Raw genomic sequence first — 142,113 nt, 5'->3', positions numbered from 1 at the left:
GAGTTCTGAGCAATTAATCTTTACAAATTGGTTCATTTACATGTTTTGAAGCCTAAGAAAGTAAATGTAAAAGCTTATAGAAAAGTCCTAAAAAGAAACTTTTGTGCAGTTTTTTACTTGGAAATTGAATCCATTGAGGTACAAAAGTCTTCATTAACTCCTTGTGTTTAGTAATAGAGAGAAAACAGAACAGTAGTTCCGTAGCTGTTTCGCTCTTCATCTTTTGACAATGACAGAGGTGAGTGGTGTGAGACGAATCTGTGCTGCAGTGACAGGACAGCTCAGCAGAAGACCTTGTGGAACCAAATTATCCTTCGTGGCCTGGAGGGATTCTGCTTTAGTAGACGTGTGATTTCCCATGTGGGGTACCCAGATCTGAATCGGGCCTGTCACGTTCTGCTCCCTCTTGCTCATTTCACCTTGACTTTGTATTCTTTGAAAAAAAAAAAGAAAGTCTATGTGAAGATTCTGTCCTACCTGTTGTTCCGTTTTATGGTCCTCCAGCTCCTCTGGACTTTCTAGGACAAAGGCTCCAGCTGCTTCCTGGGCCTTGTGGGCCATGAAACTCCACTCCAGACACCTTAGTTCTTTCTCTTTTAGGCGGGTTAGAGCTCGGAGATCTGACATCTCCTCCTAAATAATAATTGAAACATTATCTCCTGGGGGACACGTGTTAAAGGTTTAAACAATTTACACTAGGAAGTGTATGTTTTACCTGTCCTTTAATCCTTAGGAGTCTTAAGCTGTTTTTGAAAACTTTGGATTTTACCTTAGTGGACCACATTAAAAGATGTTTACCATTGAACAAGTGATGTGATTTGACTGGGGAATATTAAAAACATCTCACACAATTCATTGAGTTCAGTATCTTGTACACATACACACTGTGATTTATGTAGACCCAAATCAGTGTCTACAATGTAGGAATTGTGAGCTAAGTGTAGTTTTATGTAAAACAAAAAAATAGGAACAATTTCCCTTTTCTCTAAGGTTTCCACTGTTTTGTTTTTGTTTGTTTTTTTGTTTTCTGTACACGACAGGATTTATCACACAAATATAGACGCAGTCCACAAAGCCACAGCTCGTACCCTGACAGAGATGAGTTCATAGAACATGGATGCCTTGTCTTTCTTGGCGTCAGGGGGTTTAGTGTTATCTTTGGTCACATGTCCCCCTCTTGATCCAGCCAACTGATCAGTTTCCGTGCTCACTTTGCCCTCAACTCCTGGTTGCGGCTTAGGTGGACAAATGGCTGCCCGCTCCTTTTTCAGGCACTCAATTCTCTGACGGAGAATAGTCTCTCGATCCAGCAGTTCAGGGGTCCTGTGGGCTTACAGATAGTGAGTGAGACACAACTGTAATATATTTGAATTAAAAACATGTTTTCATACACTTTTGAAATCATTAATATATTTTATAGATCTTCATATGCTTCCAGTCTGACCTTTAGTCACTGACACCTAACTACCTTAAGAACCATTGCTCTTGCTGTGCTTGAATCTACAAAGAGTACTTTCAAATGTCACCTCTGCCCTGCGTGGCTCTGTGTTTCTGTCTCTTCTGTGACCCCTGCTGCTGAGAAGGAGGTGGACAATTCTTCAGTTCCCATTTTCCTGAGCTGAGCTGATGGACCACTGGGCTGCTGTCTGTCACCAAGTGCCTCTGATGACAGGAATAACATGTAAGGCCAAATGTGTGTTTGCGTGTGTGCCAGTGACCAGCATATCTACTGTATATATATACTAGTATGTGTACTCTTAAAAGTTGATTCAAACACCTGCTGAGTCGGTCTGCAGAGGAATGCTTTGCTGCCTCTTGCCTTCGTAAAGTGACAGTAGCTCGCTGTAGGCCTCTTCACATTCCTCACTGTCAATCACAGCAACAGAAACAATTTACAACCACACAGGATGAGAAGAAACTAAAAACATCTGATAGATTGTCTGTAAGAATGCTGACCTCTGCACATTCAGTATTTAGACACACATCAAAGAGCATCATAACAAAGAATATATATGTGTGCAGACAAGCCTTTTTTACTGGTGTGTCAGGTGGGTTTTACATGTGTACCAGTAGCTGAGGGCCATCTGCAGGGCAGAGCAGTCAGACTCTAGTCTGCTCAGTGTAACACTGATCTGCTCTGACTCTCCCTTCCTTCGCTCCAGAGCTGCAGTCAGGCGTTCATTTCTGGATTTCAGCCTCTCAATGTACCTGAGACAACGGCAGAAGGATGAAAGGGTCATTGGAAAGACCAGGAATGAACATAGTTGTTATACAAAATATTCATTATTCAAAATATCTACTTAGGGGGAAGCCATCTTCAAAGGTCAGACTAGCCATAATTATAGGTGAACAAATAATTGACAAATGCAAATGGATAACCTATTCCTACTGCACATGAAACTCATCAATAACAATTTAAAAGACGTTTACGATTCGCCTTTTCTTTGACCTATTCAATCTTTAGAAGTAAAAGTCAGATTTGTGTCGTTTCTAACTTGTTTATATCTCTCAAAACATGTGCATCACATGCTTGGAAATAAATAGTCTGACATTTTTGGAAATAATGTGTCACAACCAGGAAGAAACAGCAAGCCTGATTCTGTTCAAGGGTAACAAAATCCACTTGAACACAAAAATATTTTTATGCAAGAAATTAAATATTTTATAAAATGTAAAAAAAAAGTGTGAATTAAGTCATTATGTGATACTCATTAAAAATCCAGAGCTGCCCCTAACACTCACCTGTTCAGTCGTTCGGTTTCGGGGTCCAGGCTGATGGGGCTGGGACAAGGACTGCCTGAGTTAACAGAGCCCACAGAAGAGCTGTCTCCACCAGCGGATGTTACAGTTCTGGCTCTTCTTCTGTGGAGTAAAGGAGAGCCAGGGTAGGGAGGAGAAGCCCAGTCTGGACTGAGACTCCCAGCAGTGGACCGGTACGAAGGAGATCGATTGCCGGACCTCCAGGCCTTATGGAGCCCTACCAGCTGAAAGGCAAGACAAGGATGAACTCTTTTTTCTTTTTAACTCTTTTATTAAATGGCCAATATCATAAGTATTCCCACTAACAATCATCTTCATGTTCTGATGACAGACTAAGTCATTACATTGGTATGTATTTTTTAATATCACATCTAGCCACCAATAATAATTTTTTCTAAGCTGAAATCCAGCCTTTTTTTGCATTGCTCTCACTCAAAAAGCATCTCTAACCTTATTTTTCTCTTCTTCCATCTGACTCATGTTGCTTTGTGCTCTCTCCTCTTGGTGATTCTGGAGAGTGCTTTTGAGAGATGAGTCTCGCTTATCCACATCTAGCATCTCCTCCTGGTACTGGTTGTTCAGCAGGCTTGATGGGCACGAAATCCCAAACTCTCTTTCCATTTCATCCAATATCTGCAATGATACACGTTTCTCATAAACATGTCAACATGTCAAAAACTCTGACAGATACAAAACTCCTCCATCTTTTTGGCAAGAGGAACATATATTTTTATTTTTATTGATGGTATTCTATCAGAGGTTTTGCCAGTGTCATTACAGAAATTCAAAATGAATAATGTAATATGATGATTTTACACTTGTGGATACCTGAGCGGCCTTGACCGAGCTCTCCTGAGCTGCTCTCAGATGCTCTCTGTGCTTGCCCTGGTCAGTGGCTCTGATTGGAGCAGCCCAGGTCCTTCTACAGCTGATGGAGTCCTCCACTGATGATAAAACCTCCTGCAGTTTTGACCAGACAATGCCACTGCCCCCTAGAGGATGAGAATTATGTTGGCTGTTGGATGGTCACATTGGATGAATTGAGCGTTGGTTTTATATTCTAATAGACAATAGCCCCTACGTACTGTAAGAATGAAGGACAGAACATATAAAAAGGTTCCTTACAGAGTTTTTTCAACGTGCTTTCCATCAAGACAAAGAGTTCTACAGACCTGTGTTATGATAATGCATGAATCGACGAAAAAAACAATTTTCCTTCTCTAGTGGAGAAAACATCACTGACATACACCACATGTGCACAGATGAGATTTGCTGGACAAAGACAAAGATGCACAGTAATGACACCAACCTTGGTCATTTAGTGGAGGTTTAGCAGCAGAGAAAATGTGTCTCTCCGGACTGCCTCTGACCAACCTGTGGGACAGAAGATCTGGGACCAGAGGCCTGGATGGCACCTGTGGTCTCAGATCATCACATTCACTGGAGAAAAAGAGTTTCAAACTGTTAGTATGTACAGTACTGCTAAGTTTATATGGGGACACGCTACAATCTGACTAAACTATTTATGGAAAATGTTTAAAAACTAATTCTAACACAGTCTGAAATCAGATCAGTTTCAGTTTGCGGTTGTTATTAGTATCAAAATTAAGCACATTACTCTTGTAATTGTACACATCTCATCAATCGTCACTGTTGTTACCTTGGTGCTTTTAGTGACCCCATCTTCTTGTTCAGTTCAGCAATGATGCTAAGCAGCATTCCCACTTCAGCCTCACACTGAGCCAGTTCTGCTGGGGAAGGCTTAAGGTTTTCCGTAGGGTCAGAGCCCTCAGGGTCAAAAGCCATGGACTCGATCACCTCCTTGTCACACCTTGACCCAGTATCCAGGCTGTTGCATCTGACCCGACAGGAATCCTGTGGCAATATGAGGATATGTTTGAATAATTTGTATTATCTGGTGATACCACTTATCTTTGAGTGATTTCTGTGCAATTGAAGCAAATATCCTATTTTCTCCATTTAGTTCTGCTCATATATGTGAACTATAAAGTGCATTAAGTGTTGTCTTGCTCCAGTCAGAGGGAACGTTAATTTGAAACTTGGTAAAGTATCAGTATCTACCCAAATCAAATTTCTGTTGTAATATTGAAGCAGACATTGTTGTTGCATTGTTTAGCAGCTATTGTTTTAAGCAGCGGAAAAGGAGGAAACTAAAACATCCTGAGATCCTACTTCCTGCCTAGGAAATATTTGGGGCTAAAGCTTTTTTTTTTTTTTTACTTTGCACAGCTAATTACATGAAACATTAAATCTTGACAAAATGTCCCACTTTTATTCTGTTATAAAGTGAACATTATGCCTTTTGATGTGACACAATGATACAGTTTCTAAAGTCTATATCAATCATCCAAAGTGAAACATACTGTATGCCATAGATGGTAATATACTTCAGAATACACACCGCTATCATTATGCTTTTAATAGTAAAAAGGTACAGAGAGTCTATCCAAGCCTACACCGGGCAAAAAGCAAACACTAACATTTGCAGTTTCTGGCCTTTTGGCATCTCAAATTCATTTGAGTGTACTGTCATATAACAAGCAGAATGTGTGTATGAGACATGCACCAAAATGACAGTTTTACATTTCATTACAATCTCATAGATATTGTTGCAGTACTTCAATACCCTTTATGTTTAGCGACATATTGTACAGATTAACACTCAAATACTTTATCAGAACTTACCTCCATTTTTTCGTTCTTTGTGACTGAAGTAGTGATTCAATTTCTCTTGTGTCTATACATTTAATAATATGAAGAGATGTTTACTTCACTGTCACTGTTTAGTTTGTGTTGTTATATTTTCCAATCGTAAGTCGATGCGTCAGTTTTCTCCCTGTATGCCTGCCTGCAGTGTTTAGGGGGATGAGTGAAGTAAGTGGAAAACACTCAGAAAGTCCTCCCCACCCATTGCCCGTCACTTTGTGTTCTTTCCTGTTTTGTCCACAGTTTGATTTCATGCCTCTAAGGGAAGTTGAGTGAATATGCAGAGCTGCTCTGCACTCAACAATTACACACATAAAGAAAAATGCATGTGTGTGGCAATCAATTTGGACCAGCATAACTGAAAGACCACAGTAACACTAAAGGTTAAAGAGGATTTTTACCATCTGTCTCTGTACAGTTAAGAATAGGGCTAAACCAGTTTTATTTACTTTACCCAAGCTGGAAAAATGAAGCCAGTCTAGCGGTGGCTGCTCTACAGTTTGCAGAACTTTGCTCACAAGTGGTCAACTATGATCACACATGAGCTATACAAGCTTCTTTTTCATGTTGGACTGCATTTCTTTATTTTCTGTGCATCAGTGATGGTAAAATCATAGTAAAAGATGAAGTGGGAGGCTGGGAATTAATCTATCAATCAATTAGCATAACTTATTGGTCTTTATTTTCCACACATCCTGCAGCTTCAAAAGCAGCTTTTACTTTTAAAATAACTGCCGTAGTGGTAGACGTAACATTCAAGTAGTGGTAGATGGAGTAAATCATAAAGCAGAAATGGAGGCGGAATATTTACTAACCAGATAAACTCTATTACCCACAATGCAACATCACTGAACAGTTCTTGATTTGATCATTTCCGGTGAGGAAGTTGTCTGTTCAAAACAAATATTAGCTCCTTGTCTAAATGTTCTGTAACTTTCAATGAGTTTGTGCTTAATTTCATCGTAGACGTGTCGCAGATATTATTCCGGTAGGTCTGCTTCTTGCTTAACACGTAATACACTTCACATCTCATCTGCTTTGACCTAATGGGGTTTTTTTGAGGTACGTAAAGCAAAGACTGCTAACATTACTGCGCTGTCACCAGACCTCACTTTGCTTCGCCAGCCTGTTGTCACAAACAACACTGTAACTCACCGGCAGACTTTTTCTGCCTATTTCTAAACAAATAATCAAATCTGTAAGTGTTGAATTATTTTGTCATACAGCTGTCCCAGTGTCCCACACATTGCACTCGATGTCCATAGAATCGAACCTTGGTTATAACGTTATGTGGACAAGTGGTGTGCTGTAATCTAAACTTAGGTTTAGTTTAGGATATTTAGAGTTAATAAACAGTTCTTGCTTGAATGCAATTGTTGGTATCTTTAGGGAGATAGACAGAACGACCCATTCCAATATGTGTGGGTCACAGCCACAGTTTGATGTTAAGGGAATTCTGGTCGAAATTTTAGTTTTTCTACGTATATTTCAAGGTTAAATTTTAAGTGGTGTAAGTCTATTTTCATGTTGCTGTGTTTTCCTCTTGCTTTAACATGAACTTAACCTTCTCCCCAAGCTCAACCACTTGTCTCTGCCTATTCTTTCTCCTCTTAAAATTTATAATCAATCTTTAAAATATAAATATAAAAAAAATAAAGTATCTTGCACTTGTTTAAACTCATTACATCTTCCTCCTTAGTCGCCTCTGTATCCATGGAGACACCTGAGCCTGGCCCAGCTGATGGAGAGGAGCGTTTGGTGGAGCTGCGTCCGCGTACACGCTCCAACCCTGAAGGCGCTGAGGATCGCCGCAGTAGCACAGGTAGCCTGGGAGGCAACAGTAACATATCTCAGCCCGCTGTGGGCAGTCGTGTTGAAGGGGAGGGGGAGGCCTCGACAAGCGACAGTCCGGCGAGTTCCACCACTACGACTGTTTCAACAGCTGCAGCTCAGACTGTGGTTCCTGCTGCAGCTCCAGCCACGGTTGCAGCCAGTGCCACAGTGCCTCTCTCCAATGCAGCTGTCGCTGCCAAGGAGAGGCCGAAATCCACACAGCAGCAGCCAACTTTGATACACTCGGTCCCCCCACCGCCAGAGTACCAGCTCCGTGTCCCCCGTGTCAACTGCCCAGAGAAAGTGGTAGGCCTACATGATAGTTCTGAAAAAAAATTAACATTACATTGCTTTCAGCATAAGGGTTATCATATCTGATGTTGTCTCTCTTATAACAGATTATCTGCTTAGATCTCGCTGAAGAGATGTCTTTGCCAAAGTTAGAATCTTTTAATGGGTGAGCTACTGCAAAACACTTGTTACATTTCAGCAGCGACGTTTCATATTTCATCACGGTCTGATGGGACTCTCTTTCCCCTTAGGTCCAAAACAAATGCTCTGAACATATCCCAGAAGATGATTGAGATGTTTGTCAGAACTAAACACAAGATTGACAAACGTCATGAGTTTGCTCTGGTTGTAGTCAATGATGACGCCCTGTGGGTAAGTGCAGAAACATTTTAATATCCAAATGTTGCCTACTGTACATGATGGACCCATGCCATATGTCATATATATGCCATGCCATATGTCTCATGTTTTGTAAGACTATTATGTAAATCTCTCAGCTCTCAGGCTTCACATCTGACCCCAGGGAGCTGTGCAGCTGTCTGTATGATTTGGAGACCAATGTGTGCGAGACATTCAGTATCCTTTAATTCAAATCTTGTTCTTCAACAGTTAAATTAGATTGCATACCAAGCAATAGTACGAGGTAAATTTCAGCCTTAACTGTCCTCTGTAGACCTTGAAGATCTTCTTAATGTAATGTGAGTAGAGTACTGTCATACTACAAACCCTTTTGGTCACATAAAACAAATGAAAAGTGTTCCACTGAGGGTCATTACTTTACTTCTTCTGCCGTCTTTCTAGTCACCAGAAGATCGAGCTACCATTGATGGAGAACGTTCAGACCGTCCCACCGCCGTTTGTGGTGCGGACGGTGCTCATCTACAGTCGTCATGCAGGACAGCTACAGTTCAACCCTTCTGAGGCTGTTAGTGTGAGTACAGTGCTGCTGAGATATCCCCTGTACTTCATACCCAGCATCAGTATTTTATACAGCGCTTTTTTAAAACATTTGTTTTCCCTCCTGCTGTGACCGGCACACTTCAAGTGAAAGTCGTATTTATTCTTGTGGCCTTTTACAGAAAATGCTTCAGTCTCCATATTTTTTCTTTGATGTGGTCTACCTGCACAATGGGGTGGAGGAACAGGGAGATGAGACGAGCTGGAGAGTGAGTGAATCAGTGGATAATAGTCTTGAACATGTGTATATTGTATTTAATTGGAAACTTCAGTAGGTAATGTGTGGCATGTTTTATGTTTCCAGGACAACTATACGTCTTTCTGCAACCTGGACTCAAAGGGCATGTGCTATCACTTTGAGGTGTCCCTGAGCGGACCTGCCATCGAGCTGCACAACTGCATGGCCAAACTTCTAGCTCACCCTTTACAGAGACCTTTCCAGAGTCATGCTTCTTATAGCCTGCTAGAGGGGGAAGACCCTCAGGACATTGAGGCGACAGTCTAAAATGTGATTAGCTCCTAAATCTCTGCTTCTCTGTGAAATCCACACGCTATAGGTTATTAGAAAAGACACAAGACGGATTTAGCAGGGTACAGTAAACTCAACCCCCGCATTTAGGTTGAATCCACACTTACCTACCATTTGGTTTTTCTTTTAAATCAAGAAGTAAAGCGTGAAATTAGTACGAGCCTGTGACAGTTTTCCATGGGTGCCCTTTTGAGACTTTGAGTAAATGAACTGTAATCTAACATACTGTTTCGTAGACATAACAACTTCTCCAACATTGCCTTGTAATTTAGTTGTGGATTTCCATTCTTTTAGTTAGTTTTTTTTATTTTATTATAGGGATTGTTTTGAATCATTTGTTCAATGATGTACAGTAATCTAGATGTGGCCTCACTTTCATTTCTTCATGATGATCTCTGTGGCGTCTATAGGTTGATGGTGAAAAGCCTACTCATACTGCTGGTCTAGCTGCACTAGAAGCACATTGGACATCATGCAAGAACAAGTCATATGACCTTCATTGTACTGAAGTGTTTCAAGGGAAGAGTCAAGTGTTTGAGAGATTTAGTGGTTCAGACCCATCTTACGTGTCATTAACAAGCTACTTTTTTCTTATTACAAATTATAGCGGGTTCATCTCTATGAATTTGGGGTCTGTATATGATGTAGTAATGGATTTGATAAATATATAAAGTGTATATAAAATCCTAATCCTGAATTATTACAGTGTGTTTAATTTTCGATTTTAGGGTTTAATATTTTTATGGACTAACTTCATAACAGCTTCCTCTCACTCCTCTTGCTCATGGTTTTTATTCTGATCTCTGTCCAGGATTGTCCTCTGTTGTATGTCTGCTGTATGTTTCAGTTTGTGATTTGACAACAGCAGCTGAGAATTTCTGTCACATTGCTTTGTTTGTCCTTGTATTACATTTTTGTAAATGATAAAATTGAAACAAAGCAGAACAAGAGCCTTCTTTGGAAATCTTAGTGTTGCTGAACATATTAATGGTTAAATCTGACCTCAGTTTGAAATGAGTGATTTAAAACAAAGTTGTAGAGTCGAGATTTAGGATTGACTTTTAGCATTTGTAGAAAATAAAAGCACAAAGAGTGTGTATGAATGTATGAAGAGAGGTTTCTTAATATGTTTCTGGTCAATTAAAAAACGCAGTTTAGTCATACTTTAAAGATCATATATGGATGTGTTCAGTTGTGCTTTTTACTTTTGTGTCAGGAGATGGCAGCAAATTACGTGTTTTGATAAAGCCAGTCTCTGAGCTCCTCTAGCCAAGGACTCATTTATTATGTGTATACAGAAGGTACCGTACTTGTTCCAAACAGCTAATTTCAACCAAATTATTCTACTAGTATTATAAATAATTTGCTTCCAAACCCTTTCTGCAAAAATCTCCACTGTCACCAAGTTTCTCAATCTGCAGAACCTATGTGACTTCATGTTTAGCAATTACATTGCATCTATTGTCTAGACCTTATCTCTTATCCACCTATGGCCTGAATATTACTCCAGTGTTAGATATATATATTTTCCTGTCACTCTAAAGGTGTGTTGTGTTAAGTGGGGTTTTTATCACAGTTTTCACCCTTAGGCTTCCTGTTTTTGTTCAGAAGTTGAGCCAACATCTATCCTGACTCCTAATAGTCAATCAATTATTGTCACTCTAATATTCCACCGTAAATTAGCTTCTTTTCCGGTGAGGACAGGTTGTCAAGCAGACAAAGAGGAGCAGGAAAACCCTGTGCTTAGAGGACCATTCCCCTTTTGCTCCCCTTCCCCTGAAAAGCTGACTACTCCTCACATCATTACCACAGATAACCCTGCAGGGGAATTCACTGTTATTCTCCCATCCCTGAAGAATGACAGGTCCCTATTGTTTTCATTCTTTCGCTCCTCCACTGCCATGACCCCTTTCCGTGCTTGCTTGGAAGAGGAAATGGTGGAATATTTTTGTTGTTTATTTAGAATTTCATGCTTTAACTTGTTTACATTTTTTTTACATTGTTCATTCACAGTGGAATTAGCATTCAAAGTTCAACTCTATTGTTGTTTTCTGATGTCTCACTGTGTTTCACATGCAAACATTAGTCAAGCACTGTACTTACAGTAATTACAGTTCTAAGATACTTGTACTTGAGTATTAACATTTGATGCTACAGTATATACTCTACTAGTACATACTAGTGCATTTCAACCAGACTCCAGAGTGTCAGAGTGAACTTTCAACAGTGCAAACAAACTTTAAGAATATTCTCCTGATAACCGATCAGACTTTTCCTTATAAAAACAATATTAAATGCAGGACTTTTACTTCTGGAGTACTTTAACACTGTGTTATTACTATTTTAACTTAGTTGGTTTGAGTTTTTTCACCACATTTGTCTACAGATGATGCAGTAACATATTTTAAGCCTGTATACAATTTGAACATGCAGTTTCCATTGTTACAGATCCGTTGCAGTTTTCCCCAGAGTGGGAAAAATGTTATCCAAAGAACAAAGTCCAGCTCCAGTACTTTTGGTTTCTTTACCTCTTTACATTTAGTGCTCACAATGATGCATGTGCTGAATTTGACAGTAAAAGGCTTTTTTTTAATTCACCTGATGTTTTTAGAGAACCATTAAATTTAAAATGTGTCTCTGAGGGGTTTTAAAATGGTTTAGTCTTCTTGTCACAGCAATCTCATCTTGTTTCGAACAGTAGGAACATTGTGTGTAGATTTGGGCAGTGGTGCAGCTGGGGGCTGTGACTGTGGCAGGGTAGATGAGGGAGGGGAGATGAGGGCTGAGCAGAATTTATAAATATGGCCCCTTTACACACCTAAGGGTTGTGGTTTATGTCCTTTTTTCAGACTTCTGTTATATAACTGCACACTGACAGTGTGGCAGTCCCATAGAAACAGAAAAACTTACTTTTTCATTTCTGCTTGTCAGCGCTCGCCTTGAAGCCTCAGCACCTGTTCTACAGAGAAGGCAGGAAACCTTGTGGATCATCTGCAAACAATTCCTTTTCAGATCTTCCAAATCCAGCTGTCACCATTTCGCCTCCAACAGCCATGTACAGCTCCACCTATTCCCAGGCCAAGTACGGCCGGGAGGCAAGGGAGCACACATACAAGACAAAAGGAAAGAGCTGCGGCTACTATGTGAAGATAGTCTTCTTCTTTTCCTCCTTGATCCAGTCTCTGATTATTGTCAGCCTGGTGCTCTTCCTCATCTATGGACAACCAGCGAAGTCTGCAGAGCAGAAGAGGATTGAGGTGAGTCACAAAAGTCTTTAAAGCTATGAATAGATTTTGAAATGACTTAAGTTGGGTTTGGTAGATATTACAGAAGCTCTTCATATATCTCTTTATTTTTGTGTCTGGTTGAGGTTCTCCCACAAATGTTGTATTTCCAGGTTTTTGTAATTATATATATTTCCAAGTGCGAAAAAAGCTTAGTAGAAGCGATCAAATTCTTGGACTTAGTGCAGTTAGTGCCAATCACCAATGATCTGTTATGTTTCCAAATGTTGTGAAGGAGCTGGAGCAGAGCTTCAACCGACTGAGTGATATCAACATCCAGCTGAGGAAAGAGAAAGCCGAGCTGGGAACTCAACTGAGAGCTCGCACAGCTGAGAAAACTGCTCTGGAGAAAGAGATGGAGAAACACAAGGCTCTTGCCAACAAAACAGAACAGGAGATGAAAATGAAATTAGTAAGAAGATGTTTAATATGGCATATACGGTATATTTAACAAAAGTGCAAACCAGGTTTTTGGAAAATGTTCTGAGAAAATAAGTTGTGTAGTATTTTTTATGCTGCTTGATTATCGTTATAAAATTCCCCAATGAAAGGTACAAATCAAGATTAAAAGTAAGATGATAACCAGGTGCAAATTGTATCGTAGGCCGAGTATTTCCTTAGATATTGTTGCAGTTTTCCTGTGAGTTGGTGTGTTCAAAAGCTGTGACCTACAAATCACTAATCATCCTATATTTCTTTCTTCTTTTACAGTCTGCCTGTGAGGCTATGAAAATGAGTTTGATGACACGGCGTGTTCCTCTTCCAGTCCCAGTCTCTAATGGCAGTATGTACTATTATACCAGAATTATTGCCACGGCGCTAATACTTTTCAAACTGTGTGAAACAGTTTGCTTTTAATCAACCTTCACTGCACTACAAAACCTTTTTTCCTCGCAATAGTTAATAAAGGTGTCTTAAAGTAATATGTATTGGAAAAGACATAATGATTCTAAGAAAAACTGATTTTCTTACTTGTAAACCCTTTTAAAAATGTTGACGTAAAAACTGGTGACTATAAAGAGGCAGTATTTTCCGTTTTCGCAAGATAAAAAATGTGTTCCTAAACTCTCCAGATGAACTGAAGACGTGTCAGAGCCTCACCGCTCAGCTAAGAGCTATGGTAGATCTCATCCAAGCAAACTTAACCCGGACAGTTCAAACTCTGAGCCAGGAGAAAGACATGGCCGTCAAAGACAGAGACATGCAGCACCAGGATGCCATCCACCTGCGCAGGGAGAACAGCATGGTGAAGGAGCAGCTCAACAGCTACACCAGGTAAAGTGTCTGTACGCTCATTTAGTGCAGCTGGAAATAATAAAATGAAACACTGACATTTTTGTTTTGTTTTTCTTTTGTTTTTTTTGGGCAGAAAATGCAAAGAGGAATTTACTAATTCTTTGGCCGGAATCCAAACGGTTACTAGGGATTTCCTGAACCGGATCAACAATATGTTTCCTCACCAGTTGACATTTCACCTCTCCTGTGACAAGCAGAAGGAGGAAATTGAAAAGATAAAAAGCAGCTGCACCAACTTGTCCAGAGACATTGAGAATAAGTTCCAGGCGTATTTGGATAAAGTGGGCGACAAGGTGCGTGCATGGAGCGTGTATTGTGTTTTTGTTAACTGGGTGTGATTCGTTGACTCAATGTAATTATTTCAAGTGATGGGTAGAAGGACTGGGGACCTGCCCAGGGCTGTTTCTTACTCATGTATGTATGTTGGAGGACTCGACTATTAACAGTGAAACAATTCTAAATATGAACTAGAATACAGTATTTCTATGCACTGGCAGAAGAAATACTACTAGTCATACATTCAAAATCCTACTTAAATCAAAAGTGTTATAGTATAAATAGTATTTTAGTTCCAGTACTAATTAAGGTGGAGCTACTTTACAGTCCAGTGGTCTCAATCTGAGGGGTCATTGGTTGAACAGTGGGGTACAAAAGCAGACAAAAAAACACAATTGCACACACATATTTAATTAGATTTTCAGACTTTTCCCTAATCTTTGTTTTTTGATAAGAATCACTTTATCATTGGGTTAAAAAAAAAAAACTGCGCTTCAGTGCATGAACTTGATTAGCTTCCTACACTGCCTAGGTTTTAAGCATGCAGTGTTAATACGTTCTCTGAATTCTCATTAATGCTGATGAAATATTTTGAAAAGAAGCTGAATGGGAAACCAGATTCTCAAGAGAGGAAGTCTATCCGCTGCATCATTCGTGATAAATCTAACTAAAGAGACAGGCGTCCTCTGAGGCGAACTCAGGGTCAAAACAGAGGTGAAGCATGTGGGGTGATACAGCACCACTGTGCAGGACAACAAAAACACATCCTCAGCAAGTGTTTTCTTACTGAGAGCAATATTTCATTTTGATAAGGCTCAATAACAAGTGAAGAGTCATCATTTACTTTGCTGTTAGAATTATTGTCTTTTTTCCCCCATTGGGTCGCAGCTCCAACTCACCCAACAATTCTATAATAGTGATTAATAATAAGTGGAAGAACTTCATCCTGCAATATATATTTTTATGCTTTTCTTCTATAAATATTATACAACATGGAGAAATGTAACATACCAACATATTTTATAGCAAACATATTCCAAACGACCTTTGTACAAATACAAAAAACTTAAGAAAACACAGATAAAACAGCCCAGAACTAATCAGAAAATACATTTATAAAAATATCACAAGACATAATTGTAAACTAGTAAAATAACAACATAAAACAGTAAGGATTCTTTTATTTTTCCAATTTCAGTTGTTCAGCATACAGAGAGGTGTTTAGAAAAAATGAACAAATATATAAAAATTTAGAAAGAAACACATACAGTCAACACAAATATTGCATCACATGTGAAGTGTATTACATTTGTTCAACCAAAAAATGTTTGCTTCTTCCAGGTAGCCAATATTCAAGGCCTGTCCAGTCACCTGGAGGTACAAAACAAATACTTAACTTCTGAATTTCAGCAGTGTGAACGCAACCGCAATGAGACGATCGTTGCAACTAACAGACAGATACAGCTCTACCAAAAAGTTCAAGATGAGCGGGTAAGATTACATTTGTGTGCATACAGTATGTGTGGGTGGGAAATGGGAACAGCTGGAGACACCAAGAAGAAACCCAGTGTCTCGTTGTAAAACTTTGTTTTCCATTTAAAATAAGCATGCATATTTGTTTAGATGGAGACGTTACTGAAGGAGCAGGACCGTCTGAGAAAAGACAAAGCGCTGCAGGACCAAACTTTGGCCCTTAAGGAGACAGAACTTCAGAATCTTCGGTCAATGCTGTCTGTTCAGTCCAGCTTTAAGGTAATTTAAAACAAACAGCCGTTTACTCTGTGTACACATGGGAAAGGGAAGGAAGGAATGGAAGTGCACACAAACAGTTTCAAACCCTGCTTCACTTTAGACAGATACCTATATGTAAAAAAGCAGCATGGTCAGTGCGGCTGCCTTACATTCAGAAGGTTCCCAGTTTGAGTCCATCTGCTGGCTGCAGCCTTTCTGTGTGGATTTTGCGTGTTATTGTGGGTTTTCTCCAGGTACTCTGGATTCATCCCAGAGTCCAAAGTTGCCAATAGGTGTCAGCTATTGAGCCCTCCTCTAGCCCTAATCACAGCTCAGACAGGTTCCAGGCCCCCGTCACCCTGAACAGGAAAAAGCGGTCAAGTTGACTAATGGATGGATGTAAATCTGTATTGTAGGCTCATTGTCCGAGTCAGTTAGGATTCATACTGGCAGTTTAATGGTTAAAACTACTTCTTGTTTAACACTCAAGTGTTTTCTGTCCTCAGAAGACAATCTGGGTAAATATCTATGTACTTAAATTAGAAGTAACTACACTGATTTTCTGCACATCGGTGCAGAGATAAGGTTTGTAAGTAGTGTCATCTCAGCAGAAAAAAGGGCAGCAACCACAGAAGGGATCGACTGCCCAGATAACAACGGAAAACATTTTTGAGGCGTCAATAGTTCACCAAACAATTTAAGCTCCTTCCTTATTTTTGAACAGTACAGGTGTGAAATCACAGTTAGAAAAAGCTTGATTACCTGGGAGTAACATTAAATAATACTGAAATAATCTTATTTGTTTTGCAGTCTGGGTTTCCTAAACCTTCTGGCTTCCAAGGTGCTCCACAGCACACTGTGGAAACGGACATGACCAAATTTTTAATGGTAATTTTTATATATTACTATGGGTACACATATTCATAATAAGTACACATATTCGTATCGGACTGTTTCGGTCCAGGACATGGACTTAATGCGACCAGCACCAGCCAAGCGACCAGCTCACTTTAACTTATCGTACAATGAAACACACTAATGTTTCCTGATTATACAAAGTGTATAATACTTTGTTTAGCGTTTTACTTTTAGTATACGTAAAGCACACAATAAAGTACGGCTAAAGCTAATACTGCCATCTAGTAATAAGCCAAACATTTTGGACAACCTAAAAATATGACCTGATGAGAGCACTGGATGAAAAACCAGGAGATGAGTGGTCCCTCCTGAGGGGAACATTGAGGTGTGTACTAAATTCCACGGTAGTCTAAAGCGCTGAAGTCACCGACAAACCAACATTTTCATGTCAATAGCATAGCTAAATATAACACTAAGCAGACAAACCTCCACCTCACTTCCTCAATTTTGTTATGGTTTTATAGTTTCCTCCTCCGAACTGTCGTCTGTGTGTCCTCCTCAAACCTCTTACTTTGTGAACGGCGTCACCTTAGTTTCATTCGCTACACCGTATCATTGCTGTCACAAAAGAAAACCTCACATTCCTTCTATGTGTAAACACACTTGGTCAAAGAAAATAATTCTCTTATTCAATTATAACTGTTAATGTTGTGTCTTTCAGGGGAGATGAAATGAAGCAGATGAATAACTGAAGGCACCAGTGGTCTGTCACAGTTTTCAGACATGTATATATTCCTGATACAGTGCACTTCATAAAGCACAACCTGTAAATACTCTATGTTAATGACATACACAGTTTGGTTTGCTGTGAAAAGCTTAAGAATCTTTATACTCAGGTAAATGTAAAAATTTCCATGACACTGGTGTAAATATTTTCTCTTGTGTCACACTTTTTATTACAATGGAATTAAAAGAGATGAACCCTTTGTCTTCAATCTATTTTGTCTTGTTGGCATCAAAACTGACTCAGCGAGGATTTAGCGCAGCAATACTCTTAAAATAGCTGCATTTATGTTTCCTAGTGATTCACACATTTAAGTTTCAGTCACAGTCCAGATGACAATACACCAAGTCATAAACACAGTCCCAGAGTAATCTGCAGTCCTAAACAATGTACGGTTTATCAGAAATCAACACCTGAAAGTTTTATTTAGGAAGGTGTTATGGCTAATAAAATAAAAACACAAGGCTGTAAGCCTATTGCCATTTTATGGTGCATTTAACAAGTACAGCAGCCATTATGTGAATTCTTCTCAAGCTTTACTACTTCCTTTTCCTGTCCTAAGAACATAGCAATGAACAGCTATGCAGGGAGCTGCTGTGTCCTTGGAATTGCAGTTTATAAGGTTTACTTCACAAAAGACGCCTCTTTTATGATAATTGCATATATAATAATAAACAACAAGATAGGAATAAAAATGTGAACCAAAATTAGATTTTTTACACTAAACATCATCATTTTATCAAGTTAAAATATCAAGCCAATTTTTTTTTAATTCCTACACAGACATGGGGGAAACAGTTTCACAAATAAAACCTATACTTTTCTCTGAAATAAGTTATAAAAATTATAAAAATAAGGCAAAATTCAGAAAAAAAATTCTGTCTTTGTTTTAAGTCTTTGATGCATGCTACTTTTCTTCAATCAAAAAATGAATGATTACGAGACATAATGCTAATTCTAGGAAAGAGTCAAGGTTGAAATATAAATATTCATATTTTAATATGCATCAATATTTTAGATCACATGAAATACTGTATAATGTAATTGTTCGTGTTCATTATATATTTGCAGTTTCTAAAGTTTTTAGGAAGTTTGCATCGATTCATTTGTGCAAATGTGATATGTGAACTCATCTTTATTGGACCATAATAGTGCTTACAATGTTTGAGAAATCTAAACTTTGGTCTCTACTTGAATACAACAATGATGATAAGCATTAAGAGGATGCAGAAAAATGACTCCTAACCGTGGGAAGCTGTGTAAGAAGACCCATTTGGATAAACTCTGAGTAAGCGAGTAAGTCAGAGTGAGTAAGTCCCTCTCCTGTCCTCAGGAAATCCTTTGTTAACATAAAGTGTTTTCGATCTCATGTATAGACGTGGACACTTGCACACACACACCCTGGCTTTAAGTCACGTGAGCACAGGGTGGAGGTCGCTACGTCAACGGACCGTCTTGGGACAACTATTAATCAAAACTGCAGGAAACAGACAGAACCCTGAAATTCCTCATCTTTTACACAAATTCTAACACGCTTAGATAAAAGTGGAGTCACCTTCCAAAGAAGAGAATGACAGAAGAAGAAATGAGCATTTATCACTGAGAATATTATTAATTTACTTCATTTACTGTAAATGTACAAACTTTATCGTTTTAAATATGCTATTATTTTATTCGTCGTATTTTAGTTCCTTGAGCTGCATGGCACTGTGGGTGGAATTGTTGGTTGGTTAATTACATCTGTCTAGTCTCAACTAGTAAATGCGCTGCCAAGTCTTATACTTGAATTCTATATATTGCTCGCTTTTCCTTTACACGGCAAAAGGTTGATATTTGTGAATTTAATGAAATGATTCATCATCTATGGTATGCATTTCCATCACATTTTTTTCAGATGCACGTGGTGCACGACATGTTCAAATGAACAATGGATGGATGAAGCAAAAGTTACTTACGATAACATTTTATTTCATGCTGAAAAACCATTTCGGTCATGTTTTTGAAAAATTAATAGACAACCCCGTGCTGGAGAAAGAAGACTGAAGAAGAGCACATTGTAAATATGGTCAAAGCAGAAAACAGCATAACGTAGCAATCAGCAACATCCATTCAGTAAACTTATCCACACTGGGCTTTCTCCTGAAATGTGAAGCAGCTGTATTCAGTCCTGTTTGAATGCAGATCTTCTCTCATCGGTACTGCATAACACTGTGCAACACAATATTAACTAGGTTATGCCATTCAATACGGAAATTTTTTGGATTGCCTATTTCAGAGATCGATGGATTTAAATGCTGCAGTGCACAGTTCCTATACTTTACACTGATGAAGCTGTTGAAGCCAAAACAAAGCCAAGCGAAGTAAACATAGGACACCATGGCATAATCATCTCCCTGGAGAGCACGATGGCAAAAACTGTGCAGATTTGTGCAGCCATAGGCCAGAATGATCTCATTCATCATGATGCCACTCAAACACTGCCCACATCATCACCTTCCTCGACGTCCCACACAACATGGACCAGAGCGGTCCAGGTTTGCCATCAGCAGGGAAAACGTAAGTTTCTATTGGGAATCTGTAAATTGACCATCCTGCCAGCGTACTCGCCATTCTTCAATGTCAGTGAAACATGATTTTACGCATGGCAGGAGGGTATGATCGACAACTTTACCACGCCCTTCCTCCAGGTGATGGAGGGGGCCTTTTGGTGATGTTGATGTGGGAGCATGGGGTGGAAATGTCATTCCAGATGGTACTTTCCTTGCTTTGTGGCCAGAGAAAATAGCTTGTGATGTCAATGCAGTGCTGTGGCCAGACCCACACAGAGACAGGATGCAGCTTAATTTTTTTCCTTCAGCTCACAGTAACAAGCGTTTGTTTTTCTAAAATCTGGTACGTGTGTTGTTGGTGTACAGAAAAAGATACTCATTTCATATGTATGTAGAGCTGTGATGCAAAGATGATATTTTGACAAGTGTTGATGCTGAGGAAGACGTCAGCTTTTTCAAGAGGTGTGTGTTTTTCTAGTGTTTGTAAGGTTTTGTGGTTAGTGTGTAGAGTTTTTGCAAAAAATAGCCTTGTAGTGACAAAGATACTGCCGAAGCAATCAGAAAACATTTTGAAGTTTTTGCTTCTCTCATTGAATTAACAGTTTATCAGCTTTGTGAGTAAAATTATCATTTCAAAATGAGCCAATATTTTCCATGAAATGTTACAATTTCTCAGTTTCAACATCTGATATGTTGTTTATGTTCTACTGTGAATAAAACATGGTTTGATGTGATTTGCAAATCATTGCTTTCTGATTTTATTTATGTTTTCCACATCCTCCAAACTTTTTTTGGAATTGGTGTAGTATTCAACAATGCAGTCTACAACAGGCACTACTTCAAAGGTAAACCAGGCTCCACAATTTATCGCTTCAAATTTGTACGACAGCAAATACCACTTTTAGCTTGGACCCCCCCCCCCGCTGTAATTAATCAGCGTGGACATGAATGATGACAAAAAGGCTGACAGAGCAGTGTGGAAAGAAGGTCAACTAGCCTAGATGGCGCAGAGAGAGACAAAAAGGCAGGGAAATGGGCAGTTACACTGGTATACAGAAGGGCAAATGTCGTCAGAGACTGAGGGACAAGAAACCAACTGGGGAAGAAGGGTGAGGAGTTCAACAAGGAAACATAAATATTTGATCAAGGCCAGATTGACAGGGGAACAAAGGGTACAGAGAGCATTGCCTCCAAAGCCTTTCCCACAGAGCAGAGATGGATCACTTTCTCTACATAAGGTATGTCTAGTATGTTACGCTTTTCTCTTTATGCAAAACTCTAGTTTAGAGTGGAATAAATCCGACCATGCAACTTTGTACTGCGTAGGAAAAAACTGGATTAGAAATTAAACCGCATATTAGACATTTGATTTTTTGATTTGTTACAACACACTCATCTCATTTATTGCACATCTAAATTCTCAATCGACATGTTTTAAGTCAAATTTTTTGTACATTAAAACATAAAATATGATACAAGACATTTTCAGTAATATAGTGTCTCTTCAAGGTTGTACAAGGATCTTGAGTTATCTCAAAATGTTCCTGATGTCACAGTCTTAAAAAACCCGCGCCCTCGTTAGAAAAAAAAGCTTCTTCATTGTTCTCATGTACTTGTAAACATTCACATTTCGAGCCTATGGCCTTGCAGAGGTCTGTAGCTGCTTTATTTTTAATGATCTTGGCTGTTATGTTGCTACCCAAGAGTACAATAATCGTCCATTAAAGGCTTTTAAAATCTATTTTTAAATTATGATTTAAACTTGGCTAGTACTTGTCCAATATATGAGGCCTTCGAGGCACCTGTTATCATGATGTATCATGTTCCAATTACTTCAGTCTATAGAAAACAAACATGTCTGTGTCTCGGGAGCAGAATGATTCTGCAGCCAAGAACTTGAATTTTATTCTCCTTACAGAGGCAGTGCTTCGAAGCCTGGCACAATGTAGAGGCTTTGCCCTTTTGTCCATTTTCTTAATTGATTTTCTGGGACCAAACAAAAACATAGCTTTCCTCTCTCAGCAGGCTATTAACACATGTTCTCTCACCTACTCATGTGACTATTTTCCAATGCAGAAGTCTTTGAAGATGATATCCAGGATCTCTTCTGCCCCAATGCGGCCAGTGATCCGGCCTAGACTGGTGAGAGCCAACCGGACACCCTCAGCTGCCAGAGCGAGGTCTGTGTCGCGGTAACGATGGTACTGAGCCAGTGCTGCCACACACTGCTGCAGGTGGGCCCTGTGGCGGGCCTGGGTCAGGGTGGGGGCACCAGACAGAGGGTTCCCACATCTAGAGAGGAAGTTAAAGAACAAAATGAATCAAAGCAATAAAATCCTCTTCATGTTTTGTTTTCAGTTCATAAAGATTTTTTTGTATTGAAAACTCGCTATAGTAGGACTTGGAAATTTTTGACTGTGGTGACTCTTAGTGCTAGTCTCTAACCTGTTCAGACAACACTGCACACTGCCAGTTTAAAACCCTATACTCCAAAGGATGTGCTACTCTTTGGTATAAATCAGAACAAAAAACAACAAGCGATACAAACATCTAAACTGTGCATGAACAGAGCAGTGTACAGTGTGGCAAATAAATGAAAAAGTATGCAATGATCCCAACTGAGTTTCCAAGAATTAACCAAACCCAAAACCATGATATGAACTAAAATGTGAATTTAGTAAACTTGAATTAACAAACTTCATTATAGGAATTCGTGCAAGCTTATTAAAAATAAGACAAAGGCAATTTTAGATTGCATAGAATTTTAAAAAAAAGTCTGTCACAATAATGGCAAGTTGATATTATTTCATACTGATATGTATTTTTATTTTACAATGTTATCACGTATCCTAGAGAAGAAATCAATCTTTCTGACATACAGTAACCCTTAAATGATACAGGTAGCTTACATCCTGGTGCAACAGAAAGTAATTACTGCAACTCACAGTGTCTTGATAGCATTTTGAAGCAACGTGAGGAAGCCCTGTAGTCCTTCATTGGTGTGACAGGACATCAGACAGATGGCAGGAAGTCTGCACACCCGTTTTAGCTCCCTGTCCAACTTCTCACTCTCACCTTCAGGTAGGAGGTCACACTTATTCAGCACCAAGAGACATCGCTCTGCAGGAAATGTTATTTTAATGTGTTTAAATGTGTTAGTGTTCCACAGTTTTTCTTCCTACCACATTATCTTCTGCAGGGGTTTAATGACAATGACTCTTCAACTATTATTCTCTCAGGCACTGACAGGCTTAAGATCCACATCGAGTCTCTAAACTCTCTGACCTAGACTATCAGCACAAATTGAATCAATTGGGTTATTACAACTGAACACTTTAACTGCTCTTTAAAGTGACTTTTGGCACTTACAGAAAATGACATTTCGTCAGGTTTGAAAGTTTAGGAGTTTAGACATAGGTTAATTCTAACCGAGTGACTTTACTGTGTCTGAGTTGGGGTTAGAAGTCTCACTGGAGAAAGTCTCTAATTGCCATACGTGGTACTGGCTGCTCCTGGGAAGGGAGAACACTCCTCAGCTGTCCTTGAAGGAAGGCTGCAGCTTGCTGTGCATCAGAGGGCACATGAGCACAGTCCACGACCACTAGCGTCAGATCTGCCTGCTCAACCCTGAAACCAGAGAGCAGAAACATTTACATTTTGACAGATTTTTGTATTTTTTTAAATATTATTCACACTCTGGAGACCAAAGGGTTCCAAATTCATGCATGGAAATTGGATATGATACATACATTACATTTATTTAGGCCACAGAAAATATATCACTGTTTGTCAAACTTCCATTAAATATAAGGCTTCCAGCTGACTTGGGTTAATGTTCTGCTTTAGAATTTTTTTTTGATGTATCCTGAAAATGACTGTAACTGTAAAATAAAATGCATGCTGCTCCAGGTTGTGCAAAGCTAGAGATCTATTTAAAAAGGACTGCAGGGTATGTCCCACAAACACTGCAAATTATCGGTTAAATATTTAATTTTAATAATTTGCCTGAATGGTACTGAATTTACTTGATATTCTCTTTGTATTCCTGCACCTCCGTCCTACTGTGAGGTAGCAGCAGCAGGATGCATAACCTTACTACGTCCTTCCTGTATTGACCCAGGTCACGAGCTCCTGACCTGTTCCTGCCCAGAGAGTTCCCCACAGAGTGCAAACAGTTCACCCTTCCTATAGAACCACTACCTCGCCCCCACATAACTTAAATAAACAGTAAATCAGTTACAGAATGCTTTCAATCTGATTCACCTACTGTATGTGTCAGTAAACTATCATGACATTTATATGCAAATAAAAGTTTTTTAAATGAATTGTAGTAAGCCCAACAATATAATTCCCATTACATCTCTCTCTTTTCTACCACTTCACAAATTCCACTGGTAATAGTTTCCATGTACTTACTCAACACTTATTTGTTTTCTAAGATTCTTTCTACCTGCCAAGAACACAAGTACTTTGGCAGACATTTGCCATGACATTTGGCCTGTAGTAGAATGAAAATGGTCATAGTCAAGACAAAGATTCTCATCCTCTTTTCCTGCTCCTAATATCAAACCACATGATGAAAATGTTACTGTATATGTGTATATAAATTGATTTAATAGTATGTGTATATAAGTCAGCTTGGCCATTCTTTGGCCTGTCTCCTTGTGTACAATAAAGGAGTGATGATAAGTGCTATAGAGTATTGTTATTCTTCCCTGGTATAAACAGTGGAAGTAGCTGTCAGTGAATGGACATACAGTATACGTATGTTCTCTACATCATACATGAATGAGTTCCACAAAGTGAGTAGTCTGCAACAAGGAGAGGAGACACTTCATTACGCAACCTCCTCAGAGTGTTTGTCCAATGTATTTATAACAGTGGCTCCACAATAATATAAACTCTGGTGGTCACATAGACATCACAAAAACTTCTGCATAGTGTACACGGGGAAAGGAATGACTCACTTCTTTTCCATGTTTGCATGGCCACAATCTATTAGTCTTTTGTCTCAATAAGAGAAGCTAGAAGAACAACCTTTATGTATATGTCATTGAGCACATATACATATTGCACATTAATGTTTCAGTGAAATTCTTTTTTGGCATTTAACCCATCACCCTGGAGGGAACAGTGGGCAGTCACGGAGAAAGTGTCTAAACACCTGGAAACTGAACACCAAAAGATGCAGTAATTACCTAAAAATACTCATAGTTATGTTGGTGTTATAAGCATGAAAGAGGCCTGTAAAATGTGTAATTCTACGTGGCACAATCTGTAGTAGTTAAGATGAATGACAGGACAGCACCCTGGAAGTGAAGCCTACTTGAGCCAAGGTTGCTGTATAGGTCACAAATGCTAACCCCTTATTATCAGTACCTGAATTGTTTGCTTGTTATTTTAAAATAATTTGATATACAAAAAATATGTATGTGGGTAGAAGTATTATGCGACGAGTCGCAGGAGCAGAGGCAGCAAAGTCAAACACAAAAGAAAAGCCAATTTATTTAGCCAGTTTCTTTGTTGCAAACACTGTTAAGTGACTCGATGCTCCATTGAGCTGTTCCTACATGAAAAAATGTTATGTGAATTATTGCAGCTCTTGGTGTTTAGTTTCTAAATCATTACACATTTAGGGCTCCTATCCATTTCTTTTAGCAAACTGTTTTCTGGTTATTTCTTTACTAATTACCAAGTTTTACTTTAGTATTTTTTATTAGCAACTTAATAATCCTGTTATCATTACTACAGTAATATTACCTTCTGTTACTTTGCTGTAAAGAAAATATTAAACCATTCTTCCTTATTTTTATTAGAGGTATTACCTATACTATTACATGCAACTACATGTACTAGGCATTATTCTATAGTGGCTTGTTATTTCTAAAGTATTACCCCATCATTAGTGAGCTGTAAAGTGCTACCAGTTTTATACATTTTTACCATTTACTCTCTCTCTCTACCTTTCCCGAGCCCGGCGAACCCCCTCTTTCTCCACCAGGTCCAAGCTGTCTCTGAGGCCAGCTGTGTCACTTAAGAGGACAGGGAAGCCACCAATGTCCAGTGCCATCTCCACTATATCCCTGGTAGTCCCAGCAATAGGAGATACAATGGCAGCAGGTCTCTGGCCTTGACATAAAAAGGTTCAAGAATAAGAGTTATTGTCAGCTAATCTCATGAACACAGCAAATTGTCTCTCAAAATGTTGCCTTCTCAGCCCCAAAGCCGTGTGTTCATAAATTGCAAATGATCAAACAAACTATAATAAATATTTAAACACATAAAAACTTGATAAAGTGTACTGACAGTCAATCAATGTCTGCAAAAGGGCGATGCATCACGCTTAGCGGCAAGTCACACAACTGGTTGTCAACAACGCATAGAGGGCTATGTAACAATGACTTCATTTGTAAATTGCTTCCAATTCTAATTTTTCCACAATATGCTGTAGCCTTCATGCACAACAATATAACATACCATAAGACCTCTAACACTTGCACTCTAGCTATCTACTTCAGATGTCACTACTTAAAGCTCGGCACAGTGTGAATTTTTTTTTTCAGCCATAGAGTCTTTATTCTTTAATCAGGAACTTCATAAGCTGACCATCCTCATGGATTGTATAATGCTGCTACCTCAGTATTGGTTTCTGTGCTGTCTGGATCTGAGCCCAGTCCACATGGAAGACCAATCAGACCAGGAAAGGATACGCAACAGGATTTAATGTTAAGTTTTATAAATATACCTATTATTCTTATAGGAAGAGACCCCTGCCAAATCTGTAGTCTGCACAGTTTGTATAAAGGGATATTAAATGATTTCAGGATATAACAGAGTAAACAAACATAGCCTGAAAACATAAACAATAATGTTAATTCGATTGACACTGAACACTGGAAATGTTTGTAATGAGTGAGAATAAGAAAATAAATCCTGCAACATTACATGTGGAAATAATGACCTTTGCTTCTGCAGACTGTGACACCAACATTGACTGGGGCAAAGACAAAATAAAATTTGTATGCAATCACATAAGTCTAAAATTGGTTCATGTGTGCCAATATCAAGTTCTACTGTTGCAGATGATGTTTAGCATTGATTATTACATTACACTACTGCAACTACTATAAATTTCTATGAATAGATGGATCATTAAACAGCGGCCTTGTGGCTCATTGGGTAGAACATCAGGATGGGATGCAGAAGTCTCTCGGATCAAATCCCTGCCCACACACCTGGTGTTTTCTTCTTGAGTGAGAGAATCAGTGCTAGTACCGGACGGCAACCCGGAGCGTCCGGCGTCCGATTTACAGTTTCGTTCTAACATGTATATGTATTCAGAGACAACAAAAGAGCTGTAAATGTTTTACAGTTTTTACTGTAACATTTAACATAGGAACATCTACAATTCCGAGACAAATGGGCAAACTGCAGAAGAAGACGGATGATGGTGGTCACTTTTTGAAACCACAAGGTTTACTTTCACTGTCTTGTTTCCAAACCACAGGAAATGCTTAATTCATTTTAATGAATTAAGCATGTTTAATGAAATGTTTAGTGCTTAGAAGTCTCCTCAAGGTGTAACAAATGTTGTGTTTCTTCCATTCCAAACCATAAATGACAGCAGTATGATCCAACAGTACAGTCTGTATTTAGAAGATAAGTAAGTTAGTCATGTTTTAATCTTAATCCCTTCATGGTGTGCGTGTGTGTGTGTGTGTGTGTTGGTTTTGTTGATCTCTTACAGAGTGTGTTAAGGAGGCTGCTTTTCCCTGCATTGGTAGCTCCAGCAATGACCACCTGAACTCCGCTGCGAAGTCGCTCGCCTCTCCTATTATCCCTTAGGTGCTGCTCTATCTCTGCTTGTAAATCCAACACTGATCTGTCAACTGTGGGGCAAAGTAAGAGGGAGAAAAATCATAGGTGGGGGCAGGACAAAGGTTTCACATTCAACTTAATTTGTACAGAATTTATTCCTTTGGAGAAAAAAAGGCCATTTCTCCTAGTGTCTGACACCCTTGGATGAAAGATTTTTCATGAATGTTTGTCTTTCCTCAAATGATTAAAGAAGAAAAAAAAACTTTTGATAAAACCATGCGTCAACAATATGTAATTTTTCTGAATAAATCAAACTTTATAAACATTCCAACTGTATTAAACACATTAAACATCTTAAATATAAAATGATGAATTTCAGATTGCTTGTAATTTGCCTTATGTCTGCGGGTAGAACTGTAAAGTATTTCTACAAATCTTTCCATTCCTGGACCTCAATTATTACATGCAGCTCTGAGACGTGATCCTACATTTTGTGCCACCAAAACAAATAACAGCTCCCAGGTTTTATTGTACTGAAACTTCATAACATCTAAGGCTTTTTGAAGAGCACTGCCCATGCCAGACAGCAGGTGACTGACTCAGGGGGGACATCCCTTATGCACGCACACACAAACATCACAATCAACCTCACATACACTGCAAGCATGAGAAAAGGTTGTAATCACTGCTACTGACAGCACCGACACAGAGTGACACTGCCTTTGAAGACAATACTAATGCCTCCACTGTCCCTCCTGGCCTTCTTGCCTCACTTCCTGAAGGAAACTGTCTCTTAAGATGTTTGATGGATCTGGCTTCTCCCCACACTGTGGCTAACTAACACGATGGCCATCTGAAGTTTCAGGAAAAACAGGAAAGCCAATTAGACTCCTTTTTCTTCAGAAAGAACCTGAGATCTCAGAGGCCCGGCACCTCACTCTAAAGACTGCGAGATGAATATCTTGTTTATTTGTCTCGAGCTGAAAGGACAAAGTGCACACATACCTTGTGTTAAGACACAATCTTCTATGAGCTCATCCTCACTGAAGTCAATGTAGGCCTCAACATGAGCCAGACACTGTGACACATGCAGAGGAAGGAGAAAAGGCAAAAATCAATTTACAGCACTTAATTAATAGAGACGTCCTCCTGAAAACGTAAAAAAACAAATGTTTGGACTGTGGCCGAGTGGCGGAAAGATTAAGCTAATTATTTGCTATTTATATTGTAAAGTTTCTGTGTTATAATGTTGACATTCAAGCTGCACAGGAAATGTGACTGTGAACAGGAAAATAATAAACTCAATCAATTATGCTGTTGACTGTTCATTTAGGCATAATTTACTTGTTTGCTGAACAGCCGTTTTGGGGTATTTTATTTTTTGCAATGCTCTTCTCCCCAGACATGGCTGTTCACTTACATTTGAGACTTTGTTCTTTGATTTTAACAGCATTCACGAATACATTCTTACTGTGTATGCGTGTGTATCTATACATTTTATAGTTTTATGTAATAATGTAAATGGCTTCCTCTTGCATTTGTACAGCACCACAGCACTGATTAGTATTTTTCAAAAAACAGGAAGCATCAAATTCACATACTTCACAAAAGTGGGAAACCAAGAGTTAAAAAGCGGCATTGTTTAAATGTCAGCGAGGGTTTGACCCCTAGACTCACACATATGGTATAGTTATGGTATGGTGATTAACTAGATTCCCAGGAATGTGAACGCAGAATAAAGTCGCGTTAAAATTGCTTCCAGGAAATGCCCTAACAAAGCTGCTGACAAGCAAGTTTCTCAAGGGAGAACACCTGGACCAGTTGGACAGATCTGGTGCCAAAGTATATATTCTCCAAAACAGTTCACAATAAATGTTTGGCTCATATCCACTGAAGCAAAGTGCTCATAGTGGTCAGGGATCTACTGTCCCGAACTGCCTCAACAAGGTGTAAAAGAAACATCAGCCTATGTCAGGATTACTTAACACTTTAGTTTTAAAGACAGGCATAATATCACACCTGCTCCCATATCAGAGGAATACGCACCCCAAAGCCCATCTGTTTGTGAATGTAAAACTACAAAAGCGTACTGCAAGTCAACATCCCTAATATCTTCTCCCTAAGGAAAGTTCAAATTTGAATTTGACAGTTGCACTGATTCTTACTTCTTCTAATTGACTGAAATTTAGGACTGACCCAACGCTTTACAGAACACAGGTTACTGAACAGATGCATCAGCGTTGTGACTGTGAGCATATCTTAACTGACAGATATATAGCAGCTAAGCTTGGTATAATTCATCTTTAATCTATCTAAAACAATAAAAAGCCAGTTATCCAGGGATGTTTTGACTGCTTACTAACAGTTTTCCTCAGGAAAGTCCAAATTAACAGCTCAACCAGGTCTCTCGGCAGCAGTGACTCAGTTCTGGAGCCAAGACAGTAAAGAATTACACAGAGCACGTGTTTTCCTTCAGAAAACAGTTACTGTGTTGATCATGTACAAACATATGACTTTATTAATCATTGCTTATGATAAATAATATTACACTACTAATATATAAACCCTGTGCTCTCATAACCTGTAAACAACTTTCAAGTGTGAAATTACTTGTGATTTATTCATTTTTTCCCCTGCTTTCTCCTGACCCGAATGCATTTACATGATCTTTTTTATTTATGGTAAGGACTGCGTGCTATACTGACTGCAATGCAGCTTTAGTATTAAACCAAAACACACGCACTACACGTCTACAGCAACATGGAAACAGGAAGTCTCTGATTCGCATTAGCTATTCCATCGACAATGCAGTGCAAAAACAGCTGTAGAGATACATCAGGAAAAAAAACAAATGAAAAAAAGCATTGTTTGGGTGTGAAACTGCTGAGGCCTGACCTACAGCCCAGAAAAGACAGGTTCTTTCCAAAACACTGTTTTGCATGAACATGGACAAAGTCTCTCTGGGGAAAGTTTCAGGATTTGGCTTGTTTCTGCTGTCAAGCAAATGCGGAAATGAAGAGAACATTGTTTTTCATTATGAATGTGTAAAGGCCCTTGTTCGTCATTAGCCATGGTCCAAAGGTTATCGACATCAATTTTGAATGAGCACAGCAAGTGTGATTTCAAGCCAACAAGTAAAAACGAGCTAAGACAACGTTCGATCTTCTTACATCTGACTGACTTTCTTCCACTTTCCAAAGTGAAGACAATTATGCATGAAAACATCTGTCTGCACCGCCAGTCTCCTTATTATTGATCAACCTACATGTTTTAGTTTGCAGCTCCAGTCCTGATAAAGGCGCCCCAGTTCTCCTGACATCTGCCTGAGAGCTTGTCTTCGCTGAGCCTCCGTCTCAGCGTGGATTAGGTCCCCGAGCCCTTCCACCTTCAAAAGCAATTATAATGGTATTGACAATCCAAATGAAGTACTTACCATACATTTTTATACTGCACTACTTAAAATCATTGTTTATTTTTGGAATACATTTTTCATTATGGCTAAGCTTATGAGTGTGCATTTGCTGGGATGTCTTCAACATCAACAGAAGTGAATCATTGGTTTAGTATTTATTTTTATCTTCTCTTTTTACTTATTTCTTTAATTAGATTTTCTCATTTTTTTTCCATAATTGTACTTATTCGCAAAACCACTTTTTCCTATTTAAAAAAATAAATTTAAAACTGTTTATTTAATATTTGTTTTGCAAAATTACTCTGAAAACCGCTCAGTACACAAATCCGGTTCACTGTGTTCTTACATGTTCTTCTTGACATACCTCTGTTAAATCCAGCTTCCCTGCTTGAAAGGCCCTCCGTGTGAACTCGCCAGCATCAGCAGGCCTCATGCCAGGCACACGTCCTGCGAAATACACACATAGCATTCAAACTCATACAAAGAACAAGGGGGGCATACATAATGCACACAAGGTACACACATGCAAATAGATAAGGATCAAAGACAGGGTCAATGTGACTCAGAAATAAAAACCAGAACAATTGCGGTGGTTTAAAAAAGGAATGTTTCTATTGTTTACTTGACTATTTTTCTGATCTCATCAGGTGGAGACGGAAACCATTAGCAAAAAGGGGGTCACAATCTGTTAAAATATTTTAATGTCACCGCAGTCTTCTGTTTTATATTTTATTGGCTGTTTATTATATAACCAGCATAGACAAAACCTTTCGGTTGAAAGAAATATTGGCAAAAAGGATTTAATCAGTATTTTTGATTACTGAAAACCACCCATTAACTGGTTACAAGCTTCATTAACATTTCTGAATTATACAATACTGCCCTCCGTCAGGCCAATGTGAGAACTGCAGTAGAAATACTCCTGCCAGTCACAGTAGGATTGCCACACTTGTCATGGCACATTTTATAAGTATCTTGGAAATAGGAATGCATGTGTCACATTTCTCTTTTAAGTTACAGTGATGGACAGTCACATGATGGGACCAGGCACTAAATTTAGAATTTAATGCAGACTTAGCGCTTAGGAGGACAAACATTCAAGAAACACTCTGCAACCTGATGGTGCATCACTTAACACAGATGGTGTTTTATCCTGCATTATATTAACTTTTAATTTTGCACCTACAATGACTTTTGTGTATTTCTGAACAGATTTGACTTATGAAATAATCAGATTTTGACACTAGTCCAAAAACTATACAAAGAAAACCCTATTGAAATAATATATTCACACTTTTAAATTTACTCGTGCAACATTATCTGATCTTTGTGTTTATTTGTGCCTATGTATTTTAACTTGTAGAATCAGCTTATTTAAAGGGAAAAATACAATCAGGTGTTTTAATCAGTTGGATGACAATCAGGAGACCCTTCTTTATTTTGAATAGGAAAGGAATCAGGGTCTTCACTATCATCCAGTTTGATTGTGAAAACACAGAGGTGTGGAAGTGTGTCATGGCTCCAACTAAGCAGATTTCTGAAGAACTAATGAAGAAGAGTTGTTATCCTCTTATCGACAGGCTGTACAGAATTACAAATTATTTTTTAAGAGATTTAGACTTACCTTGTATTATAATAGGTAAGGAGGTCACAAAGAACCCTAGAGTAATGGAGGAAACAAGGAAACTAAAGGCTTCTCTTGCAGTGGATTGAACATTGACATTAAAAAGCAATGGTGTGCAGGGCAGAGCTGCAAGAAGCAAGCCACTAATCTGTAAAAAGAACATTACTGCCTGTCCACAGTTTTTCAAGGCCATGTGGATAAGCCAGAAGACTACTGGAAGAATGTTCTTTAGACAGATGGCACCAAAATAGACTTTTTTGGCTGGAATGAGAAATGTGGGTGGGTGGGTGAGTGTGTGTGTGCTGATGATAAAACACTAGATTCCAGCTTAAGAAACTTAACCTATCTGTAAAACACGGCGGTAGCAGCATCTTGACTTGGGGCTTCTTTGCTGCCTCAAGGTACCCATCGGAACTGAAGCTCAACAGAAAGTGGATCACACAGCAAAGCAACAAAGCTTAACACACAGGTTCACCTTATCTAGTAGTAGAATTTGCACAAAAATCTGATCAAGCATTAGGTCATATGCATGTAGAACTAGATTTTCTAAAAGAAAAAAAAAATAATTTAAGCACCAAAGTATACATTACCTAGAGCCTGTAAGACAGCAGTGATGACAGCAGGACCACCATGGATGTGAAACTCCACACTGTCCTCTCCAGTAAAACTGTGAGGACCTGATGATATAAACAAATGTAAATCAACAACAGTCGGAGTTTAGTAATAAAATGCACCTTGTTTGAAATTAATTAATTTACCCTGGTCTACCCAGTGCATCTCACAGATACTGTAGAATACATTTCATAATAATTATTACTAAGATGAGAGAAAACCCATCAGCTCTATCTTGTAGATTAGTAATTCCAAACAGCAGTAAAAAAGAGAGAACAGAAAGTTTTACAACTAATAAAACAGGCTTCACATTTCCTGTAATACATTTTAGCTTCTATAAATATCTACTTGCAGATACCTGAAACTTTCTTGACACAGATCATTCTCTTCATGAGAGTGGTCTTTCATTGTATTGTACCACACACCAGTAATTTATCAATAAAAATGTGGTCATGAGAAGAAAATCTCTAAATGAGTTAGCAGTTATAACGTGTATTGTATCTTAATCAGCCAATGTTGTATAAGCAATATATCTATGAAACACAGAACACTAAAACACAAGTAAGCAAACAAAAACAAAAGTATATGTCCGTGGTCCAGAGGAATGTACCTGGGAACCAGAGTACAAGTCCACGGTCCAGCACTTCTTTTGACTCTGGGTCCGTGATGCTGCGCAACAGGGCTGTGCGTGGAGGAGGTAAGCTGTGTGCGAGCCCGGTCATACAGCTAAGTGCTGTAGCTGATGCTGGACCACTGACTCGTACCACAGCCACCCCACACCTGCCATGACCTGATGACAATGCGAAAATGGTCTCAGCATCAACCAGTCCCACATGGACTCCATCGTTCGTAGACAGGAGTCTGCTAAAGGCAGTTCCTCTGCTAGGAATAAGAAAATTATTAGACAGGGGCAAGAAATATAATGAACTTAAATGTGTACCAGCACTAAAACAATAAACTTGTAAAAGTTTTAATTGTAAAAACCTTTTTTTAGTGACTGATAATTGGTTAAAGAACAACCACTTAGGAAACTAATGATAGTAGGATTTTTTTAAGTTAATCAATTCAAATAACACTACTGTATAGGGATCATTTAGTTTCTTTCTGCTGTCAAAACACTTGAGGTCAAAACATCGGTACTGTAGTCCGCAATAAAGTAAATAGAAAAACTGTTCTAAATTTAAAAAATATATATATATATACAATGAGAGCACAAACAAACCTTATTCTAAGTGTGTGGACAGCAGTTTTCAATATCCCACGATGGACAGACAGGAGCATGATTATAAGACACAAGCTGTTAATGCTAAATGTTTCATGTACTTGCTGTTTCTAAAGCTTGTTTAACTCAAACGATATGCTTTCCTTGACAAAATACTTCTTTACCTAAAGTTTACCTATATGTTAAGGGTATAGCAACAGATGTACGTAGTACTGGTAAAGAATAAAAACTAACCATCCCTGACTATTTAATTCCCTGTGAATGTTTCAACATCCAACTCATGCGGCTTTTCAAGACTCCACCTTTTACATTTACGACAACCAGGATGTTTCTCCCTTTGTCGACTCTGATTGGTTAACGTTTTCCATAACGGCGGCAGCTTCCGGAGTTCTATTTGTTCAGAAACTGTCACTCTGGAGTAAGACCCGCCTTCTGTGCGCCGTTTATTTGGGTTCGTGTGGCAACCGTGTGCGTGCTCCAAACATACCGTACCTAATTGTCCCACAGTATCCTTGAGATAAGTCGAAAAAAAACAGAGTCTCCAAAATTACCATTGAGACAAATCAAAATCACTTATAGACAGGTTTTATAAACCCTCATGAAGATACAGCTTTCCTTTAATAGCATGTATCTAAATGCAACTCAATGTGCTCTATATGTTAACTTGTCTTTTTTTTTTTTACAATTTTAATTTTCATAAGCACAGTTCTCACTAATTAATTTGTTGTACCTTGCTTAGCTTTCTTAGCTTTCTGTTGTAGATTTTACTAAAACATTTGGTTCTGTAGTCTATCATTGCCCACATACATACTGCACTTTACATCCAGCATAAAAATATTAACACACTGCATGTGCACTTGTATGTGTGTCCCACTGCAGCCCCTTGTAGCTGTCAGCCCAAGAGGGTGGTGAGTAAGCAGAATTTCTTCTTGCAGATGAGGGACTTCTGAGATCTGAGCCATATGAAAGGGGAGGGCTGACTTCTTGTCTGCCTGTCTGTGTGGTTGAAAGTGAAACACAACATCCAGATCCTGTCAAATTGATAGAATGTGTACAGTACATGGAGAAGAAGCTTGGCCTGAGGCCAGGGAGCACTCCTTATGCTGGGAACTTAATAATTCATAGACTGCTCTGTTTGGGCACAAAGCATGGCACCTGCCACTTCACAGCTGCTGAGCACCATTAATACACAAATGTCTTTGTCTCTTCTGACCAAATCGTCTTTAAGATGAAGAAATCATCTAGAACAAGAACAAATTACATCTAACCTTCTTACACATTAGCATGTACGCTTCACACAGTTTACTGTAAAAACTGCACTAGCCATTCATAACAGAACACACGTTCTATTTGATCAGGAGTGGATTATCTAAGTAGCATCAATGTTTGTTTCGAATGGTGTTTGCATTGGGTGTAGACTCACTTTGGTCAACTATTATTTGCCCACTTTAAAAAATGCTGAGACAACTGAGCAGACATTACACACTGTATCCTTCAATGTAGTCCAAAGCACATCTTAATGTGTATACTCTGTTAAGCTATGTGATGGGATCACTGCAGTTTATGCAATAGCAATAGATATACAGTGTGTTATACTGTGTGTATTGCACAGTGACCAGTTGGCTGAGAAGAGACATGAGACATTTGTCCCTAGAGCTGAGTGTCAGTAAAAAATTAATCTGTGAAGGTATTTTTGAAATTATAAATAAATCATAGTCTGTTTAATCATTAAAGGTAGGATATACTGTAATCACACTCACAGAGTCACCTGCTGGACTGCAGAATGCTGCCTGACACACCTGCTGATGAAAAGGCGCATAGGCAACTGCGTTTGTTGATAACACGGGCAAATTACCGATTAGTTCTGCATTTCTGCCTTATGCCACAAAGATTAAACACCTGGTCGTTTTAGTGTTGTGGGGGACAGGGGTCAGCATGTAAGGCGTCAGAACACACAGTGCTTGCTGCATAGCTGCAGACCAGTCAGAATGTTGACCCGTGTCCACTACAACAATAAAAGCACCAGGTGATGTTAATGATGAGGCTGATCAGTGTAGTTCTGGCATTATATTGGAACCTAGTTTCTCGCAGAGAAATTAATAATCTGAAATTGACTTTTTATCTTGATGAAATGATGAGAGTGTCAGGGGATTGTTGGAAGGTGAGGGTACGTGCATCGCCCCGCCCCCCTCTCTTTGTCCCTCCTCCAGTTGTCGGAGGAGCGCTCTCCATCTGGCCGCGCACCCTGCTCCGGAGTACCACAGGATGATCCGCCGCTGCACCGAGACCGACAACCTTCACTTCACTTTCACACTCACTTAACCCTTCACTCGGACCACCGCGCTACCCTAATGCTTTGCCCTCATCCTGAGATGCGAAACAAGTGCACGATTTCCCGGAGAATATCTTCCGTCGCTCCTCGCTGATAGAGAGCATGCCCGACACGGGGACAGCAGCCGCGGCGGCAGCCGGGGGTGCGACCACCGCCGGCGACGGCCTCGAGAGCTCCCGGCACCGACACCGAACGCAGCAGGGGGACGCGGAGAGGCCGGAGCCGGGCGCTGCCCCGCCACAATCCTCCGGTGTACTGGGTGAGTCGACAGTGCCTCTTTGCCTTTGGACGATGCGGTTTAGGAAGGGAGCAGGTGAATGTGATGCTGGGAAACGGCGCGTCACTGTTCTTTTGTCTCCACGAGGACGTCCCAGAATTACCGATTGATTAGACGACTGGCCTGTAAATAACGGAATCGACTTTTAGGCTGCTGCATGTTCCTGTAACACCGTCGTTTTTTTTAAAATAATTGCATCTCTCCTTTTAAAAATGACCTGGTTCTGACCTTATTGTATTGTGTCCAGCCACTTGTCTTCATAAGCCACAGTCTTCCTATAGGCAGTTGTGGACATAGCTGCTTTGCAGGCTGTTACTAGGCTTATTATTGGCAGTTAGTTTTTATTAAAGGGGCTTCCAGTTCTGTGTTATGTGTGAGATCTACCAGCCTTTCCTCTTGCTTACCCGCTGTTTATTAACTTCATGATGTCATCCAGGGATTTCTTAGCCAGACTAGACCACTAGACTGTTTCCTAGTTCCATGTGATTTGATAATATTAATAACAATAATAATACTATGCTCATTGTTTATTCCAGTGGCTTATGGGGTTTATTAAATACATCATTACATGCGCTCCCTGTATTACTCCTAAAATCATAGTTTTACACATCTTTTAGGAAGGGCTATCAGAACAAACATGCTTTCTATTTACACTCCACGACAGAGTGTGTATGTGAATAGGCCATGTTATAGTTGTTGGAAGAATTGCATTTGAGGCTATTTTTGGAACAGAACACAATATTAGCCTGGGTAGAGAGCCTCAGCTGCCGAGCCAGGATTGTTTTCCTGTCTACGGGGTGCTGAGACAGTCTCTATGCTCCCTACGAGTACTGCTGCAGAGTGATGCAGTCGAGCAGTGGGCTGTCAGCGAACGAGCACCACTTTCCACACTTGGTTGAGGTAACCTGAGCTGCTTGCTGCTGACTGGAAAAGCAGCCCGATGTCATTCAGGGAGCCATCCCAAGTCCTTGAATCGGTTACAAGTTCAGGGGGTCAGCAATTACAGTTACCATCAACAAGCAGTATTGGTGAGGGACCGGGAATGTAAGCCTGCCAGCCAGGCAAAGTTAACCATGTGAATGGGCCATATATACGCTATACACCATACTCTTATTAAACAGGGGTTGCTGGTCTAAAATATATTGAATCTCATTACTTTTTGTTGCTTTCGAAACAGATTTGTATCATCAAGTATCCTGTAAAATACTACTCAGTAGGTTAAATGTACTAGCAAAGAAAAGTCATTGTTATTTTTGTTTTTTGGTGTATTACCATGGGGAGACATGTACTGTAGCAGATGTAGCAAACAGTGAATAACACAGTCAACTATTATTTAGTCGCAGAAATGTTTGTAGGAAGGAGGCGGAAGTGGATTGATGGGTCAACAAAGCAGTGGACTTTCCCACAGGAGACCAGAGTTTGAGTCCAGTGGGAAACAACTTTCCATTGCTTTTTGTAAGCATTAATGTGACGCATGTTAAGTGATGAAACCGTGATTTTAAGCCAAAACCACAGCATTTGATCCAGACCAAACCATGTTTACGTAGTGCCTGAACCAAACCCCAATTTCTTTGTGCGTAAAGCTCACAAGACTGCAGTGGTAATCCAGCATTTTTACTGCTTAGGATGAAAAATAGTGTTTCACCTGCTGCCGTTTTAGTGCCATTGTAAAAGATGACAAAAGGGTTGCAGTTACAACGCCTGTCTTCCTCTCAACATGGAGGCACTATTTCACCAAATGCTTCTGTGGGTCACATGATAGAGTAGGGACTGACAACCTATATGGCTGTTATGGTTGGTGGGTTTGTTAATCATAACATCTCAAGTACTGAAAGTTTGCATTGAAGGTTTGGGAATTTCTTTGTTCACTTACTTATAGATCTGAATTTTTTTCATTTAATTTAATTTATGCAATGGTTTCGTACATCCGCTAGATATTTAACTGAGATTTTTTGTTAAAGAGATTTTTTTTTGTTTTTTTTTTACAAAAAACATGTTTATATTACAGTATGGCTTAAAAATATTGTGTATCTGTACTGAGTTCAGGTCATGTATTAACTGTAGCTTTGTAGAATAATAATTTATACCCAGTCTCGCACAATATTTCTTGGCCTTCTGTGACATGAATATGTTTGAGTGTGTTTTATATGTTAAGGAAATCCAGGCTCACTTCTTTGTTAAAGTAAAGAAGTACATTTTTTTTTAATATGGTATGTAAATGTAGCTGCTTGAAGACAAACATGCATAAATTAAACAACTATCACACAAACAAGTGGATATGTTAAGTCCAAGCTTCGGACTTTCACAGCCATATGCGCCTCCCTCTAATCATCCTGGTACATGTGTCTAGTTTTTCTTAAAATAGTAACTTATTTGTACATGTGATCAAAAAGCATAACCAATAAAGGTGGAATCCAATATTTCTTTTGTATACATAGACATCTATGAATGCAGGAACTACAGTTTAGGGGATGATAACTGAACTAAGTTAATACTGAACCCTTTCAGACAATCTAAATCTATATGGCTGTTGCACAATTGGCTGTTGGGAGTATCAGAGGTGTGTATCAGATATGCCCAGAGCAGTGGCTGTCTTTCCTACTTTAAACCTCTTGCTCCCACTTGTGTTTATATTTCCTTGCATTGGTCATGAGAGAGAAGGGTACTTTATGTGATATCGTGTTAATCCCACTAAACAGTCTCACATGTGCTCGTGTCAGTCCGTTAGCAGAGCAGCTAGTCAGGGTAATTTCTCCATGCAGCTTGAGATTTTTGGTTGAAGCCTGGAAGGATTTTGCTCGCTAGAGGCTTCGATGCTCAATTGTCGCCATGCCTCCACCATATTTTGCTAATCCCTCCAAAGTAGACTGGAATGACTTTGATCCTCTCAACCGTCTTCCTTTGTAGCTCCAGCACTCGCAAGCCAGCGTTTCAAAGATTAATTAAGCACCCATCATTAGAAAAAGCAATGCAAAGGTCTCACCAATTAGTTTGTGTTCCCTCTGAGGCCAGTTTTGATAAGATCCTGTGTTATGGAAATCAGGTCATGTAATTTGTGGTTGCCCAATGCGCCTGCACAGAGGTTCAAAATTTAGGACGTTTGTTAGCATGTACTCAGATATTGATTCTTTTATTCTAATTTATTTTAGGGAGGATAATGATAGCCTGAAATGTTGTGTCTCTGTATAAGTTCCTCTAAATGTGGCCTCATTTGAATTGTCATTGCAGCTTGGTGCTTAATGAGATGTAGAGATGACAACTAAATAGTTTCTCGCATCGGGACATTCTCCAAAATACTTCAGTAATTAATCTGCTGTAGCCTTATGGGTAATATTCATAATGATTATGACAGTAGCGCTTAATTGCTGTATTGCAAAACATTTTAAATTTGTGTCACACTGTGATTCCAGGACAGTTTGTGTCAGGGGCACATTGTAGTTATCTGCTTTATTTGCTCTGGAACAAAAATAAAGTTTGGCCGTTTGCAATATAAAAGTAAGGGGAGTTTCACGTTAATATAGTTTGAAAGCATTTTCACTCAAGTTCTCATCTGAAAGTGGAAATTTTGAGGCAGCGGTGAGATCTGAAGGCTCTGTTTTTAACTAGATAAACTCATTGCACTCCATCTTTGACACTGGGCATTCATAAATGCTCTTCACAGTCTGCAAAATATATTAAGCAGGGATCTGCACTCATCCGTAGACTCTTGACCAGGGCTCTGCTCTGCAGCTCTCACTGCCACAGAAGTAGTAAGTGGAATACCTCAGCTTTGCATCAGACAGATTTAGTCAGGTTCAGTGTCACACAGGTTGCTTTAAATGCAGCAGTGAAAGGCAGGGAAGCAAGGAGAGGGAAAAACATCATACCGAACTTCTTAAAAGAAGAGCTGTTTTTCAGAGCAGCAGCAGACAGACTGAGCCATTGGTTTCGTGCACTCCCACAGCTTCATAAATGAAAGGGTAGATGAATGCAATGCAGTATGATATAATGACAGCAGTGTGTTGTGCCTAATGACTCCGAACTTAATGCGTCTCTCTCTGGATCTCTTTGCCAATCTCACTCTGATTCATTGCATGTTCTGTAATGATATATTTCCTGCTCTCCCCATTGAAATGCTGAACTGCACATTAGCTGCATTAGTGACCGAGGAAAGTCACCGCTTTCGGGGTGACCTTGCTGTTGGTAACGTTGGAGCTTTATTAGCTGTACCTGATAGGTCAGACACACAACAGACAGATTGCTTTGGTGAACCAGCTTTTGATTTATTTTGTAGAATTAGGCAGATCATCAGGCTAACTATGAAATGAAGTATCCAGCTCTTTACTGTGATAATACTTGATGTTTATTAAGAGCAGCTTGCTTTAAAATGAGATCATTACAGTGACGTAGGTGCTGATTAGGTGATTGTAAACACTTCAGTTAACACTGCAATTCGTTTTCATGGATTTTAGTTACTGGTGCTGGTTTAGCTTGTTTCGTAGTCACTTTAGATGTGTGGTGGCTGTATGTGCTCATCATCACCTTACATTCTTGAAAGATATGCACCATCTGATACACCAGACTGGTATCAACACTAATCTGACCTCTTCAAGTTCATTGTGTATCAGCCATAAAATGTCTGATCCATATTAAATGAAGGTGCTTCATCAATGTCAAAAGTCTGTGTTTCCCCAGTAACAGTAACGTTGGTGTGACACCAGTCCCTGACCTTATGCTGTCTTACATAAAAATGATCCAAATGAGTTCCACGCAGTGAGGCTTGCAGATTTTAAAGCTGGGAAATGGACAGGACTGCTATCAGATTGGTTAAAACCTTAAACCCATGTGACCGTTGCTGACAGAGAGGGTGCAGCCATGCTGATTTGTTTTGGCTGTTAGTTTGATTGTTTTGTTGTCACTGAGTAGAATCTGTTTGTACAGTACGTGGCTTGTAATACATCCCTGAAGATTTCTGCTCATTCTCATGATCTCAGGAGTTCTCATCATGTGTTCAGTCAGTGTATTCAAGGAAGTGGTTCTTGTATCCGGCAAAGCCTAAACAAACTGAGAGCTGCACGGTGTATTGAATTTGTATCCGTTTGGGGAAGGATCTGTGAGGCCTCACCCTGTGGACAACAGTTCTGTGTGGCAGGGGTGTTTTTCCAAATGTGAGATTATTCTGTATATTATAGGTGTCTACTGTTTTAGCCCAGCAAGAAAAACCAAATAACACATTTAGTAGTTTACACTACAACAACAACAATGACTTAGGGACCTAATTACACATACTATAGGTTTTCAGGGCAGCTGTGGCTCAGAAAGGAGAGAGATTTTAAAAAAATATATTTTTTAATGGATTTATTTTTCATTCATGGACTTCCATGGCAGCTCCGCTGTCGTTGTGTAAGCACGTGTGAAGCAGTGTAACGCACTTGGTTACTGATAAGGTAGAACATCACTATATAAGTATAGACCACATTCACAGGACATGTGCCAGGCTTCGTTTTCCACAATCCTTTGCAGCAGGGTTTTCCCTATCAAGGGTTTAGGTGCTCTGCCAAGTGTTTTTGCAGAACATGTTAAGTTGACTTCATGTAAAAAGGCATTCACGAAGCATATAAGAATGAATATATAAATGCACACAGAATTTTATACGCTGACAAACAAAAACAAAACCAAAAACTGATAGAAAGAACAGCTCTGAGCTACAGAGGAGTAAGCAGAGACCCGCAAGCAGATCTTGAGCCACAGGTTGTACATGCACCACTTTATTATCACAAACTCTCAGGATGTCAGTAACCTGTAACCAAGTAGCTATGGAGATACCTATGTCTACATTCATTGGATGTGGGATGTTTTGTGAAGTTTCATAAACTCCCAGAGTTGTGATAAACCATCTGTCTTGCCAGTGGTAATTCACTTGCCCTAGTTTCTCAAGTTTTTAATGGCTTAATCATATCACCAATAATGCCTCTTCACTTCTAGCCAACCAGCTCCTAAATCTGCATTCATGCCCTCTGGTAGTTTACAGTTTTTCATTTATATCCATGAAGATTATCGAACAGTAAGCGGAAAATGATAATGCGCACTCCAGAGCTTAATGCATTCCAAGCACAGAGAGCGAGTGCCGCTGGTGTTGCTCGTCTCCCGCCTTGTGTGGAAGCAGTGACATGTCGCAGAGACCTTATCAGTGACTTTAGGCTCCATTCGCTCCCATCAAAGCAGAGTCAATAACCAGCCACCTCCTGCGTGCAACTGAAATTGCATTACTGAAGGAAAAGTAGGATTGAAGTGCATTCGGTCACTCTGTCCTTTATCCTCGTTAAATGTACTGAATAGGCCTGGATTTGATTTTTTTTTTAGGGGGGTAGTTGCTAAGCAAAGCCAGGACAAATACAATGACCATGGTGAAGAATGCTGTTTTTAGCCTCAGTCATGGGGAATTGCTCCACATTAGCCACTCTGCAGCCTCCAGAGAAAAGCTAAAGGGCTACGAAAGTGTAATGTACAACACATGGGGGACTTAAGCTCTTTCTCCTGCAGCTAATAACTGGACATATTGTCCATGTCAGTGTTAGCACAGAGCCAGACAATGAGAAACAAGGGAGTTTTAAACCATCATTTGTCTACAACGTAGGTCCTAATCCTCTATTTCATTCCTGTTTTGTTAACATTCTCCTGTGACTTGTTTGTTGAGCCTATATAGTTTTAGATGCATTTGATAGATTGAGAGACCTGATCAGTCCACATTATCTTCTCCTTATTAACCTCAGTAGCAGGCTGAATGATAAACCTTAGTGGAAAGCAGTATAATCTGTTTGTTTGAAGTAACACAGACGCACAAATGCTGCTTCATACTCTGGCTAATATACGGTACTTCAGGAGTCGCTCTTTTATTGCTTTTGTCTTTTACCCAATTCTTGCTGTATTTATCCTGCTTGGCCCTTAGTTGTTTTTTTTTTTGTTTTGTTTTTTTTGTAAATGTAGGGCACAAACAGCTTGTTTAGTGCATATGAAGAACAGGATCATCAGCCTCTACCTTTTATCGCCAACTGAAGTGGTCCGGGAGATTACCTTATTTGTAGCTTTGTCAATTTCAGAAGCAAGACTTCCTGTGTGTAGCTTAGCATGGAGCCCACAGCAGATGGCAGATAAGAGCCTGGCTGTGATTCTCCCCTGAGATATTCCCTTTTTAAAACCTCTTATTTAAATTTGTTTGTCCTATCAATAAAGATGAGGAAAAAAACACTTCTAAGACAATGTCAGAAGCACAATAGGCATAAGTAACATCAGTCACTGCATATTTATAGGTCCTTGTTGAAATTCGTGCAGTGCCAGTACCATTACCCTAAAAAACAGCTACTATGTGACTGACAAAGGACCACCCTGCAGTGTATTATTATGTCGAGTATCAATAACGTGAGAAATATTGATATGTTGCTGAAAGTTCAAGGAGTCCATTACACCCGATGTTTCCACTTAAATAGCTTTTATAGCAATAGCAAACAGTAAATCAGTCAATCCAGCAAATCAGCAATGTTGTGATTGCAACAATTTATTCAGCAAACCCGCTGTGATTTCTGTGTGACCTTGCAATTCAAAAACTCGTAAAAACATAAATCGCAAATAAAAGAAAACCCAAAAATCTGTCATTTTAGGCTATGACAATATGGAGAGACTGGTATATTCCAGTTCATATACAAACAATGTTGACTTACAGCTGGGGCAGCACAGTGGTGGAGTGCTTAGCACTGCAACCCCACAGCTAGAAGGTCCCTGGTTGAAAGCCACAAGTTGGCTGCAGCCTTTCTGCGTGGAGTTTGGATGTTGTCCCTGTGCTTGCGTAGGTTTTAATTGGGTACTATGGTTTGCTGTCAGTTTGAGTGTGAATGGTTGTCTGTCTATGTATGTCTCTCTGTGATGGCCCTGAGATAGACTGGAGACCCGTCTGGGGTGTTTCCCACCTCTCACCCAATGACAGCTGGGATAGGCTCTAGCCTCTCACGACCCTGAACAGAAAAAGTGGTTAAGAAAATGGATGGATGGACTTCCAGCTGTAAAGCAAAGGCTTTTAGTTTGGTTCAGCTCAGATATTTGCCCTCCTTCTATTTGTATTTCTCTGTCTTTTCTCGTTGCCTCTTTGTTTGCTGTTGAGTCCACACCATCGTATACACTGAATCATCTGCACCATGTCTGTTTTTGTTCAGATAATTGCCAATATTCTACTTGCTGTATTCTTAGTGCAGCTTTTACTTGCTCATTTTTCTTGCCAAAGTGCTATGAGACAACTCATTTCTGTATTTTTGATGGTGCCCAAAGAAATTGGCTGTCAAGGAGAGTAAACTGCATTGCCACAGCTGTTACACCTATATTTGCATTTAAGAGGGGAGAAAATCTTCAGATTTTTTGCTTTCCTCCTGATCAGTGTTTATTGGCGCTTGAGTCAACAGCCTGTTGTTTGTGTAAAGGTCTTGGAGTACAGCTGCCTCCACTCGCATAGAAAAGAGTAATTAATTTGTCTTTTCCAGCTTAAAGATATCACAATTTTAAAAATCTATAAAAGTTGTTCCCCTTGGAATTACTGCTTTTTCCAAAAAGTAGTGGACTTCCTATTTTGTTTCCACCTTGTAGAAAATAATAGTTTTCAGTCAGATTATTATATATATAATAGTATCACTGACCTCTCTAGCACTTCTGTAGAAACTCCACAGCTAAATAAACCAGGATCAAATTCTGCATAGAGCTTCCTGGAGCTCATTTTTGAAAGGCTAGAGAAATCAAAGCCAACTAAGTCATTAATGACGTCTTCCTCTGCCGCTTGTCATTGAGCAGGAAGGGAAGAGTTTAGTAGTGTACAAGAGTCACTGGTTCCTCTGGGTATTGATCTGACTTGGAGCCTCCCTCCCATCTTTCCTGTCCAGGAATAGAATATCATACCATCATACAGATCAGTCAGTCCACAGCCATTGGACTGACTGACTCACTGCTACTGTGTCTTTTCTCCAAATGTATTCTTCTGCAGTCCTTTCATCCTCCGTTGCCACAGTGCCTAGCATAATTGAAAAAATGATAACCATTATGAATGGCCTTCTGCTACAACCTGAATCCTTTTCAGTTTTAATGACCTCATTCCTACAGTGCATTTATTCCCATAATTCATTTAACCTCCACTAAATAGTTGTGAGCACCACTTTCCTAGACAAAGGACTGATTGCCACTGAAATGATTTCTAGGTTTGAACGTACAGTCAGTCATATGCACAGTAGCAGGCCTAAGTTAAGCACTAATGCACTCTGTTAAAGCTGCTTAAAAATGTATGAGGCTGTTTTCTCTGGATGCCTGAGTGTGGAGTTCCTCCAAATGACTCTCTTTATGGAGTTTGGGTGCTCTGAATAAAAAAAAAATTTAAAAAAAAGTTCTAGACCAGCAGGTCCCCATTGTGTCCTCAAAATAGTAACAATGTTTAGGAAATACGTTGTTTGCTTGCCTTCATGCTTATAATTGTTTTTATGTTATAAAACTTTAACTGATGTAGTGGCTGAATTATTACAGCACCTGCCACATTACTGCACACAGTCTGGGTTCATGTACTGCATGTCCTACCTCTCTCCCAGGGTTTTCTGTCTATATCTTCACCATTACTTATAGGAAGTCAAAGTCATCACATCATGTCAAGACTACCTGCATTCCATTAGCTTCAGCAGCTCAATGCAGTCCCCATTGAAGTTTTATTTTCATCATTCTATGTGAAAAAACAAAGTGCACTCCGCAAAATGTCTTTCCATAATTGCCAGTGCCAAGTGTCAGTGGGCTTTTGAGAAACCTGTACCTTCCGGTTTGAATCTGACAAGAGCTCAACGAGATCAGGATGTTTATTCATGTAAAGCTGAGCAGATTAGGCACAACCTGAACTGAAAAGATCAAAATGCCAGCAACAATTGCACATTGTAATGTAGCCTTTATCAGGGTTGTTCTGCTACAACGTTTGGACCCAATGGCATAATGATATGTCATTTAAAAGACTAGTTTAAATTTTTTATGACCACAAATAAAGATTGTATTTCTCCAAATATCAATGTATTTCTATCATTTAAATATATCTATATCTTATTTTTAATTCTTTTTTGGGTTTTTGTTTTTTCATCAAGTTAAATATGTTCCCTTTTAATAGCACCATGGTCCTTATTCTGCTCCATGCAAACCAGAAATGACCCCTCACTTGAGTTTATGTTGTTGCAGTGTGCTATGTACGTTTTCATCTATGTGTTCATCACAAAACCCATCCTCCACTTTGGCAGATTCCCACTACTCAACAAGGAGGTCTGTGTGCTCCACAAAGGCTGCTATTCATTCCACTATATTCATCATCACCACTCGCTTATTTCATAACTTGTAAGCCTCCTCATGACAATGCCCAATTCAGCCAGTTAACCGGTGTGTGGTTGTCTGCATCAAAATGATATAACACTGGCTTCTGTTCATGATTGCTACCTGCTACTATTTTCAACTGCAGCTTGCCAACAGATACAACTGCTCATCCTGCCTCTTTGCTTTTTTACTAGTGTAGCTCACTCAAATTAACCAGATAACCTAGAGATTTTTTAGAGAGTGGGGAATGGAAGATTTAGTGAGGACAGGTGTGTAGTGCAGGCAGAAAGTGATATAATGGAGCAAAAAATATGGGATGGGGAAAAGTGGTACAACAATGCTGCCATGTGAGCTCTGTGGCTTTTTCTTTTTTTTTTATTGGTCTTGCCTTGTCCTTCTCCTGGCGCACAGCCACGTGCAGCTCCAATGTCATATGTAATCATTGTTATCTTGGAGCCAAGGACGAGTTCCTTTTATCCTCCCTGTGTGTGTTAATGAGGAAACCAGATTTCTGACATCCACCAGCATTGACATCTTCATCCCATTTTTCACAAAGGTGGAACAGATACTCCTACCTCCCTCCCATGGAAAGACAGTCTAAATCAATTGAACTGAATGATTTTAGCTGAACCATTCAAACTCACCTCCAGCTTCTAACCCCAAATCAGCGCAAAAAGCGATTTCTGACAGCAGTACACCACTCGTCAAGCCTTTGTCAAGTAGCTGGAAAACCACTATTGCTGGAAGTGACTTGTAATTAAAATTAAAAACAGTCATTCAGCTAGTTTAAACCGAGCGAAAGGCTAGAAAGTGAGGTGCTGGCCTGTAGAAGTAGGATTGAAGGGGTTTTGCAGGCTAACCACTTTTGGCATCACAGGGGGCAGAAAAGCAATTAGGGACAGCACAGTGGCTTCTGAACTGTGGATCAAGACTCGAGGTCCGTTGGCAACAGCTGAGGCCTGATCAAGGAACGCTTAGCTTTGTTTCATTTCATTTTGTTTCATAAGGGTTTATTTCGAGTCTTGACAATTAAATGAACATTCCTCATCCATATCATTGCATCTTTGTACAATTTAAAGTTCTACTATATGATACTTAAAGTCCTCTCAAATAAGAATGAAAGGGATTAGGCTGAAGCCAAAGCTTATTTATAACTTACCCCTTTGTTATCACCTACACATTTGTCATTTTAAGCCTCTCAAAGTACCCATTAAAAAATATAAAAATATAAATAAAATATCTGGTCATCTTGTCTTGCCCTAGATACAGAGTCATATTAATGTACACTTTCTTGTACTTGTTCAACACATCTTTAAAAATCTTAAAACTCATCAGAGTTTTGCATGTTTTTAATTTATCGTCACGTTTGTTTCATAAATTCACCCCTCTGACTGAAACACATCTACTTTTAAAATAGGCTTTGGTTCTAATTTTCTTGAACATAAAGTTTTCTTTGGGATTATTGTTATTTGTTAACATTTAGTTTAAAGCGCTCCTGTCCTAAAGTGGAACCTCACAGAGCTACTAATGTGGCTGTTGAATTTTTGCTTTGTTTATCTTTCTTTTACTAAGCTTGGAGTTTTCGTTGGAGTACTTCGCTGAACCTGACCCGTGTATGTTATAATTGGGATAAATGTCATGCAAAAACAAATTCTGCAACGTTTATTAATGGCTGGAGAAAAAATGTTAATTAGCAGCAGGTCTGATTGCGGGGTAATTGCAGTAGAGCTTTAAAACCTACTGGAAACCAGCTTAGATTAAATGCGTTTTGCAAGTGCACAACAAACGTCAGCTGATATTGAGTCTTTGTATTGTACAATCTTCTTTATTAACCTTAAGTTCTTTCATCAAAAACACAGCATTTAATTAGTGATTAGAGATACTGTTACTGCCAAATGCAGAAATGAAGTGTTGTAGGAGACGTTGTTAGTGGTCACACACTGAAGCATCAGCACTTTGTTAACTCGGGTATAATTGTACCGCTCTTTCCCTCTTCGATTTTAGTTTAGAATCATTATCCATTCACAAGGAGCTCCATGTACTCAGTGATGACAAATAACTCTCGAGACAGCTTGAGTGAAAGGAAAAGAGGTGAGAGCTGAGAGAGAGGGGGAGATAAATAAAAAGAAAGCTCTGTGAGAAGGAACGATTCTACCCTGGGGGAGCCAAGACAGAGGATTCTGATGAGAGAAAGGTGCAAAGATGGTAATGCCAAAAAGATATAAAAGAGGAAGACTGAGAGGTGTGGAAGAAATGAAGGGGGTGAGGTAAAAGAAAGTGAAAAGAGACGGGAGTGGTCTGCTACAGTGGGAAGAGAGTCTTTCATATAAAGTAAAATACGTCTGCCAGTGGTGAACAAAGATGGAATTGGAAGTGTTTGTGTTTGTCAGCTTGGTGCCTGAATGTATGCAGACTGTGTACAGAGCCTCGCACTGGGAGGGTGCAGCAGGGGGGCCTCTGCCACAACCAATAAAGTGAGTCAGTGTTGGGAAGTTGGAAAAAGCAGGAGGAAGCGGAAAATGGGAGAAAAAGACGGATAAGAGGAGAAGGTGGGCTGTGGTTGTGTGGTACATTTTTGTCTGATTCACAATCCACAGCTTGATTCACACAGTCTTCACAGGTGCAACAGTCTGATTTGGTATTTATTTCAGCTACGTGATTAGATGACTCGGTTTGGTTGTGTGGTTGTTGGACCTCTGTACACTGTACATATGGAGAGAAATGCTGCAGCACAGTTTGCCTGTATCTGTGGTGTATGTTTGTGTAGACAGGTGTGGATTTGGAGACCGGTTTGAGAAGGAAACTGTCTGTGGTTACATTTCTAGAAATTCTTCAAATTAAGAGCATTGATTGGTGTTTAAACCCGATTAGGTAGTCTGTCCAATGTACTGATGTAGTTGTTCGGTCTGGGTTTAGTATTTATGTCAATGGAAATGTCTTCATGTTAGGTGTTTTATGAGGGATTGAGATTCCAAACTTATTCCCCGCTGAGAAGATTTACATCCTGGTCTAGTTCTCTATCCTTGTAGAAAATGCAGTCTTGCCCTGTGTTTTTCCTATTGGCACCTTTTTCTAAAGTGTGTTGTTTGCAAAATAATGCCAACAGTGTGCAGACATTAAGATGCCAATGTACTTTAGACAAAATTCTCGGTTCTACAGTAAGTAATATCACAAAACCACAAGACCACAAAAACAACTGCTTGTTTGAGATGAGGCAGCAGACAAGTATAGTATGAAGTGCAGTGGGTGTCACTCCTACAAAGCACTAAAGCAATTACCGCTAATTACTGCTAATCACCAACGTGGTTGCCAGAGACAACAAGAATTTTGCAAGTTATCACTTTAACTGACACATTTTGCTTCCGTTGAGCACCATATGCACAGAGTACTTATGTTATCTCAACTGTCTCCTTACGGTATCTGCAGAAATGTGATAAAAGCTTAATGAATATCCAGGCGTTAATGAATAGAAAAATATTTGATTTAAGTTAACTCCGATGAATTCATAAATGTCTTTGTCACTCTATCACCTATAAAATAACCTTTTATTAAAATGTATACTTTAAAACCCCAATTCAAAGGATGAAGTGTGAAACTAAAAGAAAAACAGAATGCAAAATTATAAAATCAACCGATATTTTATTCACAACAGAACATCAGGTGTTGAAACTGAGCCATTTTACCAGTGCATGAAAAATATCAGCTCATTTTGAATTTGTAAATAATTGCATTCTGGTTTCATTTCCGTTTTACACTTCATCCAACCTTTTTTTGCACTGGGGTTTGTACATAGTCAACAATATCGCTGACCTGATTGACATCCTGCAAGTACTTTTCCTTCCAGACACTTAAAAAGTCAACAGAAAACTTTTAAAACTTTAAATGAGTGAAATCTTCAGTGTTGATCCAAAGCTGCTCTAGGTGAGTGTAAAGAGCAGCCAATTATCAAACACACTTACACAGCCAGTGAAAACAGTGAATGCATCATGAAGTCTTTCCTTACACCATGTCTGTGACTTTCATTTTAGTGCTTCACGCTAGTTTTCTAACTGACTTAGACCCTATTAATCTGGTACTTTATATATCAGGCTCACACACATGCACATAGACAATTACCTGCATGGACACACACACACAGATGCCTTACAAAAATGCCTCAGAGAGCAACTCGGATCACAAAAAGACGCCCTGCTTGTTACGCCTGCCTGGCTGCTGTCTGATAAGCATTAGCCCTGGAACAGTCATTCTACTGTGAAGGCCGTGAGTAATACAGGCATTATGTGTATCAGAGCAAGTCCTGGGCCAACATGCTCTGCATTGCCCTGGTTCTCCTACAGGGCCAAAGGCGGCATTTTAAACTCAGAAATTTTTTGTCGCCATAAACCAAATTTGGGATCATTTTTATGTAGTTGTTATTGTAGTACAGAATAGTCAGATAAGTAATTGACTGGCCTTGTGAAATCAATCACAGAGGGTTGGATGGAGAAAATGAGAGCTGTAACTTTGAAATATACTGGCTCCCTCATTTCTTACAGTGTAGTTACGTTCTGGGTAAAATGCTTTATGGACACTGGGAAGCAGAAACTGTAATGTACAGCATATACAAGCACCTCAATTTTGAAATTAAAACAAAATCAACACATTTAATCTTAAATTAAAAAAGTTTAAAGCAGCTGTAATGAATATCTTTAAAACCCAGCTACATTATTTTTTAATAATTCACATGTAGAATCACCTTTCAGAAGGTTCTTTTAGCTTCTTGGATCAGTCCTGTGGACTGCTCATTGTCAGTGCTCCTGCCAGTAGACCTGTTACATATCATACCATTTCTGTCTAGCCTGGTTTCCTGTGTCTTCCTTTGTCAAATGAGGGCATAAAAGAAAGCTTTGACGGCAGAAGAAAGCAGAAGACGGCCAGTTCGTTAGTGAACAAAATAGAGCATTTGCCAACTAAGGAGACAGAGACATCAGAAATCGAGTAGAGCACATTAACTGTACTCAGGTGGACGGAGTCATGTCAAGTAGTCTGGTGGGTCAATGTGTTGAGCTTCAGGTTGGGATAAAGGAGTCTCCTGGTTCAAACCCCAGTCCACAAACCTTGAGTGAGACACCCAGTACTAGGTCCTCAGGTGCTGCTGGACGCTTCCCACTGCTCCCTCCAGGGGAATAGGTAAATGGCTAGCACAAATTTTATTGTAAGACGTATGTATAAGTGTATATATTTTCAGTGATGAAAGTAAAGCTTCTATTCTATGTTATTGTTGCTCCGTATCTGTTAAGTGTGCAATCAGGGACCTATTCTATTGGCCATCAAAGTCACCAAATCCAGTGAAAACATACTAATGTCAGACATGTGTTAATGTACATTTTGCAGAAACAACTTGAACATGATAATCCTTGTTTAGAGCAAAACCACACTCACACACACAGACTCATGTCAGTCTGGACTGGGCAGTGCATTGACACCTTGTTAGTTGGTACATAAATCACTTTTCATGTCCTGCCAAAGTAATAAAAGCACGAACACATGCAAAACATCTGAAAAAACGCACAGTATTGGGGCATACACATAAATTGAAGCATTGTGATAGTGTTGGAAACCTATCTGCTTGTTTCCAGGAGTGTGTGTGTGTGTGTGTGTGTGTGTGTGTGTGTGTGTGTGTGTGTGTGTGTGTGTGTGTGTGTGTGTGTGTGTGTGTGTGTGTGTGTGTGTGTGTGTTTCCCTCAGCGATGAATACAAATCTCATTAGAATTGCTGTCACGTCCCAGCATTGCCTGCAGCATTTCTTCCTAAACACAGTGGAGCAGCCAGTCAGATTTCAGTACCTAGGAGTACCACTCGAGATTAAAAAGTCTAAGATACCTTGCTCAGTTTCCTATTTGGCCTGTTGTAATGTTAGAAAATGTTCTACAGAAGGGGAGAGAAGCATGGAACCAAATAAAGTTGTTTCAACCTCTTTGTAAGTACTGAAGAGAGATTCTTTAAATAGTGACGTTACTTCAAAGTCAAGTTCTGTTTGCAGCACAAGTTTGTGCATTTTTGACAGAAATTATTAGCTTTGGCAAAACAGACAAGAATTCTGATTTATTTTGTCTATTTATTTTGTTTATTATTGTCTCTGTGTCTCTTATTTGTTTACCTATTTATTTTTGAGAGCTGTGGTGCAGACATGAGCAGTAAAAAGAGCAACTGCAGAAATCTCTTCTCTCCACTTGGAAGAACACATCATAAAGTGCATCCTGCAGTTCCTCCAGGATTTTGCAGTCACAACAATTATTTCAACCAATCCTCCGTTAATTCTGTGCAAGCTTGCAATTTAAAAAAAAAAAAGAAAATCATAAAAATAGTGCAACATGTGTCAACCTTTTTTAGAAAAGGTAAAATAGGCCACAAAACTGCATAAAAGGTGTTATAATACTGCCGGTAGGTTTGGAATGTTTAGTTTGGGTTTTACCAGTAAAACTATAAAATTGGTTTTGAGGTAAATTAGGGACTGAGCCAACAGACCTACTTTTATAAAAAATATACCATTGTGGTGTTTGTGCTACGTCTTGTTGCATGTTGATGCTTCCTGTGCTGTATAAGCACATGTAATATACTGTAAACAAAGACAACAAATATGCTCTTTCACCATCAGACTTGTTTCTGGAAGTATCCCCTTTGTGGTTTTCTGTCACCGCTGAAAGTTCCACCACGAGCTGCAGCACACTGTTGCTTTTTTAATGTGACAGGTGCTTATCGGATTCAAAGAACACGCAGTTCCAGTGTGATTTACAGCATTGTGATTATGGTGGTGATACCATGGTTAAATTTGCAACCTGGCATGACATTGACCTTCACAAGTGTGCACATACAGTATGTGAACTGGAAATAGGATATTCTATGGTAATACAATAAGGATTTGTACAATCATACATAGCCTTCATGTATTGATTTTGTCTATTTTCTTTTACTCAGAGGGAACATGCAGCATGTCATACTGCTTTAAGCACAAAAAAGTGTAATCCCTTGATGAATTGCTGTACAAAATTTGCCTGTGTGTGATCTTGGAAAGTGCCCCAATTTCCAGCTTCCCTGACAACCTCATGGGGTGGGACTGATGTGGGACGGGCATTATCTTCAGGCTGCTGTCATTATTATTCAGGTTTCCGGGAACCAGTTCTCACACACTATCATCTGACAGCTGAACAGGGTCTCAGGTTAAATGGGTTACTGAAATGCTTAATGTGTGTGTCTGTGAGTGTGTGAGTGTAAACTGTTGGCACTGCTGCCTTTCTGAAGCAGAATATGAGACTGTAGAGCGACAGTGACAGATGAATGAGGTGTGAAAGTAAAGATGAAGTGCATTTGAGCCCGGAGAAAGAAATTGCTGCTTACTTTGTTACACTTTTTTTGTTCTGCCAAGCCAAGTTGACCACATTGCTCACAAGGCATAAAAGGACAGAGCATGATTTACGTCTTTGTTTGTGACCTTGACATGTTTCAGAGGACGTGTTTCACAGATGGGGCAGTTTGTAGCTTGGGTAGGGAAAAACTTGTTTTGTGTTTAATCTTGAAGTGAGTGGGTGGTAGACGTGTTTTAATGAAGGTGTTAACAGAAGATTTTGAGTACATTTTTTATGATGTACCCAGCACAGAGGAAATATACACTGTACATTATATTCTTTTTGTTGCATGGGCCTGTAATATAATTTCTCATGACTCTGTATGAGCTATTTTTGGTTTGCTGTTGTTTTAAATAGAGATCAGGTAATTAAACACATACTTAGCGAAGTTGCAGTTTTTTTTTTGCAGCCTTAAAGATCCAAGGACTAACACTGGGGGAAATTGCTGCAGTAACGTGTTGATTTTATAGAGCTGAGTGCATCTGTGCGAATGTGATCATTTCAAGGGCGTGACCTCTGGCCTCTGCAGCACATGATTTTTTTGTGTCAGTCTCATGCTGTGAGGGGAAAGGGCATGGCATTTAAATCTGTCCCATCAAGAAAAAAGATTTTGTTCCTGTGTTGGGGCAGCAGGGTAAGATTTTTAGAGGGGGGCTTTCTAAAAATGTTACGAATGTCATTGCTGCTTAAACAGTTTCACTTTGAAAAGGTGACTCTCTCTCTCTCTCTGTCGCTCTCTGTCTCTGTCTCTCAGATAAGTTGTTCGGAAAGAGGCTGCTGCAGGCTGGGAGACACATCATGTCTCATAAGTCTTGGATGAAAACGGTGCCCACAGAGAACTGTGATGTCCTCATGACATTTGCAGGTCAAGTATTCAAACACACACGTTTGCATTTCTATGCTTGTGAAGATGTCGCTGACATAATGCACCTCCAGCACCTACATGTTTTAGATTGTTTACCCTAACTTCATTAAGATTACTGCAAATAATAACTGCAACCATTTAAAAATTAAAATTTTATTACAGTGCAATATTATCTTAATAATATTCTTTATTTGAACTTTTAGAAATCTAAGAAACTGTAATTACTTACAAATAATAACTCATCCTTTTTGCCTTAACTAAGAGTCTTAACAGTTCCTATCTAAATCTATAGATTATGATACAAGACAAGAAAAGTAGTAAATCTTCAGACTGGAGGAGCTGGAACCAGCAGATGTTTGACTTTTTTGCTCAGAAGTTGATTAAACTGTTACTGACTCATTTGGGTTGATTGAAGTTGATTTCCACGTCCAGTAAACCCTTCTGTTAAAGTGAAGAACAGCCATAATGTCCTACTTCTTCAGTATCTTTGCTCTAGGGGACTAAATATAGTTGATTAAAATCAAAGTACATGAGCACATGTGTTTGCAGACACATTTGAAATATACTATTTAAAACCCATCTGCCATATGCACCTTTTACTTTCATGCTTCACTTACGTACTGCAGCCCCACTGATGTGAAATTTTATGTAATTCAATAATGCCTAAGAAAGAAGCTCTTTTTATTCTTTTATTTTCTTTATTTCAAATTGTTTATATAGAACTTAGAGATCTCACACCGCAGAGCAACAGGGAAGGTTTATAACTATACTAACAGAAACAATCACGACTGTTATATAAAGTTATTAATAGAGGTAATTATAACTTTGATGTTGCTGATTTTATGTTTTTAACTGTGAGTTTCTTAACCAGCTAGAAGAGCAAAGGAGAAAATCGAAGTGTTTGTCAGTAGACACTTAACCTCCAGCTGCTGCTCAGGAATAAATATTACAAGACTGTGGGAACACTCCTCAGTTTCTGTTTACAATGATGCGTGGGCATGGTTGAAATGTATTTGTATTTTTCATTTCCTGCAACAGACACTACAGATGACCACACGTTGCTATGGCTACTGAACCACATCCGGCTGGGAATCCCAGAGCTCATCATCCAGATCCGACATCACAAGCACACGCAAGTCTACGCATTCTTCGTCACCGCTACATATGAAAAGTAAGAACCCTGCCCAGAGGGGAGTTGAAGGTTGTTGATTGTCTTACAGACTAGAATATTACTGCCTGCAAAGAGACAGTATTTCGGATTTTTGATAAATTACCTAATAGAGGAAATGTCTGTGTTCGTCACAGCTTCCCAGAGCAGAAGGGGTGTTTTCAAAGGTCATAATTTGTCCTGCTCTTGGCGCAAAACTGACATAAATAAATAAGGGAAAATCTTTACATTGAAGCAGGTATAAAAAAGTGAAAGTTTAAAACTTGTACTGTTCTCTCAATCGACTAATGGTTTAATCAGAAACTGCTTTAGCCCTCATCCACAGTAATGGGATGTTGTTATATACTAATAAATTGTGGTATTCCGTGAATTTTAACTACTGTGACTATGAAATAAAAAAGCTAGAAAGTGGTATAAAAACACAACAGGTACAGTATCTTTTACCTTTTAAACGTTTATATAGCTGTTATAGAATTTCACCATCATATAAATGTAGTATATTGTTCGTAAATATGAGCTTTCGTTCTTTCCGGCTGAGTGTAAAAAACCAATGTACCTCTTATGTCTGCACACTAAATAAGTTCTATAGTCAGGAGAAGTAGAAATATGTCAATGGAATTATTGATACTCAGTCACGAAAAAAGATCCTACAAGTTTCTCCTGAAAAGTTAAAACTGATGAAAAACACATTGAAATATCACTATAGTTATTTCTGATCATTCCTAATAAATATGTCCAGGCTAGTTTCATTTGTGTATAATACTTTACTCCAATGCAAATCTGAGATTTTTTTCACTAAATTCTTAATTTTTATTTTACTTAATTATATTTAAGTTATTTCAGAGAAAGTTGCAGGTCTACAGCTTAGCTAAGCATAAAGACAGCAAAAAGCGAGCTAAAATAGCCTGTTTCTGTCTGATATTTTGTTTGTTTAAATTATTACAAATTAAAGTCCTCTTGTTGTAGCTTCCTTTTTAATATATAAATAGGCTGCATGGAACAAGAAGTCACAGCTGTGACGTTCTCCTGAAACACAGAAAATGAACACATTAGCTGATGAATAATACAATATGTGATTTCATTTTGTAGGTCGTGGTTTCTTCTTAAATGCTTCTACTGGAGTTAGGGTGTAAAATACAGAAATATCCCCACTGTTCCGTGCTGCTGTAAAATAGTACCTTCATTTATCATGGTTTTATATTTAGCTGTAACTATAGTAGGAACAGCAGTTTAGCTCATACGCAGTGAATCATTATCGGCACCACTCCTCTGCTTCTGACTGCTGTGCTGCAGGTTATTTAAAGTTTTTGCAGAAGGTTAGAGGCAGGCTAAACCATATGGATTGTATTTTCTCTGATTACACTGCCCAGACACAGCCTCTTATTGTGAAAAAATCCCCAGTGTAATTGGAGATCAGCCCAGGGTCGTTTTAATCTCAGCGTTGACTTGGGTGTATAAATACTGAGAAATACAATCCAGGAGATCAGGGTGGCACTCGACGTTCCATACCACATTTTAGCTCTCGACAAATGCCTAGTCCTCTCTGCTGACAGTGCATTCGACAATAAGACACTGCAAAACAAAACAGAGAGAGGGTCTTGAGCAAACCTTTTTATCCATGAATGGAAGAGAAACAGACAGATGGCCAGAAGCAAGAAGAAAGAGACATTGAGAGAGATGGAGAAAGACAGAAGCAAAGACAGTAAGAAAAAAGAGAAGCACGGAAAGGTGACGTGGCTGGAGGATGGAGGGAGGGAGGGCTTTCTGAAAGTGTGCCAGTGGGCTTTAGATGAACTGCTCAAGGAAAATGATTTCTGTCTGACACAAGGCACATTCTCCTCTCTCTCACTACACACACACACACTCACCCACAGAAGCAACTGTTAGATAGGTTGACCTACATTTATGTGATAGAAAAGGTAACCCAGAAAGCCTTCCATCATCTCACCTTGGATAGTCATTCAGTTTGCCTACGAACAGAGAAAATGTTGCCTTCTTCTCTTAGCTGCCCTTAGGACTCCAGGTGTATCATCTATTACATGTAGAGTTGTTTCCTCTTATATAATATCAGCTCAAATGACATTGTGTTTTTTCCCTCTATGTGTTTGCTTTCGAAAGAATTAGTAGCCAGCGAAAATATGAGCTCAGCTTTAGAACAGCTGGAGACCCAGGTTCAGTGCTCTTTTGTGCTTGGTTTTCAGAAATAGCAGTTTTGACAATGAACATACTCAACTTGACACAAATCTGAGGCCTTCTTCTCTTTTCTTACTGACTTACCATCAATTACTCATCCTCCACTTTGACTCTGCATTTTAAAGTACGCCATCCTATTCTGCTGAGTTTCTACATTTCATCTCATAGATATTTGCTAAATTAGCATAAACCTTTACATACAATGCTCTCACCCAGCAGTATCCTGCTCTTTTACAAGGTTAGCTTTGTCCACGCATTGATTTTGACTGCCTCTCCAAATGAAAACTCATATTTTGGAGGAGTGAGCATAAAAGGTGAACACGTTTTTTTGATTAAATGAGAGAGGGAGATTCTCATTAAGATTCCTGGCAGCAGCAGGAGGTGCACACCTCTGAAATGCTTTAAAGTTATTGGCTTAGATTATTAAACAGTTGGTTTAAAGATACAGCCATGTTTTGTTTTGTTTTTTCTTCAAAAAAATGACCTTTATTGTAATGGTGGTGCACACGAAGCAGTACTCACTGATAATACAGAAGCTTACGCCTCACATTTCTGCTGTAATCCATCATAGTGCTGAACTTACCTCTCTGTCCTGCTCCTCGAGGTGCCAGGAACTGTATGATGGATGGATGTTACAGGCCCACCCAGGCTAGGATTCCTGTAAATGTGTACATAGAAAAAAAGAAAACAAACAAAAAAAAACACACACACACACATATATTTATGTGACAGGACGAGGTGAGCTGTGAGCCTGCATACAACAGAGGGCCTGGTGCTGCATTATTACTATGACTTCAGCACAAAGCTGCTAGGAAGGACAGAAGGAGAGGAGAAAGGGGTGATGAAATGAAAGGGGGGGGGGCGAAAAGGAGAGGGCTTTGGAAGATAAAAGGATGAAGAGTGCTATGGGGGAAGAAAGAAGGAGGGGGACCAGACAGGACACACGGGGGAGGAGGAGTTGCTGGGAGATGAGATGATGAGAGTGATGACGTTAAAGAGGAGAGTTGAGCTGACCGTAAAGGACAATCCATCCATCGTTACTGATTTTTGGTTTTCCCATTCTTGTGGAAAACAAGACAAACATGCTGCAGTAATTCAGAGTAAAATCTTTTCTACAAAGCCAAGAGTAAGAAAGGGTTTTCCCCAATAGGACTGCAACTAACAATTATTTTGCACTTTTCAGTTGGACAAATAACTCTCTGTGGAATCACTATCAATATGGTGCTCTCCACCGACACCGCAGCTGACAGTGAAATTCAATATTTTCAGGGGTGCTGAAAAGAATTATGGGAAATGTAGCTTAAAAAGGGTTGAGGGAAAGCACAGAAACCTCAGATGACAGACTGGAGACAGCGGACATAGTAATTTTTAAAACTTGGGTTAAAGTATTTGTGGATTTTCCTGCAGTTTGTTGCGAGGTGCTGAGGAGATGGGACTGAGGAAAGCGGTGAAGCCCGAGTTCGGAGGGGGAACAAGAAGCTTCTCCTGTGAGGAGGACTACATCTACGAGAACATTGAGAGCGAATTGTGCTTCTTCACGTCACAGGTCAGGGTCTCTCACACACCCACATGCAGGTAAACACACTCTGAAGGCCTTCCCCTGACTCACTGATCCTGTTCGCTGTAGGAGAGACAGAGCATCATTAAATACTGGCTGGACAATCTACGTGCCAAACATGGGGAGGTGCTTCATAATATCTACTTTCTTGAGGGCCAGGCAATCAGTAAGCTGCTTCCTGTATCTGTACAGTGTTACTATGTGCATGTGATGGATCTTATGTTTTACTGCAGCCTAAAGTTTTATTGCTCTTTATATCTACTCAATGAGTAGATATAAATGTTTTGTGGATTTCTTTCTTGAAACAAATTCAATTTACAGCAATTTACTTTGCTCTCTACAGTCCCGGAGCTGAGTGCGCGAGGTGTGATCCAGCAGGTGTTTCCTCTGCATGAGCAGAGGATCCTCAGTCAGCTCATGAAGTCGTGGGTTCAGGCTGTTTGTGAGAAACAGCCTTTAGGTTAGTTTAGCAAAACACACACGCAGACACACACACTAAACGCGACCCAATGCAGTAGTGAAACCACAGGACAATATACACAGTTTGCAGAATGTGATTTTCATGCACAACTTTAGCATTTTGTGTGTTTTTTTTAAAGAAATAAGTATAAATAAATTTCCTTGTAAAATTTTATTCCAATTAAAATTTTCACCTGTGTTTACAGATGATATCTGTGACTACTTTGGGGTGAAAATCGCCATGTATTTTGCCTGGCTGGGATTTTACACCACTTCTATGTTATATCCTGCTGTGATCGGCTTTGTGCTTTGGATGCTCACTGAGTCAGATCAGGTGAGGAGAGAAAGTTTTCGTTATTACCAATCAAGCTTCGATATTTACTGATCGTAATCTCAAGCGGCTGTGTATGTTTGCGTTTGGGGGGTGGGTCAGACAAGCCGTGACATCTGCTGTGTGGTGTTTGCCCTGTTCAACGTGGTGTGGGCCACTCTGTTCCTGGAGCGGTGGAAGAGGAGGGGGGCTGAGCTGGCGTACAAGTGGGGAACACTGGATACTCCTGCTGAGTCCCTGGAGGAACCACGGCCTCAGTTTCGGGTGAGAGAAACTACACTTGCGATTCCCTCCATTCACCTCTCATCTCTTATGAGCTTTTAGGTCTCCCTGCCGGTGGCAGCCGTAGTCGTATGCATAATGTTTGTACTGAATGTACATATATAACATTCCTGTGTCTCAGAAACTTCCTTGCAAGGTCACAATGACCTTTGCGCCTCTCAAACGTGGCACAAATGTCCATATGTATTTAATACATATGGACATATGGACATACAATCAAATAACTAGAATATGAGTTTGGACAGACATGCTTGTCAACATACAACCACAAGATGGTTATTGTAGTCCTCTCTTTGCTCGCAGGGAATCAAGCGCTGCAGTCCCATAACAGGATGTGAGGAGTTCTATTATCCTCCGTGGCGAAGGCGTGTATTCAGGTGGCTGGTCAGCCTGCCCATCTGTATCCTCTGCCTTTGCTTTGTCTTCCTGGTCATGCTCATCTGCTTTGAGCTGCAGGTCAGTCAACTGTCAGCATCTGTTTTTTTTTTTTTTTTTTCTGCTTGTGCAAACAGAGCAGTGGTGGTTTACCAATGACGTCCTTTATCCTGCACCTTTACTTATTTGAAAGCTGTGTTCTGGGAACTATAAAGCCAATGTGTGGAACCTAATGTGAATAAAGCAAGAGAAAACTCTCCTTGACCAATGTTGTACAGAAGTGCTTATGCACCTTTTTTGACTTGTGGTGATTAATCTAACGCTGCACTTGTGTCACTGCAGGAGTTTGTTATGGGGATCAAGGAAATGCCTCGGCTGGCTCGCTTCATCCCCAAAATCATGCTAGCTATCACTGTGACTGCATGTGACGAGGTGTACAGGAAAATTGCCTGCTGGCTCAACGACATGGGTAAGATTGAAGCTTCCATCTAAACCCAAACCTAATTTTACATCCAGAACAGAGCATCTCTTATACAATATAGTCTTCATAAAGCTGCTTCTATCAGAGATTCTTTAACACTGTGCATGCTCGGTAAACTCTTATGTTATGTGAGAGGATTTTTATTGTTTTTTTCACAGAAAACTATAGACTCCAGAGTGCCTATGAGAAAAATCTCATCATCAAAATGGTTCTTGTAAGTGGCTTCTTATTTCATAATATCTAATCTAACTACATTTTAAAACATTTTGTTCTAAATAATACCTGGGATTTCTTTCTTTTGCAGTTTCAGTTTGTAAATTCTTATCTCAGCCTTTTTTACATTGGATTCTACCTCAAAGACATGGAGCGCCTGAAAGAGGTGAGAAACCTCCCAGCTCTAATGTTTCTCTGTCACACGTTTGCTTGAGTAATTCTTCTGGCATCCAACATGAATCAAAGCAGTGTCCCATGGCTAAATGCTTTGCACTTTCCTGTACATGTATTGATTTTCATAACCATCCACCTTCACATCCCTCCATTTGTGGAAGATGCTGCTGGTGTTGTCTCTGTTAAGGAGTCTGCAACGGCAGGTCCGGGTCAATGTGCTGCCTTCCCTCTTCGTCAAGGTCCAGACGCTTGTGGCCTCTGTTCCCTGGTTCTCCAGGGCTTTGCTCAGGTCCAAAGTATGACCCCTGTTCATCTTCTGCCTGGGTCGAAGGCTCATTTCTGACCGGATTTGTCGTCCATTTGCATGTCACATTTCAACTAGCAACTAGCTTTATAAAATTAGTCTAGTCTGTCTTTTGATTATCTCTGTCTGGTGAAAGCTTGCATCTCCAATTCTGGTAAATATAACAGGTGGTTTTGTGCTCTAGTAGTTTAACAGGCTGTCAGAACATAATATCTGATTGTTTAATTGATCCATGTTATCTCTGACTTCCATTCTCCTCACACCTTTGATAAAATTCTTTTTTCTTTTATATAGAAGTGGGGAATCAATTTGGCTTTTTTTTTATTGGTTGTTGCCTGCCATGCAGTTTGTGTGCGTTTTTCTGCTACAACCATCACCACTTGTACCTCAATTTCTCACCCCGCTTGTCAGTTTCTGTTACACTCTCAGCTGGAGTGCCACCTCATTGCGCTTGTCATAATCTGTTAACATCACCTGACATCTGAGTAGCTACCAGAACGCCCCAGCTTCTACAAATATTTGTCACGGTAATTTTACTTTCTGCAAAGTCAGTCAATACAGTAGAACTCCATAACCGTGTAGAGTAAAATAAACTTAAATAAAATTAAACAAACATGACTTTTATTGTTTTTAGACACTTTCATACAGGACTGAAATAAATTAACTCAGTTGCTAGCCTCAACAAAATGTGCAAAACCACAGTGTCCTGACAAAGCTGACAAAACCATCTGGTGTTGTCGGCTTGATTCTGCCAGTGTCTGACTCTGTGTGTGAATCGGTGCTGAATGTTTCAGGAGTTAACAGCGGGAGAAGATAACTTCTTTTCTACTTTCTGAGGTCTGCATCACTGACTGAAAACTATTTTCTATCTTTGTCTTGTCAACAATTCATGGCTTACATTCTGTGTTGCAGCCAACAGCGACAGTGTGTTTTCCTACAGTGGTTCTGACCAACATTGTCACAGCAGCAGACAATGACACTGGCTATAAATGCTAAATGAGGAACTAAATTAACTGTTTAACTAATAAAGTTATTACTTTGTTGCACTGTCAGGCCTTTCTTGTGATATTGCTGTATACCCAGATTGGAGCAATTAACTTTTCAAGTATCAATGTAAAGTTAGAATATTAAAGAAGTAGATCCATATAATAAACCAGAACTATCCTTTAAGTTTAACGTAAGTTTATTTCTTCCTGTTGTGCAGCGATTTGCATTTGTTGTTCAACTCCTACTGAGAGGCCTTGAGGGGTTGTCATGATCACATCCGCGGTGAATTAGATGGAGGATTTTACTGGGGCTGCACTCCTTTCTGTTGATTCTTTCAAAAGGGCTTCACCTTCCGTCCGACTGCAGACAAATCCCAATCACTGGTGGATGAAATTTTAAATGCATGGCGAAGATTCAGCCCCACTTTTCTGCCTTATTTGATTTGCTTGTTGGTGGTGTCCGCAAACATAATTGCGTTTAGGTTTGTTGCATTAGTCTCATCGGGGTATATCCTACTGCTCTCATTATGCCAATTCTTCTGTCCCACTGCTCCTCTCTGTTGAACTTTCTCTAATTCCTCGTATTTTAAGCTGCTTACAGGCATCTCTTTTAAACACTCTCCACATCATTTGTACAGTATAATGTGTTCAGTCAGGTCGCCTGCTCTTCTTTTTAACACGATTTCTCTCTGTCTTTGTCAGATGCTGGCCACTCTGCTCATTATGCGCCAGTTCCTTCAAAATGTGAAGGAGGTGCTGCAGCCTTACTTGTATGAGCGCCACAAGCTGGGAGAGCTTACACTGCGAGCTGTGTGGGAACTGTTGCTCTCAGTGCTGCTGAAATATGCCCGTCTGGCAGCTGGAAAAGCCCAGTCCTCTCCCACTGACCTGACCATGCCAGGGCCTGGACTGAGGGGCACCAAGCCTGGGGTGGGGCAGTCGGAGAGAAGGTCAAAGTCATTACTTAAACTCTCATTCAGTTAATACATGAAGTCAACACATTTACAGTTACAGCAGCACCTGAAAATGTGGGACCCCTTTAGTATTAACACTAGAGTTTTAAAAAAGCTGAAATTAATTGTTTAATCATGCAGTTTGTAACACACATTATAGTGAACCTACATACAAAATAAAAGTACTTTACTGTATGTATTTACAGTTGTCTTTCACGCCAACACTCCAGGTATTAGTCACTCCAAATAGATCTGCTGGGGTTCAAATACAAAGTCACTTTTATCTACCTCTGCTGTTGTCTGTGCACTGCATGCAGCTATGATTCATGCAATTCAGTCACTGAGTAAATAGAGCAGCAGATCACCGCTGTGTTAAAACACACACATACACACACATTTTGTCTGACGTGTGTTGGTGTCTTCAACTCCTCACAGGGAAAAGAAGTGTCTGAATGGGGGATGTGGGGTTCCTGATGAAGAGGAGGGAGTAGAGAGGGACGAGGCTGACAGTGGGAGGTTCAGTGAAGGAGAGACGGAGGAGGAAAGTCTGATCGACTGCGGTTTGAAGCTGAGGAAAGTCAGCTTCATTGAGAAGGTGCAAGTCTATGTGATAACATTAACTTTCATTATTTGAGAAGAAAGCTCCCTCCAAATATACTGGGTGGTTTGTAAATGTTATTATAAAAGTAACTGTAGTTTTATGTTGCTGGTGTGTTGTTGTTTAGGTGGACAGGAGGCCGGCCTGCAGTGGCCCCCCTATGGATAACAGTTTCCTAGAGGAGGGGAGTCCTACTATGGTGGAAAAAGGAATGGACCCGGCCTCTGTGTTTGAAATGTGTGACGACGACGATGATAATGGTATCCATGATGTGAAGGAGTCAGGCGGGGGAGGGACGGGTGCGGCTGAGGGAATTAATGCTCCTGCTGGTGCTGCTGCTGCAGCTGGTGCTACGCCACTGCCTGCTGGTTCTGAGAGCAGCACGTCACTGCGACAGAGGAGAAGAGGCAGGAGCGCAGAGAGACCAGAGCCTAAAATGAAAAGGGAATCATGGATGGATCCACCTGAAGAGAGAGCGAGCACCACGCTCACTCAGGCTGAGATGGAGAGCTGCATGCAGACTTATGCTGTAAGGGCTGTTTAAACTGGGAGCTATGCACACAGTTTTACAAGGATGGCACTTTCTATTCTTTGAACCCCTTTAAAGGAAGCTTTTCGTTATTGTCCTATTTGACTCTCACAGCTTTCAAAACATTTGCATTCAAACTAAATACTCTTAAACAATTAAGTAATCATTTGGCCAACTGGTGCATCACTTTATCGTATTGTTTGCAGGCAAGTAAAGCTGCAGAATGTGTACCATGTGATTTTATTTTTGCATTTACAAACCTTGCACATCTTCATCTCTCGCTTACTGGCGCTTATCCAGCATAGATGGAAGCTAAATTGAACACAAACCACAATCTTGCGCTACTATAAACAAAAAAAACAAACCCAGCATGTGTGTGGATCAATATGTCAAATAGGTCATCTGACAGGTTGATGAGGAGCTAAACAGCATCTCCTGTCTGTGACTTTTGTGGCTGCATCTTCAGGGTTTTTAATACACTATGTATTTAACTGTGGTCAGATTCAGATAACTTCTGTGCTATATATTTTAAAAAAGCTGTAGGTCCTCTCAATTGTGAGTACAACTTTTATCATTACAAGTAGCCAAATAACAATATGAGAATAACTCCCAAGTTGGTAAATTTGTGTTCAGAAAGAAAATAACTGAAATGTATAACAGATTAGCCGTATACAGTACAGTATGTGGACAGGAGGGGATCACTGTCATTTTCCTCATACTTAGGTAAGTTTTCATAGAACTTTCTAAAGTTAGAGAAGACTAAATCTCAGGCTTCATAGTTGACACCTACAAGTCCCCTGAGTGTGTTGAGAAAAACACTGCTCTTTCTTGTTATCTTGTATCAGAAATGTAATTGAGTCTTCTAGCTGTACTTGATAGAGCTGCGGTGTACTGATCCACACTGTCTCCGTCAGGACACCTTTCAGGACTACCAAGAGATGTTTGTCCAGTTTGGCTATGTGGTCCTCTTCTCCTCTGCCTTTCCGCTGGCGGCCATGTGCGCTCTCATTAACAACATCATTGAGATTCGCAGTGATGCCTTCAAGCTCTGCACGGGTCTGCAGAGACCATTTGGGGTCAGAGTGGAGAGCATCGGCCAGTGGCAGGTCAGTGACAACCACTGTAAAAGATTTTTCTACCTCAATTGACTGAATGAATTGTCACAGTTTAAAATGTTCTAGTGATGTTGTCATGTGCTGACCAGATGAAAAAAACAGCTGAAATGCTTTCTTTGCTTTCTTTGTCCAGACTGCAATGGAAGCCATGGGTCTGATTGCTATTATAGTGAACTGTTACCTGATTGGTCAGTGCGGTCAGCTGCAGCGTCTATTCCCATGGCTCAGTCCGGAGATGGCCATCATCTCTATTGTCATCCTTGAGGTACCGCAGTTGCATCATGCTTGTCAGCGCAGGGCTTTATCAAACCTTTTCTCTTAGGCGCCAGCTTTTTCAGCATCACCCTGTTCTTATGACCCAACACAAAATACATGTTAATCAAAAAAAGTGTCTAGTATTGTAGCTGCAAAAACCTTCACTACTCAAAGTATTTTTTACATGCAAAGACCTTGGACAGTTCATCAAATCCTATAAACATTAACCTTCCCCTATTGCGACACAGATAGATGCTGCCAGGATGTTGTCTTTGATAACGTGTATTAACTTTTGATATAGAAAATTTTAACAATTTTAAGAGAAGAAATTGATAGTTATTCTATATATTGTGTTTGTATATCACATTTTCCTATGTGCATATAGCATTTATAGTATATAATAGACACTTGAGCTTCTCTAATTCTGGGTGTCCTGCATCTTTATTCCATATTGTAATTACATTTGATAAAAAATATATACTGTACTGTGCTGTACTTGAAATAGGTTTTTTATCATGCAGGTAGTTTGAAAAAAATATGAATTGGAACAGTCTTTTTTATTCTTCTACTGCTTGTAGCCTATTTAGATACTGGTTCTGTCAGCACTGCACTCTGTGGCTGTCTATATTCAGAAAAAGGTAAACAGCCTGCAGCGCTGTCTTGGCCTGATAAAGAAGTCAGGCCTATCAGAAGGAGAATTTCACATCCCAAATGTTGTTTTGCCAGAATTAGTTCAAGTAACATTAGTTCAAGTGTATTCTGAAGTGGTGTGTTCTTTTCTTAGTGCCATGGATTTATGTGTGTTACATTACATGCATTTGGGTCTTTTTGCTGTCTATCTGCAGCACTTTGCCATTCTCTTGAAGTACGTCATCCACGTGGCCATTCCTGACATTCCCACATGGGTCCGAGAGGAAATGGCTAAACTGGATTATCAACGCAGGGAGGCCTTTAAGGTACATTATGAGACAATGTAAAAAGAGGAAAATTTCAATTTGCCTATACGACATTGCAAGAGAAGGGTGGATTTAAACTGTTAAGGCAGTTTGAACTAGTGCCTTTAAAAACTACTGAGCTTCACAGTAAATCATCCACCATCAGAAGACCACATTTCTGTTACAAGCACACTGTACTGCAGCACTGCGACTTTTGTTTTCGTGTCAAATTCCTGTTTGCACACTGCTGGTGATATTTTAGCAACATCTGCTTTTGAAAAACTAAATTTGCAGATCTCAAAAAACGAGTATAAGCTTTAGTAAAACCTGCAGTAATATGCTGTGTTCTTACTGTAGTAAGGGATTTGTTAGCAGTGTTTCACTGCAGTAATGTAACAGTTTGCTGTGTTAGTGCTGATTTTAGTAAATACTTTGTGTGGATGTTTCTCTTCCTCTGCAGAAGCATGAGCGGCAGGCGCAGCAGCATTACCAGCAGCTGCAGAGGAGGAAGAGGGAGGAGGAGGAGAGGCAGAGGCAAGCAGAGCATATGGCTCGCAGAGAAAGGGAAAGAGATGACAGCAAGGGCGAAACCTCGGGAGACCACCATCATGACAAAAGTCACAACAACAAATCACGCCCTGGGGGTGGACCAGGAGGAGGAGGAGGAGGAGGAGGGGGTGGGGTATCGGACAAACCCAAGAGGCCCAGCTCTCTGCTGGCCAACAACAATGTGATGAAGCTGAAACAAATCATCCCGCTGCAGAGTAAGTTCTCCTCGGGTGGTGCCCGCTCCCCTCAGTCACCCACCGGCAGTGAACCAAAGCTGCCTGGGTTCCTGAGCTTTAAATTTCTCAAGTCACCCGAAAATAAGAAGGAAGGTGCTGCGGCATCTGGGGCTACCACCACAGCCACGAATGCCTCAGTGACAGCGTCATCATCATCATCTTCATCATCAGGTAGCAGCTCTCAGGAGCGTTCTCAGTCACCCAGCAAAGCCTTTAACCCTGGGAAACTGTTTAACTTTGGCAAATCTGAAGGAGGGACGTGTGTGAATGGGCCCCCGCTGCCCAGATCCGGGGAAGGATCATCATCACAGACATCAGACAGACAGCCATCCAGGTCTGACTTAAATGGCATTCCGGATGAGATCCCCTCACCTGGAGGAGAAGGGTCTGAGAACGGGCATTCAACAGACTTGAACCTAAATGGCTCTAAAGTCTAGTAGCTCCAGAGAAAACGTGTCTTTGGTTACATCTCAAGTGAAGACGTCATGTGTTTACTGACCTGTCACAGGTCATGTGTAAACATACTTGAAGCTGAGAGATGAAAAGATGAAAGATAAGAAATGACTGTTGCTTTGGTTTGTTTTTTTGCCAAGAGACAAAAAGAGGCTTTTTAGAATGACGTTAACCCTCGTATCATGACCGAATACACACACACACACACACACACACACACACACACACACACACACACACACACACACACACACACACAAATCCTTCCTTGTCTGCAATACATAAAGAAATGCATGAGCTGCGTTTCTAATATTTTTGTTAAGCCTTTAAAGCAGAAGAGCTGTGTTTTTTGATTTCTTCTAGTCAGAAATTGTAAGCATCTTGGAGGCCTCCCACCCGGCCATAACATCCTGGTGTGGAGAAAAACAGTTCTATACAGTGGAATGACAGGATCACAGATTGTGAATCAAATAACTTCTAAGAGTGTTTTCTAGCCGTCACACATCAAGTGATCATTAGATACAGTATGTCTCATTTTTAACTGTGAGGAACTCTTGGGCCCTTCACTTTTGTATTGAAGTGGAAAATTGGAAAAGCAGTATCAGTCAGTGTTTTAATTATTCTTATCATTCAAACCCTTCCTTGATAATCATCCCTGATACTGTAAATCACCAGCTTTATTTTCAAAGCAGAGGTGATGTCCGAGCTTTGTACACTTCCTCCCGTCCTGTGGCTGAATCCGAGTTTAATAAGTCCACGTGTCACGTACCAGTATTTTTTTCTCAAGAGAGTAAGAGAAAGACAGACAGGAAAAAGCAAAAGAAAAGAAGACGTAGAGAACGGTGATCTTCAGAAAATGGAACATGGGAGCCTGGTGAGTGCTGCTCTAAATCCAAGCCTGGAGCGCCCTGTAAACACAGATGGCGTGCCATTGCGCACACTTTAGCCAGACTTGGCAAACAAGAGTTGAGTTGAAGAAGTAACATTTGCACTATATTCCGACACCCCGCATAAGAACGTATCTCTCTCTGTAGGAGAAAGGGCCGACACCAGCCTGCCTCATTACATTATGCAAAAGCCAGGTGGTTTGATTTCCTACTTTCACACAGTAAATGTTGTCCTCTCATCTGTCCCTGCTCCCAGCAGCTATGAGGTTTTCCTAGTTTACTCTCTAGTTGCTTTTTTTCATGTTAAGTTCCCTATCTTGTTTTTATACACATCATTTGCTGATAACAGAAAAAAAATAATTTTTTTAACCATAGCTGTATTTTTCTGATCATCCCAGATGAATTGTCAGTAAATTCTGTTAACCATATACTTTGACAAAAGAAAAAAAACTTTCTGCCATTAACCAGTGTTACACTTCTGCAGGGTCTCCAGGAGGTGGTGCCAGAGTTAATCTGCATAGAATAAAATGATGTTAAGTATATGTCACTATGACCTCTTACCCTTACCATTAGTGTCTAGTCATCAGTATACAGCAGGGGCAGTGAAGTTAAATACGTCGGGTCATAGTTTAGAACACACTTTGAAACGGAAATGCATGATGGACACATTTTATAAGAACAGTTTTAGAGGTCATCTGTAGATTGAGAAACAGAAACATTAACTATGCATTTCCACATCATCATACGTGGCAAGTTTGGCAATAACAGTGAATTGTAGGAAATTTGCATGTAACACAATTGGTACAGACTAACTCCCCCACCTGTAGCACAAGTTTCTGCTAAATTATCCCAAGTCACACTCTATGCATCTTTTTGTGTCCCCAAAAAACATCTGTAAAAGTTGAGGTGCCACAAATAGGAGCTGTTTGTGTCACCTAACCTCCATCTCATATGTAATGTGACACATCTTCCCTGACACCCAAAATATCAATCTCATCCATTAACCTGAAACTTATATTTTGTTCCTGTTTTTATGTGTATGTAAAAACTATACAGTTCACTTTCAGTCACAGTAAGAAAATAGACAATGTATTTCTGCAGGAGGCAAAAAACATCACATTAAATGCAATAAGGATATGTGGAGGACATCACATTGTGTCAATCTACAGTATGTTCTTTTTTGTATATGTGGAAGTCATTGTTCATTATGTATGTAAGATGAGAAAAGCAAGGCAGAGAGAAATGTAATATGTCCATTGTCTTTGTATATCATCCTCCCTGTTAAAGGGAAACTTCACAGCGGAATAATAGACAACAAAATGTTCAAGAGTAGCTGAGCATAGCTCAACACCTTTATTCTTGCAGCATTTGGAGTTCAGGGATGAATGACACCATGATGCAAGTGAGTCCATTTGTCATTGAAAATGTAGAAAGGACAAGCCTGGTAGAGGTGACCAAAGTGTGATAAAGGAGAAAAAGGCACCTGGCACATCACTGCAGAGTGGATCATGTTTTCATGTATGTAGTTCCTCCTTATTCAGGGAAAACTTACTCCACAAAATAGAAATAAATAGCAAAAAAATGGTACCACTTCTTTCATCCATCCACTCTTGGCAGCAACACATTTAATGTATTGCTATTATGTCTTCAAATAAGCATTCTTTGATGTAATGAGTTTTAAAGTCGGGTTTAACATCTTCTCTCATGCCAGAGATGGCGCATTACTGTTTTCTTGGGTCAAGCACACGCGTCCTTTGCATAAGGACAGCGACTCACATATCTGGCATTCATTGGTGAATTATTATTATTAATCTATATATTGAAGCAGCAGCAACTCTCTCATCTACACTTTTTAATCAGACTAATGCGACATGAGCTGGAATGAATTCTGAATTTGGTCATTGTAATTTAGTGTTGTCTTCTGGATTGTAAGAGTGGAAGTAAATGGGTGCCTCAGAATTTAAGAAACATTTTCATGGAAGCCACACATACTGAACATCACATGCTCTTCCAATGTACCACTGTACAAAAAGATCTTTTAAAGAAAAATACTGGGAAATGGGACTATTTATTTCTTTTAATTTATTTTGTCATATTTTTGTAAGACCTAAAAAAAATAGTTAATAAAACTATTTCAAATGCATTTTTATGTATTGTGAATGAGTTCCTTCCTTTCTCCCTTTTTAACTTTAACCTTAATATACAACACTTTCAAAAGTTAACAACTATGGATTTTGAATGACAACAAATTTCCAGTTTCAATCCAGTTTTATTTCAGCAAAGCTAAAAGAACATCATCTAACACGCATGAGATGGGGCAAAGCTTAGGGTGTTGTAGAACAGTAACTGAGCAGAGGCATAACATGGTTCTAACAAACAGGGAATCTACACTGTAGGTAGGAAGATGACTGATCACACGCAACCGACATTGCAGCATTGAGTCATAAAAGAACAGGCAGGACAGGAGGCCTAGATGTGACTTTGCAGGGCAGTGATTAAGAAGATTAAAAAAAGAAATTCAGTATTGTAAAGTATATGACACCAATACAAACTGAATCTTGGGAACAAGGCAGGATGGCGACTGCACTTTGCTGTGCATGCTTATTGTGCATTCTATGGCTGAAAATATAACACCCACTTAAACCTGTTCATCAAAGCCAGCTCTCCAGCAAAAAGCATCCAGGACTGTCGCAAGACCGGATTAATAACAGCTATCTGCGTCTTCAGCTGGGATTCAAACCATGACACGTTGTAAGGCCTCTAGGCTAATACCATGCTTCATAACACCATAAGCTCAAACCATCTTACATTTTATTACTTCTCCAAGAATATATTACCCAGCCGTGAAAACATCGATAGACCAGGCAAAATATTGTCCACTGTGCATCGGGTTCTTCTCTCTCTACTTTCATAGGGCCCACTATATCATATACATGGGCATGTATTATTTTACAATGGGGAGACACAACAATACTCCAATGGGAAAAAAAAAAATGTGGTACCACTAATCATATGTGAACACACTATGTATTCTTCCCCTCTCTTTTCCAAACATTACTAAATATATTTTTGCTGTCAATACTGACAATACATTTGACACTGCATTTTTCGGCTTTGCCCTTTCTTCTTATTCTCAACTTCATTAGATAAAGAACAGCTAAATCTTAAATCCCATTCTCTTCTGGCTTCCTCAAAGAAGAAGGTGGTACTGTAAAAATATTTCTTAGAAACACCAACACAACATTTATCCTATGAACACAAATCTCAGAATAAAACCAACATATGCAGCTTCACCGTAAACACACAACTAAGGGAAATTCAGGAGGAGCTGCTTCTACTTTGTGCTGTTCTTCACAGTGCATTCTGGTTTTGTTAATTCAAACAGTGTGGAGAATTGTTACAATGCCCCCTTGTGGCTGCAGAGTGGGCAGTGACACTAACATTATGGGCACTGTGGCTGGCAGGAAGCTCATTGCCATACATACACATAAATACTTAAAATTAAAATAAAAGAATGTTATCTTTGCACAAATCAGGGCAGGCTCTCCAGATGACAGAAGGCTACACAAGTCATGTACCAGTTATGAGACTGATTTTAAGGGTAGAGTCAGATTTTATCTGTCAGATCCATCATTGATCCTAAATCTACTCTTGACACTAACTATACAGTCACCTCACACAATACACACTCATAGCTCAGCATGCATACAAACATATACACTTGCACACACAGGGAATAGCAAAAATAAAAGAGACCAATAGAAAAGCCCCCCCCCCCCCCCCAGTGATGGCTCTGTTCTATCATAGCCAGTTACACTCATTTTTTCATGCGAAGAATCTTTATGATACAAAGAGGTGCACTGTTAGGAATTTCCCCAAATTCCCTGTGGATAAATCTTAATTTCATGCTTGGAAACGCTTCCTGCCATAGTACAGAATGCTCAATAGTCCTTTTTCCTGTGGGATGATCCTGCTGTTTTTGTTGTTTATATTGCTATACCCTGTATATGCAAACAAACACACACATTTACAAATGCATACACACATTTATGAGTCCTCATTCATCTCTTGGCTATCTGTCCTGGCGATCTTCCTTGGGGGTGCTGGGCTGTCGACCTCCCCTTGTTCCTGTTCCCTTTTCTTTGCAGCATTCTGTTTAATACAAAAGATTAAATGCTGATTAAATCCCACAGTTAAACAAAGATCAAGAATTAATCTTTCTTATATATGGCTTATGAATGAGTCAGACCTTATAAAATGTAGCCAGTCAATGTCAATGTAGCCAAAGTTACTCCAAAGAACTGTGCATGCTCACCTTTTTGTCCCACTGCTGATGGAGGTAACGCAGGAGAATGTTGGTCTTCTCTGTTACAATTACTGCAGAACGAATACAGTCAAACAATTACTGATTACTGACAAAGTTGTTCAAAGATGTTCAATTTAGGACAGTGGCCACAAAATAATCCCAGATCCGCCTTGATTAAGAAGCCTTTAGCAACTACTCTTCCAGACCATCTATCCATCTATTTATACACACACATATAGTATGGTACTTACTCTGTTCAGAGGGATATTCACGTGTTGGAAGGTACACAGAAGGCCTTCGATTCTGTGTTAAATAAATAAATAAATAAATAAATAAACAAACATAATAAAATTTGAAATTACAGCTCTCCTTATGCATTTATTTGTTCATTGTGCTAAAGCAGAAATCGTTAACTGTCTGAAGATACAAATGCTATTGTATGGTACTTACAGATGCTTTACAGACAGAGTCTGCATGGAACCTGCTGAAATTGCTCTTATTGTAGACAGGTAGTCCTTTCAAGAAATCAGCCTGTGGGAGAAGGAGAAGGTGATGAATAGGTCTGGCTTGTGAAATATCTAGTCCTAAAGACTGCAACTCGTATTTGCCGCTATCCTCCACTAAAATTGCAACAATCTGCTGAATTGTTGTTGGATACATGGGGCATTTCATACCAAGCATACCGTAACAGATAACAAAAGCGTAAGAGTCACTACAGATGTAAAATAAGCTTAGGGTTGCGAACAAATGCAGATGAGCGGTCCCTGCAATGACTGTGGCACAGGATAACAGACTTAGTGCTGGGCGTTCCCATGGTTTAGCAAACCGTGCACGCTTACGGCCCTGCTTCTCCTCCAGTCACCTCCCAGATTGAGGCGATGACACCATGTACAATGTACAGCTAGTGGTTTCAAATTAACAGGTCACAGGGTAGCAGCTCTGAGCATAAAACGATGCCGGCATCCCGGCTTGGCCTTGGTAAAGAATACCCACATCGGCAGAGCAGGTGTGGCTAGCAGCTAGCTGTAACCCATAGTTAGCCCATTCCGCTCTTAACATATGCCCCTGATTAATGTAGTGCAGCATAAGCTAGTGTTACACACGCTGCGTTTGTGAAGTGAGTACCTTCTCCATGGTAATGGTAAGATGTACAACGTCGAAACGCCGACTTTTGGACGCAGCTTGGTGTCTGTTGTGCTGGTCGTAACACAGTTAGCCGCACTAGCTAGCTGGCTAGTTAACGGAGACAGTTGACTTTTGGGGTCCTCTCGACAACAACGACCTTCACACACAAGTTGTTCTTTCCATTCTATATCCCAGTTCTCCGGAAAAATACGGCACCAAACTCAAAATATATGACCCAAATCGTCATTGCATGAGTTAGCAACAGCGGCTACACAGGACTTCTTCTGCTAGCATGATGGTGGGGTGGTCGCCGTGCTTGCTTTGCCACGCCCCGAGAGCGCCTATTGGCTTAGTCTTGCTCCCACGTGGTAGCAGCTCGTCCAGATAGCTAATCATTGCACAGTACGTTTTAGCCCCTCCCTAAAAAGTTGACACGGTAACCCGTCCTCCACATGATGAGCTTCATTATAAAAACAACACCAGCTACCAGCAGTGTGGGGTTTATTTTAACTATATTAATCGTCACAGATCTTTACTGGATGGTTTTCCAACATCTTTATCTTTACACAGAGAGGTAGTGGGTACATTCTTCGATTCCCAATGTCATTCAAGAGGTTACTATACAAATACAGACCAAAAATCCTACCAGTGACTAGAGAAACCTGGACTGAAATACAGCACAGAGGCACTAATGCTGGCAGCACAAGAAAATGCTCAAAGTACAAGATAAGTGGAGGCTGCGGTCTACCAGGACTACAGGTGCAGGCTGTGTTAAAAGGCACCTGAGACAATCCAGCACAGCAGGGTGTAAGACACTAGCAGACATACATGGAACACCATAACCAAGCAGCTGGCATATTGTACAGATACATCTATGCCAAATATGGGCTGGTCAAAATGGGATACATTTTCAAAGGTGACTGAAAATGACCAAACTAATTCCTGAGGGGCTGCAGATACAATGCATCAATCTGAATCTTACAGCTGCAGTGAAGTCTACATAATAGAGCAAATGTCTTGGTGGGTTTGCTGGGTGTTGACTGTGGTCTTATCTCACCTCACTGGCACCTGCCTCCTTGGACTCCTATGAAATTGTTACTTAGCAACAACATCCGCAGCACCAGCCCCCTGTGATGCTGTAGAACGCTGATGAAATGGAGTTGCTTCTCAAGTTTCCATGGTTACTTGGGGCAATCCCTTTAAAACATGGTGAAAACACTGAAACTCAAAGCAATGAAGAATTAAGGTGTTGTCTACAAATGTGTTTAAATATTAAAAGGAATTGATGTCTCTACCATTTGTCCATTTAAAACCTTTTTATGTTGAAATACGTTTTCAAGCATAAATGTAAGAAATGCTAAAAAAAAAAAAAGAGAAAACAACAAAAGCAACACTGTTAACATTTAGTAGCCTATAACAAGTTTAACCAGACTTAAACCTAATCTTGTGGTCCTGGTGAAGAAAGCCAGATCAACCAATGTTTTCTGTCTATCAGCTGATGTGGTATAAGCTCATTTGCATTGAATAACTCATTAGACCCAAAATTCAATATGTAGGGACCTTAATGCACCAGCTCAGGTATTTGTGATGCTTAGTTTGCATAACTGGATCCATCTTCATATAGACCACCATTCTATGCCATCTCATCATCTAAATATAAGTTCAGGCTTTATAATGACGCCTTTACGATATGCACACTTTTCCAAACAACTAAACACAAGTTTTATAAAAACCAACGTCTGCAGTGCTGGTCTCGCCTCACACAGCAGCAGGGGGCAGCTCAACACATGCACACAACTGAAAGCAGGTTGTATTCGGTGGATTAAAAACACCCCGAACATCCGGCGGAGCTACGGTGCCTCTCCAAGCCCGTCACCGATTCTCTATAGTGGAAAGTGATGTGCTTGGAGGTAGATCCCTCGGACGCACGGGAAGACAAGCTGTCGGTAGGTTGATACCTCCTGGCTGCCGTGCGGAGGCCACCTACAGGACAACAGAATCCAGATAAATTAGATTATTGGATTGGCTGCAACAGATTACAGCTCCCTTCACTCCCTCAATGCTTCATGAGAAACCAATCTGTGGATTATAAAGGTAGGAATTTTACTTGTTTGTGATTCAACTAAATAATATAAACCAGGAATATTTCCAGCAGGCTTGAGCTAAATCGCTGCCCAGATAGCGCCGCTGTCCAAGACAAACAGGCTTTTTGATGTGTTTGGTGCAAAAGCCGAGATTTATTTGGCAGCAGTCTGTGAGGGAAAACGTTCTGGCGCTTCCCTCGTTTTGCTACATCACACGACAGTGTTTGGCCCATTCAGCTTTTATTTTCATTAGTGGGCTTGTTGAAAATAACGGCAAAAATAAGTTGTTTTCGGCTAAATTCCCTTAAAAAAGCTGCTGTACATTTTTCTCTTTGTTCAACTTGTTGCATCACGTGTCATGTATGTATATGTCACTTTTTGTCATCTCAAAGAACTACACGTTTGAATAATGAATCAAATGATTCAACACATTTATTTTGGAATAAGTTACACTGAGCAAAACAGTAGTATGAAAGTACTATAAATACAACATTTAAAACTGTTGTATTTATAGTTCTGTCTGAAGCTGTTTATTTTATACAAAGCAACATCCAGACAGTTAATGTTTGCAAGAACTAAGATGTGTATTACACAACAATATAGTTAAGTTGCATCTTCTCCCATGCAGAACACTGTGAGATGAATTGAAATGTACCTGCAGAAGGCTGCAGGACCTCATGATGTTTAGAGGTGAAACACATAATTTCAATATTAAGTGACACATAATTTATTAAGTCTGGGTCTGTGAGCCAACTGAATAAACTGTGAACCTACAGTAAAGTACAACATAGTACTTCATACAGTACTATACTATTTTGTTCTTAATCTCTCTTCTCTTTTCTGGGCATTATATTATACATTATAATAATTATATCCCAGCGTCAGAGGAGTAGGCTGAAACCAGAATCAAACTCACAGGTAGATAAAAGATGATAACAGCGTATACTATTATGTCTGTGAGACAAACTCATTAGTCTGGCTTTTTGATGTGTACATTTGAGCAGGAAAGTGGGCCTTGCCTTTCATCACCTTCCTGTGACCAGGCAGCCTCAGCGGTCAACAGATAAAACATTGATAATAGTCAGTAATTAAAGGAAAGTGAAAAGTGTTGCCGAAAACATTTCTCCATCTGGAGGTGCTGCTTGTCATGTGGATTTGTAACGGGGGGATCTGATCACTGTTATCATAGATATGTTTCACATAAGACACATTTATAAAACAGATTTAATGTTATAATGTTGAGTCGTTTGCTCTGCAAACTGCCAGCAAATACCTGTTTGGCATAAGACACTCATAGCAGAACAGGATCGTAACGAACAACACCATCATCTCAGGCAGTTTTAAAGTGGGAAGGAGTGGATGAATGGGACGTTTATTCATTCATTCATGTAATTTAAGCTAGCACAAACATGAGACCGCTCTGCTCCATCCTGCCCTCCCTCCCCCATGCTACGCTCCACAGTGCTCAGCCCAGCACTTGAGGTAAATCACAGTAAATGAGAATACTTCAAAACTTTCCAATCAAGCAGAAGTAATTAAGAGTTGCTGATTGATTTGAAGTGTGAGTCTCTCTTAAAAAAAACTCTGAAGCAAATTAGTGAGTCTAGATCACAGGAAGGGTTGAAAAACTACACGTTTCCGCACTGGTTAAGGTTTGGTGAAAACATACGGTACAAATACAGATAAAAATGACATACTGTAGCTTTAAATAGAAGGTGGCATGCAGTACGAACAGCAAAACAAAACGCAGTGTACTGAAAAGAAAATAAAGCCTATTGGGTATAACAGGTCACACAGTATGTCAGGATAATAGATGCCTTTTGATGCAGGAACAAAATTAAAGATGAATGCTCTGCCCTCAGTGACACCAAAATGGCCTGCGCACCATCCTCCAGTCAGCATTCACACAGCGCTGCACAACACTGCTGATGTTAATAGAGGATGTGCTAATATCAGCTAAAAGTCTACAAAAATATGCAGCAAAGTATGGGCCCTGTATCACATTGTGTCCATAATCTGCACATGGAAGCAGTATCTGATGAGTTCCGCATGGAAAAATATGCAACGCATCAGACAAAGGGTGAAACTGTTGTGGCAGTGTCTGTGTTTTCATAGAGAGGAGATAGACAGATTGTGTTGCGTGGACTTAGATGGAGAGAGTGAGTGTAATCCCCTCCAGCAGGGAAGGGAGCAACAGGATAATGCCATGAGGAGAGAGACTTGTAGACCCTGTTTGGCTGCTCGGCTGTTGCCATGACTGGTAATTAACCAGCAGCTGACTGTACAGTGTAGTTTACAGTGTGCTGTACCTGCAGTGTGTGTGTGTGTGTGTGTGTCTGAGACATGCTTTATGTTATACCATACATTATTTTATTTTTACTAGATGATAATAAATTGTTCATGCAACATTTTTTCAAATGTCTTCAAAAAGGGTCTTTGCACATATGGATTCATGAAATCATGTATGTGCAAGAATATTCTTCATGCCACCCAAAGTAATGATCTAACTCCCTTTTCAATTTTTATTGTGATTTATAATTTCTGAGTGAATCTCCATTATCATCACTGGTCCACAGTCCTTAAACGTAAAATCAACTACTGCTGGTTGTTTTTGACTGACAGCGTGACAGTATGTGTTGCTGCAGTGTGATCACATGGTGGACAGCATTAAGTCACAGAGCTATTATTGTCCCAGTCTATTAATATCCCCAAAGGCCATGCTGAATGGATGTTGCTGCTCGGTTGCGTCTGACAGAAAGTCACAAAGGTTTAGATTGGAATTAGATGCCAGATTGTAAAGACACAAGAAGTTGTTTACCTCTTTGAATGGTACATTTTAGGCTCACAGGTGCTCACAGAACTTTTACAAAGGAACATCAATAACTGAATAACATTCATAATAAAATCTTAACAACTGAAAGAATTACTCCTGAAATTAAAATATTCTCTATTACTCTAAAACCATATTATCTATTCTAACATACTTTCACTGACCATTTCATTAGGTACACATGAACAATCGAATACAATCCAACATAGCACCTGACAATTCAACGTAAGTGTTTTTATATGAATGTTTTCCCACCAGACTGGCAGCCATGCTGACCAGGTTTATGGAAGGACTTCTCTGTTGTTTGACCTCAAAGTCGACCAACGTTGTGGTTCCTGTAGAAACGTCAGAACCTGCTGATGGCTACGAGTTTGTAGAGGTGAAACCAGGCCGCGTCCTGCGAGTCCGACATATCATCCCCGAACGGTCAGTGGTGGAGGAACCCACTGGGCAGGGTGGGATCATAAGCTGCAAACGAAAGATCACAGTACATCGTAATGGGCAGCTGTTTATTGAAAACTTGGGCGAAAGAGCGAGTGCAGAATTGAAACACTGTCAGAATGGAGAGACAGAACAAAACAGCACTGTGGAGGTTGAACTGACAGACTGTGCTAACTCCTCTCGACCCGTTGGCATCCCCGAGGCCAGGTCAGACTCTGTTACAGCTGGAAACAATGAGGCATCTGACACAGGTGCAGGAGGAGAGGCACCTGCCTCAGGGCAGAATGATCAGTCGCAGCAACCCAGGAAGCGCAGGCGGAAGCCCAAGCGCACTGTGGTGATCGACTGTGCGAGGAAGATATCAGCCTGTAAAGAGACGCATCCCGATGTGGCCCTCTTCTTCATCCATGGAGTCGGGGGCTCTCTGGACATCTGGGGAAGCCAGCTGGACTTCTTTTCTAGGCTGGGTTATGAAGTAATCGCCCCAGACCTGGCAGGTCACGGAGCGAGTTCAGCACCACAGATCGCTGCAGCCTACACTTTCTACGCCCTGGCTGAGGATATGAGACTAATCTTCAAGAGATATGCACGCAAGAGGAATATTCTCATAGGACATTCTTACGGGTAAATTTAAGACCACTCTTCAATTACAGGCTTGTCCTGTACAAAGACAAAAAATTATGAAATCTCAATTTTTATTTGAGATTGAATGTTAAATCACATCTACCAGAAAACCAGCATGATTACTTTGCTTCTTCTGACGTATCCCGTACCACATTAACCTTCTGTTCCACTCCCCCAGTGTGTCGTTCTGCACATTTCTGGCCCATGAGTATCCAAAACAGATCCACAAGATGGTGATGATCAATGGAGGTGGTCCCACAGCTCTGGAGCCCAGCCTCTGCTCCATCTTCAACCTGCCCACCTGTGTGCTTCACTGCCTCTCACCACTGTTGGCCTGGAGCTTTCTCAAGTAAGCCACACGGCAACCAGACAGTAAGAGAGACTAAAATGTTGTCTTTGATTGACATGTCCAAAGTTAGGAATCATAAAAAATGAAGAATGGCCAAACACAATTCTACATGCCTTACTAATCATTTTTATTAGTTTATTATGCTATTGGATGGGCAGAAACTGACCAGTTAGATACAATTTTTATTTAGTGTGATAAAAATATAATTAATTCCAAAACTAAGCCACAGCAGGTACAGTATATTAGTTACTAATAGATTAACATTTATGCAGAAGTTTAAAAAAAACATTTAGTGGACATTTGCTGGCATCCCAGCAGACAGTGGCTTTACTGTATTCTTTGCATTTTAAAGTCAAATATATTAAATGTTATGTTACTGGCCTGTGTCAAGTGTGATATCCTCCTTTACATTGTGATCAGTATATTTGTTTCACTCACAGCCTGATGCCATCAGAATCCAGATGTTTAAAAAAAAGTATATTAATAAATAAATATAAATGGTCTCTGCTCTGCCCCCTACAGGGCAGGCTTTGCTCGGCACGGTGCAAAGGAGAAGCAGCTTCTGAAAGAGAACAATGCCTTCAACGTGTCGTCCTTTGTGCTGCGCGCCATGATGAGCGGCCAGTACTGGCCCGAGGGCGACGAGGTTTACCACGCTGAGCTCACGGTGCCCACGCTGTTGGTTCACGGCATGCACGACAAGTTTGTTCCTGTTGAAGAGGACCAGCGCATGGCAGAGGTAAAGGGACTTCTTCAATCATTACATTAACTCCAGATCCCAAACTGACTCCAAGACATAGAGAAAAACTTTAACTTGACCAGAGTGAATAAGATTCATCAATTCATCATTTTTCCAAGGGTTGATTTTACCCAAGGTATAGTTTTATTTTGGGACATTTTTGGTTTCTCAACTGTTAACATGTATCCCACTGAAATGAGAGAGACTGTTCTAAAACTGAGAAGCCCTAATAATTTACTGTACATGTATTTTCTACTTGATGATAGTTAGTAGTAGTTCAAACTACTACTTAAATCACTGAGATTTGGCCAGGAACAAGTGTTCAAAACTCCAAAATGAACTTCTGTTCTGTTTTTGTTGTTAACTTTTTGTCAGATACTCCTAATGGCGTTCCTAAAGGTCCTGGAGGACGGCAGTCACATGGTCATGATGGAGTGTCCCAATGCTGTCAACACACTTCTGCATGAGTTTTTCCTCTGGGAGCCCACCGCCCCTCCACTGCCAAAGAAAGAGTCCAAAGCGCGGCCAGAAACTGCCAGAGCCCAAACTGAAAACACCAAGGCTCCATCTGAGGCCCGACCTGCAACTGCCAGACAAACATCATCAAATGAAGACGAAGAGGAGACGCCAGACAGCAAGGCCAAAAAATGACTGAAGATTAAAGCTCAGTCCGATTGAAATTGAACCGTCCCAAACCACAGCTGGCCATGAACCGTGTTTGTACTCGTAAACCAAGCAAGTTGGAGCTGCTGAACCCGTAATGAGCCAGTTTATCTGAAATGGTCCAGCTGGATGTTGGACGTGAGGTGGGTTTGAACTACACAGCTGAAAGGCCGAGGAAGACGAGCTTCAATAATATTGTATCTAGACAAAGATGGTTCACTCTTCAGCCTGCAGCATTCGGTCCTACAGTTGCCTTCAAGAGATGTGGCATGATGATGTTAGAGTACAGGTAGTAAAAGGGACAGAAATCATAACAGACAGCCCTGAGGATCACAATAAATATTCCACACTGATAGGTACATTTTAAAAAGGAAACACACGAGTTTGTGCTGTGACTACAATGTGAAAATGCAAAGCACAAAGTCTGACTGGTATAAAACAAGAAAAGAGGTCTGAACCTCTGTGAAAGGAGCTGCTTAACTAAACCTTCCTGAAGTTTAATAGTTTATCTGCAGTGTAGCTGTGAAATAATTGTGTGTGTGTGTGTGTGTGTGTGTGTGTGTGTGTGTGTGTGTGTTTATAGCTAGATTTTTCCATAGCACATAATGAAGAATGACAAGTCTCTTTAAAGTTAGAGACAAAACAGTCCTAAAAAAATAGGATGATATTTATTTAATTACCAAAAAATATATTTTCTAGTTTGTTTTTCTCATCTTCAACACCTCATAGAACCCAATTATTTGTATTTTTTTGCTTCATGTATCAGACGTTTACATAAAAAAAGAGCCTTACCTCCTGTTGGACTAAGTAGCTCTTTTTTGTATTTAAAAAAAGGTGTTTTTTTTGGCAATCATGACTTGTCAAGCTGAAAAATAAGAATTTATATTCATAGGGAAGTACATTTACTGCCTCCTAGAATTGTGTGTCCTAAATTTAGCAATAGTTATGGCTCAGCAATGAATCATAATCATAATCTAATATAAGAATGGGCCAAAGATTTAGCAGAAATCACATGAAATAAAGGGATGTGAAATCCATCAGAAGAAAGCGGATACTAAGATGTTTCAGGGAAAAGCCTACTCAAACTCTACAGTGGATCTAAAGAAAAATTTTTTTTTTTAAATAATCATGTGCTGAACTGTAGCATTTTTGAAAACTAAAATCCCCACAGGAAGCCACCGACATGTTTATTTTTATTATCAATATTTGATATACCCTTGTTTAACTTAAGGTATTTTTGTGTAAATGATACTTGTTTCATTTCATTTCAAGTACAATGGTCTTGTTACTGGAGTAATATTGGAGTATTACTGGAGAACCATTATGAAAGTGGTATTTTGACACATCGCTACAATAAGTATGTGATTGTGTGATTGTGCACACGAGAGACCAAAGTGAGGAGAAGGGTCCACGTGCACTGCTGTGACTGCTCCAGTGTGTAATACACCCTGTACAGTGTGTATAGTTACACTTAATTGTGACTGAATTGTGGCTTGAACTTCACACGGTCAGTCAGCCAATTCTAGGAAATTAATCTATCATCTGTCATTGTTTTTTGAACACAGAGAAGGGCGTGTATTGTTCGGGTATTTACAGTCTCTAATATAGAAAAACTAAGATAGAAATTAGATTTTTTAGACACTGTAGATACATTTTTTATAAACACATAGAATATATATGCTTTTTTAAAATTATACGTATTATACGTACATGGTACCTGGTTAATGAGCGATATTTACAAATAAAAGGACATTCACTGAATGAATTAAAAATGATGATCAGAGTATCATAACATTGTATGAACTGATGGAATCTGTCCATTTTATATCTTGTGTGTCTTACATTTTGTAATTGCCTTTGATGATGATTGTAGAAATGACCGGCTGATTTTAATTTATCAAAAAATATTGTTTTATGTTGTGAATTTTCATCAGTTTGTCTTGTTTTTAGCGACAGTGGCTTTAACTTTATCTTTACATTGGCTAGTGAAGATTTTTTGAATGTGAACCCTCTTGTCAGATAGAGCCTTCATAACAACATCCCAATTGGCCGAGTTCCCCCCCCCCCCCCGGATTTTCCTGCGTGTTTAAGGCCTGAACCTGGAAACCCTTAGTCATTGTCAATCATTTTATACATAATGATCATATTTCCCACCTCTATATCGTCTGATGAAAACTAGTGTTTATTAAGGTAATATTTGCCTGATTTTTAGGGCCTATCTTAAACATAATAGTATGTTAAAAAAAATTATATTGTAGCTTTACAGCCCCTGAAAACTACAACACCGAATGTTTCCCAGTGTCAATATTCATAACTAAATAAGAAACAATTAAAATTAAGATAACATAATTATGGATATTATTTATTAAGCGTTAAATGTACAAAGCCTCACTGAAATTAGAAGGTGTACATGTGGTTCAGTTGAATTCATCTTGTTATTAGATTTTTTTTCAACATTGAGAAGAACACTAAAATTTTAAGCTTAAGGCAGCAAACGTTGTACTTACAAAAAAAATACATCACTCAGTGCTAGTAAAGTTTTTTTTTCCAGCAATAGGAAGAAGTTCATTTAGAAAACAGCTGTTGGGTGCCTTTATGGAGAAAAAACATGGAAAATAAAACTTATAAATGGCAATGGTAAGAATCTAAGTATTCTGCATAAATGAGACTCTTATTGTCTCCTTTAATGAAAAGAGTCACAACACATTTTGACCAAACCGATGACTAACCTAACCAGATACTTAATACTAGACATGTAGACAGAACTGTAGACTATGGGACTGGAGAAGAACCATACTTAAACTTAGATTTGCAATGGGTCATGTAACAACTCATGTAATGTATAGTCAGCGAATAGTTCTTAGATGTCTCGCTCAACACAGTAAATCCAGGACTCTTAGTTTGATAACAGCATTTCGAGTAAACCTTGTTTTTAATAATTATCACACTTAAAAAACCAACTAAAATATTTATAAGTTAGATTAGATCATGTTTTTGGAAACTGACATAAAAATATTTGGGCAGATTCTTTAATCTGTACCATTCAGCTATAGCCTGGCAATGTATACAATAAGCACTTCTTCTGGCAGCACAGCCAGGCTCCGTGCACCCGTCCCCCCTCTCAGGCCTCCACAGTGACAGTTGGACCATTGCTGGTCTCATCTAGCGGTGTTGTCTCTGTGGGGGGGGCTTTTTCAGCCTCCTCTTTTTTGTCCCCCTTGCTCTCAACATCAGACACTAAAGGGGTGTTCTCTGCCGCCCCCTGCTGGTCATCCGCGACAGTGCTGGCTGGCTCCTCAGCCTTTACCACAGCGGGCTGCTCTGGTGCTTTGTTTTCAGTGACAATCTCTACAGAGTCGACTGCGGGGGGCTGTGCTGCCTTCACGTCTCCATTCTGCACAGGGAAGACTCCGTCCAGAGCATCGTACAAGAACTGGTACTGCTCCTGTTAGACAGACAAATGGGAAACATAAAAATATGGTAGTACTGTATGGCAGGTTGTAATAGGAGTAGTCTAGTCAATTCAAGTTGTTGATTTCTGCACAGTCAATAGTTTAAACACCAAATGTAAAAAAACTATTACAGAGGACTTATATTTAAAAATGTACACATAGGAAGTAATCAACTGGGTCTGAGAGCCACAGTCAGGGTATGGTAATCAGAAAGTACATGAATATGAAGTAGTGATTGTTGGTTTTGGTCTCTTTGTTAGATTTGCTTTAACAACATATGAGCAAAGAAGTTGAAAGAATGAATGGGGTCATTATTAGATTTTTCGACCTATAAACAGAAACTAGAAGGTACCTAAGAAAGCTCTTGTTGCTATCTGAGTGTCTATTTTTGACATTTTCTGACCAACAAAGTGCTATAAATGTTGAAATGCACTGGAAGATACTGGGTTCCTCTTTCTTACCAGACTAGGGAGCATGCCCTGTCGCTCCTTGCGCAGGGTTTTAGCCACCTGGAAAACATCCACCAGCTTCTCAGTCTCAGCACTTTCTAACAGGTTCCACATAGCACAGAAAATGCCCGAACGGGACGAGCCGTCACTGAAGAGAGGGAACACACAAACACGTAACGGTTACAATCAAAAGTTCATTTTCCATATTAAATCTTCTAACAGTCTGTCCTATGTCACCATGGATTGCAACACGTATTGAACAAAATGTCTGACTCATGTCCACCATCAGCAGAATTTCTTTCCTGCTCTAATTTGGTTTTCATTTGCTTTCATTTCACCTACATTAGTTCTTTCATATAAATACACAATACTATGAAATGAGATGCTGTTAGAAATACTGTATTAAGCATATCACAAGCGAAATGAACAAACATAAAACGCGTCTGTGGTTAAAGTATTGGGATTTTTGTTAAATGTTATTATTCCTGCTCTGTTCACTTGAAGTTTGACAAATGTGGCTTAATGGCCACACATAATAAAACAATGATTTTTTTTTAGCTCTTTACAGCATTTTCAAGTGAAACTCTTTGAGAAATTTGGGAACTGTGTACAAATTACATAATAATGTCTATAATTTATTATCTGTAGAGCAGTCCACCTGGAGACGAGACCATGGAAACTGTATCCAGATGGGAATGTGTTACCAATGGTCTACATTTTATGAGTAACCCTTAGTTTTAGTTTTCTGACGAAGCTGTCTCTGGTTTCCTGATTTGACTCTGACACTCTTACTTCCTGGATGATGGTATTATCTGACCAAATGTTGTAAAGGTGATTTCTTCACTAGGAAATGACTTCTTCCTTTTGGGGTGACACTACAACTGATGGCCACTCTGATAAAAACATTTTTATTGAGATACTTACATGTAATTTAAACCATTTAGTAAAAGATGATTTTTTTTTTTATTCATTTTTGGGGCATTGTAGGCCTTTATTTGACAGCAGACAGCACGAGAGACAAGAAACCAAGGTGGAAAGAACGAATATTATTTTACAGCGTGCAACTAAAATTTAGATATTGGAATTGAGAAGTTGAGTCGTACTCGAGTTAAAAAAGTGAACAGGTTGTCACACACATTTGTACAAGACGTTTACTTACTTGCAGTGGACCACGATTGGCAAACTCCTCTGTGATTTGCTGTTGCTGCAGCTGCTCCTTATTTCCTTGATCATGTCGGTGAGTTCTTGAGGTTTCTCTGGCAGCTCTCTCCCGGCCCACTTCAGGAACTGGTACTGTTTGACTGGACGACTCTCTTTCCTCTGTTGGCAGACAGGGTGTCAGGGTTAAAACAGCTTGTGAAGTTGATATGACCGCACACATCGCAGCTGCCGAGGGGGCTGGCTGGTACCTTACCTTGACATGACGGATCAGCATGTTGCGGCTGATGAAAACCGGGGAGGTGTCGGTGCTCACCAACTCCACCTCAATCTCTCCAAATGTTTTCTTGTCTTTGTCCCAGTACATGGAGTCAGACTCCTGCGAACATACAAACAACATTATACCTGCATTATATCTGCACTTGTGCATGGTACACGTCTGTGGGGTTGATGCTCATGATATTTTAAATACCTTATCTCCCTCCTTGGAGTCGGAGAGCATGACAATAGCAGATGCTTTCTTCTGGTAAGCCATCAACCAGAAGTCTGCCATGGTGTCTGGCAGTGGAGTTTGTGCGGTGATGAGGGCGCGTGGGCCCCAGTAGCCCTGTGTAGACAAAAACACACATCTGTCTACTGCTGTTCACGGTCCAAACAAACAAGATGCAATAAATTTAATTAGAGTTAATTTAAAATTCAGAGACAACACCTGCTACAACAGGAAAGATGGTAACAGGAACGTCATTTGTTATGCTTTAATTAAACAAAAGCGTTTTTGTCTTGGTTTCAAGGTCAATGTCAGTCAGTTTTATGCAAAAGCAGGTTGTTAGTGAATAAGCTGAACGTGTCCAGAAAATAACATACATCTATGTGGGAGGCATTGATGTATTTAGTGGACTCTTCATCTTCTTCATCTGATGATTCTTCCTCCTCCTCGTCATCTGGGTCACTATCTTGGCTACGTCCTTCATCGAGCTTCAGCAACACTCTGTTGAAGTCATCTGAGGGAAGCGTGTTGAAAATGTCATGGCGACACACGTGAATTTTAATGCATTTGGATTCTGGTAAACTGTATGTGCAGGATGTTAAGCTGATACTCACATGGGATGACGGATGAAGAGCGATTCTTTTTCTTGTTTTCTTCTGTGATCCCTGCGTTGAATGTCCTCCAGTTTTTATAAGTGGGGAGTCGCTGAATGGAAAAATGAAGATTTCATTAATTTTTCATTAACTATATGTCATTGGACAGTCTGTTCTACATATTAATATATTTTTTTATTCAAGCTGGTTTTAAATGGATCAGAAAGTGTTTGACATTTTAATGATGATGTATTTTGTTATTTAGATAAGATGTTTTAATATGGTTTATTGTTGTAGGTGCAATTCAACACTTTACTTATACTTTACTCATATAACACTTCTACAAAACAGTTATTTACTTTGGTTTGATAAAACAAATGTATTTAAAGTGTTTCCTTCAGCTCCCTTTATTACCTTTCTAGGAACTACACTGTGCCAGACCCCCCCTGGACTGTTTGATGGTCATGTCTGACCCATGTATATCTAGTATATGAAACACGTGTATATAAATAAGATCAAGAACTGAAGTGCCGTACCTCAAACTCATCTTCCATCAGAGTGGGTTCATTGTCTGAGTTTTTCTGTTTCAGTGTGCTCATTGCGCTGTGGAGCTCAGGCAGAGGGATCTCAGTCTCTCCAAACTGGTTGTGCTCCAGCAGAGCCTGGTGAATCAGGATGTACTGGGCCTGTGTGCAGACAAATGTTCTTAATACACACTTAATACACAAACAATATACAGTAATAGAGTTGGCTGTAAAACAGAAAGATAAAGAACACTGAACACCAACAGGTGGAAAAAGAACAAATATCTTGGCTATGTCGTCTTGATAGTCGCTGTTTGTGAAGAACCAGTGGGACTTGATCATTAAACTGAAGAACTGTTGAGCACTGAAGTCTGAAGCCACGGCAGAAAAATTATGTGTAGCTCAGTGAAATAAATCTTCTGTGATGATTGTTGTGATTCAAGATATTTTGAAGTGTTAATCTTTATTAAATACATTTAACATATAGCTGCAAAGGGGCAGCAAGGTGGAGGAGTGGAACTAGAGGGTTGCGGGTGGAGTTGGCCCGTTGTCCCCTTGCTAGCATGGGTTTCCTCCGCTTTCCTCCCACAGTCCAAAAACAAGCATGTTTAGGTTGATTTACATTGTTAAGTTTTCCTGCTCAGTTTATTCATTTCTATTTTTTAACTGTTGGCTGTCCATAACGTTACTTGTATCAACTCTTCTGAAAGCATTTTTAAAACAGGAGCCGCTACAATGAACACAGATTCTAGAGTCAGACCTGCAAACAAACACAGACACACACAGAGTGAAAAGAATTGGTCCAAAATGACATTGTACCTCTACTTGAACCATGAGGCATCTCTGTTTGCGGAGTTTGACTATGTAACCGTAGATGTCCACTCTTCCCTCTGCCTCTAGACCCTCCATCATGGCATCAATGCTCATGTAGGTGCCAGTTCTGCCCACTCCAGCACTACGCATGAAAGAATGACACAGTGTTAATGTATTATAGATTATATGCATGTCTATTAGTAGAAAGTAAAGATGGGTTCAAAAACTATTAGTAGCAACCAGAAAGGGGCAATGACCTTGCTAACTGCTTCACTGCCACAAATATCAGTTTTATTTAAAAAGAGCAGCCCTCTACCCATGATAAGTAAAGAAACCTACAATAAGCCTTGAACGTACCTGCAGTGGACAACAATTGGGCCACTGAAGAGATTCTTGAAAGCATTGACGCGCCGCCTCAGTTTCAGGAGGAGTTGCGGCTCTCCTGGTACACCGTGATCTGGCCAGCTTAGGAACTGAATGTGGGTCACCTCCCTCTCTGAGTTCTTCTCCCTCTTCTGCAGGTACACACACATGCACATGCACACAACTGATTATGCCAACAGTCCAATATGCATGTTATTTCATATGAAGATGTTCAAACACTTTTATTCAGTGAGCTAAAAGCAGCAGCCAAGGCAGCTGTAGCTCAGGGAGTAGGGCAGGTTGTCCACCAAGCACATTTACACTGTTTTACCTTTTACGATTTTAATGGAGACTCACATTAGTTAGGCTGAGGTGGCGGATGGTGTAATCTGGACAATGGTCCTCAGAAGTCAGCTTCACTATGAACTCTTCATAGATCTCAGTTTCTCTGTCAGGAGACGGCCAGTACTGTGCACACTTGACCTGAAGCAGAACGTGTGAGAGGACAGAGATTAGGTGACGGCTGATCGAGCACTATGCAGGGGCAAGTATGCAGCAGATGAAACACGCACAGATTTGTAAAAGAAGTTGGAAAGATTCTCAAAGAAATAACACTGCAGTGTATGTGGCTGCTGTGATACGAGAGTGTTTAACGACAGACTCACGTCATTCATGTTTTCATATAAACAAAAGTTAATACTGCTGTTCTCACCCTGTTTCCTTCTTCACAGCGTGTTACCATGACGATAATGGAGGACTGCTGCTCCCAGATCATCCTCCAGAAATCACTCACAGTGTCTTCCTTTGGGCCTAAACCACACACAGTATACAGTCAGGTCCGTATATCTTGGGACAGAGTGTAGATAGATTGCATGCCCACACCGTAGCACTACCTCCACCAAGCCTCACAGAGAAGGTAGTGGTAGCTTCACATTGTGTGCAGTTTCTTTCCTTCTCCAAACTCTTTCTGGTACAAATTGAACACATTCCATAGGATGTTGTTTCCAGACCACTTCAGGCACTTTTACTTTTTTCTTTCTTTTTTTTTAAACAAACTCTGACCTGGTCTCCCTGATCTGGGATTTGCCAGTGGTTTAAATTTTATCATGAACCCTCTGTAGTTTTCTGGTAAAGCCGTCTCTTGATTCCTAATTTGACTCTGACACACTTACTTCCTGGATGATGTTGTAAAGGTGTTTTATTTCACCAGGAAATGGATTCTTCTTTTCTTTTTAAGAGGGAGAGACCAAATAGTTGATCTACTCAAACCTAATGTTTTTACTATCTCTTCTTTATTGGCGGTAACAGTTTTTTGACTTCATACTCACAGATACCAACAACAGATTCTGAAAGCAAATGCAACAAAACAAACCCAACTCTAAACCTTTTACTTGTAAATAAACTGAAGATTAAACACACCTGGCCATGGCATAACTCAGCAGCCAACCATCAAAACATTTATGAGCCAGAAAAATGGAGGATTTGTGAATAAAAACTTCTGTAATTTCAGCAGACTTTGCCCAATATTTTGAACTAAAAAAACTCAAGCTGACAGTCGACACTTTAAGCACATATCGATTGACTTGTTTCAAAGCCACTGTGGTGTCTGCGACTCTGTACAAAATGTATAAGTGCACTGATGTATGTATGATGAATATACAGTATTAATGTAAGTTCACCTTGAGCTGCAATATACTTCTTGGATTCCTTGTACCCCTGTGGTAGAAACACAAATGATATTCAATAACTTTGGCCTATGTATTGTCAGAAAGAGGTCATTAATTTTGTGTGTATTTATCCTTAAAATGCAAAGCTTCCCTTCACCATCACTGTGTATATTATTATTATTTTTATTTTCAGATTTGTTTGTAGTTTGATAATGTGGTAAATCATATAGCTGCAGCAGTAGGAGTAAAATTAGAAGCAGTGTGAGTTGTTGTTTTTCTTCGTACATCAATGAAGCTGGCGTTGATATAGTCACATCCTGCTTCTCCATTTCCTGACGTCAGCTGGACACGGTTATAGTCATCTGGTTAAAGATAGTAATAAATAAATAAAGTCCATCACAAAAGATGTGTAACAAGTGTTCAGAACTGGAAATCTAAATAAAAAGCAAGTTACGGTTTAATAAGTTCAAGTGGAAAAAAAATCTGTTGGAATAGAAATACACAGACGATCAGCTGTTTATTATACTAAATGTTACAATGTGATATACTGTTTGCAAATTAATCTTAATGTTAAAAACTATTTGTGAATAAAAAGACACAGATGTTGTTCACTTAATGCCTTTCTCTCTTTTATTTAAAAATGTGATGTCGAAGTGATTCCCACTCACATGGCAGGATGTCCACGTAGCGGTTCTTGGAGGCATTGCAGGACTTTTTCGCCTCTTTTACCGTGTACCTCGACCAAATTCTGGGGATGCTCTGGATGGGCAAACAAATATATTCACCAGTGACAAAAAACAAGCAGTTTTATGTGACAATTCACATGTATTCTATTCTGTACTTAGCTGAGCCCTGAGCAAAACATCCAAACTCCACTTACTAACTTGGGCTTTTCTTATGCATCATCTGCTTCTAAACCAAACAACGAAAACCACACAAAAAAGAACCCAGATAGTGAAATTACCTGAAACTCTGCCAGGAAGAGTCGCCCCTCATCAGCAAGTTTCCTTTTGTAGGTTTCCAGCAGGATCTCTCCTGCAATTGGTTCCACAGAGAGCAGGTTCTCTTCATCATCTGCAACAGCAAATCAGTCAGCAAAGACGACACAATTTAAACACAGCCAAGAATCTTCAGTCTATCTACTATTATTATGTACTCTTATAAACATTACTGTTAACCATTGTTTTATAAATTTTAAGTATTTCTCCATGTTTTTAAAAATGATCTAACATGGTATTTAACACAATCTAGAACAGCAACTGGTTCAGGATGAGAAACATGAACAAAATGCAAAACAAGAAAATTTGCTCACTTCCTGGTGTAATAAGGCCCATTTCTTCACCCATGTCACTGCAAACAAAGTAGTAAAGAATTCAAATGATGAACTCTGGCATTCACAATTAGAAAATAGAAAAAAATTAATTTCTGATGGTTCTGTCTAAAATGCAATTTAAATATCTGTCCAATGAAAAATTGCTGCCCTTTCTGTGTTTTGTGCCTTTGTTCTTACTGGGACTTTCTGCGCTTCAAAATGAAGATCTTATAAAGGACCAAAAGCAGAGCCACAGATGTGAGGATGATGAGGAAGATGAGAAAACCAATAACTGCTTTGTCATTATCTGCAAAATGATAATAATGGATTTTTGTTAAAGGTACATAATTTAGAAACAGTAGAAATGTACGTCAGAACAAAATGTGTTAAACATTGTCATTTAACAGTCTGAAACAATCTGTTACTTTAATGAAAACAACACATACACAGAGTGGAAACTTCTTTTGTCGTAGGGCTGCCCTCAAAATATCCATTGAAAGCAGTCACCTGAAAGGACAGAACATCCCTTTAAGAAATTGTAGCACTTTAATAAATATGATAATTAATAATGTAATCATCTTGTGAATAAAGAGAATTATACAAACATCCAGGTGGTAGGTGGTAGAGTAGCTCAGATCTCTGAATTCAAAGTCACATTTTGTGTTATTATCACGTAGAGTCTCACGACCATAACGAAGACGTGCAATGTACATCTTCTTAGGTCCATTAAAACGAAATGATGAATGATGTTGATTACATTTTACTTTGATCACATTATTCTCTGGAACATTCACTGTCAGTTTAGTAACAACGTCTGGTACTAAAAGAAAGAAAAAACATTGAAATTTGTAGGTACACAGTATGTGGAATGGAGACTCACAGTAACAGTTTTACCAATTAAAAAATGTAATAAAAAATGAATGTGTATTAGATGTCCTCAGCATATTGATTTAAATAGAAAATGTCCAAAGTAAAGAAAGATCACTTCATTTACAATTTAAAACTATTTATTTCTATTATTATTATTTTTATCTATATCTATTTACTATGTATAATTTAAATTTAACAAGAAATAAAAGGGAAAAACTACTATGTTCTTCTCAAAAGATCTATGTTTGCTTTTTCATTTACCCATCAGAGCAGTTTTTTTTTTTATTAGAAAGAAGCAGTATTCTACAACGAGTGAAGCCAATATTATCTGACAAATATTAAGTGAAGCAATAGATTTAAACTGAATGCTTTTTAAAATAAAGGCATCACATACTGTAATTCTTAAAGTAGGAAACAAACAATGACTTGGAGAATGTCGGGCAGAATTGTGACAAAATGGAAAAAAATGCATTTGTAAACATAATCATTGATAGTCAGTAAATAAACACATGTAGTCTTATTTTTTAAAATAAATTGCATGTGGACTGTGATATACTACAAAAGATACACTTACTTCCAGCCTCAGTTTCCACTCTAACTTCTTTTGGTTCAGAAACTTCCTTGTTGTTGTAGGTGGGTTGGACTTTAAAGGTGTAACTGGTGAATGGTTGGAGTCCAGTAAAATGACATGTTCCTCCTGATGGATGTTTGTCAGCTGTAACTATAAAGAGCCATAAACTGTTAACTAACAACAAAGAAAAAATGATAAGTGTTTAAAACATTAGATTGTTTCCCACTAAGAGACAAGTCAATCAGTTAATATCATCCATATCATGTGTCTCTGGTAGATCACCAGCTTTGGCCCTGTGGGTTAAAAGTTTGTGAATCTTGATCATCAAATTTAATTGAACATAGGCTTTATCTGCACATATTGTACTGTCACTGATGTATAGTACATGTATGGATGGTTCAAATTCCCATAGTTTATGTCACATAAATTGATAAATAAACATGAATAATTACAGATCTAATGGAAGTTAATTTTACTTACTTGTAACTTTCTGATTAGGGTCAATACGACTGCAGGTGTAACTAAGATTCTTCAGTTCAGGTACATCTGGACAGTTCTGACTGGTTGTGTCCCAACTCAACTCAATGGATGTGTTGGTTTGTCTGTTCTTTGTGTTTATTGTGAGATCTGTTGGAACATCAGACATGTGTAACAGTGAACTGAGTATCTGGTACAATTCTTCACTCTGTAGTATCTGAGGAAACAAGTTTCTCATTGACTGAACTGAACATCAACGTACCACAGTCAACCCTGAATCTGACAGTAGTTGCTTTGTTGGTATTGACATTGTTGTTCTTGATCTGACCAGTACAGATGTAGTCTGTGAACGGCTCCAGATCAGTGAGCTTCTTGGGTTTATTAAGTTCATCTGAGGAGACACAAAGATGAGAGTGATTATCCATCAAGGGGTTGTAGATTTCACTTGGTGATTACAGAGATGGAAAAATTAAACACTTTCAATAAACACAACTAAAGACAATTTCCTCTAACACCAATAGACAATTCAGTTCAATTGAGTGTTAAATCTGGAAACATGTAAGTATTTCTAACTAAATATATCCACTTACCCAAACAGGTGTAATCAATGGAGAGATTTCTACAGTTTATAGGAAACTCTGGTTCTATTTGTGCAGGAAGTTCAGTGGGAACAGGTTGAAATATGTCACTTGGATTTATGTAGTCTTTGGAAAAATAAACAGAACACACAGATTAAATATAATTAACTTAGGTCCAAAAATTTTTATTTTAACAGATGTTACGTTTGTTTGTACATACCAACAGTGATGCTTGTGTTGAGGTTTAAAGAACAATTTCCTGATGTGAAGGTTGTAGTCAAATCTGAGCAATAGTCATTGTTACCAAGTTTGATACAGAGTGTTTTATCATCACTGGTGCATCTCTCAGATGAAACATGATTTGATGATGATAGTGAAAAGCTGATGTTCCAGTCACTTTGGTAACAAACATATCCAGGTCTGCAGTTGTTAACTTGAATGTCTCCTGTATCTGAAATACACAAATATTTTTTAATAAATATAAATACTTGTTTCTTAAATAGAGATACACTAACTTGCATTACATCAAAATGAAATATTTGTACTCACTCATTACAGTAGTAGTAGTCGTAGTTTTATTTTCAGTTTTTTGACAGGGTGTTTCTCTGCCATCACTTTCAATAAAGGCCACATTATGCTCATATTCAGTACAGGACTTCAGGTGTTTGAGCTCATGTGATGTTTGATGGGCAAAGTGAACAACTGAACTTCTGATCTCTCTTTGTCCTTCTTCAGTTATGTTTATGCTGTAGTTACCATTGGTAGAGCCTGTTATGTTAATCCGGAGGCCAAACTTGATGGGTGTGACAGTGTAAGAACCTGCAGACAAAATTAAAAGACATGTAAAATATCTAAGTTAATATGACCCAATTAAAGATATTTTTAAATCTTAGACACTTTGTTTATGTTGAAGTTAAACATGGTTCATAAGCGTAAAAACATTCATCAATGAAGTGTTATACTGCAATATGTTTTAAACTGATACTCACACTGTGTAGAAGGTGCAGGGGTTATAGATGTCACTAGGTGATTAGAAAGAATAAAAAAATATATTAATTTATGATTTTACAACATGTGAAAAATAAAACAGCAATTGAAAGTACTCTTTACTCTGTACCATCTACAAGTGACCAGTAATCTGAACTGAAGCAGTACTTGGTTGTTGTCTATCTCACACAGAACCTCATGAATAACACAGTATTATCTCAGTCCTATGTAATAAGAAAATATTCCAACCTTTGGTGGTAGTATTTACTGTGGTGTTGGGGTGTGTGAGTGGAAGTGAGGTTGGGCTTTGAGTGATGCTTGGTGTTTTGGTGCTGGTTGTGGGTGAGGTGTCTTTTGAGGTGTGTGTAAGAGATGAAGTGGCTGCAGGATGGAGAACATGATGGAGGTTATCTTCATGTAGAAATACTTTACCACCAATAGCCTGACCTGATATGGTGCTTTTATACCAGTTCAGGATTTTATCATGTTACATGTTCTAATGACCTGGCAGATAAACTGAGACTGGATACTTTACCAGACATGACGTCTGAATGTTTTGTCTGTTTAGTTGAATCTGTGGTGAGAGTTGATGATGGGGGTTCAGGTGTTTGGGTGGTTGTTTGAGTGTCTGAGGACACGGCAGAAGTTGCTGCCGTGGTGCGTGGAAGCAAGGTGGTTACAGATGTGTTGTCTACTAAAGGTGAAGTGGAGCTTGTTGTGGTGAGTGGAACAGAAGTGGGTGAATCTGTGTTCAATTGAAAAAATATTCAGTACAAATGAAACATCACATTTTGTTTCTACATCATTACAAAGAACAACATGAAGCACTTCCCCCAAGAATGATGAGAACATTAATCCATCAGTGAATAACATCAGCTGTGCTACAGTTGTTCACTATACTCACACACAATCACAGGAATAACACAGTATTATCTCAATCCTATAAAAGAAAAGAGAAAATTCCAACCTTTGGTGGTAAAAGTCACTGTGCTGTTGAGCTGTGTGGTTGCAGGCGAGGGTGAGATTTGAGTGGTGCTTGGTGTTTTGGTGCTGGTTGTGGGTGAGGTCTCATTTGAGGTGGGTGCAGGAGATAAAGTGGCTGCAGGATGGAGAACATGATGGAGGTTATCTTAATGTAGAAATACTTTACCACCAACAGTCTGACCTGATATGGTGCTTTTATACCAGTTCAGGATTTAATCTTTGTTTGACTTGTTTGACTTTGTTTGAAATAATAATTCTGAGTACTCCATACTGAGCTAGGAGTTTAACATAAGCACATTTTTAAGTACTGTACACTGGTATTTTAGTTGTGTAAACTAAATTGTAAGTGTACTACACTTATTAAGCATTTTTAAGTACAAACACAATTCTTATTTTAGTTTACTTAATTAATTTTGTAGGCAATCTGTTTGAATGCTTCTATAAGTAAAGTCACCTAATCAGAATATACAGTGCAGTTTATCATGTTACATGTTCTAATGACCTGGCAGATAAACTGAGACTGGATACTTTACCAGACATGACGTCTGAATGTATTGTCTGTTTAGTTGAATCTGTGGTGAGAGTTGATGATGGGGGTTCAGGTGTTTGGGTGGTTGTTTGAGTGTCTGAAGACACAGCAGAAGTTGCTGCCGTGGTGCGTGGAAGCAAGGTGGTTACAGATTTGTTGTCTACAAAATGTGAAGTGGAGCTTGTTGTGGTGAGTGGAAGAGAAGCGGGTGAATCTGTGTTCAATTGAAAAAATATTCAGGACAAATGAAACATTACATTGTTTGTTTCTACATCATTACAAAGTGCAACATGAAGCACTTCCCCCAAGAATGATGAGAACATTAATCCATCAGTGAATAAAGTTGTTGTATATACTCCCACAGAATCACAGGAATAACACAGTATTATTTAAATCCTATATAATAAATGATTAAATTCCAACCTTTAGTGGTTTCGTTCAATGATGTGTTGAGCTTTGTAGGTGCAGGTAAGTCTGAGATTTTAGTGGTGTTTGTCTGAGGGTCTGTTTCGGTGGTGGGTGTGGGTGAGGTCTCATTTGAGGTGAGTGCAGGAGATGAAGTGGCTGCAGGATGGAGAACATGATGGAGGTTATCTTCATGTAGAAATACTTTACAACCAACAGTCTGAGAAGATATGGTGCTTTTATACCAGTTCAGGATTTAATATTTGTTTGACTTGTTTGACTTTGTTTGAAATAATAATTCTGAGTACTCCATACTGAGCTAGGAGTTTACCATAAGCACATTTTTAAGTACTGTACATTACCAGACCTGGTGTCTGAATGTGTCTGTTTACTTGAATCTTTGATGAGTGTCGATGAGGGGAGTGCAGGTCTTTGGGTGAATGCTTGAGTGTATGAAGACACAGCAGAAGTTGCTGCCATGGTGAATGGAAGCAATGAGGATTGGTTTGTTACTAAAGGTGAAGGGGGAGCTTTTTTGTGTGAGTGGAAGAGAAATGAGTGAATCTTTGTTCAATTGAAAAAAAAAATCAGGACAAAAGCAACATCACAATGTGTGATTTTACATTATTTCAAAATGCTACACGAAGCATTTCTCCCTAACAACGATGACCACATGAATCCATCTGGTAACAACTTGTTATGTCAGCGGTGCAACAATTTCTGTCTATACTCACACAGAATCATACAAATAACACAGTATTATTTCGATCCTATATAATAAATCAGAAAATTCCAACCTTTCATGGTTTTATTCCCTGATGTGTTGAGCTGTGTGGTTGCAGGCGAGTGTGAGATTTTAGTGGTGTTTGTCTGAAGGTCTGTTTTGTTGGTGGATGTGGGTGAGGTCTCATTTGAGTTGAGTGCAGGAGATGAAGTGGCTGCAGGATGGAGAACATGATGGAGGTTATCTTCATGTAGAAATACTTACCACACTGTAAAATCCAATATTAATCCTAATTTAGATTCTTTTAGATAACTTCACTCAGTTATCAACAATATGCACTTCTTACTAATTTTTATCAAGTTATGTGGAATTGCAGCGTGAAACAAAAACTTTACTGATTGTTTTGAGTAGTGCTACCTTAATACAATCAAGTATAGAAGCAACCAGTGAGGCACTGATGCTACTTAACCAGTAGGGGGCAGCAATTCAGAAAAAGGGTGCTTAATGTCCTGGGAAAATGTTTAGGCATGTAATAACAGGGTCTTAGATGTAAGTATTAATGGGTTCAGAGCATTTTAGTGCAATTCATAAACCAATGGTAATCCACTACTGATAGTTTTCTGCTCTTGGAAATCCCTCTGCTGACATTTGCTGAGAACAGAGCACTGCTGCAAGTAAAATATATTTGTGCAAAACAGTGTGAAGAACATTTACACTATAGCAGGACTGATCTGAGCACTAGATAATTACAGATAATTGACAAAATAAGCATTCTTAGATGGAACAGCTGGAAGGGTGGGGGTCCCTCTACCTTGGTAGTATAGTAGATAATAGCATAATAATGTGGTACAGCGTAGTATTATAACATGAGTAATGTTCTTACATTTTGTGGGGAGAGACATGGTTAACAAACCGTGACTGAAGACAATGGAACCAAAGTTTAAGCAAGTAACTCATACTGCTGTTAAGGTGACTGCAACTCAGACATTTAAAATTGTAGGAAATCTCACGTTAGTTGGTGCAACTTAAATAAGTGTCTCATTTGAAAGAAAGCACACAGTACAGTTAACCTGTAATGACTTTGTGTGAAACAATAATATTATTAATATTTTAAAGGACTGTACACGGTTATTTTAGTTTTGTAAACTAAATTGTAACTATACTACACTTATTAAGCATCTGTAAGTGGAAACACAATTCTTATTTCGGTTTACTTAATTTTTTTTTAGGCAATCAGTTTGTATGCTTCTTTAAGTAAAGTCAACTCATCAGAATTTACAGTGCAGTTCAGGATTTTACCATGTTACATGTTCTAATCCTCTGGTAGATAAACTGAGACTGGATACTTTACCAAACATGGCATCTGAATGTTTTGTCTCTTTAGTTGAATTTGTGGTGAGAATTGATGATGGGGGTTCAGGTGTTTGGGTGGTTGTTTGAGTGTCTGAAGACACGGCAGAAGTTGTTGCCGTGGTGAGTGGAAGCAAGGTGGTTACAGATTTGTTGTCTGCTAAAGGTGAAGTGGAGCTTGTTATGGTGAGTGGAAGAGAAGTGGGTGAATCTGTGTTCAATTGAAAAAAGAAATCAGGACAAAAGCAACATCACAATGTGTGTTTCTACAAGATTATAAAGTTTACTCACACAGAATCACAAAAATAACACTGTATTATGTAAATCCCATATAATAAAAGTGAGAATTCCAACCTTTGTTGGGTATAGTCACTGTGGTGGCTGAGTGTGTGTCTGCACGTGAGGTTAAGGTATGAGTGATCTTTGTATGAGGGTCTGTTTTGGTGGTGGGTGTGGGTGAGGTGTCTTTTGAGGTGGATGCAGGAGATGAAGTGGCTGCAGGATGGAGAACATGATGGATGTTATCTTCATGTAGAAATACTTTACTATCAACATTCTGAGATGATATGGTGCTTTTATACCAGTTCAGGATTTTATCATGTTACGTGTTCTATGAACTTGTAAAATAAAGTGTAAACTGAGACTTGATACATTACCAGACAGAGTGGGTGAATGGGTTGAGGTGGCAGAGGTGGTGGATGGTGAGATAGTTGAAGGACTGTTGCTGGCTGATGGACCAATTGAATTTGGTGTTGTGGTGAGTGGAGATGAGACAGAGAAAGATGAGACAGATACACTGATCACTAAAGGTAAAGTGAAGCTTGTGGTAGTAGGCAGGAATTTTATAGTTTCAAAAATTTTAGTTACAGATTTTATTTCTTCCTTAACCTTAAAATATTTATTTAGTTTTGTTTTTTTGAGACTGGGTTTGTTAGTTTAAATTTAGTGTTTATCAAGGAAATCTAATTTAGATGTCATTTTTATTTTAATTTACATTTTGTAAAGTGTATTTTCATTCTACAAATGGTTGGTATATACTGTAGGGACACGCTAAGTGAAATGCCACAGGGACTAACTGTTTAAACACCTTTCCTTGTTCTGATGACACTATGGCTCTACTTTGACTTCCACTTTTAATTGTTTCATTTATCTTTTACATTTTTAAAAAACATAAATTCATACCATTTGTGAAAATTGAATTTTAGTTCGGTTTTGGACAATACATAGCTTTTTCAGTTTCACTTTTTTTTAAATTAAATTTCATGTTAAAATGTATTATTTTTTTAAATCTCCAGTTTCAGTTAACTCAAATAACATGAGGTGGTAATAGATAAAAGTACAGTGGAATTTGTGGTGTTACATAGAACTAAGGTGGGTAAAACTGCCTTACATGTTTCTGGTTTTCAACTGGATGTGTTCAGCAGGACTTGGCAACTACTGGAAACAGATTTGGATTGAGTTCGAATGCTTCCTGTTTTGTTTTCACTTGAATGATGTTTCTATTTGGCAAAATATTACAACACCACTAGAAAAGATGCCTCATGGTTGTCAGAACTAAACATACCCAGCTTAGCTTCTAAGTGACTGAAAGCTGTATAAACTAACCTAAGCCTCAACAGTGAATGGCAAGTCTCACTCAGCTTATTGGTTGAAATAAACTATGAATAGAAACTTTCATATTTTAAACCACAATCAGTGGATATAATAGAAACAATTGATGGAACCAAATTTAACAGTAAATATCATTTTCAGTGTTGTTTTTATTTTGTCACTGATTGGAAAAATCATACGTTGATCATTGGTAACGTACATGCTCAAAGAATAGAAAGAATGAAAGTTGTATCGGCACCACTTCGAAACACTAACCCATAAACAATATGACTAATAGAAATTCTAACAACAGTCCACAGGGATGCTGCACTTTGCTATTTCTGACTCTTATGCTACCATTTCACCAGTGATTTAGCTTATGCTTAATTAAGAGAAAGCATCAAAAAATACATCAGAAGCATCTGCAAATACAATTACAGCAGATTTAAGAAACAGCAGACCTTGACAAATATCTTGGAAAAAGGTTAGCGACAGAACAATCACATATCGTTAATCATCAATAGAAACCATATAGTTAATAAATGTGACAGGTCATTATATAACTTAATAAATGCAATATTGTTTGTGTTTGATCAGCTTATAAGCAACATTTATGGGGAAATTAAACCTTTTCTTTCCTAAATCTACTTCAGTATGAATGTCAGAATGAGTCCTGTATAAGAACTGAAAATGCAAATTACCTGCACACTGTGTGAGCACAATACAGCTTTGGTTAAATGAGCTGACACGAGCTCAAACCAGAATGTAAATTACTATTTTAATATAATTTATTGTTGTGTTTTGTTTTTTTGTCTTTCAGCTTAGCCTGTGAGTTCAGGGTCACCACGGCATTTTGTCTGCATGCTGATTTGGCACAGTTTTTACGCCGGATGCCCTTCCAGAAGCAACCCTCCCCAATTTCTACTGGCCTTGGGACCGGCACTGCATCACTGAGGATGGGGATAAGCTGTTGGGGGTTCGATGCCTTGCCCAGGGACACTTCGACACGTGGTTGGGAAGGGCGGGGTGTGAACCTCCGACCCTGTGGGCAGTAGGCGGCCACTCTACCAACGGAGCCACTGCCGCCCCCATGTTGTGTAATTAAATAACTGTGGATAATTGTGGCCGAACCACATGCTAGTAAGTGCTGGATCTATGAATATAATTTTTAGTTGTTATCATTAACTGTTTCTATGGAAAATTTACATTCTAATTGGCTTTTGTAATTATACTAGAGGCCAATATTAATTAAACGGTTTAATAACACTGTGAAGATGTAGTTCCTAAATGGTTTCAATCATTTGGAGAAAGTGCTGGCTTTGGGGCTACTGTGGTTATGAAGAGATGACACTATTTAAATATATACAAAAGGAAACTGGCAGCAATATTTCTTTTAATGATTGCAATTAATTTTACATTTTTATTAAATTTCTAAACTTTTCCCGCTGGGCCAAAGCATCATCAGGTCAGAAAGAAGGAAGCAACCATTTTCATCTGTATGAGACGCTTTCCAACCTGGTTGCTATGACAATCTGGCAAAGAGCCATAGTTGCTATTTCAGAAAGCAAACCGCTATTTCCTGCCTTGCAATAAACCCCAGTACCACCCTATACTGCTAGAAATTGGTTTCATTTTGGATTATTTACTGGTTTATACTATAGCACAAATAGACTTTCACAATATGGCTTCCTCGTTATAAATTTCAGTCATTAGAAATATGAATAAGTAAACCAAAAATCACAAAATAATATTTATCCTCAATACTGTACACACTAGTATTCAGAAATACTCTATTTATTTTCAAAGTCTGCACTATAATAAAAGGCCACTACACAATCATCACTGATTTTAATTAGTCTTTCCTGTTTTTGTTAAATAATGGTGGTGACGATGGAGGACAGTCAAACAAAAGTGAGTCAGGATGTGGTTTGGCGCGCTCTGCTCTGTGTCGAGCAGAGATGCATGCTCTCTGCAGTGACATTTCACCACTTTTTCAAACTCTTCACGTTGTCAGTCATTAGACTCGTGGCGAGTGAATTTGAATTTGAAATCCAAAACCAAATGTAGCTGCATCACTTACGTCAAACTGTTCTGCAGACATGAGGGATTTGAAGATGGCTTTTGGGTAAAGTTACATTATTATCTTAAGGGCAGAGGGTGAAATAAAGGCACGATATTAGCTGTTACATCACAAGTGTTTTGCTTAAGTGTGAATGAGAGAGAAGCCAACAGGGAGAAAGAAAACTGTAGAATAAGTGTGACAGAGAAGAAACTGCTGCAGTTACAGTCCCAGTCCATTAACCAATAAACTCGCATCATATCTAGTTGAGGCTAATACAGCATTTGGATCTGTCTCTCGTGAATCAGTTTCCACTCTATCAGTATTTTTTATCTGCCTTTTTCTTCCCCTCATATTTTGCATTTACTGTAGTGATCCATGCCCTGGTTGTGTAAAAAGCAGACCCCCCCCCCCCACACACACACACACACACCCCCAGAAACTTTAATCGTGCAGCACATTTCTGACCTCACTTCTTCATTTTAAACCCTACACTTCCCTTTTTTTTCATGAATTCTCAACTCATTTACTTGTGTTCTGTCTCAGTCTGCTTGGACTGCACTGATCTGCCAGGAAATGAAGACAGCTCAGAATGGAACACGGAAGTGGTCGGCGTTTTTGGTCGCTCGACTCTGTCCTGCTGCAACCATGAAGCATCTTAATGAAGCAGTGCATCTGTCAGCCAGGATCTTTGGCCTTTAGGGTTTATCTGAACCTACTGCATTTCAGTAGTAGTTGTTATATATCGATATTAGTAATAGATATAGATAAGTAGTAATTATCGCTTTGTAAAAATACTTCACTAAGGGTAAGGTTTCACAGACAGAAGTGAATTTTAGTGAAAGTACATAAGTATTTATTTTAAGTATCAAAACAAAAATATTTTATATAATTTTTTCCATCATAGCTAACATTGGATAATTCTTACTGAAACACTTGTGAACAGAATTTCAATATAGGAGTTTGTCGGGCTCAAGTTAATTTTGTTTATGTTGTTTTGTGCTTTAATATATTGAATAACACTGCCTCACATTTTATAATGTAATGAAGGTAATAAAAATATACATGCGTTTATTTTTTCAACCTAATGTAGCGGGTTTTTGGTAAATAGAATATATTCTAATGTTAATCAAACTGTTTTAGATTTATTTCATTAAGTATTTCCATGCAAAGATGCTTATTTCATGAATATTTTCAAGATGGTGCTGGCTTAGGTTCTGATGGGGCTATGAATGTGGGAAAGAGGGGAAGACATTTAAAAGGTGTAAAGAACTGGGCAGGTGAACTTAAGGAATAGCAAAAAGTATAAAATGTAAATGTTTTATTCATCATACTGTACTAAGACCAATAAAATATCATATGATAGTTAATGCATGCATTCTACTCACCATCTCCGGCAATACCTGGAATTAAAAAAGATAAATAAAATATGTTAATCCTTGCAATTTATGCATTTATCAAATAGAATTGGATACTGTATTTGAAAACACATTTTAAAAATGACAAAAAAAAAAACAGTTTGTAAGGTCTTTTTTCAATAAGCATCTTATTCCATCTGATCAATCAAACCCTTGTTTAAAAAGTTTAAAAACAGGAAAGTGATAATTTTCATCTGATGTTGCGTGTGATGCACTGCACAACCTTGATGCTATGACAAAGAACCACGCTTACACTTACCTTATAATATACTTTAACCTAATGAAGTTTTTTTTTTAATAAACATCTCTCTAATATAATTTCCTTAACTAAGCAACATAGAACTATAAAGTTCAAGACAATTAGAACACTAAAGTAATCTACAACAGAATTACATTAATGTAGGCGTACAATCAACTGCTGCTTATGTGCTATTAATGCTAATTTACATTCATTCACCACTAATTACTGTTGTAAGACACTGGTGCTTTTGGAACAAAATTGTAGTGGATCAAAGGAAAACTGTCAACATATATAAATAAGTGTACCATGTACTGTTATGACTCACTTTGCACCTTAGCTGAGTAACACTTAAAAACAAAGGAAAAACACTGGCAAACAAAGGCAGCGGAGAGGAAGAAATAAAGTAAAGATTGGATTTCAGCTCATGTTTGTTCACATTTGAGATGAAAATAGCAGAAAATGTTTGATGTGCTGAGCAGTAACAAAACTCTGAGTGATGCTAGAGGCAGTAAGGTAGGTCTGACATAACATGGCGCGCTATGCATGTGTGCACACACACACACACACAGACACACACCGGTATGCTATATAACACCTAAAGCCTCTAGAGGTGAAGTGAAAAGCTTGCAGCGGCACACCCCAATAAATGTTTTCATCTCTGACAGACATGCAGCACCCTCACACTCCTACTTAAACATACACACGAGCTCATACAGTATACACTACCACACACATGCACACGCACACGCACGCACACACACACACACAGACACACACACACACACACACACACACACACACACACAGACACATTTAATTTTGAAGCAGAACAGAAACATGATTGTAAAAATTCCCAAAGCATTGAAACAAATGAAATAACGTGTTTTAAAGAGACTCTTATTAACAGCAGCTTAATCTTTCACCAAAACCGGTCACTTTTTAGCTTCTCACCTCACAAGTCTGCGCACAAGCTTCTGACTTATGTTCTCATAAAAGTTTGAGCAAAGTGAAACAGCAACTCACAGACACGAGATGCAGTATGTCGTCTTTTCTGCCCCAAGTTTTTAATTGTAAATTATTCGATTTGTCACAAGAGCTTGTCCCCTTTTCAGGGAGTAATTCACTTTTCCCCATAAACTTGATCACACGCTTAGGTTAGGAAAATATAGACCTCACCCCCTTCAGTAGGATATCAGTGTGCTTGTTTAATATGTTACAGATTTTAAAAAATTATTTTAAAAGCATTTTTTTAACACACAAGCCTTTGAGACAACACACACTTCCTCCCCGTAAGCTCTTCATAAAAAAGATATTCTCTTAACATGGCAGATGTTTACTTACATTTGATCAAACCGATGGTCACAGCCAGGAGCAGCAGAATCTTAAGATCTGCCATATCCAGGAGTTAAGGTGTGCGGGGCCAAACACCACACCGAATAGTCCTAGTGCGGACCAACAGGACGCTATTCACGCGCCAAATCGAAGCTGTTTTTTCTGTTCCTAACTAATTTCTGAGAATGAAATAAGTCAAAAATGTTGCCTCGTTTTAAGCTAAATTCATTTTCTGGCTTATCAGTTTTTGCAGCTTCCTGGACTTGTTCCCCAAACCCTCTACTTCGTTGGTTTCAAGTCCTGTAACATGAGTGATGTCACACCAGAAGAGGCTGCCTGCCTTTACCTTAACGTTAAGTAGCAGGAAGTTTCATTTCAGCTACGCCACTAAGAACAGGAAGTCTTTGCTCGTCTAATCTTCATTTTCTTTTGCTCAAATGTGAAAAGCCTCGCACTCATCAAGAAAGAATGAAGTTTATTTTTAATTTAAGGGTTGTGTTTGGAATTTTAGTCTTTAGGATTCGTGCTTTTGTACATTATGCTTTTGTGATTTACAATATTATTGAATAGCAACAGCTGACAAATGAAAAATAAATGGTTAATATTTTCTGCCTAATTAACTCTTGTTTAAAATTAGACTCATTGTGGGAAAGTGGGAAAGGTTCCATGTGAGACACGAGACATAGAGTGCAGTGGTGAAACTTCTTAGAGCTCCTCTTCTTCCTCACTAACTCCTCCCTGTGCTTTAGCTTACAGGCCAACAAGCACTGCAAGCAAAGAGATGCAGAGTTTCCCTTCTTAAACTTTGTTCTCTGCAATTTTCTCTCTACATCTAAAGAGAGAAAACATGTGGCCATTGGCTCCAGAAGTGAAGGTCTTCATTTCTGCTGTTCTTTTTATGTGAAATACATTTATATGAGATGTTAGATCTCTTCAAAGTTATTGATTGTGTGTGGAGTTTGATCAAAGTGCTGTGCCTTGGAGCCCAAAATGGCTTTTGTCTGTGTACATATACAAGAAAATAAGGGATAAAAGCGGAAGGAGAGAAGAAGAGAAGCTCTTCATGGAGAGAGGCTCTAACACTGGGTGTCGAGCTGATGTGAATCTGCAGCTATTTCATGAGGTCGTATAAGGACGTCCATTTTTGAATTTGGACAGTGAGCCAGATGAAAGTAGACCACAGGATGATAGAAACGACTGTGGTATAAAATGTTTAGCCTATGAAGCAAAGACAGTAACACACGCATTCAAGTTGATCGTGTTGAACCTTTATAATGTTATTGTTTATTCACCAATGGTCAAATGTTTCTGCAGAAATAAGTTTGAACTTCAAACCCAATAGGAACATGTTGTGTTTCCGGCTGTGTTTTCTCACATTTTTATTGTGACAATCTATATATGGGTTTCCTGGTAGACCAGTGAAACACACAGTATTTGACTATTTCCACTTTTGAGCATTTACTGTAGATTCTTGTAATCAGGAAGTGGCTCTTTAGCAAGAAGCATCATGTTCCTACAATTCGAATGAAATCTACTTTTGGTGTGTGACTAAACACAGACAGGTCATGTCAATGTACTCTACCTGTACAGTAAAGACCTTTTAGTGATGTCAGGTAAACAGATGGGACATCGTTGTAGTATCACCATTACAGCTGATACATAGTATATTATATATAGTATATATTATATAGACAGTATATTTACAGTATATTTATAAATGTAGGATACTTGGAGCATGACTGCACCTTTGACTGCTGCCTCGCTCTGTCTGCACGTACTCTCAGTGAAAAGAGTACGGACAAAAAAGGGCTCCATTGTGGTATGATGCAACAGCCAAAATAAATAAATAATTCTGAAGCTGGTCAGCTCAGTTTTAAATTTATTCTCAAGCTTTAAATACTTTTAGCACGACAGCCTCTTTAAAGACAGTATAAATACACGTATAAGTACAAATTACCGTTCAAATGAGTATAGTGGCAGCACGAGAAAATATTTTGAATATGATTTAATTCTGAATAATTGAATATGCATGTATTTTAATATAATTTAATCTAATGAAAGATCTAAAATATGTTAAAAGCCAATGGATGTTGTATGTCAAATATATGTAAAAAATGTGTTACTGAAACCCTTTTTCCCTTTAATGTTTTGTGCCGCATTGCTACTATACACTGTTGCCAATTAAGCTGGAATAATTTTGTTTTCAGACACATTCCTCTTTTTTGCGAAGGATAATTATGGTTTAAATTTCAATGTAATATGTTTGGAAGAGATTGATCAATAAAGTTTTGAGAATATATACACTTTATCTATCAAGAATAAATGACATTGTCACAATAATTTCATGAGAAGAAGTAAATAATATTTTTATTCCAACTTTAAGGGCAACAGTGCATTGAATAAGAATATCCATGGCCCCAGAAGATGATGATCCCTGATCTTTCCTTTTGCAACACAGTCATGCCAAAACATTCACTTGCATGTGACACATTTAAGCATCTAAGCCATTTTCTGTGAAATGTTCATGCTGGACTACATCCATGGTCCTCACAAGGTCAAATTCAAGCTTTTATTAGTGAAATGTATATACGGTAAAGAAGCAACAGGATATTAGAAGAGATGCAGCAAAAGGCAGCAAAAGGCAGCAAAAAGGCGTAAAGCCTTTAATCACTAGGCCTCTAGAGCAGCCCCAGCTAACAGTAAGGTCCACACTGACACGGCTCAACAGCTGGATGGATAACCATGAAAGGTTGGCTAGATATTTGTGGTCCCCATAGGGTGAATCCTACCCACCTGAGGATCCTCGGATTTGTGCAACATTTTATGACCAGAATCTTGTAAAATAATTCTCCTAAGCCCCAGACTGTGTGTTTTGCACTAATTACCAGCTGTTGGCCACATGCAAAGCCGAGCCCTAAGATGCGGAACATTGTAAACCTGCTAAACATCTGGGTGTTAGCATTGGTATTGTGCTACAATAAACAATAGGCTTAAAGGTCTAATTTTCCATAATTTATTGATATGACAGATGTCTCGAACATAGCTGGTCTTGTTTAAGGCCAGACATCATCTGCATCATATTTTGCAGCATGTTGCCACCAGCCCATAGATTGTGGAGTGCATTCACAGTGCTTGACCTGTATTTTTGTCACTTTATGCAAAAAGCTCCACAGTGCCACTTCTGTTTCAAGGACAATTTGACATGTGGCCAGGAGGAACCGGAATCACACCACCAACCCGCTGTGAGCAATGTGCCATGTAAATGTTGCCATTTAGCTCCTCTAGTCTCACGGGGGTTGATTGCTGACTAAATCTACTGTAGTTGTATTTTACACAAAATTATGAAAACCTCCCACACATGACTAACAGAAAGGAAGAGACACGAGAATAGAGAGAGAGGGAGAGGAGGAGAGAGAGAGAGCGACAGAGAGGGGGGGGGGGGGGGGGGGGGGGGATGGGGTTAAAGTTAGCAGCTTAAAAGAAATCATTGCAAAATTGAAAACAATGCCTGACATTGACAGCTGCCGTTCAGGATTCAACCGAACAGAATCCTGCCAGTGGCCAGAGAAATTGGTCATCACCACATGACTCACAGAAGATTAATGCTATATGTTTAGTTTTTCATGTTGTAAGAGGAATTTCCCATTATAAACTTTGTCAAAGCAGAAAGTCTTTTGAAATATTGCACAAGCTGTAGGGGTTGAGTCCTTCTTATCCCTTACACAATCAAAGCACAGTGAACCAACAAAAATTGGCATATTGAACCAAAAACGTTTCTTTGCTCTCAATCAGACAATAAATGACGTAACATTACAGTTGTGCTTTTTCACTATTTTACATCATGTGGTCTGACAAAGGGATTTAGTCACGAGCTAACCTATTCCTGCACCAGTCGTTTTAAGGGGTGTTATCAGCACCATCAAACTATTTTCTGAGGGCTTCCTCCCACCCTTAACTTTACTTAACAAACTAGCTTCCTATGAACCAAATATCTGCAGTTATTCTGCATTAGAAGTTTATCTTATATAACTGACTGCTGTTGCTATCTGATCGTGTTGCATGTGGACGTGGTTATGCATTTCATTTGCGGCTTTGGTTTAAATTCAGTTTTATACTATAAGTGTTTTTAACTGTTATCTTATTAATAACTATCACATGATCACAGAAAGCTAAGTCCGTTTTATTTGTGCAGCACGTTTCATGCACAATGACAAATCTAATTATAAGACGTTTTTTTTTTAATAAAGTAAAGGTTGTCGCTTGGCAACAATCTTTTTCAAAGTTAAACTAGTAATTTAAGTTGCCTTTAAGTACAGTATGCTGTCCATCTAAAAACACAATGCCTAGTGTAGGTGAAATTTCCTATTGTCATCAAAAGATATATATTTTTCCCTCCAGTCTTGTTTGGAAAGCATTAAAAAAAATGCTGCTCTTTGGATAAGAATCGGATTGATTTCAGGGCGGCGAGTTGTTCCATTTGCACGTAGCTGCAGCTCCATTTTGCTGCAGCCAGTTAAGGTGGTTGACGGCACGTGAGCCGGCAGGTGTCCTACTTCTATAAATCCTCATCCATCCTCTGACACGACCGCTTCTCTCTCTTCCGCACTTATTGTATGTTTTGGAATCTTGTTTTTATAATTAATTTTCATTCATCACTGATTGGACTGATAAAGATATTTTAGGTTATTTTCCACCTGCTTAGTTTTCTTTATTGTGTTTTTGTTTATTTTGGCTTTCACCTGGGATTTTACTGTATTTTAACATGGACGTTGAGCCACGTTGTGACAATCGCTATTTGGATCGTCCGGGACTTGAACCCGGGACCTGTCGCACTCGAAACGAGAAACGAGAATCATAGCACTCGACACGCTGGGGAGCGCTGGAGTGGTTAGCCGCGTTCGCCGCGATTGCCTGGGTGATGCTACATTTCCTGTGCGTGTGAATGGTTGCCTGGCTGTGGACGTCACTTTCGACGACCCAAATCCCAGAGCTGCATCCCATCGCGCTGCTGTTTGAGAAGCTGGAAACCAAGATTTCGGAAACACTGCCCAACCAGCACAGCGAGGCTTTAGAAAGTGTTGCAGAAGGAGGAAATCACACCTGCACACTAGCAAACGCGGATCAGTAGAATGCTACAGATTTGTCAGGCAGTTATTGCTTGCACAGGGCAGTTTTGTGATGAAAGTAAAGTTTAACATCTACATTTTAAGGCCCAATATTCTGTCCTCAAACATGCTGAGAAATTATTGTTTTTTTTTTTTGTGTGATTCATTTAGTGTTTATTATAATATTGCACGTAAAAATAACATACCTCCTATTTTATAACGTTTTCCCTGCCATTTGGTGAGGCCTAGGGACCCTGGGTACTCTGAAAACCAGGGGTGCAGTCGTGCAGTTTATACCTATATTTTAAATGCACTTTTTTTGTGTATATGCAAACACAAACATTGTATCCCATTGTCCGTATGTGGACAGTAGTTGAATGAAACTCACCCAGCCCTGTGCATTTTATCTTATCTTAATTAACCACGGTTTAAATTCAGTTTAGCTCAGCAAATCTGCCCTAAGGAGCCCCCTGTTTCACATCCATCAGAGAGAAACCTATTTGGCTCTGAGGTGAAGGGAAACTAGACAAAGTGTCCCCTCCCTCACTCATAGCAGAACTTCCTTTGTTTGATTTAGGGGAAAGTCTGATCTTACCTCAGTGTAGGTACATTCCCAGAGTTAATTAAAGTCTGAATAGAGTCAATCTAAAAGTAACTGACACTTCCTCTACTGGAGCTCAGATTAGGTAAATGTCACAAGGAGAGATAGTAAATAAAGTGAAAGGAATTTTTTGGTTATTTCCAACTAATTATTGGTGAGAATAATCGTACTGCAATTGTTGCTTTTGCTGCTACCAGTAAATGTATCTCTGGAGGCACTATTTTAAGCTGTGGATGTTTAAGTAGTTGTTGAGGAAGAGGGTGTGGTTTGCATAAGAAACTGTGTCACAGCTTCCCCAATTTTTTCTTCAATTTTTACAATGTTGGGTTGCTGGTCAGACATTTTTTTCAAGCTTCCTTTGAGTCATGTTTTTCCACACGTTCGCTTTACCTCTTTTGTAATTAACTCTAAATGTCTATGGCTTCTTACAGTGACAGTGAGGACAGTAGAGGAGGCTAGTGCAGACTTCGGTGTTAGTTCCTCTATGCAGTCACAGCTGTGACCACAGGGAGGTGAGATAAAAATGGATTGCATGCTGTGCATGTGTGTCTGTGTGCTACACCCAGTTGCATGCAATTGTTTCTCCACTCATTGCACAGTGCACCTACACTTTGTATGTGGGTTAAGGGTTTCAGAACAGGCATTCTGCAGTTCACTTTTATCTGCCTATTGTTGTTTGCACAGGAGCTTTTAACAGCTTCAATTTATTTTAACACTTGGCTGCCATCTTTTTTTTTTTTAGAAAGATGGCAGTGTATTCAAAACAGTACCGAGAATTTAGTTGCATACCTGCTTCCTTCCAAAATCTTCTGAGATCAAACCCGTTTTTTAAAAAGCAAACAAGTTTTGACTTAGCTTGGATAAAAAATATTAAGTCTTTATTTAGTTTCACTCTTACGGCAGACAAAAAAAAAACTTCCTCTTCTTTTTATTTTTTACTTCTGTCAAACTATCAATCATCATTATTCAGTATGAATGTGTTTGGTTTAGATAAAGTCAGGGTGAGAAAAGTGGGCAAACAAATTCTGATTATGACATTCATAAAACCATAAAGGATCCAGTCAGTTTCAAAGGGCTGTGTGTTAATTAGCCATAGAGATGTGAAGTTGGTGGGCTGCAAGTGGCATCCTACTTAACGGTAAAATTTGCACATGACGCAAGTATTTACTACAGCCAGTAGTGCTGAGTATCCGCCTCCGCTTACTCATTCCAAAAATAGTCAGTAACAAACACCATTTGTCACTGACTGCACTGTACTGCTGCACTCAGTACAGTCATGCTTCAGTGCTACAGCCATGCTACAGTCAACAGTTAACGTATAGACAGTTAATTGCAGTGCCAATACTGGATAATACTGGACAAACGGTAATAATTACCATTACCGTCACCATTGTAACATTTGATCTCTTACTCCCTCTACATACAGTACAGTATGTCGTGTGAAACGCAGACAGACAACTTGCATGTTTCAGAAAGGCCGTGAATATTAGTAAGTGTTAATAAGTGTTAAAGCGCATTGGCAGAACAACCTCTTTTACACTTCCCCCAGGTCCTTCCTGTCTGCAATCTTTACTGTGTTGCATTGCACACGGTGACACCGTCAAGTTTTATGCATCGTTATGTGGGGCTATACATTTTCATTTTTTTAAAGAAACATATTTAGATTTTTGCCCAATTGCTCGGCTTTCCACAGTGAGCCACTAGTTGGTGTAACTCAGTCCACAAAGTTTGCCTCCATCTCCAGGTTCACAGCGTCTGCTGATGTGGTGGTGAAGCAACAGAAAACCACTGGAGGGCACTGTGGCTTCATGCTACACCACAGCTGTTCCCTTTTCACACGTTTCCCTTCTTGCTTGTTTTTGGGAATAGCCAAGTGGCTGAATGCATTTTATACACACACCACACACAAACACACACACACACAAACACATGTACAGATACATACACACCAGCTCAGTGTTGCGATTTGGACTCCTTTTGGTTCCTCTCTGCCGATGACTGACAGGTTCTTAACGAGATCAGCCTAGAGCGTTTGCCCTCCAGACCTGTACATCAACCATCAACATACAACACACGCACCCACGCGCATGCATGCTCACTCCCATATTTACACACACATACACACACACACACAGTATGAACCACACACACTTTGTCCACTTTCTCTGTGTAGACATTCTTCAAGCTACTTCCCAGGCTCAACCAGTTTGTCCATTGCTGAGGTAGTGTGTGACAGTCACTGGGAGACGCTTCAGGTTTAGTAGTATTATTATGTTTCTATGAAGCAGATTAAGGAAGGAATGTCAGCTGTACCATTGTTCAGTGAGGTTCAATAGAAACACGTTACACCACCACACAATGCCACTAAGGGCTAGCTGGAGTGCATGTGCATAGATGTGTGTGTGTGTGTGTGTGTGTGTGTGTTGCTGTGCAGCCTCTGTGAGGGCCACAGTGATGAGCCGGCATAGCTGGGGAGGTGAAGATGGAAACCCAGAGCAGCACATTTCCTCCTGCATCCAACCCTTATGATTCATCCCTCCTCTCACCTCTGTTCCCTCTCTTTTTTTCTGTGGAGAGAAAACCCAATTAAAATACTATGTGGATGGATACGATGAAGAAAGACATACCTCCTCCATGACATTCTCTCTACCCCCCGTGTAGTGACAGATCTGGTGCATTCAAACCAGGGTAAAAAAAATGTGCAGGCTCCTGCCCTCCTGCTGCCATTAAATGTTGATGTATAATATATATATATATATATATATATATATATATATATATATATATATATATATATATATATATATATATATATATATATATATATATATATATATATATATATATATATATATATATATATATATATATATATATATATATATATATACACCTTAGTCTCAACCTAAATACATACATACATATGTTTGTATGTTGTGAGAATGTGTGATTCCCACATGCTAGACAAATATGTGATAGCAGGAGGTGGAGGATGCATCCATTTTTTACAATACAACAAACACACACACACACACACACACACACACACACACACACACACACACACACACACAGATGGATTCATGTCTTCCATGTATATCTCTCTCCTACCCCTCTTCTCTATCTCCGCTCTTGTTTTCCTCTCTTCCTGACCCAACATCCGGCCCTCCCAGGAGATCCTGCTTACTGCTGCCAAACTGGGCCTGTACAGCAAACACACACACACACACACACACACACATACATATACATTCACTGGCTGTGTCTCTCTGTGGACATGCAATGAACTGCCAGTCAATCCAGCAGCAGCAGCAGCGGCTCAGTACAGACCTCAGTGTCTCTCTGTTGTGGGGGTCAGGGCCTGGAGATAAGTGTGTGTGTGTGTTCAGAAAGAGACACACAGGGTCAAGGGGGCTGGGTGTGAAAGTGTGAGACTCGTCTATTCAGGCCTACTAAATACTGTATGCCACTGATATTTACCTGCTTCAATATTACAACAAAGCCCCCGAGGAGCGTGAGTGTACACCCCCAGCAGAAGGTATAAAAAAAACAAACTCCACAGCTCGACTCTCATCTCAGTCAGCAGCTGCAGCACAGGTATATAAAGATCCCTATTAAACATTTCCCCCCTGTGAAGATATGCTGAAGGGACTTAGTTAACTGCAGTAAACAGTGGGCCCTCGGTGAGAAAGTCCAGAGAGACAGCAGTTATGCCAGTGTCTCACACGCACACGCGCACACACAAATCCAGTTCTAGGCTTTGAGTGGCTATTTAGAAATCTGGACGGCAGTTCAGTGACCCAGCACTAACGAGGCAGCTAGCCTGGACTTTGAGGAGTAGCGCCTCTTATCTAGTGACCACACAGCGCTATCGCCTGACCGTGTTTGACCACTGGTTAAACTGAGTTTGTGCTACAGTTACAGTAAGCAGAGACACACTGATGCACATGCATTACACTTTTTAGACTTGGGGTGTGATTTGATGAGTAATTGCAGAATGTGAAGTATCATTTTGTATATACTTGCAGCAGATTAAAAGTGCGTGCTTGCCGGCAGTGCAGAAATGCTCTGGGAGCCACACAATAGCACAGTCGCTCCACTACTATCTGTCCAGTTGTATTGGACAAATGGGTACTGGTGGAGAGTTGGTAGAGTGGACGTGTGATGGCCAAAGTGTCACGGACTGGGGCCTCAACCATTTAATGAGAATCTATGGCCTGCACTGATAAAGGGCTTGACAAAAATGCTGTGACAAGTCCTAATGCTCACATGTATAAATGATGTGGATGGGTGGAATCAATCCTCAGGGAGCATGGGTGGTGTTTAAGAGCAGGCCAGAAACTGACAAATGGCTGAGGACAGAAAACCACAGAATCCAATCGGTAAAGTGAGTGGAACAAAGAGTGGCAGAGGAACTACTGCAGGAGTAGAAATGTGTATAATTTCACATGAAATGAGCGAAACATTAATGGACTTTGGGAAGTACTCTTACTCGTTTTGTGGTAGAGTTAGCTTTCAGCTACTATACCAGTACATTTACATTCAACATTCACTGGCGAGAACGTTCTATCGTTTTTATACAACAGAGGAACAAAAATGAAAATTTGCCATTTCACAGGGAATTACAGCACGTGCCAGACCACTTCTCAGCCATGACCAGCTGCTGGGCAGCCAGTGGAGTCATGGGCTAATTTTACATTACAGGCCAAAATGCTTAATGCAATTTTTTATTTATTTTTTTGTCAGGTTGGATATTTTTCTACTGAGGGCTCACGTCCATGTTTCTAATTCAGATGTATCATCATCGTGATCAATGCTGGAAACCTCCACCACCCAGCACGGGAAACTGTAGCTGAAATGTGAGCCACGTGCCATTTCTGCTTGATTGTGTTCCTTCTAGTTTGGCTAAAACAGAAGCTCATTAAAAACACACATGAATTCTGACCTGACCGTTCTGACAGCGGTCAGGACAATCACATTGTCAGGGAATGCCTCCACTATGTCAGACCATACCACATGTGAATGACACCAAAATATAATTTTCCTCACACTCTCTTCAGAAATTCCTATCTTAGTCTAAAAAGTATTGGATTTGAGCCATTACAGCCTGTATTGTTAATGTCGCATTAAAGAAGGGACTGTTCCTAGTCAAAGATAACCCCCCCACACAGATGACATCCCTCCCAAAATGGGTAAATGAGGTTTTTACACTCATTTTTTGTATTGATTTAAATACCAGTATAGTGTATTATGCAAATTAGCGACCTTATGAAGTGCTGGTGGGATGATTTTGTCTCTTGGGTTTATTACTCTGACAGACTCAGTCTAGGTGTTTGCTGTCTTTGTGCTAAAGCTTAGCTACCCAGCTGCTGGTTGTGGCTTCCTATTTAATGGACAGATTAATATGAGCATGTGTAACAATTTTCTCATCCATACACAGATTTCCCAAGCTGTTCCTTTAAAGACAAACTGGATTTCAAGGTGTAAAAATGAAGATAATATCATGCAAAAATGTAAGTGATAGTTTTATTTTGATTTGTGTTGATAGAAGTGGCACATTATTCCCCTGTGTGGCAGCTATTCAGTAGGCTACACATATAAAACAACAATCCCAAAAGTGCACATATAGAGGCAAATTCGCACACACGCACACACACACACACACACACACACACACACACACGGTCTTTGTTATGTTGAGAGCGTTTGTCTCTGTACAGTTCCAGCAGAGAGGGGTTAAAATCCGATTGAGTCGATATCACTGGAGAATAACACATTCAACACGCAGTCTGAGTGTGTGTGCAGCTCACTGTTTGTGCGTGTGTGTGTGTGCATGTGTATGTGCAACATGGAGCCTTGGGACTTCCTCCCTCTCCGTCTGCAGCCCTCAGTTGAAATAGAATTGAATAGTCTGAATCCTCAATGGTAAACGTTCACAAAGTCAATACCAACTGTTAAGTCTCCCCTGCATTGGGGTTAAGGGCATTACCATTTCTGAGACTCCAGGAAAACACACACACACACACACACTGACACACACATACAGTAGACAGCGAAGGCAAACTCACCAGATGCCCCACGAGATGATAAAATATTTTTGAGTCTTGTAACAAAATGCTTACTATACATTCTGCTTAAAAATTCTCTTTAAGTGTCACATATTCATCGAAGGCTTGTTTTCATTTTTGTTCACTAATCTCTGAACAATGATCCTGGTAGGCATTTTTAAAGTGACATCAGTGCCTGAGGGACAGTGGTTTCACTGATCTGACTAAGTACCAAATTCAGCTCAAGAATGTTTGAGCACACAGAGGCAAAAAAGGAGCTGTATTAATATTAACCACATGAAATACTCAATCATAAATAAATGTAGTGTGCTACACTTGGCTTGAGTGAAGCTCACTCCATTTATTAAATATAACAATATGTTTTCTTGAATTTGCAGCTTGTGATAATTATGCTGAAAATAACAGTTTGGGGACTTGTGAAACAACAATGTTGTGATAAAGTGGTAAAAGAATTAGCTCGTATATATATAAAATATATAAATATATAAAATTATAAATGCCTATAAATGCCAAGAGAAGACAAATCCAGCAAAATATCTCTCAGTACTCTGTTACTTTTTTTGCCATGTTTGTAGCTCCCAGACTTTTACGGAGGACACAAATTTTGACAAATGCTTCACAATTATTTCAAGTCATTTATTAAAAGGCAAAATGGTTTCTGAAAACATCTGGATATTTGAGGGTTTAGGAAATGTTAGTTTATGACATTTGCAGGATTGACTCAAAATAAACGACATCTTTGTTATTGTCATCTTGTGAGACATTGGGGCTCATTGATACAGTATATTTGTATTAGTTTATGACACTGAGGGATGAGCTATGGTGGGTTTTTAGTTGGATCAGTATAGTTGGTTTTGTCTTTCACTGGATAGCTTTTGGTTCAGTATGAAGCTTCAGTTAGTAAAGAACGTAAACCGAAGACTATGCGGTTTTGCAAGCCTTCAAAAAATATCCAGTTGCTCTTTAGCTCAGGTCAGACTCAGGCCAGTACAGTATGTGGTAGTGTTCACACGGCGCTTCTGTGCAGAACTATGATAAGTTAGTTTGAGCAAATTTGCTACCCAGTGTGGTAGCTGGCTTTATGAGTGGTGCAGCCTCTAATACGTCGTGCTGGTCATTAACTGTGGGCCAGCATGGACCTTTTACCATGGTGCAGTGTCTCATTTGAACAGCGAGCCATAAAACCCCAGGCTCTGTCACTCAGTGTCATTTAAACCAGGACTGATTGGAACCATCTCTGGCCTTTCCTTTCCCACCTTCCTCCCCGCTTGCGTTCTTCCCTGGTCGGTTCATGAATAATGAATGAGAAAATATGCAGGCTAGAGCTCTGATATTAATGGAGCTAAAAAAAACAGAAGGAGAACCATCCTTTGTGCTGCCAGCCATTGTTTCCCTACGCTGAAGCTGCCCCTGCCCAGTCACTACCCTCTTTTTTTTTTTTTTTTAACTTTCCGTTCTCTTGTCTTATTCTTCATTTACTGCCTTCTGCTGCTGGTGGGCCCAGATGAGGTAATGCTCAGTTTCTCTTTTTCGGTTGCCTTGAGATATTCGCTTCTCCTCTGCCTGTCACTGCAGGGGCAACAGGGTGGACAGTGACTTTGAAATGAGAGGGGCAAACTTTCAAATTATGGGGAAAAAAAGCAGACAAAACTGGGAAAGATAATCGAAAAGTTGACTTGGCTGGGTATGCAAGGTCGCTATTGTCTGTTAGATTGTCTCTGTCATTCAAGGACATTCAGCGAGTTTCCTCCTTTGTTTGCCCCCGTTCTGTCTTTCTTCCAGCCCTTCCATGATCTGACAAATCTGGCCAGAGAAGCCCCCAGCCAAACTGTGGCAGTCAAGGGCGAGGGGCACAGGGTGGAGGCCAGCTGATTGAATACTGCCCTTAGCACATATTTCTACTGTGCTACCCCAGTATTTCATACTTTTTAAAGTTGTTTTTTCAGAATAATGGACAATTATGATTTTTTTGATGTTATATTACAATTAAAGCTCATGTCTTCTGCATTCAATCACACAGTTGTGTTGAGAACTAGCAAAAAACACGGTACATGTGGGGGCACGAGGGGGCTGGCAGTCAGCAAAGTCTGGCCCTGATCTGGCAGAGTTGCAGCCCATCCTTGGATGACTTGCCCAGCTAGGCCAGAGGGCACAGATAATGGGCAGATCTTCTAACCCTTCAGTTGTGCCAGAATGTCTCTACATTCAACAATAGGGCATCCACGCCTTATATGGGCAGACACAGACAGAAAATCACTTCTTCCGCCCAGAGAACTGTGAATTGGCTAACGAGGTGCGGTAGGCAGGCCAGACCAGGCCGCCCTCGACCTCTGACCCAGAGCATCATCATCTTCTATGCCCCCCCCCTTTATGTCTCCTCTCTTGTCCCTCACATGTCTAATCACCTTTTTATCTGAGCATTTTTAATTATAAACTGGCTCTTTTAACTGGGCAGCTGGTGAAGTGTTCATTTAATCCACTAATTTCCAAGTAATATCAGCGTTTTCTAAAGAACGTATGGATTTGTGTATTTCCTTTTTAACAACAACCACGTAAAAAATATACCCGCATGTACAAATTAACCCAATATAGCCGTCATGTGGCGCAAACTTGCTTATTTAAACACTTTTTCTTCCTGTTGAAGAGAGATTACAGGTTTCTGAAACAGTGGTCAGTGAGTCTAATTACGCTGCCTGTCACTCTGTTAACATTTCATCAATATATTCATATATTCCCACAGTTATTACTTTTTTCATGCACCCGCTTTTGCACAATTTTAAGTTTGCACAACTTGTTAATGGGACTTGCAAGTTGGCAGCCCTGTTTTGCTGTCCACATACTCCAAAGACTCAAATAAAATATATTTCTAGCACGAAGCAAGGTTTTGATCTAGGAAGTGAAGCAGAGTGTCAGTGAAATACCGTTATAAAGGAGTACAGTTCAAAAAAGTTTAAAATTTAACTTTTTGTGCTTGCTTGGGTGAACGTTTCAGCTAATTACGCACAAATCCCTCACGCTCACAGCTCCAATCCACCGGCACCGCTGTCTCTGCAGAGGACAAAGAAAACAAAGGAGACTGACAAACAAACAGTGAGTGAAAAAATATAAAAGAAAGGAAGCTTTCTTTCCATATAGCAGCTGAGCTGAGGCGACAGTGGTGTTTAATCAGTTGGTTTTTCCAGCGCCGTCAGCGTGAGCAGCCTCGGTTGGTGCAGCCCTCTGATCAGCGCTGGGAGAGGAGCTCCCCGCCGAGCTGCTGCCGCCCCTGAACCACAGGTCAGTCCTTGGTGAGTAGGTTTCATTCTGCTGTCGCCTTCATAGTACCATCTCCTTCTCTCATTAAGATACAGCATGTGTGTGCGTGCGTGTGTGTGTGGGGGCACGCAGATCCATGTATGTATGGGTGTGTGTTTGTTTCTGTGAGTGTGTGTGTGTTTGTGTGGAGTAAATGCACCCCAGGACTAGCCTAAAGGGGATGTGGATTCCCGGCCTCCACTGAGATCCAGCAGCACAACTAGGATTTTTACCAGTGGGGGGGGATTGTGTGGGTGTGTGTGTGTATGTGTGTGTGTGTAGATGTGTGTTAGAGAGAGATGCAAGGCGCATCAAGTGACTCTGTGCCTCAGGGTCAGACACACACACATGCAGAGAAGGAGCTGGTGCTGCGGCAGGGTAAACAAGAGCAGACTGTTAGATCTCATCAGCCTCATCACACGCTTTATTATGCTGATTTGGGAGCATACTGTAAACTAATCAGGAATCCAGGAGTCACAGAGGGGCACTCGGCTTAAAGGTTAGGCGAATAGAGAGAGGAAAACTTGCTCTTCCTCTCAGTTAACTTTTTGTACCTTTTTATTTCCTTTTTTGCCAAACAAGGCCCGTCATTCACAACAACACAGGAAGACCTGGTGGCTGAAAGGGTGTAACCTATGACCCAGGTTTTAAAGGTTCCCCCTTACGTGTGCCTCAGTTCGGTTCAGGGGTGTCGGATGATTGGCTGTCAATAGAGAACTCAGCGTGGGCTGAAAGTCAGGACTCTGTCTGTCCCTATATGCTAATATTGGCCTTTAAACATATTCAGAAAACACTCTTCTAGCCGCATGTTTGTTCACTTGCATAAATGCATATGATTCTTATTCCGCGCCGAACATCTACTTTGCCGTCCACAACAACGCAGCAAATGTGGTAAAGTTCACAACGTCTATTAATTTTGAGGCATCTGAATAACATCTCTCTTTCTTAGACCCGGCGTTGTGCTTCTTAAATAATTAATCAGTCCCGTCATGTTTAGTTGACATGGCCTGTATACGGACTTCCTCTGATAAAACATCACTCTGTTTCACCAGGTTGTGAAAACAAACGTACACATTTCTAATTTGCCTTTCTGTCCATTAGTGATCGCATATCCTTAGCGGCAGCACATTTAACAAGCGCGCAGAACGAACACACAGAAATGTGGCAGACAAGCAAGTTAGACAACAAGCAGCAAACAAGCAGGCAGAGTGGTGAGAGGTGGGAGTTTACCTCTTCTGGTCACGGTGACATAGCAGAGACACGGGTGTTAATGAAGAGTTTTTATTAAGAGTAAATGACATTTTTCTCACTGCTATATTTATATTCAATTCTTTGAAAATAGGATTTTTACATAAAACACAGGAAAAGTGTAGAGAACAAAACAGATTCTTCCCATTTTTTAAAATCCTGCAGAGATGTTCATCCGGTAAAAAAGTAAACCCAGATTAATTTTAAAAGCTGTTTGAGGCCCAGTGGTTCCTAAACTACAGAATTGCATACAAAACTATAACTTTACCAGCTACAAAAGTAAAATGATGGCTGTACAGTGGGTGCATCAGTATGAACAATTTAATAAAGTTAAATATATATTTATAATGAAAATTAAAAATGTATAAACAAAAGTAATAATAATGCAACTGGTTTTAAAAGCCACATATTTACTTAAATCTAATAAGATGTTTTCTGGGCTTATTTTGGCCTTTTACTCTCTGCCGCTTGATTTGCAACCCTCTCTATTCCTCTACATACACACACAAACACACACACACACACACACACACACACACACACACACACACACACACAGAGAAAACCTGATTTCTTGTTCATACAATAAAGTGTTAAGCCTGTCCGCTGGTCTGCATTTGGGTCTTGTGTCTCTGTCTGGTTAAACAATGAGCACTTCTACTTATATATTTACATACTTATATATTTAATTGATAATATTTTTGTACTTGTACTTGTACTTGCAATTTACTCTTGTGATATAGACACGTGCTTTATCACACGTAAGTCAACTGTCCCCTGAACCTTCCTCCAAATGAACATAGTGAGTGGTGTTTTAATCACCCTGTCTGTTTTTTGTGTCAGTATGTGCTTTCAGTTTCTGGGATGGAGAGAGCATCAGTTTGATTCTACACCTGCACGAACATCGATAAAATAAGCTCATCGTCAGTGTGTTCATGTGGGCTGTCATCATTAGATTGTGTTTTTGTTAAACCTTAGCAATTCTCCGCTCCCCTCCTCTGACACAGGCTCCAGCGGGGCTGTCTGTCTTTTAGGACTCGTAAACAAGGTGCAAGTTGAAAGTCAAAAGGTCCTGGTGCTTTGGTGTCTGCTCTGAGCTGTCAGAGAACATGCAACACAGCAGAGTGGTGGAAAAAAAGATGAAGACAAGACAGAAAAACATTCAAGATAGAAGGAGACACATCAGAGGAGTTCAGGACAAAAGGGAATAGTGGAGGGAAGAGACAAGGACAAAACGAAGGACAATAGGACAGACAATGACAGAAGAGAACAGAAAAAAGACAACCTATTAAGAGAGGACATGATAGAACAAAAAGTAAATCCAAAGAAGGAAATTAGGGAGAACGATCTGACAGACAAATTGACGAGTGGCCGTCAAAAATGGACATAAACGACAAAAAGGCCAAAAGACAATAAAACCAAGAGGGACATGACAAAAACAAAGAGGCAAACAAGATGGGGATTTGGTAAGTACACGAGACTGAAGAGGACTAACAACAGAATGAGATGAAGGAAGTCACCAGACAATTGGACGGGATAGTGTAGAAAAGGCACATGTGAAGCAAACAGGACACATGGGGACATGGCAAAGACAAAGAGACAAACTGAGGTGGGACAAGTGTAGTGTGACATTTTTCACAGAGCAGGGTATGATAGAAGAGTTCCAAACCAATGCGACAAGACAGTGCAAAATAAGAGAAATCACAATAGGACAACAGTGATGAAAAGACACAATTGGACAAACAAATGGTAAAGGTAAATCCCTGAAAGGTAAATCCAACAATAACACGACAAGAAAGATCAGAATACAGAAATAGGTGAACAGAGTAGAAGAGGTTAAATTTGATAAAGCAAAGAGTAAAACTTGAACAAACCGGAAGTAAACAGGAGGAAAAAAGGAAACAAGTAAGATTAAGACAAGGTGGAGGACGGAGGAAGATGGGACAGAAATCCAACTAAAACATGACAAAAGACAGTAAAAAATAGAACAAAAGAAATCGCAAATAAAACAAAGAAAAGAAAACTCAACAGAAAAAGGAGGAAAAACACAGCAAGACAGGAAAGAAGACAGACAAAGACAATCTGAGGACAGACGGAGATTGAAGAGGACACGACAGGAATAAGGAGACAAAACATACGTTGATGGAAAAGGACAAAAGAAGACAAACTGGAATGGGGGTAAAATGAAACCAAACCAGAGAGGACATGGCAGGAACAAAGAGGCAGAGAAATCCAAGACAGTGAAGACCACACAACCACATACAGGAAGGTCAGATGAGTACAACACAGTGTACCACAGTGTAAGAAAGTGGCCAGCAGCCTGTGTGATGACCTGCCAACTGACAACACAACCTCTGAGCTTCAGTCTCTGTGATTCCTATAAAAAGTGCTTCTGTTTGTGTGCGTTTGTGTGTTCAAAAAACATTTTGGTTAGCTTACACACACACACACACACACACACACACACACACCGCTCACCTGGAGGTGGTGGGTGGGAGTGGGAGGATGGGGTCTGTGTTTAGCTGTGGGCCCTGCAGACAGGGCGATCAAAGGCTCCTCAGTCTTTGTCTGCTAACGTTGAATAGACAATAGTAAAGAGGGCTCGCTTTGATTTCAGCTCACGTTTATTGATCACAGAAGAGCAGGGATTGAAATATGAGAGACAACCCTGAACTGGATTCTTCTTTAGCTATTGATTATATCCAGAACAGACGGCATTTCACGATGATCCAAGTTTTTATTTTATCCTTTTTTTTTTTTTTTTTTTGAAGCATGAAAAAGTGTGTCTGGCTCCTCGCCTGTCTTTCAGGTTCAGCTTGTACTACACTGACTAGTGTTATTTTACAAGATGATGCCTTGTCTTAAGTTTCATTTTTAACCCGCTTCTTAAAGTTGACATCCAAAACTTTATCTGGGATATGCTGACAGCAACCCCCACTCAATGCGTGCTCTTTCATCCAACCTCTCCTCCCTTCTCGGCAACCTTTCAACCTGACTTTTAGGAGGACATTTTGTTTTCATAACTTCAGAGGAGGCACAGTCAGCGCGCTCTGGAGGCAGGGAGATAGGGTACCGAGGGTGGAGGGGTTGGCTGCAGCACAGAAAGGACCGTGGGAACGTGGGAAAGCCAGCACAGTCAGGTACTGTACAACAGCCCCCTTCTTCCGTCCTAGAGGAGCACGCTCTCATACAGTACAAAGCTCTCCTCGCCTGCATTAAGGGCCTCCGCCTATCTCACAGCGGCTGTGGTTAAATTACTCCTGAGACGCAAACTGCAAGGCCAGCAATCAGTTTATTGTCCCATGCTTTTACAGTTACGAGCCGAGATGCAGAACTCAAGTTGAGCTCAAGTTGTGTGCGAGCATGTGGTGTTTTAAATTTAACTTGGCCGATAATAGAAGTGAGTCAGTCCGAGGACCGTTGAGAGAAACTGCTGTATTACATAATGTTGCATGCAATTAAAATATGCCAAATTGATTCAGACAGCACCTTAAAGTTGTGTGTTTTGGCTGCTAAATGCAAGAAATAAACCCTTATAATGTTTTATAACAGTCTTTTAGTCTTAAACACCAGAGGAACATTTTCTTTACCATGTTTCGAACAGGAGATGAATATTTCCTGGCAGAGATGGGCTTTTTCTCTGACTGGCTCTATGTGTAGCCGGCGTTCATCTTTAAAAGTGGCTCTTTAGGGCCTGTTTAAGTCGAGCTGACAGATGTGGTTATTTGGGGACAGCTCATTGGCAAGTTTATGGCCAGAGTGCTTATTTTACTAGAGCTGAGCACATGTGCTTGTGACAGTGAGGGAAATCCTTTTGGAAGTCTGGCATACGGTTGAAATATAGAAGACTTGAGAGGACATAAAATCGGCCTGATGTTTATTTATAAAAAAAAAGTATATATATAAATATTTATATCAAACAATTTTGTCCACAGACACAAGATGATCGAGTTTGATTGAAACTGTTTCAATAAAGAGTAAAAACCTGATTTTAATTCAGCACGTTGTCAACGGGATCGTAATTTTTGCACTTAAAAGTTTAAAATGATTAAATTTGAGTTATGCAAATCAAATCCCCCAGCATCCTGTTAATGCATTCATTAATTTAAAGTTGCAAATTGATTTTATTGGCTTTAGTGGAAGTCACTGGGGGCTGGGTGTTGCTGCATCAATGCAGTGATACATTTTTGTAGAACTAAAGCTAATTATTTGACATAAAGCTGTATAAAATTATCATTTTAAAGTAATTTATTTATGCTTTGTTGTTTGTGTTATACTGTGTGGTGCTCCAGTACCAAACACTGGTAGCTTTTTGAACCATTATATTCTTTCTTTCTTTCTTTCTTTTTTCAGTATGTACAAATACATGCTGCACACTCACACACACACACACACTCTCACACACACACACACACATAGAAGCAGAGGCCCTCACTTGGACATATTTCTCTATTTACTGGCTGCAGTCTACTCAGCACAGAGGGGAAGACGTGTGGTGACTAAGTCTTACATAGGAAGTGAAAACCAGCAGTGGTGTGTGTGTGTGTGTGTACGTGCGTGCCTGTTTGGGGAGGGGCTGTCTACATCTGATGCACAGCCCGTCTACCTGTAAAGCCTCTCTCTGAGGATCAGGTTTCTTTTGAACACATTTAAGACAGCATTTGTTTCCAATAGTTTACAGTTTGTGAAAACGCCTGTTCCGGAAGGCTGGGCCCAAGCTTCCAAGTTTAGTTTTGTGGGGCTGCGTTTTATAAACCTCCTGTAGAGCCACTGGACGGGCGAGGAAGAAGCAGTGCGTGCCTTTTAAGAGTCCCTGATGGGTTTAGTGAGCCACTTGGCTTTTTATTTTGGCTTAGCTCGCTGCAGGCTGCTTGTACTTTACTGTGCCCCCTCTGTGCTGGCCTGGTGGTTGCAGATTAAGGACATGCAGAGCAAGAGTCACTCATTATACCAGTGTTTGGTGTGTAGACATATTACGTGCAGTGTTTATTGTGTGTGCCTGCCTTCACATATGTTTGTGTCAGGCACAGTGCTGATGAGTGACGCCAGTTGCGGCCTGCTGGGTGTAGCTTCCAGCTGATAAATGACTGCAGGGACTGTCTTTCTTTACATGAACCTCACAACATTCTCCCTGGAGAGCAGCCGCTGACAAATATTCTAACCTGAAAACCAAGCGGGCCTGCAATGCAACTGTTTCATTCTGAATATGAGTTTAACCTGTTTAAAGTTACTCAAGTTCAAACAATAGCAGCTTTCAAATGATGAACAGGACTGTGCTGCTGTTCCCGTTTGTGTTTGGAGACTGTCCCTGGTGATTCCTCTCTCCCAGCAAACTAATATGTTTGAAGCTCGGGCTGCCATTGCCAAGCATGCGCCACGAGCTATTTCAAATGTGCAAAAAATATTGATATTCCAGGCTTCTCAAAGCAAGAAAACAAACCAAAATACTAGGGAAAAAACTCAAGTCAACGTCCTTTGGTTTGGCCCTATTTTATGCCTCAGAACACTTAGAAATGATTGTCTTATCTCTTTCACAATCTTCATATGCAAACACACATACGTCGTTCTTATAATGCTCTGTATCGGTATGTGTTTCAGTCCTATTTAAAGAACGAGTGCAGGCTTTAATCTTTTTTGAACTCTTGTATGACTGTCTACGTGAGGGCCAGCCCTCAGTGCTGCAGGCTTTGGTTTCATATTTGCACTCCTAGTTGAGATTATCACTTATATTACGTTTAAAAAAGCGGTCAAAATTAGATCAGATATGTGTACACAAAAAGGAAAAGGTGCGGGTTTGCTTTACTCTTATGTACTTAGTAATGTGGATACTTTCAGGTACAGGATACAGGATACATTTATCAAAGCTCATCTCTGCTACAAAAAATATTTTTATATTTCTATGGGCCGCAGCAGCAGAAGAAAACTGCAGTGAAGACTTTTCACCACAAGATGGACTATGGGATGCATGAATTAAGGTTGTATGGCAAACTACATGAACATGCTGCATGCTGCCTTACTTTTTTTTTCTTTTTTTATCATTACACGCAAACTGCAGAGCGTTTCTAGCAATATATAAATATCTCTATACTTGGAAGCAAAGGAGCCCATGAGGGTGGGGCCATAGATGCTGGGAAGCGCCAAACAACTCGTGTATTAATTCCAGATATTTACTTTTGTTTGTTTTCACTGTGTTCAGGGCTCCTTGGGAGCAATTTTTGCTGTGATGAAACTGAACAACAGTCCCTGTGGAGTTCATTACAGGGAGACGGCCAGTGCCCCTCCCCACTGCACCCCGGCCAAGAGGGATTTGGGAGACCCAGAGGGATGGGTTAGTTTGGTGGGTGGAGTGGAGGGAACCTACAGAATGGAGTAAGGTATATCAGGAGGGGCTTACTCAGGGGATGTAAGGAGAAGGAGACCGTAAACACTTGGCTAATGGCCTCAAACACACTAACAACAGAGCAGAAATTAACGGAACGGCACAAATGAAGAAATTCATCTCTGGAGCAAATAGATAATTTTGTGTTTCTTTAAGCACAAAGAAAAAAAGTTTGTGAGCAAAGAAACTGAGTTTCTTGTGCATTTAGAGAAGGTAACGTAGTCATTTGACGTGCATTGATTATGTGATAGAAGCTTTATATGCTGCAGTACATGTATAATGTGGGGGGGAAATTTGCTTCATCATAAGGTTTTAAAATGAGGAACAGACAGACAAGTGAGCTTTGTTGTGTCACACGTTGGTTTTCACACTTAAGTCACATGTAAAAGTGGAAGTGAAGTTGTTGAATGTGCTCATTTTTCTCTTAACATTAATAAAACAAGCAAATGCAACTTCTTAGCTGGTGGGTGAATATCTTAAAGACACAGTACATGCACTTACAGATGCACGGACATGGCCTATTATTATTTCATTTATCATAAACTAAGCTTGCTAGGAAACGATCTACAGGTGCAGCAATAAAAGAGATGCATTTTTATTCTGTTACATCTATTCTATACATTAATGGTTTTACATTTGCATCTTTCCTGTGTCCACTTCCTAAGTATCACATTCAGTTCTGACAAATAACATGTGCATATTTAACCAGTTTGTAGTTGCAGTAGTGCAGTAGAAGTCCATTTATAAAGAAACAAGGATGAAACCAAATGAAGTCATGGAACATGTGAACACACGAACATGAACAGCTACTAAGTTTGGATAAAACATAATTTGATATTTATTAGCAATTATAAAACAGCTTCACAAACATAGTTACCTCTGTCTGGCAGATCTGCAGTTTGATACAGAAGCAAAATGAAATAATTTAACTAATTTAGAGTCCTATGTAAAAGGCTATCCTGGAATGCACTGAGTGTAAATTGGACTTCATAAACAAATTATGAAAAAATTATTACTTTTATGTAAATAGTACACAGAGGTATTGCTCACACTATAGTGCACCTTGAACCATATCTACGTCTGACTTTAGTCAAAGCCAGCTCTAAATTTCATGCACCATTCAGTTGTTTTTTTCAATTTGTTTTCGCTCAGTTTGACGATTATGGTGACCTCTACCAAGCCCACTCTCACGAGCAACAGCTAAGATTAGTTTCAGTTATGATCTTATGGTATCTATATAATACTTTCATAGTGCTGGAATTACACGCCAACCCCCATCCCAAAAAATTGTTTCGCTTTTCCAAAATAGTCTTTACTTTCCAACCCTTCTGTTCATATGCAAGTAATTTGCATTTGATTCCATTCAGTGATAACTTTGAGTGCTCCAATGAGATTGACAGTCCAATAGAGCATGGAAAAAGGGGCCCCTTCAGACTGGGAAACTACTACAGCAGCAGCTGCCACTGATCCTGCTGTGGTCTCCCTAAAATCAGATGGCAGTCTGACCCGAGTCCACCAGCAAGTAAAAATTTAACATGGTCACATCTTTAGTGCTGTACTGCTAACACTGCAGGAAGCAACAAAATGTTAGATTATACAGTATGTTTGCAATAAGGGTACAAAAACGGCTAAGGGTCTTCTTCTTCTTTTCCTTTTGGCTGTTCCCTTTTAGGGGTCGCCACAGCAATTCATGTGCCTCCATCTAACCCTGTCCTCTCCCTCCTCTTCTCTCAGACCAACTAACTTCATTTCCTCTCTCACTACATCCATAAATGTCCTCTTTGGTCTTCCTCTAGACCTGCTGCCTGACAGCTCCAACCTCAGAATCCTTTTACGGATATATTCACAGTTTCTCCTCTGACCATGTCCAAACCACCTCAATCTGGCCTCTGACTTTATCTCCAAAACATCTAACATGAGCTGTCAAGGCACTAACCTAATCGACTGGGGGCAACTTGGGGTTCAGTGTCTTGCCCAAGGTCACTTAAAACATGTGGGGCCAGCAGGAACCAGGTATTGATTAGTGGACAACCTGCTTTATCTCCTTAGCCACAGCTGCCAAAGGATGAACATGGATTTGAGAGATAAAAGTTATGAATTTAAGATTTTATTTAATATGTTAAACAACATACAGTAAAAACTAATAAGTACACAGCAAGTTTGCTGTACTTGCCCTGTAAGTTGCGGACTGTAATCTAAAGCATTTGCAAAAAAAAAAAAACTACAAACCAGAGCCATTAAAGTTGTGGAGCAAAGTTTTATGGATTGAGTAAAGCATTTAATTACAGTCATAGTAAAATAATAAAACCAACAAAGATTTCTATTTGGCAAATTACAGTTGAGAAAACGGATGTGCGAATTGAAGTAAGGCAAGAAAATGCTTCATGTTATTAGTTGTAGTATAATAATAACCTATAATTAATAACTGTGGTACCTGCCATTTAAGTAGATGTGAAAACTGTACTCAAATATCTACTGGGAGTGAGGTTTGAGATGGGGTGTTGGGGAAACTGACTACTGGGGAGATAAGTAACATACATATTTAAAATATGACCTCAGTTGTCACATTACCAAAAAGCAGAAGACATTTATGCGCAACCATCTTTTCCTGGTTTGTTCAACCAGCTTCTGTCAGTACTAACTCACTGATATGGCAGGTCTCTGTATTCTCAAGACGTCGCTGCTCTTAGCTTGGATCACCTGTAAGTAGTCATATTCAAGTTATTGTTACATAATTTGACATGATATCTATTATTAATTTACATTATTAGGACAATTATTGTTGTAATGAAATTGTCTTCAGGTCATATTACAACCACTGCTGAGGAATGGACAACAGGTATTTATTAATATATGTACTGTTTGTTTTCTCATGTTACAGTGACATAATTATGTTTTATGTTTTATCTTCCCAATGTATCAGTTAAATCATGATTCATTTTACAGCACATACACTTACACACTCACCCACCACAGAATCTACCACCAGCACAAGTTGGATTTTCCTCATTTATTATATATTGAATTGAATGGGATTTTCACCCAAAAACCACATCTCTCCTCATCAGCCCTCACTACAGATTCCTATAAAAGACACAGTATCCAGACACCATGTCTAGTAATGTATCCAATCTCAGTTTGCCAGATTATTAGAACACGTAACATGATAAAATCCTGAACTGGTATAAAAGCACCATATCATCTCAGACTGTTGGTGGTAAAGTATTTCTACATGAAGATAACCTCCATCATGTTCTCCATCCTGCAGCCACTTCATCTCCTGCACCCACCTCAAAAGACACCTCACCCACAACCAGCATCAAAATACCAAGCACCACTCAAAACCCAACCTCACTTCCAGTCACATACCCCAACACCACAGTAACTACTACCACCAAAGGTTGGAATATTTTATTATTACATAAGACTGAGATAATACTGTGTTATTCATGAGATTCTGTGTGAAATAGACAACAACCAAGCACTGCTTCAGTTCAGATTACTAGTCACTTGTAGATGGCAGGTAGAGACTACAGAGTACTTTCAAGTGCTGTTTTATTTTTCATGTTGTAAAATCATAAATTAATATTTATTTATTATTCTTCCTAATCACCCAGTGACATCTATAACCCCTACACCTTCTACACAGTGTGAGTATCAGTGTAAAATATGTTGCAATATAACACTTCATTGATGAATGTTTTTGTAGTGAGAATTTACAGAATATTTGTATTCTTATGTCGAGCCATGTTTAACTTCTACATAAACAAAGTGTCTAAGATTAAAAAATATCTTTAGTTGGTTCATATTAACTTAGATATTTTACATGTCTGTTAATTTTGTCTGCAGGTTCTTACACTGTCACACCCATTAGGTTTGGCCTCCAGATTAACATAACAGGTTCCACCAATGGTAACTACAGAATAGACATAACTGAAGAATTTCGACCAGATATCAGAAGTTCAGTTGTTCACTTTGCCCATCAAACATCACATGAGCTCAAACACCTGAAGTCCTGTACTGAATATGAGCATAATGTGGCCTTTATGAAAGTGATGGCAGAGAAACACCCTGTCAAAAAACTGAAAAGAAAACTAGGACATATGCAATGAGTGAGTACAATTAGTTCATTTTGATGTAATGCAAGTTAGTGTATCTCAGTTTAAGAAACTAGTATTTATATTTATAAAAAAAAAAATGTGTGTATTTCAGGTACAGGAGACATTCATGTTAACAACTGCAGACCTGGATATGTTTGTTACCAAAGTGACTGGGACATCAGCTTTTCACTATCATCATCAAATCATGTTTCATCTGAGAGATGCACCAGTGATGATAAAACACTCTGTATCAAACTTGGTAACAATGATTATTGCTCAGATTTGAATACAACCTTCACATCAGAAAATTGTTCTTTAAACCTCACCACAAGCATCACTGTTGGTATGTACAAACAAATTTAACAACTAATAGAATTAAAATGTTTGGACCTAATTTAATTATATTTCATTTTATGTGTTATGTTTATTTTTCCACAGACTACATAAATCCAAGTGACATATTTCGACCTGTTCCCACTGAACTTCCTGCACAAATAGAACCAGAGTTTCCTATAAACTGTAGAAATCTCTCGATTGATTACACCTGTTTGGGTAAGTGGATATATTTAGTTAGAAATACTTACATGTTTCCAGATTTAACACTCAATTGAACTGAATTGTCTATTGCTGTTAGAGGAAATTGTCTTTAGTTGTGTTTATTGAAAGTGTTTAATTTTTCCATCTTTGTAATCACCAAGTGAAATCTACAACCCCTTGATGAATAATCACTGTCATCTCTCTTCGTGTCTCCTCAGATGAACTTAATAAACCCAAGAAGCTCACTGATCTGGAGCCGTTCACAGACTACATCTGTACTGGTCAGATCAAGAACAACAATGTCAATACCAACAAAACAACTAATGTCAGATTCAGTTTTGACTGTGGTACGTTGATGTTCAGTTCAGTCAATGAGAGACTTGTTTCCTCAGATACTACAGAGTGAAGAATTGTACCAGATACTCAGTTCACTGTTACACATGTTTGATGTTCCAACAGATCCCACAATAATCATCATAAAGAACAGACAAACCAAGAGTTGGGACACAACCAGTCAGAACTGTCCAGATGTACCTGAACTGAAGAAGCTTCATTATACCTGCAGTTGTAGTAACTCTAATCAGAAAGGCCCAAGTAAGTAAATCCGTTTTGAATGATCATTTATATTATATCATAAATTATATATATATATATGATCAATTATATTTTTACATTTACATAATATCACTTTGGCAAGTTCTTTTGACATTCTGTTATTAGTGCTAAGTGAGTTATTGATAATCAAGTCACACAACATGTTGAGTTGCAGTATGTATAGTATGCAGTATGTCTTGTTTCTTATGAAACAAACACAATAACACAGATTAAAAAAATCATTGTCACAGTTACAGGTAACAAGCATCTATCAGGAAGAACAAGTCATTTTATTGGACTCCAACCATTCACCAGTTACACCTGTAAAGTCCAACCCAACCCAACAAAAGAAGTTACAGTGGAAACTGAGATTGGAAGTAAGTTGCACGTCACAGTGACTTCCAGACATCTATGTAACATAAAGGTACCTTTCCTATTTATAGTACTTACATCAAGCCAAATATCAAGTAAAGATATTTGTGTTGCAGTAACTAGACAATACCAAGACAAAAACAAATCACAAAAAACAAACAAATTTACTTTAGTGTCATATTTGGCTCATATATAAAAATTAAAATAAATAAATAAAAACAACGACAACAACAAAAACTTGAATATCACACGTGCAGGTGGATTATGGACTTCCTGACAGACTTCAGTTCATGAGGCTGGGGAAGCACATATGATGACCTGAATGACCATTAGCACTGGATCCCACCAAGGCTGTATTCTTTCTCCTCTGTTATTCTCAGCTGCACATCTGGTCTCCAGTCTGTCAGACTCTTGAAGTTTGCAGATGACACCACCCTTATCGGCCTCATCTCTGATGGAGGCGATTCGGCCTACAGGAGTGAGATGGACTGTCTGGTGTCGTGGTGCAGCATGAACAACCTGGACCTCAACGCTCTCAAGACAATAAAGATGATAGTTGATTTCAGGAAAGACCCAGCCCCCCTCCCCCCTGTAACCCTCTGCAACACTCCAGTGACATCTGTCAAGTCCTTCCGCTTCCTGGGCACCCTCATCACCCAAGAGCTCAACTGGGAGCAGAATATCAGCTCCCTCACATACATACTTTATATTTGTTGTTTGTCAAACTTTTGCGTTTTAACTTTATATTGTAGATTATGTGTATGGACCAGACACCAAGACAAATTCCTATTACTTTTAATTGTTCTTAACTGTGAGTGGCCTGACTCTGATTACTGATAGCTGTTTCTTAACTTTCTTTCAGTACCTGAAGATGTTACTAGACTCAGAGTGAAGGTCGTCGAGCAAAATGTGATCATAGTAAACTGTGATCACCATCATTCATCAATTCGTTTTAATGGACCTGAGAAGATTTTCATAGCACGTCTCGTTTATAGCAGTGAGTCTTCATTTGAGATTAGGAACCAAACATGTGACTTTGAATTCAAAGATCTGAGCTACTCTACAACCTACAAGCTGGAGGTTTGTGCACTTCTACATTTCTACTAAGATAATTCATATTTCAGTAAGTACCTTTATAGATGCTCTGTCTGTTCAGGTGACGGCTTTCAACGAAAAATTTGAGAGCAGGCCCAAGGCAGTAGATGTGGACACTTTGTGTATGTACTGTTTTAAATACCGCTACAATTTGCTCGGTAAAATTACTGAGCTAATGTATTTATAGATTTTGACATTCTTCTCTTTTAACCACAATTTCACAGACAATGAAAAAGTACATTTTCTGATCTTCATCATCATCATCATATCCCTGGCTGTGGTGTTCTACATTATAAAGATCTACAGGACATGCAAACAGTCCGAGTAAAGATCATTGTGTTTCTAATGCTGAATTAGTTCTTTCACAATGATTCTAAACAAACAAATGTTCCTTCATCTCAGTTTTTTTATAAACGTGTTTAAACCGATCCCTTTGATTGATTTTCTCCACAGTGATGTGTATGAAAACAATATGACAGAATCAAGTGATTAAACTTTAATCTTCCTGACTTAGCTTACAACAGACTTACAACGTCTTCAATATGTACAAACACCAGTCACATTTATTCTATAATTAACGTTTTAGCACCTTGAATATAATCACTAAGAAATTCCTCTTTGTTTCCTTTTGTAGTTTATATGAATGCACGGCCTCCTGAAAGTCATCAGAAAGGAACTAACCTATGAGGAACGTTCTGATAGAGCCACATACCAGTTCTTCATTTACTCTTCATTTGCAGCTCCAGTATTACTGCTTTCGTTTGGTTTTTCTAGCTTTAGGATTTACCTCATTGTTATTTACTAAGAGCTCAATTAACAGTCAGGTCAAGAAATCTTTGAACAGTGGCACAACTTTTTCTGCATCTGTACAACAACACAGTGGATCTAAAATCAAGTAACTGAAATAAATATTTATTTTCAGTTTTAATTCAAGATGTTGAAAAGTATTTGAGTTAGCATTTAGGAATTACAGCCATTTTTATACACAATCCCCCATTTTCAGAGGCTCAAAGGTAACTGGGCAATGGATGAAAAGCAGTTTTATGTGAACTCGTCTCTCCATGACAGATCAAGTGGATAAAAGGTCTGGAGCTGTATTTGATAATTATTCAGTGAAACACTCAATATGAGATCCAAAGAGTTTTCCATGCAAGTAAAGAATAAAGCCATGAGAAATATGGCAGAAACCTCAGGAGTTCAGGAGTGAACATACCAACAGTTTGGTGCATCCTTAAAAAGATGTGCACTGGGAAAGTCAGCAACGGCAACACACCTGAAAGACCACAGAAGACACCTAAAGTGGATGACTGCACAGTTCTGTCTTTGGTGAAGAAAAATCACTCCACAACATCTACCCAAGCCGGTGACACTGTTAAAGGTTACAGTCAAGAGTCATTTTCATTAAACACGGTGCAAAAATTGCAGATTTCAAAGGCGGGAAGTTTTATAGCAGCACTGAAACCACTGGTGTCTTAAAGCTTAATCTGCTAAACCCAATAAATGTAAAAGAGCATAAGGTGCCACATAAAGTGCTCACGTTTGTCTGTTTTTGCAGAGCTTCACATTTTTGTTGTAAAAAGGAGATCACAGTACACAGTAGTTTTAAGAAGATTTTGTTAATACGATTAGGAAAAATTGCAAGAGCAGGTGAGAGCTGAGCAGAGCTGGGCTAATTATACAGAAATATTAAAACACAACTAGACTCGGCCAAGACCAAGTCATTATATAAAGTATATTTTTGGATGTAGTGACCAACTCAGGGGTGTTCCTGAGCCCATACAGTGATCTCCAATATAGAATCATATGTGTTTATTGCAGTGCTGCCTAAAGGCCTGAAGATCACATTTCCAAAATTTTTCTCTGACTTTTCTTACATTACGAACTATGACCTAATAATAATGTATTTTGTGTGTAAAAATGACTCTTCTGCTCAAATATAGCAATTTTTGTCCAACTGGATAAAAAGGCTTTGTTCAGTTAAACACTTGGGCCCGTCCCAAACTGTAACATTATAGAGCTGATTTTGTGGACTCACATATTAAATGACATATACTCATATATTTGTAGACTCTCACATATTTAGTGATTACTGCAATGACAGTTGAAAGGAAAGTTAATAAAATATGTCAGATAGCACATTTGTGATAGTAAGCCACTGCCAACATGCACAGCTGATGTTCTGCTCCCCCAAATGCTTTTAATGAATTAGAGAGAAAGCTAGTTTGTGGCTCCCCCTCAAGTCTGAGTAAATATCTCCTGTAACGGGTTAAAAAGAGGAAGAATATAACTACCAGGCAGACTTAAAGTCTGGTGTGGTTTGACATTCTGCTTTTTATGTGTTTAAAGTTTACATGCACATATAGGCCTAAAGTTCTCGATTATTCAGCAGTAAGTCACGTGTGTCTTTGTGTATTTGTTTCATATTCTTCAGGCCTGTAAAATAAATGCACATTAAACTTATAGTCACTCTTCAGTCGTCAAAATTCAATACAAATAAACCATCCAACTTCTTTTAAACTCAACTTTACTGTCAGTGCAGAAATCCTCACTGAATTACAGTGATGCGTATTTGTGGATTCTACCTAAAGAAACTGACGTCTTCCCAGAAGACCCCTCTGTCCATCTTTCATAAAGTATATCAGGGTACACATAAAACTGCAAGTTTGACAGTATTACAGTTATCTTCAAGCTCTTTTTTTTGTTTGCTCACTGTTGTTGATTGTTAGTTTTTGTCCCTACTGAAGTCACCTAGAAGGTTGATGGAGGAGCCTACAAAGTCATCCCCTTGTTTGTTGTTCAGTATGCAGCAATAATAATTTGTTGCATTTATGTGCATTACATTTTTTGTTTCTTTGTTGATCATTTTGTAACGGCCGGATCAAACCCATTGACTTATGATTGTTCCTGTCTAGTGTGGATCCATGAGAATATGAATCGGCCATTTCTCATGTTTCCATCAATTCTCACAGCAAAATGTCAAACCATGTCTCCTAAAAGTAACATTTCGGGGTCTAAACTCAGTTGTTACTGTAAAAACACTTGTGAAAACAAATGTGAGAACTGAAGTAAGATGAGAGAAAAGCTTCATCATTGGTGAGGCAGAAAACATACGTTTAAATTCTGACGTTGTTTGTCACATTCAAAAAAAGGAGAAGTTCTATATGTATGAATTTGGTTTCTTTGGTCTCCACTGCCATGTACTATTACATCTTACAGTACCTCCTAGATATGGCAGGTCTCTGTAATGTCAAGACATTGCTTCTCTTGGCTTGGATCATCTGTAAGTATCCATGATAAAAATATTTTTTACTAATAATTTGTATGATTGATTACCAATTTACATTTTTAAGTTGATATTAATCTGACTAAATATTACTTCAGGTCAAAGTAATACCACTGCTTGGCAGTACTACTGGATTACAGGTAATTTACTTTATGTAAATATAAGTATTTATACATATATACTTGTATTGTGTGATTAAATGTTGCACTTTACTGTTACATTGTTTTTTAACCTAATTTTAAAATTATATGACATTGTCTTGTTCCCTCTACTGTGTTTTTGTGTCATTAATAGACACATTTTATTGCACTGCACACACTTTGACTTTATATGTCAACTCACACATCAGCTGTCCACAACCTGTTTCTTCAACAGCAGTAAAAATAAGACAAACATCTGAACGCTGCTGTATAGAGATAAATATTGTGTTTATTGATGTTTTTTAACACATGAACGATGTCATGTCTTTGTATGAAGCAGTGAGCTTCAGGGTTAGTTTTCACTGAGATGGTCTGTCTGTCTTAAAACAGGGCGGCACAT

At 39.4% G+C, this 142,113-nt stretch overlaps 9 protein-coding genes across 48 annotated transcripts in view; 5 read left to right on the top strand and 4 right to left on the bottom strand.

Annotated features, from left to right (window-relative positions):
- The window catches only part of ushbp1 (Usher syndrome 1C binding protein 1), a 7,582-nt gene extending 1,948 nt beyond the window's left edge, over positions 1-5,634 (bottom strand). Inside the window, exons 1-11 of the mRNA XM_067514662.1 lie at positions 5,467-5,634; positions 4,421-4,635; positions 4,070-4,200; positions 3,589-3,752; positions 3,211-3,393; positions 2,743-2,984; positions 2,068-2,208; positions 1,778-1,866; positions 1,527-1,662; positions 1,089-1,323; positions 478-633 (exon numbers count right to left, since the gene is read on the bottom strand). Of these exons, the coding sequence (XP_067370763.1) occupies positions 478-633; positions 1,089-1,323; positions 1,527-1,662; positions 1,778-1,866; positions 2,068-2,208; positions 2,743-2,984; positions 3,211-3,393; positions 3,589-3,752; positions 4,070-4,200; positions 4,421-4,635; positions 5,467-5,472 (1,698 nt within the window). The 5' untranslated portion in view covers positions 5,473-5,634. The remainder of the gene's footprint in view (positions 1-477; positions 634-1,088; positions 1,324-1,526; positions 1,663-1,777; positions 1,867-2,067; positions 2,209-2,742; positions 2,985-3,210; positions 3,394-3,588; positions 3,753-4,069; positions 4,201-4,420; positions 4,636-5,466) is intronic.
- Positions 1-10,260, top strand: part of babam1 (BRISC and BRCA1 A complex member 1) — a 24,523-nt gene extending 14,263 nt beyond the window's left edge. Inside the window, exons 1-10 of one of the 5 annotated variants that reach the window (XM_067514681.1) lie at positions 2,850-2,991; positions 7,187-7,626; positions 7,719-7,777; positions 7,863-7,983; positions 8,109-8,187; positions 8,282-8,309; positions 8,413-8,542; positions 8,691-8,777; positions 8,873-9,076; positions 9,508-10,260. In XM_067514681.1, the coding sequence (XP_067370782.1) occupies positions 2,970-2,991; positions 7,187-7,626; positions 7,719-7,777; positions 7,863-7,983; positions 8,109-8,187; positions 8,282-8,309; positions 8,413-8,542; positions 8,691-8,777; positions 8,873-9,073 (1,167 nt within the window). In that variant the 5' untranslated portion in view covers positions 2,850-2,969 and the 3' untranslated portion in view covers positions 9,074-9,076; positions 9,508-10,260. Of the gene's footprint in view, positions 1-2,849; positions 2,992-5,798; positions 6,476-7,186; positions 7,627-7,718; positions 7,778-7,862; positions 7,984-8,108; positions 8,188-8,281; positions 8,310-8,412; positions 8,543-8,690; positions 8,778-8,872 lie in introns of those variants that run through there. The other 4 variants (XM_067514682.1, XM_067514680.1, XM_067514683.1 and 1 more) reach the window with 4 other exon arrangements.
- Positions 10,261-11,885: 1,625 nt separating this feature from the next.
- Positions 11,886-17,528, top strand: plvapb (plasmalemma vesicle associated protein b). Of its 2 annotated transcripts, XM_067514676.1 has the most exons (9): positions 11,887-12,354; positions 12,617-12,793; positions 13,093-13,165; positions 13,455-13,656; positions 13,751-13,970; positions 15,295-15,444; positions 15,577-15,705; positions 16,495-16,572; positions 17,264-17,528. In XM_067514676.1, exons 1-9 carry the CDS (start codon positions 12,151-12,153, stop codon positions 17,270-17,272), a joined length of 1,242 nt encoding a protein of 413 aa, XP_067370777.1. In that variant the 5' UTR covers positions 11,887-12,150; the 3' UTR covers positions 17,273-17,528. The 2 variants fall into 2 exon arrangements, with proteins under 2 accessions (XP_067370778.1, XP_067370777.1); XM_067514677.1 differs by lacking the exon at positions 16,495-16,572 and having other exon boundaries at positions 11,886-12,354.
- Positions 15,066-34,891, bottom strand: gtpbp3 (GTP binding protein 3, mitochondrial). Of its 4 annotated transcripts, XM_067514667.1 has the most exons (12): positions 34,564-34,891; positions 33,952-34,223; positions 33,320-33,406; positions 31,470-31,552; positions 30,959-31,078; positions 28,699-28,771; positions 27,621-27,764; positions 25,839-26,004; positions 23,372-23,502; positions 22,821-22,995; positions 21,924-22,167; positions 15,066-16,043 (listed from the first exon to the last, which is right to left on the bottom strand). In XM_067514667.1, exons 1-11 carry the CDS (start codon positions 34,620-34,622, stop codon positions 21,936-21,938), a joined length of 1,542 nt encoding a protein of 513 aa, XP_067370768.1. In that variant the 5' UTR covers positions 34,623-34,891; the 3' UTR covers positions 15,066-16,043; positions 21,924-21,935. The 4 variants fall into 4 exon arrangements, with proteins under 4 accessions (XP_067370768.1, XP_067370767.1, XP_067370769.1 ...); XM_067514666.1 differs by having other exon boundaries at positions 15,066-22,167; XM_067514668.1 differs by having other exon boundaries at positions 15,066-22,167; positions 33,952-34,220.
- Positions 34,892-36,808: 1,917 nt separating this feature from the next.
- On the top strand, positions 36,809-72,946 carry ano8b (anoctamin 8b). 4 transcript variants are annotated; one of them, XM_067514659.1, is made up of 20 exons: positions 36,809-37,154; positions 55,659-55,769; positions 56,808-56,940; positions 60,538-60,676; positions 60,758-60,854; positions 61,032-61,148; positions 61,354-61,481; positions 61,581-61,742; positions 62,064-62,216; positions 62,478-62,604; positions 62,775-62,830; positions 62,921-62,995; positions 63,165-63,299; positions 64,996-65,243; positions 65,682-65,841; positions 65,972-66,373; positions 67,300-67,479; positions 67,622-67,753; positions 68,589-68,699; positions 69,139-72,946. In XM_067514659.1, the coding sequence occupies exons 1-20, from the start codon at positions 36,998-37,000 to the stop codon at positions 69,898-69,900; spliced, it is 3,585 nt and encodes a 1,194-aa protein (XP_067370760.1). In that variant the 5' UTR covers positions 36,809-36,997; the 3' UTR covers positions 69,901-72,946. The 4 variants fall into 4 exon arrangements, with proteins under 4 accessions (XP_067370760.1, XP_067370759.1, XP_067370762.1 ...); XM_067514658.1 differs by having other exon boundaries at positions 67,288-67,479; XM_067514660.1 differs by lacking the exon at positions 36,809-37,154 and adding an exon at positions 53,320-53,478 and having other exon boundaries at positions 67,288-67,479.
- dda1 (DET1 and DDB1 associated 1) lies at positions 72,126-76,569 on the bottom strand. Its single transcript, XM_067514686.1, has 5 exons — positions 76,235-76,569; positions 75,560-75,640; positions 75,361-75,412; positions 75,119-75,180; positions 72,126-74,955 (listed from the first exon to the last, which is right to left on the bottom strand). Exons 1-5 carry the CDS (start codon positions 76,241-76,243, stop codon positions 74,851-74,853), a joined length of 309 nt encoding a protein of 102 aa, XP_067370787.1. The 5' UTR covers positions 76,244-76,569; the 3' UTR covers positions 72,126-74,850.
- Positions 76,570-77,922: 1,353 nt separating this feature from the next.
- On the top strand, positions 77,923-86,163 carry abhd8b (abhydrolase domain containing 8b). The gene is made up of 5 exons (XM_067512836.1): positions 77,923-78,328; positions 81,407-82,213; positions 82,392-82,562; positions 83,085-83,301; positions 83,677-86,163. The coding sequence occupies exons 2-5, from the start codon at positions 81,417-81,419 to the stop codon at positions 83,950-83,952; spliced, it is 1,461 nt and encodes a 486-aa protein (XP_067368937.1). The 5' UTR covers positions 77,923-78,328; positions 81,407-81,416; the 3' UTR covers positions 83,953-86,163.
- Positions 86,164-86,299: 136 nt separating this feature from the next.
- Positions 86,300-109,227, bottom strand: LOC137131490 (receptor-type tyrosine-protein phosphatase C-like). Of its 14 annotated transcripts, XM_067512821.1 has the most exons (38): positions 108,907-109,227; positions 107,295-107,309; positions 102,914-102,985; positions 102,612-102,752; positions 102,259-102,468; positions 100,981-101,121; positions 100,202-100,342; positions 99,783-99,992; positions 99,233-99,364; positions 98,801-99,010; positions 98,515-98,646; positions 98,268-98,300; positions 97,828-98,097; positions 97,499-97,729; positions 97,291-97,404; positions 96,963-97,091; positions 96,704-96,850; positions 96,227-96,373; positions 95,388-95,602; positions 95,229-95,289; positions 94,981-95,089; positions 94,783-94,820; positions 94,435-94,544; positions 94,139-94,229; positions 93,756-93,832; positions 93,483-93,519; positions 92,516-92,613; positions 92,161-92,286; positions 91,798-91,955; positions 91,447-91,582; positions 90,640-90,789; positions 90,125-90,215; positions 89,888-90,024; positions 89,496-89,630; positions 89,280-89,402; positions 89,025-89,185; positions 87,878-88,013; positions 86,300-87,409 (listed from the first exon to the last, which is right to left on the bottom strand). In XM_067512821.1, the coding sequence occupies exons 1-38, from the start codon at positions 108,959-108,961 to the stop codon at positions 87,086-87,088; spliced, it is 5,043 nt and encodes a 1,680-aa protein (XP_067368922.1). In that variant the 5' UTR covers positions 108,962-109,227; the 3' UTR covers positions 86,300-87,085. The 14 variants fall into 14 exon arrangements, with proteins under 14 accessions (XP_067368922.1, XP_067368923.1, XP_067368925.1 ...); XM_067512822.1 differs by lacking the exon at positions 98,515-98,646; XM_067512824.1 differs by lacking the exon at positions 99,783-99,992.
- A 14,563-nt stretch (positions 109,228-123,790) lies between these two features.
- On the top strand, positions 123,791-140,606 carry LOC137131144 (uncharacterized). Of its 16 annotated transcripts, none has more exons than XM_067512017.1 (15): positions 123,791-123,958; positions 133,389-134,294; positions 134,396-134,431; positions 134,861-134,992; positions 135,210-135,242; positions 135,442-135,704; positions 135,805-136,035; positions 136,131-136,244; positions 136,448-136,576; positions 136,689-136,823; positions 137,081-137,200; positions 137,576-138,275; positions 138,352-138,412; positions 138,515-138,614; positions 138,925-140,606. In XM_067512017.1, the coding sequence occupies exons 6-12, from the start codon at positions 135,701-135,703 to the stop codon at positions 137,608-137,610; spliced, it is 768 nt and encodes a 255-aa protein (XP_067368118.1). In that variant the 5' UTR covers positions 123,791-123,958; positions 133,389-134,294; positions 134,396-134,431; positions 134,861-134,992; positions 135,210-135,242; positions 135,442-135,700; the 3' UTR covers positions 137,611-138,275; positions 138,352-138,412; positions 138,515-138,614; positions 138,925-140,606. The 16 variants fall into 16 exon arrangements, with proteins under 16 accessions (XP_067368118.1, XP_067368106.1, XP_067368104.1 ...); XM_067512005.1 differs by having other exon boundaries at positions 123,797-123,947; positions 134,250-134,294; positions 137,075-137,200; XM_067512003.1 differs by having other exon boundaries at positions 123,797-123,958; positions 134,250-134,294; positions 137,075-137,200.
- Positions 140,607-142,113: the final 1,507 nt, after the last annotated feature.

The sequence above is a fragment of the Channa argus genome, chromosome 8 (genome assembly GCF_033026475.1).
Source record: "Channa argus isolate prfri chromosome 8, Channa argus male v1.0, whole genome shotgun sequence".
Lineage (NCBI taxonomy): Eukaryota > Metazoa > Chordata > Actinopteri > Anabantiformes > Channidae > Channa > Channa argus.
Note: the sequence above shows the minus strand (reverse complement) of the source record. Positions and strands in the feature narration are given on the sequence as shown.

What these genes read in the sequence shown, in the direction of transcription:
- LOC137131144 (XM_067512014.1), top strand. An exon ending in CAGATTCAGTTTTGACTGTG is followed by an intron (nt 136,577 to 136,688) that starts GTACGTTGATGT and finishes ATGTTCCAACAG; the next exon opens with ATCCCACAATAATCATCATA. An exon ending in CTCTAATCAGAAAGGCCCAA is followed by an intron (nt 136,824 to 137,074) that starts GTAAGTAAATCC and finishes TCATTGTCACAG; the next exon opens with TTACAGGTAACAAGCATCTA.
- ano8b (XM_067514658.1), top strand. Translation starts at nt 36,998, where the DNA reads ATGCCCGACACGGGGACAGCAGCCGCGGCGGCAGCCGGGGGTGCGACC. An exon ending in TCATCTGCTTTGAGCTGCAG is followed by an intron (nt 62,217 to 62,477) that starts GTCAGTCAACTG and finishes GTGTCACTGCAG; the next exon opens with GAGTTTGTTATGGGGATCAA. An exon ending in GTGGGGCAGTCGGAGAGAAG is followed by an intron (nt 65,244 to 65,681) that starts GTCAAAGTCATT and finishes AACTCCTCACAG; the next exon opens with GGAAAAGAAGTGTCTGAATG.
- LOC137131490 (XM_067512821.1), bottom strand. Translation starts at nt 108,961, where the DNA reads ATGGCAGATCTTAAGATTCTGCTGCTCCTGGCTGTGACCATCGGTTTG. An exon ending in GCTGTGAAGAAGGAAACAGG is followed by an intron (nt 92,287 to 92,515) that starts GTGAGAACAGCA and finishes GTTCTGCTTCAG; the next exon opens with GTCAAGTGTGCACAGTACTG. An exon ending in TGCTGATCCGTCATGTCAAG is followed by an intron (nt 89,186 to 89,279) that starts GTAAGGTACCAG and finishes GTCTGCCAACAG; the next exon opens with AGGAAAGAGAGTCGTCCAGT.
- plvapb (XM_067514676.1), top strand. Translation starts at nt 12,151, where the DNA reads ATGTACAGCTCCACCTATTCCCAGGCCAAGTACGGCCGGGAGGCAAGG. An exon ending in CAGCTCAACAGCTACACCAG is followed by an intron (nt 13,657 to 13,750) that starts GTAAAGTGTCTG and finishes TTTTTTGGGCAG; the next exon opens with AAAATGCAAAGAGGAATTTA. An exon ending in AAAAAGTTCAAGATGAGCGG is followed by an intron (nt 15,445 to 15,576) that starts GTAAGATTACAT and finishes ATATTTGTTTAG; the next exon opens with ATGGAGACGTTACTGAAGGA.
- gtpbp3 (XM_067514666.1), bottom strand. Translation starts at nt 34,622, where the DNA reads ATGCTCCTGTCTGTCCATCGTGGGATATTGAAAACTGCTGTCCACACA. An exon ending in GGAGCTGCAAACTAAAACAT is followed by an intron (nt 28,772 to 30,958) that starts GTAGGTTGATCA and finishes CATGTGTCACAG; the next exon opens with TGTCTGGCTCATGTTGAGGC. An exon ending in GTTCGCCGGGCTCGGGAAAG is followed by an intron (nt 23,503 to 25,838) that starts GTAGAGAGAGAG and finishes CTCTGGTTTCAG; the next exon opens with GGTTGAGCAGGCAGATCTGA.
- abhd8b (XM_067512836.1), top strand. Translation starts at nt 81,417, where the DNA reads ATGCTGACCAGGTTTATGGAAGGACTTCTCTGTTGTTTGACCTCAAAG. An exon ending in TTGGCCTGGAGCTTTCTCAA is followed by an intron (nt 82,563 to 83,084) that starts GTAAGCCACACG and finishes TGCCCCCTACAG; the next exon opens with GGCAGGCTTTGCTCGGCACG. An exon ending in AGGACCAGCGCATGGCAGAG is followed by an intron (nt 83,302 to 83,676) that starts GTAAAGGGACTT and finishes ACTTTTTGTCAG; the next exon opens with ATACTCCTAATGGCGTTCCT.
- dda1 (XM_067514686.1), bottom strand. An exon ending in TGAATATCCCTCTGAACAGA is followed by an intron (nt 75,181 to 75,360) that starts GTAAGTACCATA and finishes TTCGTTCTGCAG; the next exon opens with TAATTGTAACAGAGAAGACC. An exon ending in ATCAGCAGTGGGACAAAAAG is followed by an intron (nt 74,956 to 75,118) that starts GTGAGCATGCAC and finishes TGTATTAAACAG; the next exon opens with AATGCTGCAAAGAAAAGGGA.